This window comes from Halichoeres trimaculatus, unplaced genomic scaffold, assembly GCF_033239565.1.
Source record: "Halichoeres trimaculatus isolate MK-OKI-2021-1 unplaced genomic scaffold, fHalTri1.1 fHalTri1_scaffold_6, whole genome shotgun sequence".
NCBI classification, from domain to species: Eukaryota; Metazoa; Chordata; class Actinopteri; order Labriformes; family Labridae; genus Halichoeres; species Halichoeres trimaculatus.
Window position 1 is genome coordinate 27,675,441 of NW_027437184.1, and position 144,179 is coordinate 27,819,619.

Genomic DNA, 144,179 nt, shown 5'->3' on the forward strand with positions numbered 1-144,179 from the left:
TGTCATCTCTGTTTTTATACAAGTGATGACTTTGACACAATGATTTTATTGCTGATTGCACAATAGACTGTTCTCCTGCTAAAGATCTTCACTTGAGTTTATCAAAACATATTGTTTTGGGGTGTTTTTGTGGCCTTTTGTTGAAGTATCAGAGATCATTAAAAAGACAGAGAGGCCTCTTCTCCTCAGTCTTACCCAGTGGTTCTCCCCCCTAATCCTCACCTAGCAGACCTTTTCGTGTTAACCAAGTGGGGAGGAGTAGCCCCTGCGTGGGTCTGTGTAGGAAAAGCTGAGGATAAGAAAACATCAGCTCAGAGATTTATTTTTCAGCCAGGAGATCTTCGTCTATCTGTCGTCTGTGATCTCTGCCGTCTCAGTTCACTGAATCAGGCCTCTCTGAGTCAACCTTTCCTGTCTTCAGGGGTGAGAAAACATTTGAATTTTTGCAACTAAAAAAACATCATGTCACTTTGATCTGCAGTATATCCATGTTCAGGATGAGCTGTTGGTATAATCTGTCAACACGCAGCTCACAGACATACTTGAATGAAACACCCTTCAGTGACACGGTGAGAGCGTGTCTGCATCACACAACTTGTCCAGCGTGTTAAAAACAAAACAGCGAAGCGTACTGACACAACTACTGTGAATCACTCCGTCTGAAATTACTGGCAATTACGTTTGTTGGCTGCTGTGATCACCGCCAGTGAGCACGCCAGCTATAAAACCTCTGCTGTCGGGTTGAAACAATCCCCGGGGTATGTGAGCACGCTCAGCTCCACATTTCAAGTGTTATTCAGTGTGTGTCTGTCACAGAGCTGCCTGTTAATCATAGAGGTGTGCTCAGTTTATTCTGCTGCATTAGAGATGTTTCCAGAGCTTAAACACTCACAGCGGGAAAGTGCGCTGATTTATGGGAGGAAAGGCTGTAAAGTCAAATAGATGGTTGCTTATGGAGAAAAGAATAGTGTGATCATGGCCAATGAGTGGCGTCATCCCAACACAGATAGTGATTCACCTCCAAATAGACACAACCAAGTTCCTCTAACTTATCAACTGATGCTTGTAAATACCTGACCAGGTATAAATCTGCAGGTTCGCCTTCACCCTAATAACAAGAGCTTGATCAATGAGATATTTTATGGCAGGTCGTAAAGATGGTTGCCATGAAGAGAAAAACACATTTTATGTTTGGTCACTAAAAAAGCTGCACTCTCTAATTTAGCCATAAGCAGAGTGTTACAATAACCTCCCTCTAAGTGATTTATACCTTGTAAGAAAACCATGCAAATCTGTCAGTACTGATGTCATGACATGTCTAACAGTTTCCTCCACGCAGGAATGTCAGCACACTTCCTCCCCCCTTCCTAAATACTTGAATCATCGCATGAATCACTTGTTTTCACAGAAGTGTATTTACTGCTGGATTATATCAACCATGCACTAAAGTCACGCTGGATTATGAAGTGAATTTCACAAAGAAGCACACAGGCTTTTCATCAAGCTTTGCACTTCAGCCATTGTTATGTATATCCCTCATTTAATCAGGTAAAAGCCTTCCTGTGAGTAAAATTTTTTACCTGAGTGACTCTGATGAAACAGCAGCACAAACAACAAACCCAGTGTTTCCACTTACTGTGCATTACAGCAGCAAGACAGAATCTGGCTGTGTTCAAAACTGTCTGCTGCACACGACCTACGAATGTGCTATGTAGTTTGTAGTGTGTACCACACACTGCGTTTGAATTCTGTTGGATCCGTTTTTCTGGCTTCTGGTTAAACAATAGCCAAGCTGATGAAAAACCACTTCTGTTAAAGCCACTTGTGATTTTATAGAAGGTATGGAATTCAATTAAGCTTCTACAATGTCACAAGATTTATTTCCACCCACTGTTGCATTAATTTTTCAATAACATGTTACATTGATGATAGTAGAATCTGACCGCTGTCAGTCAGTAATCAGTGAGACTTACCATAAAAAAAGGCTTCAATTTGCTAGGGAGCATCAAGATTGAACTCTGGAGCAATGAAAGAACGTCATGTGGTCTGATGAGTCCAGATTGACCCTGTTCCAGAGTGATGGGCCATCAGGGTAAGAAGAGAGGCAGATGAAGTGATCACCCATCATGCCTAGTGCCTACTGTCCAAGTCTGTGTGGGGGCAGTTCTGTGATCCAGGGTTGCTGCAGTTCGTCAGGTTTGGGTTCAGCAACAGTCTGTGCTCAAAGAATGAGGTCAGCTGACTACCTGAATATACTGAATGACCAGGTTAGTCCATCAATAGAGTTTTTCTTCCCTGATGGCACGGCCATATTCCAAGATGACAATGCCAGGATTCATCGGGCTCAGACTGTGAATGAGTGGTTCAGGGAGACATCATTTTCACACATGGATTGGCCTCCACAGAGTCCAGACCTTAACCCCATTGAGAATCTTTGGGATGTGTTGGAGAAGGTACATCCCAGTCAGACTCTGCCATCATCAATGAAGATCTTGGTGATAAATTAATGCAACACTGGATGTGTCCGTGGATGTTTCCTCTGTATTCCTTTCAGTCTCCATCTGTAGCAGCTCTTCTTCTGTGTGCTCCGGTTCATGCAGGTATCCTTTTGGTTCCAAAGTGAATGGAACTTCATCGTCGCTGTCATAGTCACTCATTTTGAATTTCCTACGCTGTCTCACAATCCTTCGAGTACAAACAAAAGAATTACGATACTTGATCAAACTTACACGAGGCTACAAGCAGCGCCTGAAGCATAGCTTGTTTACATTCCCTACAGCTGAAAGGAGGAGGGGGGACGGAGCGCACTAGCACTGCACGGAAGGATACATGACCAGTTAGTTAGGTCCGCATGAATGTTTATATTTCCGAAGACTTAATGCACTTAAAAAATATTTCATGTAGCGTACTCTTAAACTGTGGTATTACTTTTTGATTTTAGTTCTTGTAGGCAGAGAACATAGCCTTTGAATTTGGTACTGTCTCTCCCTGTTAGCGCCTATTTCCTCGTCACCACCGATTAAAGTTTGTGTCTTACTGAGGGAGAGGAGACAAATTTCTACTGTATCTAATATCCTTAGTGGTCACATAGAGCTCATACAACCCCACTTCAAAAAAACTGAACTACCCCTTTAAAGCCAATCCAATGTAAAATTGTAATGTGCATGAGGGCTCTTGCCCTGACTTTCTGCGCCCTTAATTCACCCTTTCTGTAAGTCAGCATGTTTGCAGACTTAGTGTGAGGGAATTACCCACAGTTTATTGCAATGTGACATAAAACCATCAAAACACAAGGTTTCCAGGGAAGCCCACAAACATGACAGGGTAAACAAATGCGTTACACAGAAATTTAAAAAGAGAGATGGCAAACAGGAACCGCAGAGATTAAAAACCAATGGGAGTGATTCCGAATTAAGTCTGCCTGTTTTACAGTTCTTACAGTTTTGTGGAAAAACTGTTTGGACTTAAGGAGTGTATCGGCAGAATGTTCAATCGTTTTAATAACTGTTCAATAATAATTCCTAATGCTGCTCAGGTGAGCTACATGATGATATGCAGGTTATGTGAGAAGTGGCAAAGTGCTGTCCCAATTCAAGTTAGACCATTTTGAGCTCTTGCAGATTTATGCACTCAGCCACTTCCCAGGTGATCTCAGTTAAGTCCATAAGGGCTCAGGGTTAAGGGGGGACGTTGAGATACGGCCGTACTGAGACATTTTTCCAAATCAATTGGACATCTGAGTATTTTTGGCAGATTTTGCTCTTTTTTCCCAAACTACATACTACATCTGACCAAATCAGTACAACTGCTGGTGTTGTAGGTTTGGTTTTAGAAACAGCCTCTGATTTGGTTGCCTAACCAAGTAAAACATTTTTTAATTCCTGAAACGAAAAAAAATGAAGCAAATATAGTTCACGAGAGGACTTTTCACAAGTCGATCTGACTTAGATTTCCCCTAAGTCATTTCTGCAGCGCCTTGAGATAACTTTTGTTGTGACCTGGTGATATAAAAAGGGTGAATGACTCAGTACTCCAGCTGCTTTTCTAAAAGAGGATGATGCACGCTGAGACAGTACTCATGCAAATTATAGTCCTTTCATTTTGGACTAGTTTTCAGTGTTTTTTTTAACAGTAGTATCCTTTTTTTTCTTGGGGTTACAGATAAAAGTGGGTGCAGACACGGGGAGTTGGGCTGACACGTTTGTGTTTATAGAAGAAAAAACTGACCCAAGAGAAGATTAAGCCAATCAAGCGATACATTGAAAATGTCAGAAAGTGATCAAATTTAACATAATTAAAAAAATGATGGAAGGCATGCTACAAATAGACAGTTTTTTAAATGCAGATGACACTGTTTTTTAGTGTTAAATGGCAATTCTAAAGACTAAGCTTAACCTGTTCACCAACTCAAAATCTGGTTCACAAGATGAACCAGTGGTTGTATACACCAATTTACTGTTCGTAAACCATTATGGCTGCTTGTGTTTCTTGGCAAAAGAAGTGCTACGGAGAACGTTGGTTTGTGAATGGATGTGCAGGTGTTAACTCGGGATGTCCCGATCCAATACACTGATCGGTATCGGCCCCCAATATGACTTTTTTTGGAGGATCGGATTTTGTCACCTGATCGGGACCGATTCATTTTTCATGTATTTTCAGCACCATCACTCGTCAATAAAGCAGCAAACCTCCCAAAATCCTGCTGAGCCAGAAAACTATGTATAAACAGAGAAGTGTACTAAATATATTTCAATATATTAATGGCTTTTCATTAAATACACAAAGTAAAAACTGGGTTTAGAATATTGTCAGTTAAAATTATTTCTCCGTGGTCAAACCTCGTTACCTGAGGTAGGATAAATAAAACATTCAATAACAGTTACAGACATCACTGGTGTTTAAGTGAAGAGTGTGACCCTGTTAACTGGTGACTTATGAGCTGACAATCACTGACATGTTCTGCTGAGAGTCACCAGTTAGCGCGATCACTCTTTACCAGTAAACACTGATTGCTCTGTAATGGTCAGAACTGGATAGAAGTTGACTCCATGGTATAGTGTAGTCTCTGACAACTAACAAAAAAACAGACTTTTGTTATGTTGCTTTAAAGAGCGCTAACTTGTCTGAATGATTGGAGCTAAATGCCACTTCCTTTGACTCACTGTCGTCAGTCGTACTCTCAGGTTTGGTGACCATCTCTGACAATCCATAGGCTTATACATATACATACCTTCATTTATGAGGCAACGCTTGCCCTCACTGTGTCTTTATCACACAGAAAAGTGCTGGACCGTTTTTCAGTGAGCTCCAGGATGTCTTTATGTTCTGTCACTAAAGTCTGAACTGAAATTGGAAAATGGGCTTTTGAGTATTCTCTACCCTCGTCCTGGACTTTATTGCCAAATAAAGTCCAGGACACTGCTGCTGGTGTCATAAAATGTTTTTAAATCTAAAAACTAAGACCTAAAGCAGATTCTTTATGATGTTGACTCTGACTCCTCGATGGTTTTGTTTTTACGGTCAAATTTGAGTGCTGGTGAAATCACTTTGGCTACCAGAATGTGTGTGACTGCAAGGCTGGATTTCATTTTGTTTTGTTATTATTTGATTATTTTTATTTGTATTTATTTATGTGCATTAGTAATTTATGCATGATTAAGCTCTTACGTGCAACCATTTTTCTTTTATTTGCAACCAATTCTTCATCTTAAATATGCTAATCCTAAATTAAACTACATCTCAAAAATAAATAATAAAACAAAAAAAGGTTGGAGCTCCTCTGTTTGGTGTTATTTTTGTGCAGAGACAATTTCTGTAGCTTTCTGCACATGGGGAAAAATATGCATAGAGTAAAAAAAACTTGGTGGTGTATGTTCATGGTGCATTCCTTCGAGAGAGAAGTCAGTCATTAGACTGGGTGATCATTACAGGGTCCATTTGCACTGTTGGAACATGTGGTCAAGGTTAACTGTCTGTAGGCTGGTTCCCACACAGATGCAGCAGTTAAAGTGATCGCTCTGACCGCTGAAGAGGTCACAAAGCATTGCTACAGGTCCAAGCTTTAATGAGTCTAATACCTTTACAACACTCAGCTTAATGGATGTGTGAGAAACGTCTGCTCCCACAGTGACAGGCACGCTGACTGACAGCTGTTAGAAGTGGAGGCTTTGAGAGGACGACGAAGTGACGGCAGAAAGAAAACATAAACCTGAACAGAAAAACCTGACAGCTGAAAATAAGTATGTTTGTTTGAATAAAGAGTTAAGTCGCAAACTCATCTCAGGTCTGTGATGATGTCGCTGTGCCTGTCAGGTCAGTCTGAGTGGGTCGTAACCTCGTCTTGCCTCTGGACGTTAACCTCTCCGTGGAAAGAGATGCTGTTTAAACTACAAGTCTGTGGATGTAGTTGGAAAAGATCTGCTGTTTGTAAAAGACAGAAGTTTGACTTTGACCTCATTCTATCAAATGAAGCCCACAGGGGTGTTTTTAAATTAAATATTCTCTTTCATCTTCAGAAGCAAATTATTTAGAACAATTCTTCAGCCTAAGTAGTTCATCAACGTGCTGTTTGTGACTGTGACTCACGGAGTTACTCAGTCTCATTTTTACATTTAACCCTTTTTGTCTCTTTAGAAAGACGATAATTAGTCTAGAGGAGCAATGTGTGACTTTTAGTCAATGTCACACTGACACTTTGTTTGGATGAGGAGATGAAGGTGAAGCAGCCAATGCCACAATTATTTAATCATCATAGTGAAACTATTCTGAAAAATATGTAAAAGGAAGTATTAAAAAAACTGAAAATTAATAGATTATCTGGTTTAAAGTACAAGATGATAAATTAAACCTGAAACACAATGAAACTTTGAAACAAACCGTGGAGTGGAAAGAGTCAAGTGGTTCAGAGTGTAAGTCGTCTGTCTCTTTGGACCCACAGTTATGGAGCTGATATTAAGGCCAAGTTAAAACAAATGTGAGGTGAACCATTGTTTAGCTGAACTTGATTTGTGTTTGTGTGATTTGTTAATGATATAAATGAGTCAGCCACGCTTTGCTGGCCTCATTAATTGAAATGAGATGCGCATGGGATAGAGACACTTTGTAAAACAGTTAAATAGCAGCACAAACGCTCACCTTTAAAATGAACAAGCAGTTTTTGTTTTTCTAATTTTGTTTTTTCTTTCTTTTGTTTCCAAACCAAACACATCAGTGTACCTGGTCCTTCCAATATAATCACAACAGTGGTGATTAGTGGGATATCAGTATGTTTGTCTGCATGTCATGTCCATGGGTTGGGTCATGGCGTAAGTAATGGCTATGTGATTTAATTTTTTTTTTTTTTTTACGTGGGGTTTTTTTTTTCCATGTTTTTTCTTTAACAACAAAACAAATGTATATGCAATTTTATTTTTTTTATCAAACATAAAATGACACCATATGAATTAAATTGATTTCTAAATATTATGGATTTTTTCTGCTGCTGAACAAAAACTCAGTTGAGGAAAACTTCGAGTATCAGTTTGCTGGAGAGAGCCAATCAGCTACTTTGCCTCGGCATCATGTGACTGTACCTTCCAACAACAAAATAACCGCCCAATTAATGGGCTAAAGTGCATTACTCCTGTCCATCAAACAAACATTCTTCTTCATATGAAACTTCTGACGTTTCCCCATATAACAACTTTTTTTTTTTGCTAAATAAAAGAGAAAATATGAGGAGTGTATGAAAAAAGGTTGGCTCTTTGGGTCAAGGATTGATCAGAATGGATTTTAGTTATACTGTTATATCTGGTATAAAAAGGATGAAAAATTACTGCAGGAAAACCTACAAAAGGACACTTGCAGACACATAAACAGAACCATAGCTATGGAGTATGCATTTTGGAACAGTGAGCTGCCAAGGACTGAGGAAATCAGAGGAGATGCTGCCCTCTAGTGGTTGAAATATTGCACATACTACAACTGCACTCAAGGTTGACAACTATAAATTCAGCTTGAAGATTTTTACTGGTAACTATACTAGAGTACTATATGGGAATTAGCGATGTTATTTGCAGACACAATAAACAGTAGTAAGTGGACTAGTTAACTCTTTCATTGGCTTATCCAAAATACTTTTCAGGTTTTTGATCCAGTCTCTATACTTTAATGATTTGTTGAGTACAGCCTTTTAATATTTTGAACATTCATCTTAATAAGGTGGTTAAAGGATAAGGGGTAGACATAATTACAGACAGCCATGCTTCATTTTTCTGTTTTTTAACAGAAAAGGACGTACACGATGAACACAAACTGATCAAGCTGCAAACAAACATTTTTTCCTGTTCAGTTCAGTGCTACATATCAAAAAGTCTTCACTGCTTTAGTAGTAAACGGTTGAAGTGGTCAAAGGCAAAACACACAGACCATTCAGCGGACAACTTAAACAAACACCAGACAGCCTGTCCTGCATAGACAGGGTGATATGGACAGTCGTTAATGGAGACATGTCAGAGTACAGCTTGGTTTATACTTGGTTTATACTAGTGTCTGCGAAGTTCGAACGGCTTTGTGCAGACAAATGATGTCATTCCAGCAGCCTTTTCAAGCACGAAATTTCTTTGTCATGCACCTCTGAAAATGTCCAACTTCTGCACAGAGACATGGAGATGAACCAGAGATCCTAGTGCCTGAAGTGCAAAACATACTATCATTTTATCACATAGATATCACCATTATAACCATGTGATGAACAATTCCTAGGGTAAATCAAAGTCAGAACCAAACATGGAGAGGTAGCATTCAGCTTCTATGCTCCAAATATCTGGAACAAACTGCCAGAAATATAAGGTCTGCAAAAACTCTGAGCTCCTTTAAATCCAGATGGAACACTCACCTTTTTACAGCTGCCTTTTATTAGAGCATTTGAACAATTAGTTTTAATATCTTTTCTGGAAAAAAAAAAACAAAAAAAACAAAAAAAACACAATTTTACAACTCTGCACTGAAACTCTTATCTTACAATCTGTTTTTAAGTATGTTTTAACTTATATTTTATCTTTTAATTTTTTATCGTTTTATTGTATCTTATTGATTTTATTCAGATTTTTGATTGAATTTTAATCGTTTTCTTTTCATTTGTTCTGTCTGTAAAGCGCTTTGAATTGCCTTGCTGAAAAGTGCTTTATAAATAAACTTGCCTTGCCTAAATTTGCAGCCAAACATGGCGGGGAAGAGGAATTGGCACAAAAACATGTTGTAAACAGCGTTTACAACGCTGAAAAAAACAGTTGTGTTCTGTCATACCGATTGGGTACGTCCCATTTCTGCGCGGCACGTTAGTGAGGAAGCATAATACAGCCTTAGAGGGGAAGTGAACAGTACCTTTATGGCTAGCTTCAGTTCCCAAATCAAGTCCCAATGGGCTGAAGTGTTGAACACAAAAATGATTAGGCTGTTTTTGAGTCCAATTCACAGTTTCAAAGAAATCAGCAAGGTGTGTACTATGTAAAGATTGACTTCACTCCCCCTATCCTTGGGCCACTCTCATTTAAAATCCTCAATGTTAAATACACTCAATGTTTGCAATCATACAGGCCAACCTTTTGTGTGGGGTGGACACAGAGGAAAGCTGAGCACACACTCTATAGATCATCATGATGAGTAAACCATTAGCAAATCTGTAAAGCCACACAGAAGTAAATTCATCTCATCATGAGCTGACTGAAGAAAGGCAGCAGTAAACATAAAGCACAGAGATGTCCATCAGACACAACATACAAACTTTTGGGGCAAATACAAGAATCCTGCAAAGTGTCAAACACCACACTCAAAGGGACAGAGGACCAGAGCAATAACTGCTAATGCAAGGCACATACCAGAAAGCTAAGAAGCTAGCAACATTTAACCTGACAACTGTCTACCAATCTGTCAAAGTTTATCATTTGTGGGTTTGATCACAAGAAGATTTTTTTTCATCTTAACTTTGTTCATTTAAATTAAGTAGACAGGATACAAACTGTACTGGAACCTTTGACAAGTTTTTTTTTTTTTTTTTGATATTCTGTATTATCTTGTAGTCTTTTGTGCTATTCTTTGTGTCCTGTGTTCCTTGTGTGTGCATGTCTTCATCCATGTTTCCCAGGGCCCTGTTCTTTGAAGCAAGTTCAGCCTAGAGAGATAGCCTTGGAGCTACCTCGCTGAACTGAGCGCGGTAGCCGGCGGTCTCGCTACACGGTTTTACGACGCTGGTTATCAACCTCATAAGTGGATCCAGCTAGGCAATGAGCACGTGCACGCATATAAGGCGGGGCCCGCTGCATCTGACCAATCAGGGAACATGGAGCAGTCTGGAGCATCAGAGCAGCTCTCCTTCACACAGGAGGAGCAGGAGGTGATCATGAGGAAGTATGACCAGCTGAAACATGTAATTAACGTTAAAAGCAGTACTGTCACTGCTGCTAAAGCACGGAAGGAGTGCTGGCAGAAAATTGCTGACAGTCTAAATGCGTAAGTGTAGTGCAAAAAAAATCTTTTGTGCCATTATCATCCTGAAATAGCACTGTCCAACATGCACTTTTACTGTAACATGCACCATACCTAATTTATTTCTTAGATGAATTAATCATTTGTTCATTCCTATCGTGTTTACATTTTTATGTGAGACATGTAGCCCACATGAGCCCTATATGAATTCCTGTCACAATTTTAAGACGGGCAATAAAATATTGTCATGGAACAGAAGTGTTGGCATTGAAGATCTTATTACGGCAATGAGAGTTCTTCATTCCCTTTAACTACCTGTAGAAAGTGTCATGTACTACCAACCCCTCCCTGGAAAACCGGTTACTTTCATAAAGGTGGTCATCCGAAAAAGAGAGTGGGTCGGTGCGGTCCCTGAAAACTCGCGCGCGTCGGCATGCTCCTCGGACAATGCGAGCTCCGATGTCCAAGGGATCCTCTTAGAACGGACAAGCCATTTTTTCGTAAGGGCTCATTGGTCAGTGGGTGGGGTATGTTGCCATGGAGACTCACCTCGCTGAGGTGTCGTAGAACAGGGAATCCCGAACCTATCTTCAAAGCTACCTCGCTAGGCAGTAATCCTGCTTTGTAGGACAGGGCCCTGGTCATCGGTGTTCCCTGTTTTATTTTGTAGTTTTTCCTCCCTTTGTGTCTGGTTTAGTTCTACTTCCTTCCCCTAAGAGTGTCCTTCACCTTGATTACCCTCATTAGTTTCACTTGTGCCTTGTGTCGCACCTGATCCAGGAAGTGGAAAGGCAGGTTTTGGGGTCTATGTGACACAATTAAAAATCTATGAAAGTTAAGAATTTTACATCTGTCTTCACAACAAAATTATTAGCAATGCTTTGGGCACTGTACTGGATCGAAGGAGGTTAAACCAGAAAAAAGCAATGATTTGTTCAGACTCAAATTTGTTCAGAGTTGAAAATCTGAACTGTGGAGTTCAATTAGTGTGGGTTCCTGGGCATACCGGGGTCATGGGAAATGAAGCTGCTGACAAAAAATCAGCTCTTAATCAAATTCATGTAGATATGACATTTATATCTACATGAATTTTGGAAAGGCTGAATACAGATGTAGAATTAAAGAATATTTTAAGAAGGAAAAAAGAGGAAGACATTATTTTTTCCAACTATTGATAAGGAATTCACACAGTTATACTGGAAACAGGAGAGATGGAGTCAAAATAACTTGTCTGAGACTTGGTCACTGTGGGTTAAATCACTGTTTACAGACTTCTGAAAAACATCCCACTGGACTGTGTGAATGTGAAAGTCCTTATACATTTTATCAAATAATACTTCAATGTAGAACATAAAACTTGCAAAGAAGGCACTGTTCAAAACACTGACTGACCTGGGGATAACTTGTTTTTAGTTAAAACATTGCTTCGCCAATTTGGGAACCATCATTGCAAAAGCAGTGTTTCATTTTCTACATGCCACAAAAATTGCTCTTAAGCTAATTGCTAATCTTAAACTGTGCTACGTGGATTGATTTGGTTCCTGTCTATCTTTGAAGGGCAGTGATAGGTCTAGGTGTGTCTAAACTGCTGGAAACTCACAAGAAGAAGAAGAAGAAGAAGATTTTACCTTTGACTTCTGTGTTATTCTCCTCAGTTGGTCTTTGTGGCTTCTTTCATTGGGATTTATTTATTTATTTATCTATTATGACTATTAATCTATATTTTTTTACTTTTGCCTCTTTTGTTTGTTTGTTTGTTTGTTAATTACTCATTGTTGAGGGGTAACTTTCATTAGTTCAGTAATTTAAAGAAAATCCAAGTGAGTTGATGACATTCTGACTTCCTCCTCTAGGTGGTGGTAGTCAGCTGGATTTGTTCTCTGTTCACAGATCATTTTAAATCCTCCCCATGCATGAGGCTGAAGTTGAAGAATGCACCAGAGAAGCCTAAGCTGATGAATTTTAAGGTAAAATTTTGAAGAAGACAGGATTTGAATTTATGGCCCAGAGGATGAACATGTGAGTTTAGTCATTCCAAAGAGGTTTGTACATGTCCGGGAATGAAAATGCAAACATAGGTCCAGCATTTGACACAAGAGGACAAAAGTACATGATTAATATCAAAATGTAGGTTTATAAAAATTTAATAGAGTGCTGGTCAAAGAGCAATAAACTCTGCATTAGAAACCAGCTAACACAGGTTATATTGTATTTTTATTTTGTAGACGTACACATAAAACCTGAACAAACTACTCTGAGGTGTTTCAATGCAGCTCCATACTCAAACATATTGTTTTTAAATTTACGTAGAGACTCCCAAAATCACTGCTTAAACTTGCCTTATATTCATTGATTACATTTATAATTGATGATAGTGATTTTAATGCCAAGGATTTTTAGTACAGACTCATAGGTCGACCCTAAAGGCTTAAAAGGCAACCTGCAGGTCAAATTCTTCACTAAATTAAAACAACTTTGTTTGCAAATAAGTGCTGACAAAGTCACTGATAATCACTGTATGTTTTTCAAGACCTGAGGATAAAAGTTAGAGGGGAAGGGATTGCATCAGTAAAACTACTAAAAATGCTTATTGGTTTATTTATGGTTTATGCGTTTGAGACATGAGAGTGTGCACCAAACTCACCTTTAACAAAACTGTGGCTCTCCATTCTGAAAACAGGCTTCTATGATGATTATGTTAAGGTAGAAACTAGAAAAGCACTTTGAGAGCTCAGACCTGCACCTAGCATATTGTGATTGTCACCAACACTTTAGTCCTACTTTAATGTTATACTCCCTTTCAGCAGACTGTCTACTACAATTTGGTGTTAGTTGCAGGTTTGTACGATAATTTTTCTCCTGACAGTGTGGAAAATTATGATGACCAAGTACATATTTCATATTCTAGATCTTAGTATCCAGAATATTGCCAGGATCTGGATCGTACTTTAACATCTGTCAGAAATTATGGTGACCTTGTCTTGTATTGTTTTGCAAAGCACTCCGACCATTTATAGTAGAGTTATATACACATATGGTGAAAACGGCCCTATCTCACAATGCTAAACAATCCTTTAAAAAAATCCTGGATCCAGACGGTGATCTAGATCACCTCCAAAATTTAATCACTTCTTCCTTATCCCATTTTGAACAATTCCTGAAAATTTCATCAAGCTCTGTTTGTTACTTTTTGAGTTATGTTGTTCACAGACAAACAGACAAACTCTCACAAAAAAATAGCCTCCTTGGTGGAGGTAATATCCAGCTAGCCATCAGGCAGTCTCCTAGACTTAGTCTTGTAAATTATATGTGTCTTAAAACCTTTTTGATCCATGGCCTCTGAGTTATCATTTCCAGGTCACTCCGAGGGTTTAACAGAATTTTAACTGTTCATATTAATTTATTTTTGTTTGTTTGTTTATCTACGTCTACGCAGTCATGTGGAATCATACCTGCCCCAAATCAATGAGTGATCTCATTGGGCTATTAATGTTGAAAATGAATACTGTTGATTAAAAAAAAAAAAAAAATAGCTTCACACAGTTAAAAAGAAAACACAAAGACTGCTTTTTCAAAGATAGCTTTTGGCTGAGTTACCCTTTGAAACATAAATACAGGATAAAAATTCTGCAATCCTAGTTACTTAATATGAGCTTATCAGATAAAAACCAACAAAGACATTCGTCTCTGATTATTTACTCAGTTTACTTATTTCTTCCCTCAAGCACATTGAGTCGGTTTGACTGAATACACAGTGATATCAGTTTACAGGAGAAGGGTGTATGTTATACTCCGTCCATACTGTCACTGCGGAAGTGATCTGTTTTGTTCTAATCAATGGTCATGTTTCCACAGGGAGCACCACTGTGCAGGTCAGCTCCATATCAGAAGCCTCCCCCACCCTCCATTGATGATGTGGAGTCTATTTTTGACAGAGTCCCCTCACCCAGCATGAGTAAAGCTGAACAAAGAAGATTGCCCCCGGACAAGCTGTCAGGTACGTGAAAAGAAAATGCCATCCTAAGCTTCAAAACGAAACACTTTCTACAGACTCCTGACCATTTATCAGATCCTAATGAAAGGAAATAAAAAGATAAATAAATTATTTGAAACTACAAAACAGCCACGTACCTATTATTTCTGTTTACCACGACTGAACTTTTGGCTGATAACTTTGTCAAAAGGTTAGCTGAACTTATTCTCAGATATTAAATAGAATAAAAGTGTCACATAATCCACAGGGAAAAACAAGGACGAGGACTCAGTAGCAGATCAAAATAAAAAGGGTTACTTTAACTAAAATCATAAGTCCAAAACTCAAGTCAAAAACCCCTATAAGAGAACAAAAAACAAACACCACAAAACTCACCAGGAGACATGGATGAAAACAGGAGACACACAACACAAAGGACTCAAGAACAACAGACCACAGCCATGTCTACATGTAGCTGGGTATCTGGGGAACTGCACATTTTTTATTCATTTATGCCTGTCATTCACATGAAACCGCAACTTTATGTCAATAAAAACAATGTTTTCTGAAAACTCCGCCAAAGTGAAGATTTTGGAAAACTGGTTTCATGGCATCGTGTGGACGCCAGTAAACTGGGTTTTTTGGTTCTTAAACGTAACAGCTGTATGACAGGGGCTCGTTCTGATTGGCTGGCACAGGTTTTATGTCTAAAAAAGGAAGAACTATACCAGCTGATTTCACTGATATTATCTCACCCCTCTGCTTGAAGGTGAGATAATCAGTGAATTCAGCTGGTGGAGTTATTGGTTGGAAAGAAAACCTGCAGCCTCTTGGCCCTCCATGGCACGAGTTTGACATCCCTGATCTAGACCCAAAAGGGTCTAAACTACGCGCTGGAGGGATATGTGAATCATTTCATTGTTGATAAAAAGCGTCAGTCGCAAAACAAAATTGACAGGTCCCTGTGCAAATGTGATGAGCCAAATCTTGTTGCCCTCACTAGCTAAGTAACAAGACAGAGGATCAGCGTTGGTCATATAAAAAATGTTTTTTTTTTCACTCTCTTTATCAAGAGTGTGTCTCTATTAGTTTGGTACTTCGGTATTTACATTGAACCATTCAGCATAACGTTTCCCAACCTTTGTTATCTCAGCTATTGAAGGTTTTATATTTAAGACTTTAATGAATTTAGGCTCCAGAAGTCAACTTTGCTTTAACTACAGCCAACAACAAAAAGTAAAACAAAATAAGCTGATGAACCCCAACAAACAAAGCCACAAGATGAACAACTCAGTTAGAAGCTAATGTTAGGCTAACTTAAGCTTACTTGAGAGAAAATTCATAACAGTTAGTCAGACTGCAGAGGCAGTTCTAGTGTTAAAGATAACTTTACATTTCCTTCAAGCAAAGTGACAGTATGTTGCCTCAAATATGATGTCAGCTTACCTTACTTAGAACAGATGAAGACATCCTTTTTAATTTTACTCACATATTGGGGCCTACTGCACAACTTTATCCAAAGAAAACACTATTCTCGGTTCTGATGTGGCTTAAGAAAGCTTAAAAAATACACCCATTGCCAAGCCTCTCCGGATACTGACTGAATTGTATGTACCCCATGAACCCCATTTGACTATTTTTAAACTCGAAACATGAGAAAAACTAAACAAAAACTGACTTTCTGCACTTCATTTCAATCCGAGTGTATGGGAATGGCTGTGATTGGCCCAATGAGTTATAAGGTGGAATTTAGCCATAGGTCAACTGGTTTGTGAGTTTCCTCATCTGCCCAACCCATGCCGTAAAACAAGTCACTGGAAAAGCTTTGGCAGTTTAAATAGAAGCATCACATCAAATTTAAATTTGTCTTATAATACACTGAAAAAAGGTTCAGGTCCACATAGTATGGCATGTTGGTCTAAACCTGGACCATGGTCCACCAGCTAGTTACCCTTGGCATGGAGTATTGAACGTGTCAGGAGTATATATGCGAAAGAATTGCAAATTCAGGCTCATTGCACTTTTTATTCGTGTATCATTCAGATTCATGTAGTTAACAATTAGAGTGACACAAGGTGGATCTTCACTCCTGTCCCACCCCGCTCCCACAGAAAATATCCTGTCCCGTCCCACTCCCGGTATAATGACTGTCACTCCTATCCCGCCCCCATTCAGAACGACTCCCACTCCTGTACCGCTCCCATTTTTTCCCTTTCTTTTAGATTTTAGGCAATAGACTGGATTTGATTTGATTTTCTCCCCATTCTTTTTTAGATTACTTTGTGTTATGCTGCATTATTTCCAAAGATATGGCAACAGGTGCTGTTCATCTGTGGTAGAATTAGGAGCCATTTGTTGCCTTAATCCAAACAAAAATGCCTACCATCATGTTACAAACCTTAACATATCAAGTTTCATTTTACTAATTTATTGAGCAATTTTGACCTTTAAGCATTGATAATACATTTATGTTTTAAGTGTTTAAAAAATAAAAACTGCAATAAGAGAGCTGTCCAGTTCTGTCAGTTTCATAGGTCCATCCTTCTTTCTTTGGGTTTGTCAGTTTTAAGCACATCAGATTCTACGCCAGTGTGTACTCCCTCCATTGCTGTTCTTTTTTGAATTTCGGTGGAAGACAGCAGTCGGGGAACACTGTTGGCTTCTGGGAAGTGCAGTTCTTTTCACTTGCGTTACAGTGGAGGCTTATTGGAAATAAACTACAAAATGGCGGCGCATGTCAAATATTATATTTTATCATCCTGATTGGTGCCCGCTCCCATCTGCTCCCGTTAACTTTTAATCCTGTACCGTCCCAATCCTGTGATTAACAGTAAAGTTGACTCCCATCCCACGGGAATCCCACAGAAATCAGAATCAGAATCAGAATACTTTATTGGTCCCCGAGGGGAAATTTCATTTCAGTTACATCCCTTCCAAGACATATAAGAAAACAAACGGTGGCATGGGAAAAAACAGGAATGGGATAAAACCAAGGAGCTGCCAGCTGTCCAGCGCCCCTTTGCAATAGATATGAAATAACAACATTGGGAGAAAAGAGGGGAAAAAAGATAAATTCCAGACTATTCCTCAACAGGGGGCGTAGTCTGAGATCAAGAAAAAAACACCTTGTGGGATTCCGGGAAAAATGTCAGCCTCTAGTTCTCACCAGTATACAGAGACTCATGTCTACTAACATCTTTACACTGACTTTACATATGATCAGTTACACAAATAACTTGTTTTTCAGTGGAAAGACTAGAGTATGAAGCATCCAGTTGGTGATACTTCCCAGTCTACTTCTCTCATTGGTTGTTGTTGGTATTTATTGGCTGCAGTTTATCCTGGAATTGAAAATATCAAATATCTGACAGAGTGGTTAAATAATTGTACTTGTTTGATATCAACAAACGTCCGTCTCCTCCTACTGTAAAGACATGTTGTGTCAATCATAATTCCAGGTCAACCGGACTCTGAGTGTCCTGTGTGTGGCCAGCCTGTTAGACACATGCGTTGGTGATGACAGTCCCATGGCTCCACCACCCAGTAGCCTTTTGCTCTCCAAGAAACATCACCAGCGCAATATGTCAGCGCTCATTGTGTTGGTGATTTGGCTCCATTTTTTAAAACAGTGGGAGTAAATGGAGGTGTGTTGAATTTTTGGTCAATGTGAACAGCCAGCTGGTTTCACGCCTACCTGGTAGGAGGCTGAAAGATAGAAGAAGAAATAATTAATCTTCACTCTTGTGGTTCATCAGTTTTAATGTGAGTCTTTTGTATAACCGGCTAAAAACTCCTGATGGTAACTTTAATCGAGAGACAGGATTTGTTGGTTGACAGGAAGGAGAGACAGACTTTCACACCCTGAACAAGGGAACAGAAAGAAAACACCCAAAAAGCTCGAAACAACAACACTCAATGTTTTAGGGTAGTGCTCCACTTCAGCCTTTTACTCATGAAACTTTAATCAGCCCTGATGCTACTATGACTCAATCTAATAAAAAATGGTATTTTTACAGAACAGTATATAAATAAGAGATGCCTCGAATGCTGCAGCACAGATGCAGACAAAAAAATCTGACTGAACTCAAAACAAATTATTTGATAACATAAAACTGTCCCGTGTATCTATAATTCAGATCTGATGGAGAGGAATTAGCTGAGGTGTGTGGAGAGTAAAACGTGTGCAGCCTCTGTCTGACATATCTGCAGCAGGAGAACCACATGCACGTCCCATTAAACAGGGCGAGTGATCCGAATCAGTCAGCTGCACTGTGGACCATGTGTGCATGCGTCCTCCTTCCCTCTCATTCAGCTGTTTTAAAATGACACCTCCCCCCTCCTTCCCAAATCCTGCTCCCGCTCTGAGTGCAGTCATTTCTAGTGCAGAGAAATGTCCCTGGTGACACTGAGGGATGACGCAGGCTCTCTCCTCCTTTCTCTGTTTCACATACCCCCCTACCAACACCATCTTTTCCCTCTTTTGACTCCCTCTCCTCTTCTTCTTCTTCCTCTTTTTTTTTGTTCTGGCGCTCCCCCCTTTCTCCATTTCCTCTCCCCCTCTCTCCTCCTCTTGCTGTCTCCCCCCTCCTCTCCCTCTTGTTCTCTCCCTCTCCCTCTCCTCTCTCTGCTCCGGCACTGCAGTGCTGATTGTGATTGCACACACACTCATGCACACACACACACACACACACTCACACACACACTCACACACACACACACATACAGGAGCGTAGCTGAGAGGCAAGGACTGCAGCAGCATGCACCAACCGCGGCTGAGCTGTTCAGGGACACGAGGAAGGGGAAGTGAGGGGAGAAAATAGTGCTGCTTTCTCACAGCAGCCTGTGCGTGCATCTTTTTGCAGCCGTGGGAACGATGCATTTCAAGAGCAGATAGCTTATGTTATCCGGCCTCCTCTGCACTGCCTCTGCATCCCGTTCACCCTGCTCCTCCCACTCCAACTCTTCCTCCTCCTCCTGTCTACAGCATCATTAGACAGGACTACAGATTGACCCGGACTAGCAAGTGCTGGATGGTCAGGTTTGCCCCGGCTGAAAGATTTCTGCTGTGGCTAAAGCTACATCCTCTCCCCCTCTGATGGCTGGATTGTAATCGACATTTGGAGCTAAAACCTGTGAAGAATCTTGGATGTGTGTGTCATTCTTAACCACTGTTGTCATTGGCGCATTTCCTCTATTTGGCTGCTTGTTTTTGCCTTCTCTGAGACTGGCTAGCAGGCACTGCAGCATCAGGACCGCAAGACCCATGAAGTGGTAGGGCATGAGGACCCAGGGGCGACCCAAAGGAAGGGCTTGAGTGCTTCCATTGCTACCACTGCTGCTGAGGTGCTTATCTTGATTTTTTTCCTCCAGAAAAGGGTGTCTGGTGGGGGTTGGGGTGGGTGGTGACAGCACAGGTACCCAGGCCCCTGCAGAGAGAAGCGGGCGGCTCTTGCGTCGAGGCAGGCAGGACGTCCTGTTGGGGGGGGGAAGGGGGGGTGAAGAAGGGCCGGCTCGAGCGTTGGAGCTCCTGATGGTGGCTATTTTTGTCTCCCCTAGCTGAGTGATTGGGACAGCGGGTGGAAGAGAAGATGCTGATGGCCCGAGACACGGCGCGGGACGAGGCTCAGAAGCTGCACAGAAAGTGGCTGAAGCACCAGGCCTTTATGGCCGAACTGGCTCGCAATAAGGAATGGCTGGCCAAGATAGAACAGGTGAGTGGAGGTGACCAGAGGCATGATGGTGGAGGGGGGAGAGGGTCAGGTGAGTGGGGGGTGGAGGGGATGCCACGCAAGGGGGAGCACATGACATGAGAAGCAGTGCTGATGGAGGGTGTGGTGGCAGTAACACAGAAGGGGTGAAAGTGTGTGAGGTGTCATCACTCAGCTGTATTTCATCACCTGGCCTGGGGACATCCTGAATTACAGTCTCAAGGTTATAATGCTTCACCGGCTGTGTTGTTTCCAGGCTCACAGGTGGTGTGATCCCTGTGCTTCTTTGCTCTTTTTGAGGTGAAAGCGTCTGAATTTTATCGCTTAGTTATGGAGGTTACAGTGAATCATATAGAGGACACGCTGCAGCAGTAAAGGCCTTCACTTCACCGTGCTGAAAATGGTATCTGCTAGCAACACACAGCCGGTCGCTTCATATCATGAAAACATTCCCTGGTTTGCTGTCTCCCCCCCCCCTGCATTCCCATCATGCTTTGCTTCCCTGACAGAGCATCATCCCGTCCACACTGGATGTTCTCAGTGCCCTCTGCTTCAGTCAAGCTGAGGTGGGCTCTTCAGATGTAAATTAGCCGACAAGACTCTGCTTCTGATAATAGCAGCCTGCATATGGCCGGTTTAAGTGACACAAACACTGCTGCTGTCAGGGCAGAGTGTGTCAGCACAGTCACATGTGAGCTGCTGCTGATGACGAGGACATGCAGGGAATACAAGATACATGCATTACAGGCTTTTAGTCAGGTCAGGTTGGCAGAAATGGTTCCTTTTTCTCAAAAGCTAGAGGTGAAGGTAAATTATTGAAACATGATGGTGTACTTGTGTCTGGAAGATTATTTACAAAGCTGTGCTTGGTGCAAAGGCAACTATTCCTACTAATTAAAATCAATTAAATCCTGAAGTTTCACTTTCAGCTTCTTAAAATCAGGTGTTTTAGCAGGACATGCAAGTATAAAGCGCCTTATATGAAGTGTTATAAGATATTTTGACTAGAAATAAGACAAGTAGTCTAATTCCTGGACTGCTTGTGTTTCTGCAGTGCAATAGCTGGTGAAAATGTGACACATCCATGTTTTGACAGGTATTGGAAGGCTCATGATGTTTTCAGTGGTAATTTCAGACAAGACACCCAGGATGAAGGATTTCTCCTTTAAAGGATGAACACTCTTTTACAGTAAGATGAGCATATTGAATGAGAAGGACTTTTTTATTTTGTAAAATTCTTTATTGCTGCCGAGTGATGTATTTTTTTATTGGCTCAGCCCAAAATCACAGCCAAAGTTGTCTTCAAGACACCTCAAAGAAAGCAGATCTGGACTGTATTTGCTATTTTTATTTGCTGTTTTTATTTACAGAAGCCCTCCATCGTGGTCAATCTTTTGGAAACATTTGGCAACAATAGCATAAGACCGTATTTATAACTGGGAGAAACCTCTGGAAAACCAGACTCCTGGTGAACAGCCTTTTGTCGTGACTCAATGTGCTGGAGTGGGAGCGAGGCCTCTTTTTCTACTGCCACAGCTGGGTAGCTTGCATCAGACTAAAGCCCCCTGAAACTCTGTCGAATAAGACCATCTTTATCACCAAGTGGGACCATAAAGCTTCAACCCCAGTTACACTGTCCCTCGATGACAGAGTCAGGATGCAGAAGCAGAAATTTGATCATGGAGATGAGATTTTAACCAGCTGTAGGAAGAAGTATCAGTCGCTTTAACAGTATTCTCTGTGAATCCTGTGTCTCTGGTAACGTTCTTGTAATGTTGTATCAGATTGGGATAGTCAAGAGAGAAAACTGTGATGTGCTCAAACAAGGAAATGATCTTTAGCGTTCAGCCCCCAAGCATCATGTGAACGTTTGCAAAATGTCAGACAGGAACCTTTCGTAGCTGGTGGAATCCAACAATCCAGCTCAGTTATACACTTCTTACTATTTTCTATCAGGAATTAAAACAGGATACTATTTACTACACAGTATTTTCTTTGGTGCGTTTCAGTGGCAGTGCTTTATCAGGATAATATTTATTTATGCATCAGAAACAGGCCACAGAGTCTCTTCTGTCCAGAGATGTTTTCTATAATTTGAGTCACAATTTTGTTAATCTTACATAAAATCTACTTGCATACGAGTGGATCCTGCCAGTATGGGGGCTATTACACCCAAAAATCTACTCATGTACACATGTTTTAAAGCTAACAAAGTAGAATAATGAGGCAGAATGGAGAAGTTAAGACTGTCCTCCCTGAAATGAATGATACATCTCAGACAGTAACATCCTGAAAGAGAGCGCTGACATATCCAAAAGTTTTAATAATTAATTCCTTATTGAATACATTAAAAAATTCATTGGGCCGTATAGATTTTTACACATTATTTTGTGTAGTATGTACAGTGCTATTAATTATTCATAAGATAGCATTGTAACTAATTATAACTATGGAGTTTGAAGACGAGCACTACAAACAGCCGCCATGCAGCGGCTCAGACTCAGTTTTATGAACACAGTTCAATGTTTGGTCATCGTGCAAAGTAGATGAAAGACGTACAAGATATCTGAAGGCCAGTCAATGATTGCATGAAGTGATCACCACTTTGTTTCACAACTTGGAGATTCTCCAGTAAGTTTTGGGCTTTAATGGTCTTAATCTTTTTCACTCATCCAGCTTGAGTTTGAGTTTGGTAGAAGGACTCTGCTGTCTTCATTTGAGACTGGATCACCTTGAGCTTCTTTATTAGCTTTGGGGAAAACTATTTATTTATTTTTATGCTTTTTGTGGCATAATATTTGACTTTACTTAAAGATCTAACAGCCGTTTCAGATCAGTAAGTTGTACGTTGCCAGATATTTGTAGCAAATCACTGGTTGACTAAACACCTGAAACTTAATTTCTAAATGTGAACTGTATTGTAAATGTTAATCTAAAACATTTGGTCAGTTTGGAGAAAATTAATCTGTCAGTATTTTTTTTATATTTTTGTCTCTTTCTTTCATTTTTAGCTCATTTTTCAAACAGAATTGTGAGCTGAGTCTCTTTGTTTTTTTGCGGTTGTCTTGAAATTTTGGAGTGCTGGTCAGAACAATGATAAAACACTATTATATATTACCAATGAAATTAATTTATAGAAAAACTCTTTGAAAGGCTTACCTGATTGACAATACTGAAATTTGAGCTGGTTTTGGATCTTCTGTTGACATTTCCCTGTCTGTTTATATGAAAGTTAAAATTTTAAAATAACAGTGACTGCTCTAATTGGAAGCTTCATCTTTTTCTTGTTGTATCTGATAATTACTTCCTCAACAGATTTTTTGAAAGAAAGACACTAGCATAAAATCCAAGAGTTTGCTGGAGAGATAGATGATAAAAAGAGCCAAAGATTATAAATTATATGTTTATGTAATTTCACTGAACAACTGGTAAAATAAAAATAAAAATAAAACCTTGACAGGTTATCACTGAGCAGAAGTTCAAATTTTATGATCAGGTAAGCTGTGACAGGCAGTGTTTAAATCATTTCAACACCTTTAACGTTTATTTATTGGATTGAATTTACAACTATAAATGACAATACTGGCAACTGAAGCAGCTGGGAATGAGAACCTGCCCGGACATGTACTGGGACCTTTCAGTTTAGTTTACCGACAATTATTTGTTGTTGCACATTTATACATGGAATGATGCAGATGAGAGCTACATGTGAAATGACTCAGACCTGTACACTCCTGGTAAAAGGGTGAATAGTTGAATTTGAAGGTAGAATGAGGAGACTTCATAGAAATCCTCTGCAAAGGCCTGATGATGAGGCATAAATCTGATCACGTCAAAGTCAACACTAGAGTTATATTTTGCTAGCTATGTTGATGCTTTTTCACACTCTGAACTTTAACCAGTAGCTTTTCACTCAACCCCACAATGAAATTTAAAAGCAGCTTTTGGTAATCTTTTAAACAATAGAGCAATCCTCTGCAACGGCTCTTTTGATTTCAGCAGGAAAATCAGTATCAGTTGATACAACATCCAATCATGATGTGTTCTCTGACTTTCATGAGAGATAGGGAAACCTGCTTCAAGTGAATAACCGTTACCTGGTACACACAGTGATTCTGAGATGAATGAAAACTCTGCAGCTTTTGTTAACAGTGCAGCTATCATGCTAACCTCACACGGTCTGATGCAAAATCACCAAACAGGTCCTGGGCTACTATCACAAATTGTGAAGAGAAATGTTTACTTTCCCAACCCCCAAACACAAATTGTTAATGCTAAGATTAGCTCATTGCTAATATTTATCAAATACCAACCTCTGTTAAGGTAACAGTTTTACCTCGCTCAGTTATGGACTGTCAAACAAGACAAAATACGGTGGGCAATTAAAGGGTACATACATGACAGTTACTGTATTACTTAGAATTCAATCCTTCCTCAAAATGACTCAGTGTTCTGTGTACAAAAGCCAAAACTGATGATGTGTCTTTAGCCAAAATGTTGTATTTAAACCTGGGACCTGATGGGGACTCTGGTTTTTGCAGCCCGCCTCATTTAATGAACATCTGCATTGGCTTCATTTTTCAACATCGTTGGTTTCTACAGATATTGAACATTTAGAGATTGGTGTGGCATAGTTTAAATATTGTTGCCAGGTGTACTGTACAACTCCAGCTCCTTCAGTCAAGCTGAAGTAAATCCAACATACTGTGTCAGAAGTATATGCACTAAAGAAGTCAGCTGGTGGCACTTTGCCTCCCCTGCTGAACATAACACGCATTTAAGTTACCAGTAAAACAGTAAACATCCTTCAGGTTGATGTAACAACTTTTTTGAGTCCGTTTGAAGCAGACTTTCACAGCAATGGACAGTTCAGTGACTCATTCTTGGGTTTGAGTTTCAGCAGCACCAGCATTTTATTCCTGTCACTTTGTTTGGTTTCAACAGTATGATATTCAAATACTGTACAGGGGTCTTACTTATGATTTTAGTGATATTAGCCTTGAGCCAGTTGATTCTTTTTTCAAATACTGGCTTATGAATTAACTCAATGAAGGAGGTTATGTTTTGGGAGAATTTGTCTGTCTCAAAAAGTAACGAACGGATCTTGATGAAATTTTCAGGAAATGTTCAAAATAGGAGAAGGAAGAATTGATTAAATTTTGGAGGTGATCCAGATCACTGTCTGGATCCAGGAATTTTTTTTAAAGGATTCTTTATCATTGTGAAATAGGGCCGTTTTCATTATATGTGTATATAACTCCATGATTAATGCTGCTTGCTTTGCAAAACAATACAAGACAATTTCACCATAATTTCTCACAGATATTAAAGTATGATCCAGATCCTGGCAATATTCTGGATACTAAGCTCTGGAATATAAATATGTCATTATAATTTTCAACACTGTCAGGTTTCAATTTATCATACAAACCTGCAACTAACATCAAATTGTAGCAGACAGTCTGCTGAAAGTGAGTATAACATTAAAGTAGGACTAAAGTGTTGCGTGACAAGGAGCGGAGGTCTGTGCTCTCCAATTCCTTTTTAGTTTCCCATTGGTTTGCGATAACTGTAAGATGCTAGTTACTGGAGTCACTTGTTAAAACTTTAGGAATGGCACCAACATCAACATCATGCTGTCTGCAACTTAACATGGAGTCAGTTTGCCTCGCTAAATTGTTATTGTCAACCAGAAAAGGTAGAATGCTAATTTTGGCAAATGCTTTTCGCGTTAGCTTGCTAGAGTTAGTTAATACCCAGTGTCACTCCAGATCCAGATCTCTGGTCTCTGTGGCTGCTTATCAACCAGGGAGCAGAGATATGACCACAGACAGCCAGATAATCTGAGGTTATATGTCTCATGGCCTGAAATACAGCAACAAGGTGTGATAATATTTGACCCTTAGCGTGATGTTAGGAGGAGATAGTCTGTTCCTTCTCCTCTCGCTCAATCACGTGTGTGTGTGTGTGTGTGTGTGTGTGTGTGTGTGTGTGTGTGTGTGTGTGTGTGTGTGTGTGTGTGTGTCAGTAGAGCCACCAATCATGGTGTTACACCTGAATCTGCAAACAACCTATTCTTAAACCAGGAAGCAGACATTAATCAGAACTAAAATTGCATAAATAAACGTAAACAGATTTGTGAAAAATTAGTTTGAAGTGTGTTTGGATCTTTGAGTTGGACTCATCCAATCTGTTTTCATGAAGTAGGCTGATTTTTTTGGCCAGTTTAAGATTTCTTCATGTCTTCCATCTTTTTGAAAGTCTGCGGCTGCCACGGATGGCAAATTTAAAAACTTTGGCGCATCAAAAACCAGACATGGCATCCAGGTTTTCCTTTTGCTTTTCTTTTTTTTTGTTCAAATACTACTTCACCTCTTGATCATCAGAGCTCCATCCTTCAAAAGAAAAGTGATCATATGTAATACAGCTAATCTAAATTGAATTTATAGATTAAAATAAGTTGTGTGAGTTTGTGCTTTTCACAATTTTTGGGGAAAATTTTCTGTAAAATTTGATTCCCACAGAGTCTGGATTCAGGTCTGATTTCTGTCTTTTAACTTGTTCAAACAATAAAACAATTTCTTTATTTGAAATCAATATCTTAAAAATTTGACTTTAATTATTACTTTGCTCATAAATTTTGTAGTAGTTCTGCAGAAGCAAGGAGAGAGCTAACGGTAGCTGATCCCAGAGCGGTTGCCTCCCGCCTCCTGACTGGTATCATATTGAAAAGTTCTGTATGAAACCCAGGACAGACAGTTACAGAGACCATAATGTCTCCACAGCCCTGCTAACACCACCTAATCTACCCCCGCCACTCTCTCTGTTGTTACCTGAGAGACAGAGAGAAGAGATGACGCCGCGTCCTGCCGTGATCGGAGAACTCAGCGTCCTTTTGGAAGGGTTCCCACCTCGGCCCCTCACCTCTGTTCTCTCTCAGTACTTACTCAGCACATGAAGCCGCCACAGCTCCAGCCGGCTCTGGACGTGGAGGATCTGTGGGAGCTTCTCTGTTACAGCTCAGAGGACTCACCGCTGACCTTGTGCCAGGTGTTACATAGGCTCAGGGGTCACTGCTCTGTAAATACACAGATCATGAGTCTGAGGAGCTGAAACACATAGACCAGCGTCTGTCTGATGGACGTAGGATAGAATACGCCAAGATAGACAAAGTGCAGATCTTCCTGGTCAAATACTGGTCAAGTACACATGACAGTTCTAAAAAGAATTAGTGCTGGAGTTGAGGTACTGTACTGTTTGCTTAAAAATACTAGAAACTTGAAAAATCTTGTGTTTTCACAGACCACGAGTGCAGTCGTGAATATATAACAAGGTTGAAGGCTGTGATGAAGTTCTGATTTACATGATTCCAGCTGCAAGTCTATGAAGCTCTGTCATGATGCAGAGGCCTACACTCGTCGCTTGATGTACATCTCTAGAGTGAAAAACAGAACTATGTTTTAAAACTTTGCACGTTGACATCTCATTTCTGTTCTCTTTCATAAATGTTTTAAGATCTAAAGTAAGAGTAATCTGCTCCATCTCAACATAAAGCACCCGAAGACACCACCACGGCTCCCTGTGGGGCAGGAAACATAGTGGGACCAGAAACAGGTGATCTCATCATCTCACAAGTATGTTGTGCTTGGGAACACAATGGTCGCTACAGCGTAGGGTCACTGCTGAAAGTGTAAACCATGTAGAAACAGAAGATTAACACCCATCGCTGCAAAGGGTTCAGTCAACCATATTCAGCCGCCCATAGACTGTAAAACATATAGACGCCATCTTTCTCAGTCACCTGAGCTTCCTGTATTTGTTACCTAGCTCCATTCATAGTCTACTGCGCAAACTCTGGCTGCACAATGTCAGTGTCCCTGAGAGGAGTTTTTGGCTCTAAAACAGTACAATGGTGAAAAGCTGAGCCACACTGTCCATTCTATGTTCGGTCCATGCTCCGGCCATCTTGTGACATCACACTCTGTGGCACCCAGTTCTTAGTTTTCAAAGGCTTTATTCTAAAAAAAAATTATTTGTTTTACCTATTTTGGCATGACAAATGAAGAGAGACTTCAGATGTGGGTTGCAGGAAGTGGGGGAAGACATGCAGCAAATGATCATGATTGGCTGATTGAGGGTAGAACCAACAACAGCTACGGCCAAGGGAAGGTCAGTTATTAATATCATGTTTACGTTAGATGACCAGAAGTTGGGTGCTCCCTGTACGATATTAGGTGACACCAAGGGTCTTACTATCATACTGACAACAGGTTGACAAATAGGCTGATGAATTTCTCATGATGTGCCTCAAGACTTCAAAATAAGGTCACAAAAAAATCAACTAATGTTTATATTTTGAAGTATTGATGTAAAGACCAATGTCTAGCTATTGTAAAAATAATTCGGACTTTTTTTCATAGTTGTGGCTTTATAATTCATGGATTTCTTCTTTCCAAGTCTCCTTTATTTTTATCAATTTCACAGAAATGGGCCTCTATTCAAACCACTGCAACTAACAGCTAAAGTAAAGCCAGTCTCATTATTAGCTTTAGTTTTGAATAATTCCGTATACTGTATCTTCAGAGTGTGTTAATACATTCAGGGCATTTGTGTTTGGCTGACATCAAAGTATAAATTAAAAATAATTTCTAAAGTGTCACATCTGAAGAGCTGAATGGCTAAACTTTCACTTACTGATACTTCTTTCTCAGCTTTTCTCGTTTCAGGACACAGTTCAGCAAATGCTATCTCACTGTCCCTCTGCCGCAGCTTACAGGGACATGAAACACTTCAGTTTCTCCCTGGCTTGAGATGTCAGAAAGTCAGCTGTGGAAATTAAGGTCTTTAGTTCAGATGAAGTGCCTCAACAGGAGCCAGTTGTGTGTTTTTTGGGGGCTATTTTTAAGAGGTTGGTGCTCATGAGAGTGTTAAACGGGACAGTGTTCAGTGTTGCTGCTCACACGTTAATGGAGGCCCATCCCCCAGTGCAGCGTTTAGGCTCATTAAAGTGTTGTTAATAGTTTTTGTACAACAACAAGGCTTAAAATAGGTCATGAGTTTAAACTACAGGAAATCCTTCATGTAGATTCATCCAGTTCAAATCAGTGTAAACCCATGAAGTTTACTTTTTTATTTAACAAAAGACATTTACCCCAATGTTTGAAGAATAAAGCTCCTTAAAAAAATCATGAGAGAAAATAGAAGAAAACAGTTTGTTTATCACTAAATAGGATCATTTTATATTTTTTGTTTAACTCTGTGTGTCGACGAGATTCAGAAACTACAAATTATTCCAAGATGATACGACATGGAGTGGTGGTGAGCTTTGCAAAATGACAATAGATAAAAAATAATTATTTTCTCTTAATTTGAAAATAAATAAATCCAAACTTGTTGTCTCTATGACACCTTCAGCGCTATAGAAAAATGCCACATAAGCTCTGTTTAAGACGGAGGTGTAAACATGTGATGAAAAGTGTTTCAACACTGAAGAACCAAAGTACAACTCAAAGAGCAGAAAATATGCATCCGTGCAGTTTGTAGCATCCAGACATTTACAAAACATCATTGAAAGTAAAACCATGTCTTAGGATAGTCTTGTGGGGTTTTTTTTTTCCGAACAATCAATTTTTCTGTTTGAAGACATATCTGGTTATTTATTGTCCTGTTAATTGAAACATACACAGAAAGGAAAAAGGACTGGAATGTAAATACAAAAAGTTAATGCCAGTTCTTGTACGTGTGATTTATCTAAGACTACCTCCTGGAAATCCCTTTGCCTGGACATGTTGGATCAGGGTTGTTACTGGCAAAACCTTTGCGCTTAAGTAATAAATCGCTGTTACCATATTGACCAATCAGAACAGAGTATTATCACAGCCAAATTAATTTTTTTGAAAACCTTTAAATTTAGTTAAAATTAAATGTGCCTGTCCTTACTCGACTATTCTGTTACACATATCCAGTTATGCTGGTGACGCCTTACTCTAATATGACCTCACTTTCAGTAACTAGTAATCTAAGCCCTGTTTCCGCCAAGTGGCACGCATTTTATGGTGTTTCTTCTGGGGCTGAACGATTGTGGAAAACAATCTAATCAATGTAATTGCTTTTATTTTGGACCAATGGTGTGATTGCAATTTAGCGTATGATTTTTTTTTAAAGGGGGGGCGGGGGGGGGGGGGGGGGGTATTATTGATGCTGAAGTTTTTCTGACGTCCAGTTGTCAGTTAGAGTAACAAACCATACAGGTTCAAGTGAAAAAAGGGTATGGCTCTGCCAGTGTCAGTCATTCTACTGTATGGATCTCTGTAGCTCACAGAAAAACCTGCATATTGATTTTTGCTAGTTCTAGGGAGGAACGAGTAAAAGTTAAAATATTCCCTTTCAGGTCTGTGAACATGAAATTTTTTATTTTGATTGCAGCGTTTGTGATTTGAAAATTGCATTCTTTTACACTGCAATGTAGGTGACAAATCCCAAAATAACTGAGACTAGCCTTCTGTGGGGGTGCCAGACTAAACCAATTTAATCCCGGAAGGTGGAGCTACAACACTTAAGTCCGTTGATTGGCCAAAAGAATGGTCACTTACTGTGTAACGGTGGCTGCATTTCTCCCTGCGCCACACAGTCTTTTCACAAACAACGCTTGATTGTGCTTTGTAATGAAGAGTCACATGCCAATCACAAAGAAGACGAAATGCCGAATGTGCGGGGTACACTGTGTCACTCTGCTATGATGTCACGTTATTATTTAACTGATGCGGCTATCAGCATCCGGATTACATGCTGCCTACCACAAGGGGGCATGGCTGACTGCGGAAACACAAATAGGACCAGGCTTAACTGAACCAAACTGTACTGATCTAAACGAGACTGCTTGGTGGAAACAAGGCTAAACGTGTTACTACTTCCAAAATAGTAAACAGATTGAAGTTACTTATCCACGTCACAATGCGTTATTATTCTTTTTTTCCATTCTCTTTGGTAACAACGTTGTGTTTGCTTTCCTCTTGCATCTCGCGGAGTGACGTGAGTCATGTACCCAACAAGTACCATTCTCAGCATAAGAACGACTCACATGTAATACATATGGCCATAAATGCTTGAGAAGTTGTTTGACTTGTACCTGGGGGAAAGTTGAGTCCCGTCTTTCACTAAAACTTACTTTATTTCATGTACTGTACCCTCTATTTTGCATAAATCCATAAGCAAAGCAGCATAACACAGGCTACCTGCAACGAGGCACACGCTGACAAGCAGGGGCGTTTCCAGACTTTTCAGACTTGGGTGCCCCAACCAGGGCACTTGAGGTTATGTGAGCCCACGCTCTAATACCTTTTTTTTTTATTTTTTTTTATTTTTTTGCTTACATGTATTACAAATACAGTATTAACAGGCTAAAGCTTTAACAAAAAAATAACAGATAAAAATAAAACTGGACTAAAGCAAAGAGTTTAAAAAAATATTATTTTAAAGCTAACATTCAACTGAACAGTAGATTAGTGCACCAAAAATAGCACTGTGCAAGCTTTATTTAGCTGTATTTAAAAATTCAAAATGTATAACATTATTTTTTTGTTTTGTTTTTAATTGTGAAGTGCATACTTTACAAGTACAGCCCTGGCTTTTGTCAATCCAGCTGAGGTCTTTAGTCCCTTAGGAACCCTCACAAAAAAGACACTGAAACTGTTTACATATACATTTCCCCAGTTAAAGCAGTGAGGTTTTTCATTGGTCGGATTAGTCTCAGTTATTTATAACACTTTTAAAAAAGAGTCTCTTGCTTTAAAGGACTTTAAATCCAAATACCCATTCCTCTGTTTTTGAAATGTAAAACCGCCCTCACATCAGTACCTTAAATCACAGTCACATGCCTTTTTTAGTTTGTTATTCATATCACACAAAGCTTGATTGACTCAGTTTATTGTCTCTTTTTTATTTGTTTCATTCATCATAGCATTCCTTTTTCTTTTGTTGTTGACACCTCTGTCCTCATTCAGCTCTCCTTCTCTCAGCTTTGCAGTTGACACATCTTGAAACGTGAATGAGACGAACGTCACAACTTTGAACACAGCTGCTGTTGTCGCCGGGATTATAACTACTGTGGCTTAAGTCACTTTCAAATAGAAGATCTGCTCATCAGCTCTGCCTCTGCTGTTGCCTGGATCACTGGACAGAAATGGTCAGGGCCCGCTAGTTTTTCAGACTGATTTAGTCCCTGACTCTTAAGACCAGACTGAGACAGGAACTATTTTTACCACAGCGTTAAAAGGCAGTGGGAAAATGAGAAGTAAGCAACCTGGGATAAGAGTTAAAATTAGACATATTAGTGTCACTGAACAACATTAAAGAGGGGTAACATTGCTTGTTCTTTGACTTTATAATGTCCATCTGGTGTCCATGTAATAGCTTTATGTGATTTATGGCACTGAAAATTTTCTATTTTTCCTCACACTGGTGTTTTAGAAAAACCTTATTATTTCAGCCTCTGTCCGAAATGCCTGTCTTAGCTGCTGTCTCTTTAAGGATCCCTGCTTCCCAACCCCCCTTCCCTCTGATTTGTCAGTCCTCTGGAGGCCTGTCAGGGACAGAGCTACAGAAAGAGCTCGGGTATGCAGGGATTTCTACAACATGAATATGTATCACTTTGAAAATATTCATACATTTAAAACATCCAGCACTGTTATTTATATATCTATGTTTAAAATGTGGAAAAGCAGAAAACCCCTTTGCAAAGTATCAGGAAAACATGGTGACAGGGGTATGTGGTTGATTTTCTTGAAAGCTTACTGTATATGAATACTCCATTTTGATTCTGTATGTGTACTACCTTTTCTAGCTCACTTAGAGGAGATGTTTAGGTTTAATGGGACTTCATAGCTCAAGGAAGGTAAAGTAAAAAACTAGAAGTTACCCAGCTCTTTAAGTCATCAGTGGGCTGAGATATACTTTATTTTTATTGGTCAAAATAGCCCCTGATAATAGTCATTAAGTCTGAATAAAGCAAAGGCAACAGATGCGACAACCTGATCACATGTGACATATCAAATGAGCGACAGTAGCTCAGTCCATAGGGACTTAGGCTTTTTGCCGGAGGGCTGCTGGTTCAAGTCCTGGCATGGACCAAGATTGGGAATTGGCCTGAGCATGAGAGGTGTTAGCATCATTTTTTTAAGCACTATCACGGTGCCCATGAGCAAGGTCCCAATACCCCCCAACTGCTCAGTGTTGTACGTCACTTTGGACAAAACCGTCTGCTACAATATTGTAAATTGCAAATTAATACACCAAGAGGAGGCCAGGTGTCTGATTTCTCCTCAGAAACTTTGATTTTGATAACCTCTGTTGACAACATAGAGAATATTTACCTCAACCAAGGAGGTGATGTTTTTGGGAGAGTTTGTCTGTTTGTCTGTAAACAACATAACTCAAACAGTAACAAACTGATCTTGATGAAATTTTCAGGAAATGTTTAAAATGGGATAAGGAGGAAGTGATTTAATTTTGGAGGTGATCTGGATCACCGTCTGGATCCAGAATGTTTTTAAAGGATTCTTTATCATTGTGAGATAGGGCTGTTTTCACCATTTGTGTATATAACTCCACGATAAATGGACAGATTGCTTTGCAAAACAACACAAGACAAGGTCACCATAATTTCTAACAGATGTAAAAGTATGATCCAGATCCTGACAATATTCTGGATACTAAGATCTGGAATATGAAATATGTACTGGGTCATCATCATTTGCAACACGGTCAGGTATGACATTATCGTAAAACTAAAGTGTTACATGACAATCACAATATGTTTGGTGGAGGTCTGCGCTCTCTGAGTGCTTTTCTAGTTTTGATAATGCACTTTAATTGTATAGAAAGCAAATTATTTCAGGTTGGTGGTTCATAGCTGACCTGAATCACAGAGAAAAGAAGACAGGAAGTGGTAAATTGCTGCTGAAACTTGAAAGAAACAAACTCAAACTGCCACACAGAATCTGATGTGGTTGTGCTCAAAGGATAGATTGAGTGAAGAGAACATGTTAAAAAAATGTAAAGGTGCTACTGTTGTGTATTTCTTTGATTGCAGGGTAATAAGAGATTATAACAGAGATTCCCAGGCTGGAGTGATGCCTTTCAGTGTGGAGTTTGCATGTCTTGTACATGGATGTGTGAGTTCCTCCAGTGGATCGCTCACCTAAAGTTGCCAAGAGATTTGAGTGGAGCGTTACAATCCAGGGGAACCACTAGGCCATACCTGTACCCTGTGACTGGCTGGTGAACTATTTCACCTTGACAGCTGGGATAGGCTCCACCCACACATGACCTAAAAGTGACAGAAAGCATGTGGATGAATGGAAGCTCCTGACTACCCATGTGTAATGGGGTCTTGCCTGAAACCTGGTGGATTATGTACCAAAGCTGAAAAAGTACCACAGTTTGAGCATCATGACTGAATTATTGCTCCAACCACTTAAAGATGGAAGTGTCCTGTTTCTGATTCAGAATGAAGGGACTTCATGGAGTCAAAGACAGCAGCTTGGCTCTGTATTTGGTGATATCTGCAGCTTTGTGACTCTCTGTTTGACTATATTTGAGGAGGTGTGGATTTGTGCTCAGTGTTTTAACATCCTCTGCTTCTCCATTGGTTCAATTTTTCTGTGGATAAAGGCACAAGTGGCATCGTGTTACTTGAAAAAAAGTGAGTAGGTGTGAGTGCATTGTTGTTTGTGCTGGTGGTATCAAACCGGCTCTTTAGTCCCACCCACTTTTTCTTTATGCTGCATCAGCGTTACAGGAAAGCCTGCAGAATTTGGCAACACAATCCTGCCATGATAGCATGATTCATACGTGGAAGCCATTAAAATATCACACCATATCAGCCATGACCGCCTCGGAAATTCACTTCACAGATGCCCTCTGGTTCCAACTGTGCCCGGGCTGTAGCTTCACACCCGCAGCCTCCTTCCTGTTCCACAAACCTTTGATTCTTCCTCCTTTTTACCTCCCTTCTTCCTTGCTCCTCTCCTCTCTCCACCCCCTCTCTGATTTCTTCTCCCTCTGCTTCACTCTGTGTGTCAGTAAAGCCAAGAGAGAGGGAGAGAGACCTGCTTTCTGCTGGCTCTGCATTATGAGAGGGAGAGCTAGCGAGGCTGAGAGGGAGATAGGAGAGAAGGAGCGAGGGATGTGAGAGAGTGAGCGCTAGCAGCAGTTAAGCAGAGAGCCTGTGCCAAGAGGAGGAATGCAGCACTGCATTATGAAAGCCATAGGATAGGTCCAGCTCTGTGTGAACGATAAAGCAGAATGTAGAGGGTGAAATCCATCATGTGCACGCTGCTTGTTACAACCTGAGCTGAGTATATAATGAATGCATTACCACTTATCACATGTATGGAAGAACGTGGTGCGTCAAATCCTCCAAAATCTGCAGCATTCAATTCATGAAGGTCTGTGCTTTATTAAACTTGGTGCGCCAGATGCTAAAATATCCCAAATCTGGTCTATGAGGGGAAAATACCTCATGTTACTGATGTGCTGTGAAGGAGGAGACTGGTAATAATCCATCTCAGGGAGGAAAAGATTCACCGACATAAAAAGAAAACGTCACAAGCCTCGATCACTCAGCATCTCCTCATCCTCGTCACGTCACGAACTAAAGATTCAGAGGAGGGAGGCAAAGGACAGAACCAGGGTTTTATTAGAGCTGCCATGCATGAGTTTTAGGTCAGCCCCAGGCCAAACTTTGCTCCACACACCTGCCTCTCTGTGAGCAGGAGGCTCCAGTTTGGCATGGTGCTGTGTTTTCCTGAGCTATTTTGGGGACAAAACTGAATTAAGCCTCTCGCCCTCAGCACGATGAAGTGTTACTGTGCTTTTACCAGAATAATGGAGTGCATACGGTGTAAACGAAAAACCTGGCAGGTTTATGGTATACCCTGATTTGTGAGAGCTATAGGATATGTTTGTGGTTTGTGACAGACATTCACCTTTGGTAAGACAGACAGTTCGGTGTCCTGGAAAAGTCATTTAAGTGAGAATAAATTTAGTATAAATTATGGTTCTAATTGGGTAATGTGAACAGTTTTGGACATTAATGCAAAGGAAACAAAGTCCAGTGCCTCATATATCATAAAAACAAGCACAACACACAAGACTGGCTACCACAGATAAAAACTAGAAAAGCACTCAGAGAGCACAGACCTCCACCAAACATATTGTGTTTGTCACCAACACTTTAGTCCTACTTCAGTGTTATACTCCCTTTCAGCAGACTGTCTGCTACAATTTGGTAGAATTAGCATTCTACCTTTTCTGGTTGGTAGTATTAATATAGCAAGGCAAACTTGACTCCATGTTAAGGTGCACACATCATGATGTTGATGTCCGTGCCGTTCTTAAGGTGTAACAAGTAACTCTGGTAACTAGCATCTTACAGTTATTGCAAGCACTCCATACAGGGTTCCAGTAAATAGGGTCACATGTTAAACCTCTGAAAAAACCATTAGGAAACTAGAAAAGCACACAGAGAGCACAGACCTCCCCCAAGTTTATTGTGATTGTCACACAACACTTTAGTCCTACTTTAATGTTATACTCCCTTTCAGCAGACTGTCTGCCACAGTTTGGTGTTAGTTGCAGGTTTGTACAATAATTTGTTTCCTGACAGTGTTGAAAATGATGATGACCCAGTACATATTTTATATTCCAGATCTTAGTATCCAGAATATCGTCAGGATCTATATCGTACTTTAACATCTGTCAGAAATTATGGTGACCTTATCTTGTATTGTTTTGCAAAGCAATCAGACCATTTATGGTGGAGTTATATACACATATGGTGAAAACAGCCCTATCTCACAATGATAAAGAATCCTTTATCAGAGTTTTTTTGTTTTATTTTTTAGTCATTCTAGACTTTCATTCACTTGACAAGTACAGAAAAATGTTCTAATTCAAGATACTAAAAGACAAAAATGACCTCCAAACTGCAAGAGTGAGAAAATCTACCAATGGGATAAGTGAGATTTGCTTGCCAGGTTTCTTGAAATAAGTGAAATGTCTTAAGTGCAATACAAGAAATCATTTGGTTGATTTTTGTCAGTGTTTACTGGCAGTCAGATGCCATTTTTGTCTTTTAGTTTCTTAGAATTAAACACTTTTCTGGGCTTGTCAATTGAATGTGGCTCATATCAAATCGAGTTAGCCTTTTTTTTTTAACTCCATATAGGACATAAACACTTGCTTAGACACTTTTGCAGTGCATCTCGACCTATAAGAACCATCCCTCAGAGCAAATACTGGCATTCAGACAGAAGAAGAAAGAAATCCCTCAGCCACGAAACGACAATCAGAGAGTGATCATGATACTGAATTATTGTATTTGTAGAAACCTGTGTTGTAGTTTCAAACTTTTTAGGGATCTAAATTTCTGAAAATAAAAAAAAATTTGGAAAATCATTGATAGATTTACAACACTTGTTGGGACAAATATTTTCATCAATTAAAAAAAAAAAATTTAGTTCTTGACAATGCCACTGACAGGCTCAGTTTGTTATCCCTAGGAGGTTGAATATGTTTTTTTTCTTGTTGTTTTTTGTTCTCTTGTAGTAAAGTGACCTTTTCTATGGCTAAGCCACGCCCCCCACTCAGTCCTACAATAGTGACCATGCAGGGACCTACGCTGTGGCAGGTATCACAGAAAGAGAAGTACTATTGAGAGTCTGTCTCTGTTTGTTTGGTGCTACAGTATTTACACTGAATCATTCATCACAACATTTTCTAACCTTTGTTATCCAAGTTAATGAAGCTGAGCTCCAGAAGCTAACGTTAGTTTGACTAGAGCCCTTTGGTCAACAGCTAATTCACAATCACCAAAGAACAAAAATTAGAAGACAATAGTCCAATGAACTCCCAACAAACAAAATGACATGATGAACAACACAGCTAGGAGCTAACGTTAGGCTTACTTTAGCTAACGTTAGAGAAATCCCAAGCAGTCTGTCAGACTGCAGTGGCACTTTTAGTGGTAAAGATAGCTTTATATTTCTATCCAGCCGAGTGACAATATGCTTTCTCAAATACAATGTAGACTTACCTCAGAACAGACAGAGACATGCTTGTTAATTTTATTCATGCTGAGTTGATGTTGTGGTCTACTGCACAACTTTATCTACAGAAGACACTTTTCTGGGTTGAGATGTGGCTTAGGAAAGGGTTGAAAATACACTCAGGATACCTAGTTGCATGTACTCCATGACCACTGTTTGACCAACTTTAAACTTAAAATCTCAGGAAAACCTCATGAAATAGAATGAAAACTGACTTTCTGTAATGCATCCAATTGCTGTCCAGACAGAGAATGTCCAAGTGTATGGGAATGGCTACATACACTGTGATTGGCTCATTGTATTTGAGGGTGGGGCACATGACTTTCTGGTGTACTTCTGCCCTTCATTAGGTGGTTCTTTCACTGTTGGTGGTACCATGTGTAGTAAATGATACATTACTGGTTACAAAAAGCATCTCAACTCTCACAGTTACACAAACTGACTGAGGCAAGATCCAACAAGTAATTCCCTTAAACAGTCAGTGAAATGGAGTCTGGTGGCTTTTTGGAGGGTAATGCAACTGGATCTCTGTTTACAACAAAGGAGTTGAAACTCTTTATGTAAGTCCTCCAGAAGTATTCTTCTAAATCTAAGCTTTTCGTGGTAGAAAACAAAGCTCTTTTTGGACACATCTGTTGGGTGTTTCTCCTTGAAACTCCTTAGACTCCAAACACGTTAAAGAGGTTACACCTAAGAAAATAAACATTATTAATTGTAAGGTACTTCTAGATGGACCAGAATTTACACACGTGAAAACTAATTGTAGTACAGTCTTGATAAATCAAAGGTGTGTAACAGTCAGTCTAACGTGGTCTCTCTGTGTCTGCAGGAGGGGCAGGAGCTGATCCACGAGAAGCCAGAGCTGCGTTCGGTGGTCCAGCAGAAGCTGGAGGAGATCAGAGAGTGCTGGTCCGACTTGGAGACCACCACCAAGGCCAAGGCCCGCCAGCTCTTTGAGAACAACAAGCCTGAGCCGGCAGTGAAGAGCTACTCAGACCTGGACAACCAGCTATCCCACCTGGAGCAGCAGCCCCCGCAGCTGGAGCAGGCTCACCATCTGCCCACCTTCAATGAGCAGCTCCAGAAGTTCCAGGCAAGTTTCAAGGCTCTCCAGGTTTCTCTCTGATCACGATAGAAGTGGGCGGGGTTATCTTTGGCCTCGTTTAACACGCCATCCTCTGTACTGACCTTTCTGTTTCTATATCTGCACTGGTGTCAAACAGCTTTTCTGCAGGTTTCACCAGTGACCTGAATATGTTTACATCTTTAGATAGTTAGACGACTGCACAAAGCATCTAAGCATCAGACTGTTTTGTTAAATAGTAACATGTGTTTGATCTATGACAATGCTCATTTGGTAACATTTTCACCTCTCTTAGCCTTATATTGACTGTATCTATAAAAAATGTGGGCATATTTAGAGACTTTCAATAAGATGGAAAATAATGGGAAATTCAGGTGTCATGAATTTATAATGAAGATGATGAAAATTGTAACTTCAAACGTCATTGCAGCTAATTATACAGTGTGAAAAAAAATCTGTGGAATAAATATACATTTAGAAATACAGAATAGATAAAGAAAAGTGAAGAGTAAAAGATCAGATCTCTACAGTCTCCAAATGCTGAGAAGTGGAAGAAGTTATAGTCCATGTTTATTCAAGTTAGGCTAAGTTCATCAACAAAGGCTGAGGCTTTAACAACTTTAATGTGCTACTAGTGATTCATTCAGGTATAATAATCATCATCATCGTCATCATCATCATCATCGTGGACGACATGGACATAGACAACAATAACGTAATTCACCTGGAGCAGCACGTGAAGCTGTTGACCAAGAGTTAAAGCTACTGATTTTAAACCTGTGAGGAGTTTTCACAGGTGATGAAATACACTTGAATAACTATGTCTTTTTTAAGACCATCAAAAAAAATTAAGACCAATCGCCCAAAAACTGTATATGTCTCTAATATACAGCACTTTAAGTTGACTGGTACCCTCCTCTACACAACACTACCACTTCTAAATGTCATGTCTGGAACTTTTTTGGTTAACCAGGACGACGTATTAACTGCCAGTTTCCTTCAACGTCCTCTCCATGCTTCACTGTCTTGATCCAATCCAATTCAACTTTATTTGTTAAGCATTTTGAAAACAGACACTGTTGACCAAAGTACTGTACAGATGAATGAATGAACAAATAGATAGATAAAATAAAATACATGGCAGCTAAAATAAGACAAAAGATCACTACATGTAAAATACAAAATCAATTTGAAAACATAAAACGTACGTGAAAGGCATGCAGAAGAGAAATAAAATAAATAAATGAATTTGAAGACTACTGCGTGTCAAATGCCAGGGAACAGAGATGGTTTGAAGAAGATTTAAAAAACGGAGAAAAGGTTTGTTCAACATGCTGTGGCTGCTCGTTCATAAGTTTTGAAGCTGCAGCAGCAAATTTGCGGTCTTTGGTGTCTTAAGCAGCAGCTGATCAGCTGACCTGAGGGAGCAGGTGACTGTATATGGGTGTTAAAGCTCAAAAAGAAAGGGCGGGGCAAGCCTGTTGAGAGATTTAAATAAAAAAAAATTTAAGATTAAACCTATGCTGTATGGACAACCAGTGGAGTGAGGCTCAGATGGGGGAAATGTGGTTGTTATGATGACTCATAATTTAGAGCTCAAAACACATCCTCTATGGTGCACTACTTGTGTTTACCTGTCTGTTTTTCTCTGGTGTGTTATATCAAATTAGCCTAAACACACAAGGCTCTACAGCGTTGGAAAAATGAGGATAATAATCTGGGCAAGAGAATGAAGATGCAGAAATGCAGTGGGTTTCTTTTTTTTTTTATTTGTGTTGCACAATGACGTTATTTTCTAATGTGAGTGTTGAAAATCAGCACTATCATCAGACTGTCTGTCATGATTTACTGATACTGGCCACATGTTACACAGGACGATTTATTTCCACTCACATGCAAGTTGAATTCTATCTTTATAACTGCTGCCATAGTGTGGGTTTAACATCTAAGACTGAAAAGTGAATTTTCACAATGAGTGATGCATTTTGCTGTTAAAAGGAATGTGCACCCAGCAACATGAGCACAGAGATAAAACCTGGTGCCTCGTCCACAGGGGGCACCAAAATCAATAAAACAATTCTTTAAAGACAATTAAAATTAATGTCACGTATTAATGTATTTTATGTACTTTGTTTTTTCAACAGCCAAAGAAAATGGTTATGATTAGTTTTGCTAAAAAAAAAAAAAAAAAAAACTTTAGATCTCATGATGTGTAGTTCATGGCTATTTTTTACCTCCACACACAACAAACAAAGAAGAAATATTTGTGTGAGTAAAACTCTGTAATGTTTACGGATGTTTTTAATGTTTGTGACAGACTGCAAACATCAGCTCGTTGTTGTTTATATAATGTCTCTCAGCTCTGACACACGTCCACAGAGGCCGCTGTTGTGGCAACCCGAGGTTCAGTGGCATTAAAAAATGCACCATATGCTTTTTCCTCCTCAAAGTGAAGCGCTGGTTACATAACGCTGAAATGTTCTGGTTGGAAACAGCTGATGGGCCGTGTTTGTGCGTCCCTCGTATGGCTGTAACATGACCTCTCCTTTCCTCTCCCCGCTGCAGGCCATGGAGTCTCAGATCGGGGACTTTTACAAGGATGTGGGGGAGCTCGGGAGCCTGCAGGGGGTCTGCCTCCCCCAGCGAGGGCTGATGGCGGGAGACAAGGAGGTTGGCGAGCAGTCAGGCATGGTGGAGACCCGCATTGTGCGCCTCATCGAGCCCCTGAAGGAGAGACGCCGCATCTTGCTGGCCTCCAAAGAGATGCACCAAGTCGCACAGGACCTGGAGGACGAGATAGTGAGTGCACATCCTTCATTATCAGAGTTTCTCTTCCTTTCATTATTATTCTGTCAGTTCATGTTTCAACCTGTGAAAGTAATCAGCAAAAGATTTTGTATTCAGTGAGTGAATCACACCAGTTAGACTAAGTAGAAGTAGAGTGTTGTTGTTCTTGTGCTCATTAGATTTATATTGAGACATTTTTGATGGTAAAACCAAAACAAATTGAGGGTCTTTGGAGCTTTTTGTCCTCAAAGCCCACCGTCTCTTCACTGAGAAAAGGAGAAAGCAAGGGAACTTTTCAGTTCTAACTGTGAGGTGTCAGCTGTGGAATATCTGCCTTATTAAGTGTGCAGACAATCAGGTAGAGAAATAAAATACACCAAGAGAACACTGTCCCTGATTTTAAACAATTTGGGATTTAGATCTTAAATCTCTCAGATTTAGAAGAATCAAAACTGATAAAAGTTAACACATATTGTCAACCACAGGTGTCTTTGCTACCGTATGAACACTCTCAAATGTGATTTATGAATAATGTACCGATCTGTTTGTTGTTCTCTGACAGCTGTGGATTCAGGAGAGGCTTCCTGTTGCCTCCTGTAAGGATTATGGGAACAACCTCCAGAGTGTGCAGCAGCATGTCAAGAAGAACCAGGTGAGTGTCAAACATGTCGTCTGGTAAATGATACAGCTGAGTCTATGTCTGCCAGTGTTGTTCCTGTAAGAGTTAGAGTCAAAGCATGCCTTCCTTTTTGAGTCCAGTTTGCACCATTGTGACTCAGCAAAGATGTAAAAAAAAGGGCTGCTCTCTCAAGACACACAAAAAAATGTTCAGACTTAGCTTACTAGAATCTGATTGAATCAGAGGTATTCATTAGTCTGGCATTAGTCCTCATCATTCCATGAGTGCATCTGAAAACCGTTTGCACGCGACAGTAGCTATCTGGTTTTGAGAACCACTTCCGAATGCCTGTGGAGTTCTGCTCACCCTGTCAGGTTTCTTATTTGTAATTCGTGCTCACTGCACCTTAACCCCTTCATGGTTTCAGCTCAGCGGAAAGTGGAAGACCTATTTTTTAAAAGACAGAAGTCTTGAAACTTTAAAATGACAAAGGTTGTGGCCAGGCTACATCATACTAGCTATGTTAGCTAGCTAGTTAGCTAGTCAGCTACCTAAGGCAAGGCGACAGGTACGTGTCCGTGCGTGATGTCTAGTGCTGGAACAGAACACCTTGTGACACAAACAGAAAACCTTCTGTCGACCACTTTGACTTATTCAAGTATAACCTGAGAAGTCTTTAAGAGTCCACTTGAGGCTGGCTAAAGAAACACTAGAAGCTATACACACATTTAGCCAAAAAAAACAACTACAGTGTTTAGCAAAAATAAACAAGTTTACAGCTTGGTATAAGTCACAACTTGGATCTGTATAGCTCATTTCTGAATTTTGTGCAACCTGTATAGGGGTAGGAATGGGTACCTTTCACATTTAAAGCAATAGGCACCGATGTTCAGTACCTGGCAATTAGTATCAGTACTCAATGCTACCACTTTTTGGTACTTTTCTGTGTGTTAATGTGGTAAAAAATATTGATTTGTTTAATAACAAAATCTCAAAGCTTTTAAATTTAACCAATTTATTTCTCAGTTTATAAACTTGCAATGCTGTGTTCAGGTCCAGTATGGAAAATTGACTACTCTTTCACTCCCTCACGGTCACAAGGATGCGTTAAAGTACTGAAATATGGTACAGTTTGATTTTGTGTGAAACAGGACTTGGTACTACAGATGGAATTTGGTTGGTACCTATAAGTAGGGATAGACTGATTATCGGCCGGGCCAATTATCGGGGCCCATATTTGGCATTTTTGTGCATATCGGCATCAGCCTTTTTTTTAATCCAACGGTCGATATGAAACCCATTCAACACTGTGTTGTTTTGGTTCTGATGCTGCTTCACGCAGAATTTCTCCCTGTCTACACTGTGGAAGCCCTAAATGGTCATTTAAAATCAGTCATGTAAAACCAAACAGCTGTTTAATAAATATATGCTTGAAGGCATTTGATTGCAGTTAAGTGTTGGAGTTTGTATTGTTCAAAATCTTTTACGCCAATATTTTCACTTTGATGGCAAATAAATAACGGCTTCAAATATCGGTTATCAGCCTCCTTGCCTACGATTAATCAGTATCAATATCGGCCCCAAAAAATCCATATTGGTCTACCTCTACCTATAACAGTAACTGAATTGCCCGTATAACAGCATAGCTGACTTGAATGACAGAAGGGCGCCCTGAAGCTGTAAACTAAGAAGCAAAAGGCCGCCTCTTTACTTAACTTAATTTGCTTAGTTGAGTTCAGCAATACCAATGGCTCATTTGACGATAGGCTTAAAAAATCTGTATCAGAAACAAATAGGTGACATCACTGAGACCATGTCTATATATAACGAACAGTCAATAAAGTCTATAAAAGCCAGGGCCTTCAATGGATGCTACACTTGATGGGAAATAGGGCTGTTATTTGTGTCCCCTTTCGGGGGACTTTTCTCTATATGTGTCATCGCCCTGGTCCAGTGTTCTGGTTTTAGCTAACCACTACTAGCTACTAGCTAACATTACAGCAGACTGTGTGTGTTTTGATGTTGATATTTCAGAGGTATGATAAATTAGTGAAAGAAAAATATTTTGTAATGATTTTTTTTTTGCTCCTAAATCCTGTGTAGAGTGTGTTGTATTAAAGAAAAATGTCATGGGAGCACTGCTGAATATTGAACTGCTTAATGTTGTAATGCTAGCACGCTGTAATGATCAGAGCTCAGTTTGTTGTTCATGACTGAATCACAGCGCTGCTGATACTCGGTCACATGTAACACTGAGTAAATGGACTGTAAAGTATTGTTGAAGCTCTGCAGTAACGTTCATGTTGGAAGTTATGTCTGCTGACATTGATAAATCCATGATAGGCTAATAATATCACCAGATTGATTTATTGGTTGGACTCTAAATCTTTGTTGGACGGTCAGACTCTGCAGAGGGAGCTGACGGGGCGACGGGCTCGTGTCGAGGAGGTGCTGGATCGAGCAGGGATCATCGCCTCCTTGAGGACTCCTGAGGTGGAGTTTGTGCGTGAGGGGGCGGGGCATGTGCGCCAGCTGTGGGAGGTTCTGCAGCTGGAGACGGAGAGGAGGTCTGTGATGTTGGACGCTGCTCTGCAGTCTCAGCAGTACTACAGCGAAGCAGCCAAAGTGGAGTCCTGGCTGTCGGGACAGAAGCTCCAACTGGCCAATGAGGAGAAAGGAACGGTGAGGATGCACTCTATAAAATATCAGTGCTGGGATTGATTGATTGATTGATTGATTGATTGATTGATTGATTGATTGATTGATTGATTGATTGATTGATTGATTGATTTTGATTCAAACAAATTTAAACTCATTCAATTACTGTTTGTAATTAAGTTTGGGGTATAGTATGCAACACAAATCCTTTTTATCCAACACAAAAATAAAACACAAAATGCATGATTTTCAGAGGTTAAAAGGACCCTTTTTTTCCACAAAGATCGCCAAAGAAGATGCAAACAAAAGAAGCTTTGCATGATTCTCATATTTTTCAGGATGAGGCGAGCACCCTGCAGCTGCTGAAGGCTCACCTGACTCTCGAGCAGACTGTGGAAACATATGCAGAGACTGTTGGCATGTTATCCCAGCAGTGCCAGCATCTACTGGAGGTCGGGCACCCTGACAGGTAAGGCATGACACACTATCGCACATGTGCTCAAAAATCTTGTAAACACACCAAGAATAGAACTATGTGGAGGTTTTAGAAAGATCTGGAGGGTGTGTTGTTCCCAGGTTTGTTGTAATATTTCTTTTTCTCTCCATCCTCACAGTGAGCACATCACCAAGCAGCAGTCACACATAGACCGGCTGTACGTCTCTCTGAAGGACATGGTGGAGCACAGGAAGACCAAGCTGGAGCAGCAGTATTGGCTCTACCAGCTCAACAAGGACGTAGAGGAGCTGGAGAAGTGGATCACTGATCGAGAAGCTGTGGCCAGTTCCACTGAGCTGGGACACGACCTGGACGATGTCACGGTCAGTCCAGAAACACGGTTTAAGACCTGCACAACAGAATTAAAACATTAAGCCTCAAATCCAACATGTTGACATCACGGGCGTGTAAAACAGTAGTTTACATCGCATTATATCATGAATATGTAGCAGTTTGAACTGCACGTTTTGTATCGACATCCAGGATTGTTACTTTTTATCCATGTTTCAAATATGAGAAGCATAAAACCCCTTTTTTAAAACCATTGCGTTTAATCACAGTCTAAACTGACCGACACACTTTAAACTGAGCCAGGAAGATCTTTACTAATGTATTGATGCATATTTTATTTGATGCATGAAATACTGCAGGATGTATTATCGACTCCCTTTGCTTATCGTTTAGAATAATCTAGACAACATTGACAGCCTCTTTTGCGCACACACTGCCAAAATGTCCTGGAAATTTTCGGGATTTGCTTGTTCAAACATGTCCCTCAAAGCCTGAAGTTTTCCCTGTTGGACTGAGGGGGTTGGCAGCAGGGGGTGTACACCCTTATTCTTCCTGTTACCTGTCTCTCTACCTGCATGAGGATTTGAATTGCATGCAATCAACCTGGACACTCCCAAAAACTCACTTGCAGTTAATCTTCCAAAATATTTCCTTGTTTTGTTTGCACCGTTGCCCAGCCTGACATTTAACTTGCAGGGTGGCAGGAAAAATTTGGGTAAAACCAAGGTGAAAAATTTGTGTTTTTATGCTTATGCTTCCAATTCTGTAAAGGTGCTCAGCCTTCCAGGCCATAGTAGTACCTCGTTTGATCTAAAAAGGCAACTGGACTTAGAAGAAATCTCCAAACTCTTCAAGCTCTATTGAAGAGAGTTTCAGGCTTAAGATGAAGCTCAAAGCTCACTCCAAGAATTGCTGGAAAATTTCAGGAGTTTTGAGAGTGACAGATTACAGCTTGTGTGATTATTTTTCAAATCAACTCAGTTCTAAGTTTCCATTTATAAACACCTCTTATTTGTTTATTTCCCCCTCTCTGGCAGCAGAAAACAAACCTTTTCTCTTACCAAAGTTAAGTTTTGCTTCTCCTGAGAACCCCTTGATGCCTGTTGTCGACAACTTACAACATACCCTGTCAGGTTTTAATGTATCTAAGATGACCTTGCATCCCATCATTGCTTATTAACTGCTTATTCAATTTGCATCTTCCAAGCATCATATCAAATGCACTTTGTCCAATAATGTACCTTATTTATAACTCATTTATATTCTAATTTACAATCGGCACTCAATTTAGAATCTGTAAAATGCATATATATATATATATATATATATATATATATATATATATATATATATATATATATATATATATAAATATATATATATATATATATATATATATATATATATATATATATATATATGTTTAGATATAATCGTGTATTTTCTGTAAATAAATTCATTCAGTAAGGGCTCTATTGCAAACATTATAAATATTTGCATTATTATTATTAACCTAAACGCACTAATAATCTGACTGAACTAAAGCCAAAGTAAAGGTTAATCAAATTCTTACCGAAGGAACTGGAGCTGTCACAATTACAGAATTATAAATTCCTGGGTAACTAAACCAGGCTTTTTTAATTTTTGGAACCCAACTTGCTCACGGTGCTGTTACAGGAAAACCCTCTATATTTTTTAATTTCTTCTAATGCAGTCATCTCCACGCTAACAGACTAAGTCGGGTTAATAGAATGAAATCAGGGTCTGTTTTACATCAGTGTCTGCATCCTCTGCTTTCAGTCTGTCTGCTACAGACATAAATGTTTTGTGCATCATAACAAGAAATCGAAAGGAGGGTAACCCCTTAGAAACAATCAGAAAACATCAAATTTCTGATTTTCACCACATTTCATAAGTAGAGGTATCTATCACTTTTCATCTTAACATAATTCAACCACAGAGGCTCTCTGTCTTAAGGTTTTGGCAGCTTTTTGCTAACAATATCATCTTTTAATACTCTATAAGGTTTGGTGCCCTGTGATCCAATCAGACATAAAAATAATGAAGCCTTTACCATTTTGTAGCACATGGTGGTAAAAAGTATTAAGGTCGTACAAATGTTGATGTTAAATAAAACAGAAAAGACAAAAACAGATGCTGTCTTTAAATGTTAAAATACTTCTCTAAATCCATCACTGCCTCATACTTTTCTACCTGAACCAGCTCCTTAATGACTAATGACTGACGTTATGATGAAAACTAAAAACAGAAGAAAGAGGAGACACAGTGTGGCTGATGAACAAACAGGAAACAGTAAATCTTCTAATGTTGGAGGCGGCCTGTTTTAACTCCTTTTAACCGAGCTGCCTTAAAACAGAGCCTCTCTGACTCACACATTAAACTGTCCTGCTTTCACTCAGCTGATTTATTCTTACTTGAAACAATCATAACAAAACATTTTCGGCTCCAGCGTTATGTCAGAGATTGTGCTGATGCCCCACTCTCACAAGACTGGAATAAACAAGGAAAGAAACCTTGATGTACAGTTTTATTGCACGATAATTTAATGCTCAAAGGAAGTACAACAGAGGTGTTTTTTAACTTTACAAATATATAAAACAGGACTTTGCAGAGACTGAGTGTGGCCTGTGGTGTGTGTCTTTCAGGTGCTGCAGGAGAGGTTCACTAAGTTTGCCTCGGAAACGAACAGCGTGGGCCAGCAGCGAATGGAGCAGGTGAACAAAATGGTGAACGAAATGATCGACTGCGGACACTCCGATGCTGCCACCATCGCAGAGTGGAAGGACGGGCTCAACGAGTCGTGGGCCGACCTGCTGGAGCTGATGGAGACACGCAGGCAGATGCTGGCGGCGTCACACCAGCTGCACAAGTTCTTCACCGACTGCAAAGAGGTACAGTCAAAACAACACCGGCCCGTGACTCAGGTGTATCGTGTTCTTCATCAAAGGTAGGCAGTCTGGCCGTGACATGCGGCTGCTATTTTTAAAGCGCTTGTGACGTGGCTGTCCTGCGTTGTAGGTCTTGGCTCAGATCGCGGGGAAGATGAAGCAGCTGCCAGAGGTGAGGGCGTGCCAAGCCAACATCACCAACCCGGCCACCCTGCAGAGACTGATGCACTCCTTCGAACATGCCCTTCAGCTGCTCGTGGCACAGGCGAGTGATATGATTTCTCTCTGAGCCCTTTGCTCACAGGTCCAAGCTGCTGCTCACAGGCTGAAGGATGTAGTTCGTACAGAATCATTTGTACAGAAACGTGGTGCAACACAGCCTTTTGGCTAAAGACGTGTTCACAACACTGATTACATTTTCTTTTATGAGTGTGATTGTTTTCACAGGTAAATACTGATGGAGCAGTGATTTTTTACCTGCATTTTTAGCTGCATTGCATAATATAAATGTGTTATGTAGGTTTATAAAGTCCTGAGTAAGCTTTTGTCAGTCATTAATTTTGATAATTTTTCTGTGAACATAAAAAAACTTTTCCCACTTCCTGTTTAGCTAATAGCACCTTTAACTCCTCTGTGTAGGTGAGACAGCTGCAGGAGAACGCAGCCCAGCTCAGGACCATCTACGCTGGGGAGAAAGCAGAGGCCATCATGGTGAAGGAGCAGGAGCTGATCGAGGCGTGGAAGGAGCTCCTGAGCTCCTGTGAGGCCAGTCGGGTCCAGGTCACCTCGGTAACAGACAAAGTGCAGTTCTTCTCCGTAGTGCGTGAAAACCTGATGTGGATGGAGGGCATCATGGGACAGATAGGCTGGGATGAACCCAGGTAAGAGTTCATTTCACGCCATGTGATTTTTATTGTTCGACGTGTGGATGATCTGATGTGTACAGCACATGAAGGCCCTGCTTTTAAAAACTACCCAGAATTCTTCAGTCTGAATCTCCTTTTTGACCAATCGCTCTTTGTCCTTTTCTGCAGAAGCTTAAATCTAAATTAATGGCTTAAACTTTTTAGGTGTGTGTAATGGTGGCTGGGCAGCAGATCATAGAATCCCACAGACACAGAGAGTATTGTTTACAGAGGGGATTATGTAAAATGTGTGAGTTTTTGTATTGATCAAAATTTGTCACCCTGAAATCAACCAATGATAGAGATAATCTAACATAAATTGATAGATACTGAGCTAATTGTCATATTAGCTAACTATTAACCTGGCGATGCGATCACCGGCTCGTCAGCTCCTTAGACCAAGGTTTAATAATAATAATAATAATAATAATAATAATAATAATAATAATAATAATAATAATAATGAATTGAGTATTAACTGCCTTTTTAAAATGTGAATAGTATGTTATAGTTATCATGATGCAGAAATTAACCAGAAGTGTTGCCACAAAACAAACCAGTCATTCAACCAATAGATATTCTTAAAGCTTTTCCTCAGTTGATTAAATGAAGTGTAATGTGTAACCTGTAAAAAAACACAACACTTTGCAGCAGTTTTAAGAAGCTGCACTGATGTTTGAGGACAGTGTTTCATGTTGTAATGATCAGAGAGAAAACCCTCCACATCCTGGAGGGACTGCTCAGTGTTCACCGAGTGTCTCTGTGGTTTTGATCAGTCCCTGCAGACAGAATGTCATTACTGTAAAGTATAAAATAGGCTGCTGTGTCACCTTGACCTAATTTCACATGACATCTGTTATTCAGATTTTCATATTATGTAATGAGCTCTGAAAACTCGCACCACCGTCGCAGCTGGTATTTGACAATTTAGACTCGTAATAATTTTTCTCTAGTCTTTTTCAATTATTTGTTTTATCATTGTTTACAAAATAAATTCATTATTATTCATAAACATGTTATTGCTAGCAATGTTTAGCTGATTGAGATGTAAACAGATTATTGTACATGAATGGACTGAATCTTGATAAATAACTCACAATTTTGAATTTTAGAGCAAAAATTGCGAAAACCCCTCTAATTCCAGGTTTCTATTCAAGGAGGTTCTAGTTTGTTGTTGCGATCATTATCATTAAATTTAAGCCAAAACTGGCATTAACAGATGTCACACAGACTTGATTTCCATCTAATACTGCTATTCAGTATAAAAACTAGAAAAGTACTCGGAGAGCACAGACCTCCACCAAGCATATTGTGATTGTCACCAACACTCTAGTCCTACTTTAATGTTATACTCCCTTTCAGCAGACTGTCTGCTACAATTTGGTGTTAGTTGCAGGTTTGTACAATAATTTGTTACCGGACAGTGTTGAAAATTATGATGACCCAGTTCATATTTCATATTCCAGATCTTAGTATCCAGAATATTGCCAGGATCTGGATCGTACTTTTACATCTGTCAGAAATTATGGTGATCTTGTCTTATATTGTTTTGCAAAGCAATTTAACCATTTATCGTGGAGTTATATACACATATGGTGAAAACGTCCCTATCTCACAATGATAAAGAATCCTTTAAAAAATTCCTGGATCCAGACGGTGATCCAGATCACCCCCAAAATCTAATCACTTCTTCCTTATCCCATTTTGAATGTTTCCTAAAAATGTCATCAAGATCTGTTCGTTACTTTTTGAGTTTTGTTGTTCACAGACAAACTCTCCCAAAAACATAGCCTCCTTGGTGGAGGTAGTAATACGCTAAATGATGTCTGTAGTTACATTAAAGTCACCTGACGTAGAAACAGAAACATTCAGCCATGTGGGGCTACACAGTGGTGTCTTTCTGGGTGGAGTTTGTACATTCTCCCCGGATTTTCCTGGATGCTTCAGCTTTCTCCAACAATCCAAAGACAAACTCCTTAGGTGAAGGTGACCAACTGTCTCCATGTTTTTGTCCTGTGATGGACATGTACTCAAGTAGAAGTGTGAAAGTACTGGTTTCAAAACTACTTTAAGTATAAAAGTAAAAGTAAAATTAAAGGGTGAAAATACCATCAAGGTCAAAAGCTCAGGTGTCTATAGGGACCTATAGTTCATATAGTTCATTCCTACTCCTGAGTCTCTGCCACGGACATCTTCATACTATGCTACATACGTCTGTTATGTGGTTGCTGAAGTGTGGTGTGATTTGTGTCATGTGCAGGTGTAATGGATTGCGTACAAACCAACAGGGTGTTGGAACGGTTTTACGTTAATGCGTCTCGTCCATCCACAATCAAATTCACTCTTTCCAGATGATGACATTTCAGCGATTTTAGGATAGGTTTTTACTTACTTTGATAGTTCTGTTTTTGAGCAATGACTAGCTGGAATGAAACAGGAGTAGCGCGGCTATTTTTATAACGTGCACAGTAGAAAGTGCAGATATTTACCTGAAAATGTAAGGAGTAGAAGTAAAAAGTTGGCTGAAAAATAATTACTCAAGTATAGATACCTAAAAGTTTTACTTAAGTAAGGTAATGAAGTATTTTTACTTAGTTACTTGACACTTTTGTGGACAAGTGACATGCCCATGTGTAATCACACCCCTTGCCCAATGACAGCTGGGATCCTGAACAAATCAAATTACCTTTGCATGGTCATGTTGCACAAAATTTGAGCACACACCAAACAGAAAACATCCATTTTCACTCAAACCAAGGACATACATTTACTGGCTGCCATATTGGTCATCATCAGTCTAATGAATCACGTTAGTCAAGCTTTACAAGCGATCCATCAGTTAGTTTGCACGAGAGTTGGGACTGGCTGACAGAATGACATTGACCTCCCTCATACCACGCCGCTTTCCAAAATGGGAGCTGATTGATGAATAATTTGGTAACTGACCCTTTAAGCACAAACACTTTTCTGTGTGATGTGAACTGGTTTACCTGTAAATCATAAAGCTGATGTTTTACCCTGCTGAGAATTTCTGTCAGTATTTATTTCTTCATTGTGTCTCAATAACTGAATCCATCCCTCTGTAGGGATCTGATTGCTCTGGAGGGGATGATGAAACAACACCAGGAACTAAAAGCCAAAATTGACGGCCGCAGCAAAACCATCCAGCAATGCGCAGATCTCGGCAAGATCCTGATTGCTGCAGGAAACCCTGCGTCAGAGGAGGTCAGGCTAACAAAGAGCATGTGGACGAGCATCCCACTAACCCTTACACACAAATTGATTAATGTGTTGCAGTATGTTGTTGTGGTCATTGCTGCAATCGGTCTGTCACCACAGATACAAGAGAAGCTGGACAGCCTTCTGGCCAAGCAGAAGGATCTCATAGAGAAATGGGACAAACACCAGGAGAGGTTACTGCGCAGTGAGTGACTAAGCCTCAGTAACAGCCACACATGCTGAAACTGATCATTTACGCATCCATGACTGTCTACATAATGTGCACGAGAAGACTCTTTGTCATTATTCTGCATCCAGTTCTTCGTGAAGGTAAATGTGCTCTTGGTCTGTTGTCACCTCCAGAGCAGGAACACTTCCAGTTCACGCAGGAGACGGTGAAGGCGGAGGCCTGGCTGAAGGCCAAGGAGCCGCTGATCACCTCCAGGGAGCCGGAGGGAGGCGGAGCCCGGGCCCAAACAGACGAGGTTGAGCAGCTCATCCTTCGCCACGAGGCCTTCCGCAAGGCTGCTGTAACCTGGAAAGAACGCTTCAGCTCTCTCCGCCAGCTTTCCGCAGTAAGCTTGACTGTAGATAAATGTTTAATCAGTTTGGTGGAGTCACAATTTAATGCTGCTACAGGAAAAAAAAATGTGACCTTGAGTGGGTGTGTTTGCTTAGCAGGCATGTGCGCATGCCATGAGTTTGCATCACAACGGGATAAAATCTAATTTTTTCTGCATGTGTTTTTTCTCTCATTTACTGCACCCCATACGCACTCATGCCCCATTACTAGCAGACAAACCTTTGGACAGAAACTGCTGCTCTGAAAACGTTGGTGATGGACACCCACATTTGGATTTGTGGTTTTAACCCTTTCATGCATGGTGGTCACTACTGTAACCAAATATCTGCAAGCTATTTTGAACCACTGACTCTGTAACATCATGCCTCAAAAATAAGTTACTGACACACCTAGTATTGTCTATGAATAAAATGTGTTTTGTTGATTGGGGAAAAAAAATGATGAATCTAAGAAAAATCAAATGAATCAAATTCCCGAAAAATAAGGTTTAATGTCAGATAAAATGAGTGGAAGAAAAAGGTATGTGATTTAAAACACATACAGTGTTTTCATAAACAAGCAGTGTTAAATAGTCACAATTTCCAAATCTCGTTTTTCTTGTCTTGAAATAAATCTGAAAAATTTGGATCATCCTATATTTAGAGTCAAGTGATTGAATTCTTCAACAGTGGCGACCCCACTAATCTGTAAAGTGAGGGCACCCCTCACGACTGAGGCCAGATGTCCCATGTCCTGCTGCAGTGCCAGGATAAATGAAAGATGGTGAGACATGCAGAGCAGAGCAAAGTAGCACAAGTTACCCAACAACTAATGCTTCTCTTAGGAAAACAGTTTTGTTTAAAACAACCTGTCAAACAGCTTAAAATGATGGTTCCATCACATGTTGTGTTGTGAGAAGGTGGTCTGCCCATTACCAGACCTGTCATCTATCCAAAAAAACAGCAAATTAATTTGTGTCTTTATAGGGGCTGTGAGGAGTTTCTTGGTAAGGTCTTCCAGCTACATGCCTTGTAAATGAGATCATCAGCCCCAATATAGGTTGTATCGAAATGGTACCTTTCAGCTTTCTGATCAGGTGTAGCAGGACGGTATTGATTTATGGCACGTTAAAGTCTCTATGACAACACCACGCTAGCTGATGAAGTTCTGTAGTGACAAGAGAGATGCGTGTTTTTCTCTGCTGAAAACAATTTCTATGATTTATTTTGTAGTGGTGGTGGACACAGACTAACTGTCAGACAGAAAAAGGACAGAAGAGCAGAAGAAAGATAATCAGGAGAGGGATACAGCCTGAGCTAAAGGCTAAAAGGGCTTAACTGTTTGTGATAATGTTCATTCCAACCCACAGTCAGCAGTTATTCTGCAGTGGTCTGTTCAAACTTGAGAGTCTATCAATAAAATGAAGAGTGAGGTTATATTAGCTCTACTTAGTAGATTAGCAATGGCAGGACATAGTTAACCAGGATTCACTGACATGGACACATCTCGGAGCACCAGGCTGTGAGTAGCGCTACATATAGACAGCTTCTAAACTACAGTACAAACTCTATCTCTCTAGCTCTATCTAACTGTTGATAAATACCCTACCCCAGTTGCTCATTTGGGAAAAAGTTGTCTTGAACAAAGAAAATTTGTTTTGATCTGATCCCCGTTTAATTAGAAATTGCCTTGTTAAAAATCACGTCTCACAACAGTATGCGTGGGACTCTGTGCCAAAAGGTAGCAGTGCAGTCCAATGAAAACAGATCCTCCTTATAGCATCTTTAATGTTTGATTCAGACACATGGCCATATGTGATTTTGTTAAAAAAAAAATTCAAAAGACTAAACATGATCTCAAAATGAGTAAGAACCAACCACCTTTTTCTATATTAAAAGAGTTTGTCCAGTCCTGTTTTTTTGGGGGGGGTTATAATTATTTTTCTTCGTGAAAATTGGATTTGTACGGAGGCCCTAAAGTGACATGGGCAGAGAGATTGAAAAAAAGGTAACTTTCTTGTTACCACAGGAAAATTTCTCATAAACACAGGTTGGTGTCTGGTGCACATTGGAAATCTTTTTTCTTCATTATTTTATACATTTCTTTTGGTCTTGGCCTTCAAAGAGTCTTTTTCTAAAAAGGGGTCTCAAGGAGGAGGTGGCTTTTCATTTTTTGGCTGGTGTACAGTGTATTGGTCTCCAACAATGTCTCCTAATTATGGGCATAATTTTTTACTTTTTTTCAAAATGAGAGTCAAAATTAATAACAAAATTTTATCAACATTAGGAGGTCTAGACCTGTTAATGTTTTCTGTTAAGTGTCCTGAGATAACGTTTGTTATGATTTGGCGCTATATCAATAAAGACTGATTGATCAAAAGAAATCTGGAACAACACTTTCCAGTGACTCATGCATCAAAGGGTTGAATTGTGTCGGTGCAGAGTTGTTGGTTGTAAAGTTACCTCTCTTTGTAGGCCGAGAAGAAAAAAGAAGAGGAGAAAAAGACAACCCCTCTGTCCAGTAGAAGGATGTTCCCGTTATCTTGTCTGACTCCCAGCATTCCCTCAACCAGTGCTACCTCACCTTTCTTGAGGCAGACGGTACAGGGGCAGTTAGAAACCAAACCCTTGCAGACCAGTCTGGATCTAGGAGCCACTCCTGTAACCCAGAGATTGTCTTTGGGCGGCTACAACCCTGTGCTGAATGGATCGGGTTACCACGGGCTAGAGCAGCAAAGCAGCGGGAAGCTGATCGGCTCCTCGTACCTTGGAATGAACAACCCTGGGGCTGGAGCTGGAGCAGGAGCCGGTGCTGGAGCTGGAAGTGACTCAGGCTTCTCAGCAATGACGTCCCACAGTGCTGGAGGAGACACTTCTTCTTACCTTGGGTTAAACCATCAAACTGCCGGCAGTGCAGAGAGCTCCGGGTACTTTGGACTGAATACTGGATCTGTAGGGGGAATGCAGAACCATCTCAGCAGTGGCAGGTTAGGAAGTTCAGGTAACCTGGCTCAGCAGCCGAGCGGAGCAGGGATGGGAAGCCCGGGGTATCTGCCTCCACAGAATATGGGCAGCTCTGGATATTTGGCCCAAACACAAAACATGGGAGGTTCTGGGTATTTAGGGCAGCAGCCTAATTTAGGGAGTACAGGATATTTGGCACAACAGCCTAATATGGGTAGCTCGGGGTATTTGGCACAGCAACCCAACATGGGAAGCTCTGGGTATTTGGCACAACAGCCTAACTTGGGGAGTTCTGGGTATTTGGCACAGCAGCCCAACATGGGGAGTTCTGGGTATTTGGCACAACAGCCTAACTTGGTGAGTTCTGGATACATGGCGGCGCAGAATTATCAGAGCAGTGGCAGCGGATTGGGTAGCTCGGGCTTCCTAGCACAAAATCATTACAGCAGTGGAAGTCTGGGCAGCTCTGGATTCTTGGCGCAGAGTGGTGGCATCATGGACCCTAAGATGGCGTATGCATGGCAGCATCTGAAGGCTGACTTCATGCAGCCCAGGATTAACCACATCCACAAGGCAGTAAACCCCCTCCTGGAAGCCAGCAGAGTGCAGCGGGAACAGTACGGGGACATCCCAATGGCTGACATGGGGCCAGAATCAGGGCTGGAGCTGCTCCATGGCCGGCTCCAGAGAGACCCTCGTGGAAGTCGCTCCGATCCTCAGATGGACCATTTGAGGCGAGAAAGAGAGTACAAGCTGGGTAGACAGACCTCCAGCGAGCAGGAGATCCAGGCCAGGCTGAACGAGCTGCCGCTGATTGTTCGTCAGGAGCGCTACCGGAGGCGCCTGGAGAGGCAGTCATCCAGCGAACAGGAGGGGAGCAGCAAGCAGAGGCTGCAGAGGCAGGACTCGAGTGACCTGGAGGGCTCGGCTAAGGAGGGCTCTGACAAGCGCTCAGGGTATGTGAATGAGTCGTGCTGTGACTGTTTTAAGAAATTTGGCTCTCAGTTTGCCTCGTCAGCTGCGTCCAGTGTGATCCTAATGATTTTTAAGGTCACATAATGTTGTGTTGACTGCTTGGGTGACTCATGTCTGTTGCAAACGCAGGGAGAAGAGATCGACCATGGCAGAGATTGTAGAACAGGTGCAGGAGAGAGAAGCAGCACATGTGAGTAACTGAAAATTTAATGTCACACTGTGGTACCCTCATTCATTTGACGTGTCTTACGTCCTCTAACGGTCTCCTTTCTCAGGCACGAGGAGAGCCCTACCGCCCTCCTAGCAGCCTCTCGGCACCCGTGACTCGATTTGACGGACGTCCTCGGGCCAGAGATCGACCCAAACCAAGGAGGAGGCCTCGTCCGAAGGAGCCCGAGGAGACGAGACGTTCCCGCTCAGCTCCAGCAACTGGTGCCCCAACAACCCCACAGCCACCTTCACACACTGCCCAAAATGAAGGTTTCCTCTACCGCAAAAAGGCGACCACCTCTGACCTTGAAGCTCAGCAGAGGAGTCCAAACAGGTAGAGACACTGTTTAACCACTAAGAGTGAGCAGTGAAGCAGTGTGTGTCTACCTCTCTGGTTTTGTCAGACTACTCCTCAGCTGTGAGGAATTGGTAAAACCAATGTAGTGACTAAAAGCACAGTGAACGGTGAAGGTCTGGAGGAGTACTAGGCTGTTATCCAATATTAAACAACCCATTTAATCATCCATCCTCACTGTTAGACAGCAGCTAATGCTGGCACCCAACCCTGAAATCTTAATGATTAGCCTTTGTTTACTACATACAATAAAGATCCCTGTCACTGATTTGAGCTTCCCACTATGAGTGCTGAGTCAGTGCGTCACGTGTGAAGTGACAGTGATTTCAGTACTTTTTAATAACACATGTTTTAAAAAGAGAAAGCGTCTTTAAGGATGACCAAGTGATGAAAAAGACTTCTGGGTTGGTTACACCTTAAACATTTTCAAAACTTATGGCTGAAATACACCAGATGCAGCTCTAGAGCATGTCTCAGTTACGGCACCGCACCGGATCAGATAGGTTTTCCTTCAAGTCAATCCGTCAACTTACAGTGGATCCACTCCGTTGCAGTCTGGCTACAAGGCTAGTCCAGTAGGTTGCAGGTTTTACGCATCCATCCTGTTTTTGACAGAAGTGGAGATGTGACTCATAAATTCAGCGAAGGAAAGATCAGGCAAGACAGGAAGTAGTTCACGGAAACTACCTAGAAGCCCCCAGTGACTTTCAAAGTAAAACAAACTGTCAAAATCAGTTCGTTTTTAGCTTGACTACAATGGCAAACGGACATAATAAGCAAAGCCAGACCGGGAGTCAACAGGTTTGAGGTTTTACTGCCCAACATTAATGAAGAGAGACTTATCAATGGAGTGGGAAGTGCGGGAACTTCTCGGTCTCAAGACTCCAGTTGTCCGTCAGTCATACAGCTTGCCGTACTGAATACGCAACCGGCGAGAGTTGACAAACACAGTCGATACGCAGCAGAGACGGACTGCAGACGCATCTGGTGTAGTCCAGCTGTGAGTCAGTGCGTCATGTGCATCGTGACAATAATTTCCGTACATTTTAAAACCCCTTCTTTTAAAAAGAGAGAGCATCTTTAAAGGGCTCTGGTTCCCATCGTGTCTTTTCGTCCTGGCAGACTACCTGCCTTTGTTTATGATACACTAAGAGGTGAGCGCCTCGTAGCCAGCTGTGGCTCTGCAGCAGAGGTAGCGCCGTTTTACGACACGATGAGAACTAGAGCCTCATTTAGCTGTGTTTTTGTGTAAAAGCAACGCGCTGATAATTCTCTAAATAAAGCGTGAATGCAGACTGATATCAGATTTTTTCGGTGGGAGTTTGATTATTTGTGTTTTTGGTCAAGTAAAATATGGCCCCGTCTGAATGTAGAGGAAACCGGCAGAGGAGCAGGGAGGGGGTGTTTGGTGCGTGCACCCTGAGCTTCTGCTGCACAAAATCACTGCTGTAGGGGTAATTTCTGCCCTAAACCTTGTGATAGGACCCAACTTGTTCCATCCTGGAGTATCACTTTAATGATGACCAGGTGATAAAGAAGAACTTCTATGTTGGTTACACCCAAGAAATCTTCAAAACATATCCACATCTCCCTCCATTACACACAGTAAAGAGAAGGATTTAGTTTGCTTACTTACTGCTGAAGGCCTGGCCTCTGTATGCCTGGTGTGTGTCTATCAGCTCTTCCCTCTGTCACAGCCTCTATATTTCTAGCTCTTCTCAGTAACTGTTAAAGAAAACTGCCTTTTTTGTAGTTCCTTCGCTGCCTTAAACGTGCACTTGTAACTTTAAACTGTTGCCCAGAAAAGCAAAGGCAGAGGAGAAACATGACAATGTCACCCAGTCTTTTTATGTACATACATCCTGACCTGTAGATTGTAGGCTCCAGACAGTGTCCAAAATGAAAAACACCAACAGAATGCACGCTTTCTGCAGAGACACACAGCAACATATACTGCCCCTGGATCGAGAAAGATAATTCAGAGGGAATACTTAATCTTGGTCACGCATTGTGTTTGGGAGATCTTATTTTACCCTTCATTTGACAAACGGTATGATGAATGTTGATATCCTTTGATATTTACTGGTATCATATTTGCATTCAAAGGTCTGGTACTGTCACCTCTATAAGTATGTTTAAATAAAGTGAAGACCAGCTGATATCCACAGGGCTGGGAGGTGTTATTTTGTATCTACTTTACTGACTGAGTCCTGTTGTTGTTTTGTGTGGTGTCTGTGCTGATACATCCGGCTTCTTTATTGATAGGAAAAACATATGTTAACACTAAAGGATACATTTGACTATTCGGATGTATAGTACATGTAGGAATATGTTGTATCTTAATCTCTGATGCATATGTCATTTTTATTGTTACAGTAAGTCCTGGGTTAACGTATACTGCATACTGAAAGAGGGAAAGCTGACCTTCTACAAGGATGCCAGAAACCACACTGTAACGTACAACGAGGAGCCTCCGGTTGACCTCAGTATCTGCTCATTCGATCCAACAATGGGATACAAGAAGAAGAAGAATGTCTTCATCCTCAAGTAAGATCTGTTGTCTGAGTTAGAGGGAGAAACTTTCAGTTTGTGTAGTGGTTATTTTGATTTGAGAGATTAATGTGAAGGATGCCGCTGAGTGAAATAAGATGTGAATGTTTTGTTAAACGTGGTCAACACTTATGTGGAAGAGAAACTAACAGCCTCTGTTAATTTTCTCTGAAACAGACTGAATGATGGAAACAACTTTGCGTTCCATGCAAAAGATGAGGTAAGACTATTTTGATTAATGTTTCTCGTTTTTATTTTACCTTTGCTTAAACTCTAAAATCATTGAGGGCTTGTCCTTATTTGCAATGAGGGCTTAAAGGTAGGGTCTGCAGGAATTGTGGTTACTTGTTAGTAAACACAACATTAAAACTTAGCTCAGTGCCAGCAGCAGCGCACACCCACAGCCTTAAACTGAAGCTATGTGAACACAAAATGATGACTTTTTGGAAACTTAGTATTTGATCACATCTCAAGAAACTTAACATTGAGCTCTTACTTTTAGCTTTCAAAATGTTGAAATAAAAGCAATTTCTACACCTGTCCAGTCAAAGTGGCTGATATAAAGTGTAATGATATATTTTGGGGAGAAATGAAACAGGTAAAATCGATAAGATTTGGGTTTTGTATATTATGCTCAAAAAAATAATAATAAGGAAGAAAGATAACGCTACTTTCACTTTTCTTACCTATGTTGTGATCATTCATGTCAGCCATCAATTAGTCTGATTTAAATCCTACCTCTTTGTATTTATCCATGGGGTTAACAGAACATACAAGGTTTTAAAAAACAGGATTTATAATGTAAGTGTTTTGTGTTTTTTTATTGGGCTAAACATCTGCAGACTAAGGCTTTTCAGATGAGTCATCATCCTGTTATGCAGGAAATGATAAGCTCTGAATTAAATAAAGCTTGGTTAAAAAAGTATGTTTGACATTGCAGAGCAGTATTGACTAATAGAAACTCATTTTTATATAATTTGGTCTTTTCTTTTGTAAATTTAAGGGTTTACACCCTGAAGGGAAACCAAAATACAGCGCAAAGGTGTCTCCCCTTGCTCCACCCCAAAACCAGTGCACCAAAACATACAGCCCACAGCCTCGAACATTTATTCAACAAACACAGAGTTGGAAACAAAACATCAGGGAGAGCAGTTACTTTAAATTACAACCCAACTACTTCAATAACAACACAAAAAAGAAAAGTAAATGAAACAGTGTGAAAGAAAAGTGTAAGAAGGGAGTCAGGAAAAGACATCTGTGATACTTAATCTGAAGTCACCTCAACCACCAATGACCTGTTAGTTATATTAAGGCTCTGACTGCCTTTATCTACCAATCATCTATTAGCTTATAAATGATGTTTACTTTAGATATACACACTCTTCCATCACAGATTAATGTTTAAATAACATCATTAAAACATCAGAAATCACTTCATACAGTGAGGCTTTAACTGCATCAATCTTTATTACCCTAAAGCAGCAACACAAACTGAATATGTGTCACGTTCATCCAACAAGCCCAGAAATAGGAAGCAAAAATAAGGGCTGGGCTGCTTGTAATAAATGAAGAAAATCTGCAGATAGAATAAGAAAAATTTACAGGTCAATGATTGCTTCTAGTTCAAGAAACTTAAAAAATGAATTCCTCTTTTTGTGCTCATTACAAGATTTTCAGGCTTTTTTAAATATTTGTAATATCTTGAAATTAGACATTTTTCAGCAATTTTTGGGTTAATTTATGTTTGAGTCTTGTAAGACCTTTTTTTTCTAGAAATAAGACAAATTCACAAGCTCAGTTTTGTGTACTGTTGTAATAAATTTGATGAAGTATGTAATCTGAAGAAAAACCATCTAATGTAAGGAGATAGAGCTGTTATGCTGAGATTAAAGCTCTGCTTACATTTATAACTTTTAAACACTTCCTTTCTACTGAATGATTGTTCAGTGTAGCCTGAAAGAGATTAAAAAGAAGCATAAGGCTCATTTTTCTAATGAACTAGAGAATTCAAATAGCTCTTATCATGACTGATACTTTAAAACTCAGGTGCTGACTCAACATTACTTTAGACTAACTTTATCACAGGGGGTCTAACGAGGTGTCCTTTCTGGCTTTAAAACCAGCCCCAAAGTGGACACTCAGGAAAGCACAGATTTCATTTTTTTCCTCTTTTGCTTCATTCCAACCCTGGACGTTTGAGCACACAACAGCACCACCCGCAGACAGAGAGGGAGAACAACACTTGTGATAAAAAATTCATCTAAAAGTCATTATCTGCCATAATGAAGGAAAACAAAAGTGCAGAGATAAAGTCCTCACCTGAGAGAAAGATATGTCATGTTAAAAATGTTTTTCTTTGTCTGGTCTCTGAAGGAGGACATGAAGGCCTGGACTTCCAACATCACCACCTGTATAGAAGAGCACGAAGCCATGGCGAAGTGGGACAAACCAGGCACCTCATCCATGGACCCTGACCACTCTGAGAGGAAGGAGAAGTCGGAGGGGGATGCTGATGCCAGGTCAGAGCGGTCCGAGCTGGTCGAGGGGGAGGAGAGGTCCGAGAAGGAGAGGTCAGAGAAGGGGGACGGCTCGGAGAAGTTAGACACGTCAGAAATCGCCGACAAATTTGAGGGTGGTGCGGGGGGCTCCAGCACGTCTGGAAAGAGCAAATGAGGAGTCCCCCCACCTTTGTGTTTTAACATTACTCACTGACTAAAGGCGTAGGAGGCGGTGGGTGGGAGGGAGGGAGGGATGGATGGAGAGCATGTGCAGCTAGATTTGCAGACCCTCAGTCACAGCAGAGCTGGAACACACTGAGACCCCTGATGGTCCTTGGACTGACTTGTTGTGACTGTGACAGACTAACCTCTCAGCCCCTCCCCCTCACCCAGGCAATACATCAGTGCTCGCATTGTGCCACCTGCTGGTGGCGAGGAGGCGGGACCAGACAGACAGACACAAAAACAGACAGACGGACTCCAACAAGCGGTCCCAGGAATTAGCCACCGTCACGTCCCATCGTCGATCGTTCTCTCTCTTGGATTCACAGCATCTTTCTGTATGTATCTTTGACTGATAATGTAATGCTCTGTCTAGCTAGACAAAACCAGAGAAGTGGTGAATGAAATGTTTCACAATACTACAAAAAAAAAGGAAAAAATGTTTTTTGAAGCAATATACTTTTTTATTTCTTCTCTTTGTTAAAGAGAGAAAAAGGGAAACGGAGATAATTGCAAATGTGAACTCTATGATTTGTCACCTCCACGTAAGCTTACTCCAGGCAGTTGTGCACCTTAGACACTTGACACATCTGTATACTAATCATAAAGACATTTAATCCCATCACACGGCTAGCTTTGAATCATCTTAATATAAAGGAATGCTGGTGTTACCCACCTGACTTCATTGGTGTCAATGAAACACGTTTCTACTCTTTCTTTTCTCTTTTTAATATAATTATTATTTGTCCACAAAGATTCATGTCAAGAAAAGAGCGTTCATTCAAATTCTAACCTGAGGTGTGTTCAAAGTGACACTAAGCCTATGTGACACAATGCCTTTGTATACATGACAAAAATCAGAACATTGCATGGAATAGTCTATTAGTGCACCTGTTAAACTTGCCTTTATTTTATTTTCTTGAAATAATTTGGGCGGTTCGGGAATTGCAATAATTTAATGTGAGTGGAGAGAAAGTCCAGATGTTAGCGTGACAAAATAAGAGTGTCTTCTTTCCACAGTAAGCATGAGAAGAAAGGTGTGTGGGTTTTTCTTGGGGGCAGGGGGCTTGATCTGTAACATGAATTAAGAAGCCAAATGGCCCCTCTGCTGTTTGTACTGTATTACTGCGATTTCTTTTCCACAGAATGTACTGACTCCAGCTTTGAAATGTTCAATCACCACCGAGTCTGTGGTGCCCAAAATTGTAAAAACCCTGAAGCAGTTCACTGGGAGCTGTTTTTAAGTTCAGACTGATTGGAAACCTCTCCATCAAAGGCAAGTTAAATGTAAAACTGTCATGATTCAAGTCATGAATTGTATATACCTATCTTTGTATGTATACCAATAAATCCTGTGCTCTAATAAAAACAATACTCTGAACTGAAATGGGTAAAATTAAAACATTTGTATTAATCCACAAATAAAAACAATCATCACTCCGATATATTAATGTTTATTACATTTAAATGAAAAATATGCAAATTAGGAGCCACTATCAAATATCATAGTGTATATACGTACACCAGTATCTAGTTGTATGAAACACCTTTTACCAGGGAAGAGCAGCAGGACATACTATAGGTATGCTTGTTGTATTTTTATAAGCCTATATTTATTCATATCAGAGTCAGGAGTTGCCCCGCAGCCCCAATAAGAAACTTGTTATAATAGCTGATTGAGTAGTCTGTGTGTCTGTGAGAGGTGTGCTAAATTTATATATTACAGACAAGAAAAAAAGAAACTACTATTGCCCGGTCAGTTCAGTACATGCTGCCCTGGAGAATCTAACTACTGGTGACTAAAGTGACGTGCAGTATGCTGTGATCACAGAGATGAACAGGCATTCGTCCACTTCCTCTTCGTTTGTCATGTGTGTCAGGACTTTTTTACAATATTGGTACAATGAATGTGAGTGAAAGTGGCAAAATCTATGGAAGCCCTGAAAGCAAGCAAGAAAAAAACTTCTGGTTCTGTGTTTTTGTTTGTTGTGGGTTTTTTTTAACAATATAATTAATGTGGAAAGGATTGTTTACTCCACTGGTGACTTAAAAGTTAAATTTCTGTCAGGATAACTATATTTTTCTCTTTCTGTGAAACATGAAAGATACAGGTTTTGACAGTTGTTGATTTATTAGGATTGAGAGCCCCAAAGAGGCTGAAAGTGCTCCACATTTCCATCATAGACTGGGGAGCATTGATGTTTGAGGACCTCAGAAGGAAACTTCTTTGTGCGATTCATGATGCACTGTGAATGCAGAAGCCTGTTAGTGCTGAGATTCTCACGATGTCATGAGAAGCATCATCATTGATTTAAGCTCATATCCGTTTAAAGAATAACTGTTACAACATGATGTACTTATTTACATTTAGAGAAATCCAGTCATAGAAGCTCACATCCATTAAGGCTTCAAACTGCTGCAGTAACAACAGTAAACCAGTGAAACAGATGCTGACACAAGGTGAAACTGAACCTCATGGTTGGTGTTGATCTGAGAAAATCTTGCTCCTAGCTGAGCCGGATGGAGTCTGAAGGCACAGGTCCTGTGAATTAACAGAGCCAATGCAGCGCTCAGTGATGTCATAAACCTAAACAATATTGTCTGTAGATCTTTGATATGTCTTAAAGTACTTTATGGGTCATGTTTAAACAAACAAGTGAGAAACTAGTGATGATTCCAACTTGCCGGTGTACACATTGTGATTTCAGCCTTACTTGATTTTTTTAAAAGACAATATTTTGTGCCATTGTTGTGGATAAGATAGAATGGATAAGATAAAATTAACACAATGGGCAGATTTTGGAATGACAAAGGGCACAGGGCCCAGGGCCACAGTGGAGTAAAGGCCATCTGCTTCCAGGGCTTTGTACCACTTCCTATTACCAAGTAAACTAGCTAGCTAGCAAGTGGCAACCCTGATTTTAAAAACTAAGAATCCACATAATAATAAGTTTATTTTACTCACAAGTTTATTTTCCTGCGTTTATTTATTTATTTATTTCTGCTTGTTTTCCCCTTATTTAAGACATTTTTCTGGACTTATCATTTGAACATGGGTTGCGTAGGATTCAATTTTATTTCTTTACCAGAAATAAGACAGAAGAAAAATACTTAATTTTGAATATTTGCAATGTCAACATCATTATTATTATTATCTATCAAAAAGTTTTCTGCTTGAACATATTTTTCTGATGGAAAAAGACTAGTTAAAAAATGAAACAGCATTAATATGAATACATTTTTTTCATCAATCTCTTTATTTTTCATGGACCCAGAATTGAAGAACTTGGAAAGAATATACTGGCACAAACACTGTCAGGTACCTGATGTCAAATCCTTAACACATAAAACAAATTAAACAGATTAAAGTCAGAAATAGGTTGACAGGAATGTTTTTCACTCTTGCCACTCAGGGCCTCTGTAGATTCACACACACTGCACTCACAGGAGAAACCGAGGTGGACAAACACAAGCTCTGCGCAGTGAAGCACAGACAGCAGCCGAGGCTTTTCTTCAGATGTACTTCCAGTTTCTTTCCCCTTCCCATCCTTCCAAATTGCACCTCAAAAATAAAGTAAAAAAGACTGATAGAGAGTCTTCCTTTCTCTAACACACCAAAAGTTGATCTCAGATACAGCCGTATTTGAATTCACTGACTTGAGGATTGTAGTGACAGTGTTTCTGTATCTGTCTGTATCACTGCAGCCTTCAATGAGCTGAATGAGAATAGATAAGCTATGTTATGATGTGAATGTTATTCTCATTTGTCAGTCACTGTTTGTTTTTACATAAGTGCCATGTCATGCAGATTGCTGAAACAGGGGTTCAGAGGAGAGAACAACTGGTTGTTGAATCATGAGTTACGTCTGACAGTGAGCCTGTCATTGCAATACACATTTTTTTCACTGAAATAGGAGCTGTAGTATTTTCATGTGGCTGTACTTGTTCTGATTCATCGCTCATGGCAGATATTTAGCCCGCATCACCATGTGCGTTTTAACTGTTTGCTTACCATCACTTTTATGAAACACAAAGGGAGATTTTTTTTCCACTATGTTATAACAGTAACAGTTGAAAATTCAATAGGCAGCATAAACCGTGACTGAAGAAAAAAAAATATTGTGCAAACTTTGTTTCCTTCATTGATGGTCTTAAAAGTGTGTATGTCTTTGTTACTTTACATTACAACTTGCTGCTATGACATTAAATAAACCTCCAAACCTGCTGATGCAAATATGACGTGGAATTGATGTGGACACACATTGCTGGTTGCAAACACAAGCACTTTACTGAAGCACGTATCACGTTTTCTAATTAAACAGGTTTTAATTGATTTGTACATTTATAAAAATAGGAAAACGGGGAAAACAAAAAACAGAAAATATGTGAATCAAACGCCAATCAAGGGCTGCCCGGTCGAGGATGGGTGTCTGTAGAAAGGCCGTAACTGCATGGATCTCATAACATGGACTTAGATTTGTGCTCATCAATATCGCCCACTGTTTTCTGGGGAGGGGTCACAAAGCCAAACAATCTAAGCCAGCATATAGAAGACTTTCAACATAGTATCTTTGACGTCACCCTTTTTTTTTTCTGATACAGTGTTGAAGCCCATCATTTGTGGGTACCATAATAAAAATGCTGAACTCAACTTTGCTTTGTTTGAGTTTGGCAGAGGCGACTTTTTTGCAGACCTCTAAAGGGTGCTCAACTGTCAGTCAAGTCAGCCATCCCCTTACATTACAAAACTCTTAGGTTTAATGGCTTCAAAAATAACATTTAACATTTGCATACAGTGTGGGCTGACAGCAAATGGAGCTATTTGAACCAAAACTGTTTTTTGAACCAGGCTGTAAAATATGTTAATTTATCCTGCAAATATAGTCTTTATTGGCTTGTTGCAATTTCTGGTATTTCTGCAGCCAGCCTTGAAATGTTTAATGAACTGCAGCTGTTGACACCTTTGCATTGGCTCCACATTTTAAGAACAGATGTTGCAGCTTGCAACGTATGTGACAGAGAAATTGGCTATGTGTCTCCTGGCCAACACCATTTAGTCATCTCGAGCACGCCCTTAATAATGTAAAATTACACACGACTTTTGATCTGATATATATCTTTTCAATCAATCAATCAATCATGTTTATTTATATAGCACATTTAAAAAACAACCAAGGTTGACCAAAGTGCTGCACAGTCTTAGAACACAGTCAAATAAAAGCAAGTTTTAAAAAATAAATAAAATAAAATAAAAGATAAAAATTCAAATTAATGTGCAGTTCATCTTTTGATGAACTGCACAACAAATCTCTCTTGTTAGGAATGAAAAAATATACATACATATCAAAACTGATTTTTAACCAGGCTGTAAACCCATTAAATTCTGATAAAAAAAAAAAAAAAAAAAAAAAAAAAAAAAACTGTCAGTGTTCTCAGCTTTTGCAGCCTCTAGTGGACACCTGAGAAACTACAGTTTTTAACACTTTAACTTGGGCTTCTTTTTTTAACACATAGAGCTTCTTCTTGGCTTAAACTAATGAGCACATCCAACATCTTAACTATGATACACTCTTTAAAACTTTGAGTCCTGCTTTTTCAATGTATCTGAATTCAAAACTGGACGCTTATTAAAGTCATATAATCCACCATCGTGAAATAGCAGATACACTGATTGGTTGATCATCAAATAATGTATAAATGGTAATAGAAAATACCAATGTTCTTACAATTGAAGTTTTGTATTTAAGTCCAGCCCCATGTATAGTGTATGTCTAAAGGTGGTTCTGCACAACCTCCTGTGTGTTTTAAGAGCATCCATTTTGACCATGATTTTGCTCATCTAACTTAGTAACTTCTGCAAGAGTCTGTCGATGGAAATATGAAGTGTGGTGCTGTCTCCTTATGTCTGTTCAGTTGTTGTTGATGTTGCTGTTGTCTTTTTCCTCCTGTGCAGGTTGATGCTGCCAATTCCCTGTGTTATAGCGAGTAATTTTATGTCAATCACCTTTCACAAGCTGAGAAGAATCTAATGATTCTTCAGGTGAACTGCTGTGATTTAAAACATTTTACCAGGCTATCACATAACTTCTATGGTATGTGAAGCTTTCCTGAAGTGTGGAGACTACTTTTACTGCCAGTTCCAGATAAAGATGAAATGAAGCCATTTCCTTCAATATCCCACTCAGAATGGGAAACACTTTTCTAATGTTGTACTAAGCTTGTACATTATATAAATACCGAATCTTACAAGAAGTTGGTGCCCTGTTGGAAAAGAGATGTTGCCAAACTCATCCACAAGGGACATTTGAATGTATAAGATTACACAATGAGGTTGAGAAAGGGGAAAAAGTAAGTAAATGAAGCAAGTAAAGAGATTAAATATCTAAAGGGGGGTGTTACTAAAATAAAATGTAAATCAAACTTAGATATGAGACATCAAAAAACAAAAATCACATAGTACATCACTAATCAAAGTCGTAACTTCTTTTTTTAATCTTTATGTACTGAATCCATGCTCAAACCACCATCTCTATATTCAATAGTATAATAATTAATACACCGTCACTCAAAGAACTAACCTGAACAGGTCTTCATAACTTCATACCTTAATTATGCACTACTGTCTTTAATTTTTGCGATTTAGATAAAGAAATATAAACACAAAAAACATAACCAACTTCTGTTTGATTTTATTGTATTTTTTTTTATTCATTTTGTTAGCACAAGTCTTTTATACTCTTCAGGTGTCCTTTTTAAAAACTGTTTTAAGAAGGAATACAAAAACGTTCTGTAACAGTGAATTTTATTTTTTCAAAAATGAAAAAAAAATGCAGCTTTGTTTTTATGTTTTTGTTTTGATTGCACCATTTTTCCATTATTATCTTTCTATTTCTTTCTTTTTTTTTTCTTTTTTTTTTTTTACTGCGTGGGTTTTCCTTTCACATGTGTTGCTGGTCCTTGTACAGTATATCCATACACTGTTTTAGAGCATACCATGCTGTACAGTGTACACTGTACGCTTGGCATCTAGTGCGTCACGTAACCACGTCTGGTATCTCTGGGTGCGGCTCTGCGCAGATGCAGTGCGCAGCTAAGGAAGCTGAGGAACTTTCTTACTTATCCAGTCCTAAAGCTTGTCAAAATGTCCAGGTGGGGAAGGGTCGCTACAGCTTTGAGGACTGCTCTGAGGGGTCCTCAATCTCTGAGGACTTTAGCTCTGCGCCGGGCTGTCGGACCGGGTGTTGTGGGCTCTTTGGTCGGAGCTGGAGCTTTCTATTATTATAAATATCATGCTAACAACAGGACTCTGCCCTTTGCTGTCTATGCCGAGCAGGAAAAAGTGAGTACACACCCAATAAAAACTCGAGTACATCGCTTTAAAGTGTCCCTTATGTCTGCCCGTATGAAAGTAATGTTTAATGTTTCTACACTTAACTTAAGCGGACACATACGTAGAAATGAAGGACATGAAAACTGAGGCTGAAGTTTATATTAACAAATTGCGCTCCCCAGCGGTCACTAACTGACACTCCAAGCAGAGATTAACTATGTTCGCTCCTATGTCACAGGAGCTGGGATTTGTTTGTTTTTACTTTACATTGGGTCGAAACGAGATAGTTTATTTATTTGACCTTTTGCGTAATTATTAGGTTTATTTTTGTCGTGTTAAATTCATTGGAAACTCTGAGTTTCTGAGATTATGAAGGTATTTAGGCAGGTAAGTGACCAGCGCACTTGTTACCTGCAGATACTCCACCTCCGTGATAAATGTTGATTATATTCAGAGCGCTGTCATCATACTTCTCGTTACCACCAGTTTACAAACTGACTTAAATATAGAGAATTAGGATTATCAATACAAGCCAAACTTTAACGTTATTACATGTTGAAACTACAAAGACTCTCCAAATGCTTGACTAAATGGTCGACTCATTTAGTTTTCTCATTTGCCGATGTCAAAGTGAATAAAGAGTGGGTCGTTTAATGGCTGATCATGTCAGTGTCAAGTTATTGTTTATCTATTTATTTTGTTGTTGGTTTTTTTTCCATTTATTATTTTTTCAAATTTTATGTATTGTTTTTTTGCATTTGACCAAAAAGTGGCAGGTAATATTTGTTTATTTTAATATAGTAGTAAACATTAACATCTATGGTGAGTTTTTTTTTTTATTGATTTTTTTATGGTTTAGTTGTTTCATATTTAAATTTTTCTTCTCCTGTTGAGTCAACAGTAATATGTGTTACCATGGTTCAGGCCTGATGGGTTTTTGACTTGTATTGTTAAAGGAAGCTCCGGCACCTCAGATGTCTGCCAGGAAGGTCCGTTTCAACCAGTTTGCCTCAGTGGTGTACGAGGGGGAGCCCTACATGACCCCCAGAGACTTCCTGTATTCCGTCATGCTGGAGAATGTGGACCGTAAGATGCACTTCTCTCATTGCCTTCATCTGCCAACAGTGCAGTGTTGAATCAGTCCGTCTGGCAAAGCATCCAAGCGCAGATCTACATGTGACAATTTTTTTAAATGCAATATGTGTTTATTTCTTGCACAGACAGCAACAAACTCCTCAACATTTAAATGTAGAATGTTGAAATGATAAACGAAGCAACAAATCTGTGTTTGTTTCCACTCATGTAGGAAAGCTGCAGAAGAGGATTTTAACAGAAAAGGTTTGTTTACAACATCATCTGTGTATCAAAGCTGGTTAAACTGTCATGTACAGTATGTTAATGTTGTCCTGTGTGTTTCTGCAGGAAGTTAACCAGATGTTGAAAGCAGCCTCTAAAGCTTGGCCGGGTAATGATCTGTTCAGGAACCTGGGAGATAACGGTGAGTCTGATGCCTTCCTAGTATTGCTAACAGTCTACACACAACATATACATATACAGACACGTGATTGGTTGACTTGCTTCATGCTTACTTTATATTCCAGGTCTGATATCCTACACAGAGTATCTCTTCCTGCTGACTATCCTGACCAGTAAGTGCAATTTACAAACCTTGTTTTGTGCTTCTCTCAGTTCCTTTGTACACCTGCCTGTTTCCCTACACTTGGGTAGAGTCTGCAGGATTTTCCCAAAAATATATAAGTGTCATCTTTTACAGAAGTAATCCTGCTTAATCATCTCCTGTGGGCCTCTGTAGATGTGTGTCAGTGTCTGTGTCTGCCTTAACCCTCTCCTCTTCCTGTATGTTGATGTTTTAATTGTTTCAGGACGTTTCTGGGCAAAGAGTAGACATGGCTACATCAGCCAATCACAGCGCGCTCAGTGTGCAAGTGACTTTGCGTGTCGATTAGCAAGTGGAATAAGCTATCCTGAGTGAATTGAAACGTCAAACAGATAAAGCTTTTTCTTTAACGAGGGTGAAGCTTGGCTTATTCACTTTTAGGCACTTTAAGAGCAGCTCTGGGCGAAGAGCGAGGTGAGTTGGCTTCTGCTAACCAGGTATGTGTCAAATACCTGTGATTAGCTTGTGCTAACATGCAAAGCCAGGTGCACGGCTCTCACGTCTCTACCATGTAGAAACCCGATACTGCAGATGGTTGCTGGGCTAGTGAGTGTGTGCATGTAGCTTTGGTAGGAGGTAGTGGGTGTGTGCTGCAGCTGGCACTGAGCCAAGGAGGAGGAGCCCAGTTTGAAGGTTGTGTTTAGCAAAAAGTAACACAAATTCCTGCAGACCCTACCTTTAAGGTTGAGAAATTTAATTCTTGCATTAATCATGATATTTTCTGTAGTATATGGATATATTACAGATAGCTAACAGTGCATTGTTGTTGCAGAGCCACGAACAGGATTTCATATTGCTTTCAAAATGCTTGATGTTGACGGCAACGAGCACGTGGACAAAAAGGAATTCCTGAAGGTAAGATGTTTGATGTATTTGAGTTTTTATTGGTAAGATTTCTTGAGTATAAGAGTGGTATTGAATGTTTAGTTTTGATGTAATCTTGAGAAACATGTTTCTGTACTGTACAAATGTGAATGTGTGTTTGAATTTGAAAACAATCCCACCTTTAACGCTGCCTGAAGCTGTGAAGCTGCCATGGTGGTAAGTACGACGGTTTTGAAGGTGAGGTGGAGCTGCACTGTTAGCTGCTGTAGTCTGTTTTCCATCTGTCATGTGTTTGCATCTCTGCAGCCTGACTCAGCCCCCCAGTGTAGTCCACTTATTTAGAGTCATGTGACCTTTCAGCCGGACTCTGCCTGAGTGATGACAGGAGAAATCCTCTGTGTGCTGAGATCAGGCCTTAGGCTGGTAGACTGCATGTTGGCACGCTACGATGCACCTTGTGTTTAAATGCTGTAACTTGGTGCACATGCCTCAAAACAAGAGTGCATGGGCTCTGGTCTGCTCAGGTGTTTGTTTATTATTGACATAGATGAAGACTGTATCTCCGATCTGATCGGTAAAATGCTCACCTTTAGTTCTGACATCTGTAATCTAAATCTAATCCCATTTATAAGAAAGGAGTGATGTGGTGAAAAGTGTAAATGGAAACAGAATTTGGTGGTTTTTATGGTTTAAAAACATTATTTAATTATCATGAGAACATCAATGGTGAAACTGTGAAATCAGTTTAAAAAGGGGGGTTCACAAGTCATCACATCATGTTTCTTTTTACATTTTAGACAGCGCCTTTAATTTCTTATAAGTGGGATTACAGTTAAGAGAGCAAAATTTTCAGATAACGTCTTAAAAAACTCTTGAAGAGGATTTATTTGCTATTCATTTTAAGATTGTTAACTTTAGTTTTAAAATAATGCTTTTCACTTCTGCAGCTGAAAAACATCATTGGTAAAAGACGGACTCCAAAGGATGGCACAGAGGTGAGCAAAAATATGTTCACAAGGTGCAAAATTTTACCCGTTTAATTTTCAGGACAGATTTCTTATTTGTGTATTTCCTGGATGTGTTCAGGTTCCAGCAGATGAAAAACACTGCGTGGACACAACACTGCAGGCCTACTTCTTTGGGAAGAGAGGAGAAAATAAACTGCAGTATAAGGAGTTCCACAGGTGAGTGAAAGCACCCAAGATGTTTTAAGAGCCATCATAACAAACTAATAAAGGTCAGAAATATGAACGAAGATTTAAAAATGTATTTACAGTTTTTCGCCATTGGGTTGGCTCATTTTTTGAAACAGAAATTACATTCTTAAAACCCCACGATCATTTGGTAAAACAGTCTTACAGTTCAGCACAACACCATAGCTCACCTGCAAAAGCTCATATCTCTCTCAAAACTTCTCACTCATACTTCAAAGCTTAATCCCTTTCCCATACAAAAAGTGAGTGCCACCAAAAATGCAAAGATCCTTCTCAATTGCTTTGGCTCATTTTTTGAAACAGACTGGACATCCTCAACACTCTTAGTGCTTTAGCTCAAAATAACCTGGATTGATCGGCATAACACCATAGATCACCTGTGGAAAGCTCATATCTCTACCAAAACAGTTCAATTAAGTGTCAAAAACAAATTTCTGTCTCCAAAACGCATCGTCCCTTTGGCTTTGTGTGAGCACTGCAAGTCAAAACTTTTAGATGTTTTGTCACTATGGTAGAGGATCATTTAAATATCCCTTTTGTCCACCTCTCAGTCTTAGCCCGGTCCTTCACTGACAAAGGTTACTGTACTCTTTTTTATTCTAGCTCACAGAATACAGTTATATCAATTATGTATAAAACTGGGTTAAAAAAAAGGGAAAAAAAAGATTTATGGTAAGAGCAGCCTCCAAGGTTTGACATCTCACATTGGACTCATACTGCTAAGGAAATTGTAACCTTTGTTATTCATACACATGAAGTAACTTCCATACATCAGGGTAAAAAGAAAATGTATAAATTAGGGCTGTCCTTTTAACGCGTTAATTAGATTAATTAATTACACCGCAGATTAACGCGTTATAAAAATTAACGCAGATTAATCTGGATCTCAAACCCGCGGGGCGTTCAAAGACGCACTTATTTTTAAATGTCTGGCATTTACAAACTGTGGCTGTTTTCGAATTCGCCTACTACATACTGCTTATGAAAGTAGTATGTAGTAGGCACTGCCTACTACATACTACTTCCATAAGCAGTATGTAGTATGACTGTTCAGTTGGGTTAATTTTTGTAGTATGCTACGCTGGTTTTCAGTTCAAAGAAACGGAAGTTGGCTACGGCTGACTTTTTTTCCAAAAAAAACTTAATTGAAAATGTACAAAATAAACAAACCACGAGTAACTTATCTGCAAATATATTTCCAGAGAGAGCATTTTATATTAACTTTCAGTGGTGGAGATGATGAGGATTTAAAGATAAAAAAGAAATGGCTCTTATTTTTTTATTCCTCTGCTACTCCGGTTGTTGTTGCTCTGCTCTTTGCCATTTTCACTTCTGATATGGGACCAGGCGCATTGCATTGTGGGTAACAGTAGGCGAAGCAGACTGGTCCAATGCATACTGTGGATTTTTCGCGATTCAGTACATCATCCGGGTGTTTTTCTCATACTACAACTCTGACATTTGTTCGCATAGTGCATACTGCATACTGCATACTGCATACTGCATACTCCATTTTGGTTGAATCAGTAGGCACTGCTAGTATAGTATGTGAATTCGAAAACGGCCCGTGTGTCCTACTTGGAAAAAGAGGTGTTCTCGTCAGATTTTCAAATTTCCGATGGTCCCTGAATGTATCACACGTGAAGTCAGCAACATGGTTTAAACCGGAGGGAGGGAAGCAAGAGTGATTTGTGACTGCCATCCACATCACATTTATTCACACGTCCTTTTTGAAAATCTGCAGAAAATCAACCGTTTGCTCTAGCTCAATTCTGTAAAAAACAGATAATTCTACACTCTTTACTGCATTGAACAAGCCCTGAATCCTTCCTGGTGTCATGTTTCAGCTTGGGGCTGCTCTGCACCAATGAGCAACAGTTTGTGTGGTTAGAGCATGTTAAACTGAAAATACTTCACTTTTCTTTGATCCAAGACTTGAAAAAAGTGTTTTGTACATAGTTTCTCACAGTTTTTAGCCTTTAGCCCTGGTTCTCCTGACCTCATAGAAGTATAGAAGTTCATATTGCAGTGAAAATTGAGTCAACACTGAGTAAAAATGTGACAGAAGCAAAAACCGTCCTAAAAATCAAATCAGCTCATCTTAGGTGCAGGAGTGTGTAGATTTTGTAAAGATAGAACCATAACACTTTTTTCATGTGTTCCTTATGCCTCAGGGTACCTAAAAATGTATTGTATATATTCCCACCTTATTTTTAAATGTTTTTTTCAATGTCTTTTAATGTAATTTTAATGTCCTGGAATTCAAATTCTTTATTTTGGGACCTTAAGCAGATATGAGATTAAAATGCAATTAATTAGATTAATTAATTACAAATCCTGTAATTAATTAGATTAACTTTTTTAATCGCCTGACAGCACTAGTATAAATCCCCAAATACTGTAATATAAACACGTAAACAAAAAACACGGAAAATCATATGTAGCCTTCAGTCCTGTCAATAAAGCAGGAGTTTCACAACTAACGCTTTTTCACTGGTCACTGTCCCCACCCTCCCTCTCCTGACCAATCACACACTGCCATCTGTCTGACCACAGATTCTTATTCACATCACAGCGTATTTTCACAATCATAGACAGAACCTGTCATCTGGACCTCTGAGATGTGTAAAACTCCTCTTTTGAGTTCTCATTTCACCTGACTTTTGATTTACCAATTTATCAAATGTTCCAAGACTATTATATATGGTGTTCATGTTATGAGATGGAGAATGAACCATCAGTTTAGATCAATGAGATGTATTCAAAAGCATTTGCAGTTTGATAAAATTGATGAGAAATTCAATTATGTTGTGAACAATTGCCGAGTATTTTGGAGGTTTGTCCATGTTATTTTGAGAATGTAATTTCTGTTTCAAGAAATGAGCCAAACAAATGAAGAAAAACTGTAACCTACATTACTCCTAATATAATCAAAAAACACCTTTGAAAAAATTAGAATGAGAATACATTTAAAGTTGTAAATCCACGTTTGTCTTACATAATTAGGTATTTGACTGTAACACCTGCTCCTCTCTGGTAAGGTCTTGTTTAAAAATCAAAAACCAGCAGCTGAAGTGTCCTCTTCGATGATCATGATTAAGGACCCACCAGGGTGCCCTTCCAGTGGAAAGAGGGTGATGTAGTGCACTAATGGGTGCCCTAAAGAGGCGTGTAGTGCTCCCCAAGGCGCCATAAGTGCAAAATTAGTTGGTCTCTGCGTGCCTCGTGGTGGTTATATGGTTAATGGCCCTGAGTGTATTTTAATTACAGAGGTTCAGTGAAATGTTCAAATCTAAGATTTTCTTTGTCATCAACAGTTTAAAAACTGCAGAAAATCATGTAATGGTTAATTCAGTTTTCCTTTTGATCGCCACAACTTGTGTCTATGATATAAGAAATAAAAGAAATAAAATAACACGTACTCACAAATTTGCAGTTAGGTTTAAACAGATGGTCAGCATTTTAGCCTCAGCGTCTTCATCTTCAGAGTTTAGGAGAGACTGTATTTAATGAAAGGCTGGAGTTTGCAACTGGTGGTTTAAGGCAAGACGTTCACGCCCTGTAACATTCCCTTTTCACTAAAAAAAGCATAAAAGTGTGTGACCTTTTGAAACAGTGTGATGTCATAAAATCACACACTGGGACACTGATATTTACATCTGTGGATTCACAGTGTATGGGCAAGGTGACGAAAATCTCCCTCTTCACACAGACTTTCTAAAAAGCTTTAATCATCAGTTAAAGCTGGGTACTTTGGAGTTTAAGTTGATGTGGTTTTGTAGTTAGCTTCAGGATGCTAATCTTAGCACATCAGAAACATAAGAATTTCCCCTTTTGTCACATTGCAGTGCATCTTTTCTCTTTGCTGATCTTGTCCTGTACATGATTCTTATTTTCTTCTTACAGTTTAACATAAATATAACTGTATTTGGAAACGTTAAAAATGCCTCTTTTTCTGTGCAGTATATATCATCTCATTTTTATGGAATAACTGCAGAAGAACCATTCTCATCACTGAGGGTCTTGCTAACATTTTAAGCTCTCAAAGAGACACATTAGTATTCATTTCAGTCACAGTGTGTGCTAAAAACTTCTCACATGAGCTTTAAGGATGTCTTCAAGTCAAACCAAACAGTGTCTGTGGTGGTGGTGGTCAGTCACAACACAAACTGTTTTCAGCTCTTTCTCTACAAAGGGGGGCATCATTTACAAAAAAAAAACACCACGCAGTGTAAAAAGAAGACTTTAAACTTTACAGAAAAGATGAAAATGTTGACTAAAGGACACTACAAAAATTCAAACTTTTCAAGTACTTTTGTCTCATTTCAAGTCAGAAATATCTCATCGTGTTGTAATGAAAAGCTTTAAAGTATTTGTTTTATTTTGACAGTTTAGTTGTCAAAAGTTAATCTTAAAACACAGAAAGCCAGCTTTAAACAGCCGGTGATTTGCCGTCTGCTGGTCATGAGTGAGACTGCAGATAGAAATCACTTTGTATGTAAAACATAAATTCTTTGAAGCTGTAATTTGTTTTGGACCAGTGTTGTTGTGATCATGCTGATCTAATAAATGTCTCTTGTGAGCCAGGTTCATGGAGGACCTGCAGGCTGAAGTCCAGGAGATGGAGTTCCTGCAGTTCTCCAAAGGCATGGACACCATGAGGAGGGAGGACTTTGCAGAGTGGCTGCTGCACTACACCAACGAAGAAGACAACGAGGTGTACTGGGAGAACATGAGGAAGAAGATCCCCGCTGGACAGGTGCACAAACTTTGAGCAGAATGCACAGAGAAACAAAGCGATCAAAGCATCCTGTTAGAAAGTTGAAATGTATGTTTTTATGTTTTGTTGTTGCAGAGTATCACATTTGATGAGTTTAAGGCTTTCTGTCTCTTCACCAACAATCTGGAGGATTTTGCCTTCATGATGAAAATGGTGACTGAATCCCACCGTCCTGTCGGCATGGGTAAATAATAAACTCTCAGTTTATTTGACAGATTATGTCTTGGCACTGTAAACAGTATGTGACTTTTATTTTCCTCCCTCTGGCTGCAGCTCAGTTCAAGCGAGCGGTGAGGATCGCCACAGGCCACGATCTGTCTGAGAACGTTTTGGACACCGTGTTCAAACTCTTTGACATGGACGGAGACAACTGCCTGAGCCATAAGGAGTTTATTGGTGTGATGAAAGACAGAGTGCTGCGAGGCCTGAAGGTTAGTGTAGTTCACGAACAACAACACCTTTTTCTATGACTGTAACTTGTCACTGGGAACACATGCTCTGAGTTTCAGACTGCACAACAGGTTAAAACACTGAACACTCAGGAAATGTGCGTTAGGGGCTGGATTTCAGAGTTTTATCAGACATTTGTACTACAGGTAAAAATGTTGATCAAAGATTTTCTTCTCTCATCCTCAGGTGCAGCCTCAGAACGGCTTCTCTGGATACTGGAAGTGTGTGAAGAGAGAGACCTTGAAGGGTGCTCGAGAGGCCCTGGGAGACATTGGGTGCCCCATCTAAACTACAGCATCATAACCATGAGAGTGGTGTGAAAACATTTAAAATATAACCACATGTACAGAGAAAAGGATTTATACCACTATATTATATATAAACGATATGTGTGTGTGTTGTCATTAGCCTCAGAGCCGTGGGGTGTTGGGTTGTGGTGTCTGGTTTACTTTACATTTTTTACTTTTTAATGCCATGTGCCTGATCAAACCATACACTTTACATCCAGAATAAAGAGTTTGACTGACTTTATAACTGATTAAGAGGGATTTAAATCTTGTTCTGTGCAATCAAAAATAGTGTTGAGGTTTCTTTTTTAAGAGTTCAGCTCAGATCAGTGGTGAACTGCAGATTCTGCTCAGTGCCAGAAGAAATTACAGAGTAGAAACAAAAAGGGTGAAATGTTTTGAAAATGTCTCCTCCCTCTTTTAAGCCATGCGTTTAATTTAAGAGTCTTTACAGGCTTATATTCAAACCTCTGGATCTTGGGGAGGCTGGCTTGTGCCAGGGTGACATAAAGTATGTGTAAAATGCATTGAACTACTTTTTTTTCTCTACAGCCACTACTGTTAGATAACTACTAGCATCAAAACATCACTGGCTTAAAAAGCCTCAGGTTGTGGTCACATTGTGACCTCTGTTTAGTTAAAAAAGCCAATGTGGACATACAGCAAACTGCAGTTCTTCTAGAGTCCACTAGAGGCCAAAGAATCCCCATATTAACTCCTGTTAAAATGCAACTCTACAGCAGTTTAACAAGTTAAAGGTGTTAGGCCATGTCCACACATAGGATGTTTGGGAAACCGCATATTAGGGATAGACCATTTATCGGCCAGGCCAATTATTTAGGGCTGGTAATTGACATTTTGAGGTATATTGGCATGAGCCTTTTTTCCAGTCAGACGGCCAATAAGACACAAATTTAAAACTGTGTTGTTGCAGCTCTGATGTAGCTGCTCCGCTGTCTGCAGTCACTACTCAGTCCCCAGCACTGTCCCACCCACAGTACCATCTAATTGGTACAAGCAGAGCCATGGCTTGGGAAAGAGCCAATCAGCAGTGCAGTTATTACAGTTATTGCAGTTACTTTGAAATTTTGGAAAACTTTATTTACTGTTGAAAACAGAAGCTATTTTTTTTTTTTAAGTTTTCATTTAACTTTATAAAACATGCTGCTAAGCCTGGGAGCTCTTTAATAAACTCATGCTTAAAGGTGTTTATATAAAGTTTTGTGTGGGAGTTTGTATTGTTCAAAATTTTGACACCAATATTTGCACTTTGACTGATTAATATCAGCTTCAAATATCGGTTATCAGTCTCCTTGACTACAAAAAAATTGGTATCAGGATTTGCCCGGAAAAAATTATCGGTCTATCTCTACCGCATATATCTTTATACATTTACGCCCGTCAACCACACGAAACTGCAGCTTTATGTCACAAAAATATAATGTTTTCTGAAAACTCCAGTCAAAGTTAAGATTTTACAAAACTCTGGTTTCATGGTTTCATGTGGACGCCAGTAAACAAAGTTTTTCGGTTCTTAGCTGAATGACGGGGGCTCATTCTGATTGGCTGGCACATTGTCTGGAAAACACTGCCAAATATGGGTTTTGTGGCATGCTTCAAACCGCACTTATGGGTATATTTACCTGCTGCATGTGGACTGAAGTACTTTTAAAAACAAATGGGAGGGAGATATTCATTTTTGAAAACACCCAGCTACATGTGGACAAGGCCTTAATCTGAGTCAATTTCTTTACTTGACACTTACAGGGGTAAGGTTTTATGGATTATTGACCGTGACTTTAAGCCTAAAACTTTTACATACATTTCCATAATTAAGGGTGCAGTTTAGACCAGCACTTGTGCTTTAAAGTTGGTTGGAACAAAAAGTTTTTAATATGCTGCAAAGATTAGACTGACAAGGGTATTCACTTAGATTGGATTGTGGCTGCTATTTGCACCAGTATTTGCCCCTGCAATCTGCTCTGTCTCAGTACTCAACAAATTGTGCTAATGATATTCAAGCTCATGTAAGACCCACCAAGTTCTGCAGCTCTGATCAGCTCGATCAAGTTTTTGCACCTGCCTGAGATGAGCTGCTGCTTTCTCCACTGTGCTGGGCAGAGCTGCGCTGTGAGCTCCTATCCTGATCGCACTAAACTCTCTCAGAGTTTAAGATGAGCTGAATGGAAACAGTGAGAGTTGACTTACGACAGATGTAAATGACGTAAACAGTATGGTATCTGTATTTCTGTTGTGTCTTGAGATAACGTTTGTTGTGAATTAGTGATATACTGGATAAAGAAAAACAAACCAATATGTTTCCCACTGACGTTAGACTTCACAACACCTCTGCAGAAAGCAATGAATGATGTCACAGAGGCTGCATCTGTATTTTAAACAGTCTACGGCTGGGCTGAGCTGTTTACATAAACCTTAACAACATTTCTGGGTTGAAATCACTTCTTACTTTGCATTAAAGCAGCTGAACATGTTTAGTTCTGCTCTCTGCACACTTTGTAGCTTTAAGCAGTGTTTGATTACGAGGTTGATTCTGTGCCTATAAAAAGCTTCAAACTCATCTAAAACATGGTTTGTTTTTTCATATTTCTGTGCAGATATTTATCTAATAAAGTTTTATAAAAAGTTTGGATCATGGGCTGAGTGTTTCTGTCCCCAGAATAAACTCGACGTGATAACTATTTAGTCATTTATTGTAGAATTGACCTGTTCAGATCACATGAGTATGTGGGTTAACCATTGAAGATTGTGATGCTAATTATCTTTACCATACATATAATTCAAAAAGTAAATAGACAAAAACAAGCTTACGTCTGTGATAGATGAACAAATTAGTGACTGATGCCAAAGTTATCAGTGAGTACAGCATACACAGCTACAATACAATAAACTTACATTGAGCATGAAGCCATCTTTGGTCTTCTTATCACTATAAACAAATACATATAAATTTTGTATTGTATCAAAAATAGAAATTACATAGCCATATTGAAAGTAAATTCACATTTTTGACATACAATATAAGGAGATTACCTAAGAGACATACTGTGGGATTACATTTTTACTCCTTGGCGTTAAGGACCCGATGGTTTCTGCCACATTTTGAACATTCATTTGTTTTTTTGAAGAATTGCATCTATCTTTTAATCGCTGTCATCCATCTGTAGTATGCAACAAATAGAACAAAAAACAACACAAATGAAAGACAAAAGAGATTGTCGTTTTTGAAAACAAAGCGTGTGCTTTCTATCCTGGGCTTCAAAGTTTTGGTCAGGACTTAACATTCGGTGGTGAAGTCGCAGCCCTGACAGACAGACAGACAGACGGGCAGACGGACGTGTCCCTCTGCTCAGAGTGAGCCTGTTTGTGTCTTTAGGTTCTGTGTTTGTGTCGCTGTCCTCCTCCTCCTCCTCCTGGTACAGAGTTTTTCTGCTCACAGAGGCACACATCATGAGCTGCAGACAAAGTGGACCTCTGCTGACATATAGGGAAGTGCTTTCAAAGTGTTTGATCCACTGTGGGGACAGAGAGGAGACATAGTGTAAGGGTTAGTGAGCATTTTAACAGCAAGCTGACATTTGGTTTCTTTTCATTCTGAGCAATGGTGTTAAGACTGACTTTCATTACTCCTGAAAGGTTGTTACTGTTACTATTTTATTATTCTTGATAATGCACCTGTCAGGCAAGTCTGACCTGTCTTTTTATCTTAAGGGCATATTGCTTAAGCTCAGCTAAAGCTGGTATTGTACAGGGAAACTACAGACAAACAAAAAGAAAACATAAGCTTAAGTGCTATTTAGTGCTCAATTTCAAAATTTGTCCTCATATTCAAGACATATAGTCTTTTTCTCTCCTATTTTTTTACTAAATCCCTCCACATCTGACTTCAACCCAACACATCCTACCTTAAACCTTCACACTAAACTTTGTTTCCTGATATTTTAGATTCACTCTGCATCATTCAGGTTTCATTGTTCACACATTGGCGATAGTTCACATTTTTACTGAAAGAGGGGTCACTACACTTTTCCACATTTTAAATATAAATTTAAAGTCATGTGAGGCCATCACATAACTTGTTCATAGCATGTTGGAGGGGTGGGCCTCAAACACTGAGGTCTGTTCATAGCTCTGCCCTCTGCAGGCCAGGGAAGGGGGTTTGTGTAGCCGAGACAAGTAGAGACAGGTAAAGACAGCTACTAAAACAAAGTGTTTCAGAAAAAGGCTGAAATAAGGGTTTTCTGAAACTCCAGTGTGAAAAAAAAAAAAAAAACGTTAAAAATCAAAGACAAGTTCAAAAACCTGTGACAAGGGCTGGTCGATTGTGCCAAAACTCAAAATCATGATTAACCGAACCTCCTGCTTTGTTTTGAGCTGATTCACCATGATCCCACTCTCAACTCAATTTATTCTGTAATTATGAATCAAGTAACTAAAATTAACATGAACAGATGATCAATTGGGGGTTATTTATCAAAACACTGGAATAGAAAACACACATCAGCTCGAATAGTAAAATGTTCTTTGGACAAAACTAATTTAGAAAAGATTGTGGATTAATACGCTCCCCTGATCATCTCTCCATTCACCAAAAAAAAAAAAAAAAAAAGTGGCCTTTAAAGGACAAAAAGCTCCTGTGATGTTTGATGAATAGGATTCTCCATTAGAACATTTTTTTAATCAAACAAAAATGTATCAACACACACACTGTTTTGCACAAACTGTCTTTTTTTTTATTTGCGCAATTGTGTGGCGACTCATGGAGTTTTGAAGTATTTCTTTTTCTACAAGACAAACTTTGAGGGTCAGCCTCTGATTTCTACACAGCAATTTAACCATCTACCTGTCAAAGTTAAGTTCTTATCATTAATTTCATTTAAGTTACAAAAATTTTGTTTAAATTTAACATTTTAGTACCTGACTTTTCACATTATTATGCAAATAAAGAAGAAAAAAAAATCAAAACTTTTTTTATAGGTTCAGATGAGTGGACACAGTTTGGATTTCTTAGGTCTGAATTTGAGTTTTTCTGCATAAATATTGAGAAATCTGCCACAAACTGTTTTCTTTGAAAATTGGCTTTTTTAGGCTGATCGTCAGCAAAGTTTTGCTGCAGTGCTAAATACATACTAGGGCTGGGACGATGTGCTATCCTTGGGACTCGATTCCACTATGAATGAAGAAAAATGAGGAATTTGAATTCGAAAAAACAAAAAAACAAAAAAAAAGGGATTTTGAAAAAGAATCTCAATTTGGTTATTGTCAAACAAAAAATCCAGACATTCATTTTTAATACATACTGGTATATAAAGCCCTTAAAGTAGACTGAGGCTAACTCACAAAGTTTGTTAATTCAACCAAATGTATCAGTTATTTCTAGGGATGCATGATATTATCTGCACAATACCGTTCGTAACTATTATTGCCTAAAAACTGAAACACCAGACATCGGCCAACACACAAACTGATTAATAATGTTCTGGTGCTTACTTTATCAGATGCCCTATCTTGGTGCCATGATCTGAAGCTGCTGCTTATATGTTTTGTATTTCTTGATTGTTTGCACACCGGCTCTCGGTTACTCATTGTTTGTAGCACATAGAGTTGTGCTGTGAAGACAGAGCCCACCTGTTTTTTATGTTCTTATTAAGGACTGAAGCTGCAGATATTTTTGCACCTTCTGTGATTTTGTTTGCATAGTGCAGATTGAGTAGTCTGATATTTGGCCCCTGTTTTGAGTTACATTTTTCAGCAATCGTCTTTAACGTGCATGCAGCTGACTAATTTAGGCACATTTACTGTCAAAGAGTGAGACGTTTAATTTGGGTTTAATAGCTGTACAGCTGCACTAGTCACATGTTCCCTGTGAAAAGGGGTTAGGTTTACTGACGCAAGTGTGAAATTGGCCAAATTTTCCCTGGTTTGTTTGAAAGAGATTGTTGTAAACAAATGTGCATTTTTAAGTATTTTTCTTATTTTGCACAAAAAATGAATACCAACATGACAAATGTGGCAAGAGTATACACCATAATACTGTAAACTACTTCCAATATAGAAGAGAGTTAATGATCTCTGCAATTAGGTGTGCAAACCAAAATGTCAATATCAGTAATCGACTAAATGACTTGTAAAATATCAGCCTATATGGGATATCAGCAAAAAATCCAATATCTTAACCCAAGTTATTTTTTTCTGAGAAATGAAAACATGATAAAAAACAAATATTTTGTTATATTTCACCATGCTGAGAAAATGAATAGCATGAGAAGAGAAAAATTGGGAACCTATGTGTAGCTTAAACTGTCATAAATTTTGATATGTATATTTCTTATGATTACAAGGATTTGAGGAAAAGGTAAACAATCTATCTTAGCAATACTAAGGACAAGAAGCTGCTTCAATTTATAATAAGTATGATCCTGGGACCCCCTTAAACTAAATGCTGCATCTCAACCGTCTTTCCTTCATAAATTCACATTCCTTCATTTGTCAAGTTATCTCTGCAAACATCCAGACATCTCTCTTTCTTCACTCTGCTGCTCATCACTTAATGTCTCAATGAATCAAAGTGCACATTTGTCACTTGTTTGTCTACTCTGAGCTGCCGTAGAAATGGAGATGCAAGATGGCAGCATCTGTAGAAGAAAACCTGCTCCTCTGTAGACATAAAAACTCATTTAGAGTGTAAAATCTTTGTTATATTGTTACCAAAAAACATTGATTATTGTGTTCCATCTCCATCGCTGTAGATTAATTTGAGGAAAACATCTAATGAGTCAGCTGCTCTCTTACCATTCACCACATGAGGATGGAGACGTCAAGGGTCACTCTCCTTCTTTACTGTCACGTCTCCGTCTCCGGCCAGGATGGTGGAGATCTCTCCCTGCATGAAGGCCCAAGGCACGGTGGATCCAGCCAGGGGACAGCGCTCTCCGCTAGGGCAGTACACCTCCCCGCCCGGGCCCTGGCTGCGGATGAACCCTCGGGTGCAGGGGAAGCAGAACTTGTGGTGGGGGACAGATGGACACTGGACAAAGTGGGTGTCCTCCAGGCGCTCTCTGCAGAGGGTGCAGCACAGCAGCGTGCCCTGACCGCTGCTGGAGGACTCTCCAGCGCTGGTGTTACTGCTCTGCCCCACTGTGCTCAGACTCATGGCTGACTGGGAGACTGAGGTGGAGGCGGTGGAGGGGCTGCTGCTGGTGGGGTGCCCAGCTGAAGAGGAGTGGGCTGTGGACATGCTGGGGCTGTCTCTGGCCATCTGGCTGGAGCTCAGGCTGTCTGCGACGCCCATGAGAGCTGAGATGGGTGAGGGCTGGCTGTGCAGACGGGGTGGACCCTCTGGAGGGGCAGCCATACCCGGGAGGGGCTCCATGCCTGAGTAAGGACCCCTGGGCCACGGCTCTCTGGAAGGATGATCAGGTCTGCCTTCACTTTCTCCATTCTCAGAACCCGGTGAAGCTTTGCGGCGTCGAGCAGCACCCTTTGCCGGTCCAGGGCGTCCAGCAGCCACCATGGGCAGCCCTGCATCCGGCTGGGGGAGGACCTCAGGAATGGGTGGCTCCTTGAACATCCGGACACCATCATTCAAGAGCTCAGAGAGCCCTCGCCAGTCCCCTGAGCCTGGCCTCTTCTCATACTCCACATAGCGAAGCCCAGAGTTCACCACTTTACCTGCGTCTTTGGCCGAGTCTCGGAACATTTGCCTGACCAGATCTGGGACTCCTGAGAAGATCATCCCAGAGCCGGCAGGGTACTCCACAAAGACCTTCAGCTCAAACTCTGGGGTGCTGCTGGCATCAAACGCCAGGACCCGACCAATCAGATTATGGTCTTTCCTGAAGCGGACGTTGAAGGGGACACAGCTGCTGAGAGCTAAAAGAACATCCCGGACTGCTTTGGGACGGTTGGGCCAGCCCTCAACCCTGCTGCGAGCCACCTCGTTGAGTTCAGCCATCACCTCATTGTTCCTCCACACTGCAGGGTCTATGCCCACCAGAGCTGAGGTGCTGGCTCCCACACCCAGAGACACTGCCTGTCTTCTGCCAGCCTCACCCATTATAGGGCCAGCTGAAACTGCAATAGGTGTGGCCCCTGCCCTGGAGCCTGATAGTGGGGCTAACAGGCCATGTGGGGCTGCTACTAACCCCTGAGCTATCAACGCGTGAGATATGGTGCCGTGGAGATTGGGAACTGCTCCAACCACAGCCCTCCGTGTGTTCGGGCTCTGTCTGCTGCCCTCCGACAGAGCCACATCTTCAGCTCTGTGCAGCCCGTTGGGGAGGCGAGAGGTTACCCCATACTCACCCCTCCCCCTCTCTATACGCTCTGTATGCTGCCGACCCGCTTCAATGGGCCCCGCAGAGCTGGGTTTCCCCTGCGGAGGACCGGGGGACCTCCCGTCTAAAACCCCGTGTGTGCTCTTCAGCTGCCTGGCAGTTTCGATGAGGAGCTCTATCCTGTCCGCGCCGTCGTAGTTCACACATCCCCGGCAGACTGCTTCGCTGAACTCCCACAGCATGGCCCAGGGCATCTTGGGCAGATCGCAGAGGTAGCACCATTGCCGTCTAGAGGAGGACTGCGAGGCGGAGGACATGTTGTTTACAGGCCGCGACCAAACTTTCTTCGGAGGCCTGCACGCTTCGGTCAACGGTTTTCACTTATACCTCAGATCTCGGACGGCTCTCGCGACATTACGCGCATTCTAAGATAAAAATTAAGCGAAAACTTATCAGGAAAAGCGACTGAAAACTGCAGCTTTTGAAAGTTAGCGATGTCTTCTTTCTCGATTTGTTCGTGTCGGTCTGTGTGGAAGGAAGTAAAATGTCATAAGACACCGGAAACACCTACGCGCCCGAGCCCCAAGACGTCATGGGAGTTGTAGTTTTATTCCAAAGTGTCTCAATCTCATGTTTCTGCAACACAAATAATACAACCAAATATGAACAATTTGAAAGACTCACTATGCGACCATCAGTCAGAGAATAAGAGAGAATTACGTCCTGTGTACAAATGAAGGTACGTAAACGCATTCTCATTTTTTTTTTGCTTGAAATGTTCTTTTATTTTAAAGAAGATAAAAGCATGTTCATTCTCAAAAAGACAAAAAACTAACTTCACAGAGATGATTTTTAGCACCATGTTGTTCACTTATTTTGTCAACATGATTCAACCAATGTAATCCACCAGATCATAAAGTGATCCCTGTCAAAGATGTTGTTTTGTACCTTTTGTATCTAGTTTTGCATTCACACTATTGACTATCTAAATTTGAGTACAAAGGAAAGCTAAGGAGGGCAAATGATGTCGGGGTCATTGTTCCCACCATATGGAAGCCTGAAATAGACACATAGGCTATTTTTTGTATTTTTATTTACTTATTTATTTATTGTATTTTTTTTACTCCATTTTTCGAATTGATACCAGATGATTCCAGGTGAGCACAGCTCATAACCCCAGAGTGTGGAAGGCGCAGAACGAAAGTATTATTTTGGGGACATGATGACTACCTGTTAAATACTTGATTCTACTTGGTCAAAAACTTACAACAAAGGAGATTCACTCTCAACACCAACACCAAATCTGTCTGTGCTTATCTAGCAACAACATCAGTGTCCCTCTAATGCTGGTATTTTTCAGCCACTAAGTAATAACAGTAAGCGAGCACAGATGTAATGGCAGCTTGAGTCATGACAGGACCCAAACCATCTCTGATGGAGAACATTAGGGTGACATCCTGTTCTGTAGTCCAGACCACAGCAGCAAAACTGGTGAAAGACTCTAGGCTGCTGAATGATGATAGTAGCAGCAATGTGATTAAATTACAATCATTTTGGTGTTGGGTTTGGATAAACCTTTATTTTTTTTTTTTCAAATCAGCAAAGTCATATTTAAATCAGATCAGATTAGTTTGTAGCCAGGTAATATGTTAAAGTGTATATGGTAAACTTGTTGTTGTGCAAACTAGAGCCCCTTCAAGGTGAGACTGTCACAATTCACACAGGGTCTTGTTCATCCAGGTACAAATCTAGTGCAGACATCGTCTTACTGAGCTGACCTTATAGGATTACAGTTTAAGCAAAGAAAATGTAATACAAGTTTAGTTTGAGATCAAAGGTTTGAAAACAATCTGTATTTACTTTACTTTACTGTACTTAAGACAGGGCAACCTGTGGCTCTGGAGCCCCATGCAGCTCCTCCGTTGCAGTGGCCCCTTGTAGCTTTAAAAAATACTATTGAAACAAAAAAATTATAATAATTTTGATAATTAGTGAAGTTGACATGAAATACAATCATAGTTTAACATTTTGTTGAATAAAGTATCAATCACATCTTGCAATAAAGCCTGCCACTGCTCTGCTTCACCTCTTTCCTTGGGCCTGAAGCTAACCTCAAGTTTTACACCCCTAGTAAGACAACTACATCAACAGAAAGACAAATCTAGAAGAAAATAGATATTTTAATTCTGTGAATGGATTAATTTACCTGCCGACATACCAGCTTAATATACATGCTTGATATGTGGCAAGAAATTGGCAAAACAAAACAAAAACAACAAAAAATTGAGTGACATTATCAATATGTTATCAAATTCAAATGCATTTTTTATTTTGTAGTTCTAAAATTTCACAGATTCAAAAACTTCCTGTTTAGATATTTTTCAACGTATTTTAACTATGTATGGAATTTTATACACTATGTTCTTTATTGTGAAGGAAACAAAGATTTTGTGGTTCCAGAATTACTTTAATGCAGGCGACATTAGGCAAATTGGCTCCTCTGATAGTAAAGGCTGCAGACCCCCGATTTAAGACTACCCATACGGAGCTTTGTGCTGACTCACCCGTATCTAAAGAACACATTTAAAATTTTTGTCAAACTTTATTCCTAATATCTATCATTTCAAATATTAAATCTTTCATTAATTATATATTTTGTGATTTCTTTCATATTTCTGGACCCTTCTCTTTCAATCTAGCCCTATAGATCTCTATATCCATCAATTGAAGATGTGGAGAGAAACAAGGGTAAACAAAGAGGCTGTGCGTTTGGTAAGCAGGTATGAATAAGATGGCTGGTGTTTTGTAATGTAAGTAATTTAGAGTAGTCTAATCTCATGTCCTTACAAGTGTCACACGCCCAGAGAGGCATCTTCCATTTATGCAGTCATATCGAAACAGAGAACTTCATTTAAGGACAAATCAGAAAATCCAGCCAAAGTAATATTCACAGTCTTGTTTACTAAAAAAAGGAAACAACTTAACATTGAAATGCTGATTGTGTCTGAACACTTTTGTTACAGATGACCATCCCTTATGTGCATGCCTTTCTTCAATCTGCAGTAGAATACTTGTAAGACAGGGCTTCATTATCATCATCATTATCACGATCACAACCACTTTAGCACAAGCACAGGGATGTCATGTTGACTTTTCATTAGGAGAAATACAGCTGCTTCCCTCTATAATAACTTCCTAACAAATGTGTTTTTAATTCTCAAAGTATGGACAAAGTGTTTCCCGTCAGGAGTGAAGAAATAAAACATCTGAAGAGGTGAAGCCTGGTTACATCAGTCGTGACATTATAGTAACTGATCACTTGAACTAACAAACACAATCTGAGGTCCACACTGACATGTTCTTCAAGTTTAGATCTAGTGTTTTAAACACAAAATTAAAAAAGTACATCTGATTGAAAAAATTTTATAAGTAAAATAAATCTTACAAAGTCATTGTTAAATTAACATTCTTAACATCAATTCTACTCTTATGTCAATACTGATTGAAGGTTTTAATGGGACGTGACAACAGAACAACTGTATACTCAATGCAAAGACACAACATGTTACAAAAAGTTTGAGGGAAGAGTTTTAGTTGGCATGGTGTGTAGTTGAGAAGCACAACTTCAGTGTGTATGGGTAAGGCCCACCTGAAAGAGAACAGGACACGATGTTAGGACAGTACAGAAATAAAACCTGAGTGTGTAAATGTGATGAAGTGAGAACTCACTGGGATTCTTCATCTGGTAATGATTCATCATAGCTAGAGCCTCCATAGCATCATTGATGGATTCCCACTCCAGAAGGCCAGAAGAACTTCGCTCACCTTTTCAGGCACAAAAATTATGTTTAAGATTCTCATCGAAGTTCAGATATTAAGTTTCAAAAGGCGTGAATTATGATACACTTAAATTGAGAAAATCAACCAGCAATGTTAAGATCACTAAGAGATAAAAAAAACAGGCTAAAATAGTTTAATGTAATCCCTGTGGGCAATATGCTCAACACATAGTCATCATGTTAAAATGTGTTTCCACTAAGTTGTCTAGTTGAGTTCATTACAGTATGGGACAGTGACAAACAAAGGTTAGTATCAAAATAAATGTTAAACTTTGAAAACAACATGTGAGATGTTTGTTGAAATGTGTGGTTTGCATTTATGTTGGTGTGTCAGTATTTAATATGACATTCCTACCATTTTGAACAATTAAACAATTAGCTCCATTAAATAGTCAAATGGTGTGACCACAAAAACATGAAAAGTATTAAATAATTAATCTTCATAGAGGTTGTGTCAGTGTACTGATGAAATAAGTTATTCATTATTTAATATCATCTCAAAGAATATTTACAGTACTTAATTTATTAACTTTATAATACAAGTAGACATCAAGTCAGCAATAGACATTGATGTATTCTCTCTAATTTTGAGTCAGTTGATAAAAATCATTTTAAATTTCATTTTTACAGTGCAGTAGACTGATAAAATCCTTTTCAGAAAAACAGTTACACCAACTGCCACTGATTAGTTTCACAGACCGACTGCATCTTTCACCTGTGTGAAACATTTGTGTTTCAATGGAAAGGAAAATAAATACAAAATAGAACTTTTTTTTGCAATTTTTTTTGCCGTTTTAACTCTTATTTATCTCTTCATTGTGAAAAACTCTGCTATGACCTGCCGAGGACTACAGATGAAAATTGGCCTGTGGTTAACTCTGGAGTATTACATGGATGCTGCAGAAATACCCATTGATATGCACTGTCCCTTTAAATTAAAAAATATGATAGAAAAAGTACCAAAACAGCCAATCTGTATTGGACTTCTTTTGGTACCCTTCTGGTTGTGTGTCAAGTTCACATATCCAAGTTTTATATCACAACCTTTGAGTCGGAGTTTGTATCTCTGGACCTGATGCAAACTGATGAGAAATCTATCTGATTGGGGGATGCTTTTGGGTGTCATTTTCATTTTGGGGGTTGGTATTACCAGGAAAGGTCTTTTAAACCTAAAAAATGTGTGTTTAACACAGACACCAGCAGTGAGAGGGTCAAACTAAACAAATCTGTGTTGGTTTGAGATCATCAGAAATCCCTTGGGACTGTAACTTAACTACTCACTCTTTCCAGTAAACAGTTTCACACTTGCAGCCTGCTTGATTCCCAGCTCTTCGCAGACCTGGAACAAAGGAGCAGTGTCGGTGAACATTAGGGGAGGAAAGGAGGGGGACAAGACTTCAGACCGAGCACTGTACGTGTTTCTCACCTGATTGAAGATCTCTGTGGAGATGTCAGGCTGCGCGTTGAAGAAGTGAAGGACGTTACTGGGATGCTGGATTCGGTTCTTGGCTGCCTGCTCTGGGGAGGTGAAACGGTTGTTGCGGGATCCGTGGAAATCTTTGAAGCTGCTGGTGTTGTCCTCTAGCTGGTAGCACTGTCCTGGCACAATGGCCTGCTGCTTGGACACACTGGAGAGAGTGGAGAGGGTATTTCAGACTCCTGTGCTGAATTCTGCACTCTGCATTGTGTCCTTAAGAAAACGTGATGCTCTGTTCTGACTGGGAAGGCTGCTCTTACCAAACGTTGAGTTTCTGCCCAAAAAGGAAGTTGTTGTTGAGGTGAGTGATGGCTCTGTCCACAGAGTAACAGTCCCCCATCTCCACCATCGCTGCTCCTGGCTTACTCTTCATGAACTTAATCTGAAAGAACAGTAATATCCAGTTACTCACACAAACAAGAGCAAAGTATTTACTGCTTTTACTTAGACTGGGAACAGCCCTGGATTTTTTTTAGATGATTTCAAAGTTCAGACTTCATCAAACACTAACACAAGTAAAATTTTCAAAACATCATCTTAGGGGAAATGTTAATGAGATTACAACCTATTACAGTTGCTCTCTTCTTTGGACAATGCCATTAGAAAGAAGATCAAAGCTCGATGTTTTTCAAAATAAAAGCTGGGTTAAATTTAGCTCACAACTTTAATTTCAGATAAAGGCACAGAGACTGGTTTTAAGGTAAAATTGCCTCAGTGTTTTTCTTTTATTGTTTTGAGGGTCAATTACTCCCCCGTAAATAAACCTAAATAAAATTCACAGTGCTTATGAGTAAAGACGAACACATTTTAAATTAAATTACCTTTTTAAAGGCTTCATTAACTGTAAGAACTTGATGGTCATTTTCAACATTAGAGCCATGCGTCTGCTCCTGTGTTGCTCTTTCCACAATGATGTGGGTTTGAAACAGGAAGGCAGAGACTCAAAAGACTGATAGGATTCAGTCCTGGGCCTCTGGGTGCTTATGTGAAGCTCACTTTTCTGTTTATTTTTTAACCTCTTACATTTTATAGGAAATGTTGAAAATGGTTCAACACTGCATTGGATATCATTTGAGGCTCACTCACCCTCTCCACGTTTCCATAGAGGCAGAAGATGTTGAAGACCTTGTCAGCGTTGATCTTTGAGGGATCAAGGCCATAAACCATAAGAACAGGTGAGTCAGCATGAGGACCATACTCTGGAGGCGGAGGTCCGTATCCAGGGCCGTAACGCTGACCACCACGACCGCGGCCACCCATGCCTGGCCCCATGCGGTGGGGAGGGGGAGGACCATAGCTGTCCTCGTTGTAGCCATGGTAACCTCCCTGAGGACCACCTTGATGAGAGAAATTATGAAAAGTAGTACAGTTTCAGAGTCTGGGTGTTTCTCATTGATTTTGATGTCAGATAGTAGATATTTACCGTAATCCGGTGGGTGGTCTCCCAGAAGAGCTGGCTGCCTCTGGCGTTTGTTCGGATTGGCGTTGGGATCTGAAATTGACAAGTTAACTTTCATTTGCCATGCCACAACAGTGCAACCTGTAACTCATATGCATCACTACATGCTACAGGATCAAGCTTGTGAATGACATGCAACAGAGGGGCCTGACATCCTGGGTGTTAAATCAGTCTGCAGGCTGGATTTACTAAATAAATGACATAATGGAGATTTTTCTACCTGATTTCTTTTTGTTTAATAAATAAAGATAAAAAGATTTAAAACAATGCTCTAAGAGACCACAAGTATAAGCCAACCTTGAACAAACACACACACACACCTTGTGAATTGTTCCAATTGCCTTCACCATCAGCATCTGTGCAGGTACACATACACACACACGTCAAATCCAGATTAAAATAGTAAACGTTTGTCAACAACTGCATATACATCACTTCTGATTCTAGGAAACTATGTGACTTGAAACACTCAAAAAGGTCCAACAGAAAATATGCATCGGTGTCATAAACATCAGCAGTCTTTACATATTTTATTGGAAATCCAGAGAGGACAGAGGTATGACATCAGAGGCAACAACATGTCGGGCATTTTTGATTAGATTACATGCTTAAAAGGAGATGACTGGAAAAAAAAATCTGTGACATCAAATGTTTCTGTTGCACTTTTAAACCATCTCAGTGTATGCTATTTTAAGATTATGCAGCCCTGCTGAAAATAAAATAACCAAATACTGATGTAACATGGTGTCCAGGAGAGATCCACTAATATTTCTCTGAATCTTTGTGGGTGAAGTTAATTCATGGGTTACAGTGGCCTGATCAGAACAACAAAAAACAAAATCCAGACTTACTTACTTTTCTGAAAATAACCCTGACTAACTAAAATAATCAGCTGACAAGTGAAGCCTGAGGTAGTATGTTCCTTTAAATGGCCAGCAGGGGGCTACTTTTCTGACTGCCAGAGGAGTCTGACCGGTCAATAACTCAACCTCACACTTGATCAACTTCCTCAGCTCACACTTGAAAATAAGTTTATATGAACAGCTCAGGTTTCAAGTCTCTCTAATTACAACAAAAAAACAACTTTTATATTTAATAAAATATTGATGGCCAAGTTTTTGCTTTAGCAATCAAAGACTTGTCTGGTTTGCCACTATGTTTCACAAAAAAAAAGTCTGAGGAGACACATTTGCATGTTGGCTAATGTCAACAGTACACGGTGCTGATTTAATTAATGTGAACGGAAAAAGAAGAATGCTGTGATTCCTCAAGATATAACAATAAAACCATTAGTTTATATCCCTGCTGGAACAAACAGAATTCTCAGGTTATAACACTTTAATGGATCATCACCTGTAGGTGCTACCTCAGGATTTTAACAACAGATTAACACTAAACCCAATCATAAATCAGCTGAATTATTTTTTTTAAAGACATACCAATGAGTACTAGATTATTAAAGTCAAGAATGTTCCAACTCTGCAACATAGGACCCGTTCCCTTTGATAATAAGGGAAACAATCCACAGGAGACAAATAAAACTTTCTGAACAGAATTCTTTCATGAGTTTGTGACAGTGAAATCAGTCGTTTCTTGGTTTTACTATGGCCTTTCATAAAATCATGACAGGACATTTCAACCATTCAAGACAACAAACATGTTGTTGTGTTCTGTAAGGACTTAACACCACCGAGTCAAAGTATTTCATTCATTTCTCTCAAGTACTTACAGCACCACACATGGAGCACAGGACACAGTGGGCAGGTAGGGGGCAGTCTTCAGCAGCGATGCTGCCTGCCAACCTCTTGACTCCAGCCTCAACTCATTCTCCTCCTTCAGTCTTTTCCTTCCTTTACGTCATCCTTCATTGAATTCCCACCACCAGAGAGAAAAGTACATCCACACATCCAAGCTTGGTTTGTGACTTGCTTCCGCTTTGTTTTGAGAGTTGCTATAGGAGTCTCATCTCCAGCTTACCGTGCTCTGACCACAAAGCCGGGCATTTGCACCGTTTGAGAGTGGGCTGTCTGTCCACAGACACACTGAGCCAAACCTGCATCACACGGGAGGCGTTAAAGGCATCACTATGGGCCAGTGCAAAAAAAGGAAAAAATGAAACAACGCAGAAACACAAGAACAGCACAGAGAGGAGGAGGGAAATGGGGAAGAAGGTACAGGGAAATACAGAACACCAGAGTCCATAAATGTAGAGTTTAAGAAAAAAGGGGGTTTAATCTGTTTGCCTCTGTGCTTGTATGCTTGATAGGTGTCTGATGCTTGTGTCTTCATAGGCCCCCCCGTGGATTGTTCTTCTCATGTAAAAATGGACGCTCACATGATGCTTGCTTAAGTGGTTTAAAAGCTGACGGCCGCTTGGAAAGTGAAAAGGCGTCTAGTGCTCGACAATAAGTCGTCTGGAATACCTGCGTGACGATGTGCTGTCATGGCGGTTCAGCTGTGTGTTGCCGTGGATGTTCAGCTCGTTGTGTTTTCATGGCCTCTCTTTTGTTTATGCCCCAGTATGTGGTGTCGTCAGTTCCCTGGTCAGGCTGAGTGTGTCTGAATACTCCTCTGTTGGTCCCTGTGGTTGTGTTGTGCAGGCACATTCCAAGGGCCGGGAGGCGTGGTCTCAATGACCGCACGCTTGACTCCTGCCCTCATCATCAATGTATTGTGTCATAGTGGTGACTCCTCGAGGCTTTGAAGATGAGATGTGCTGTACTGGTAAAGAGTTGGTGGTAGATGCTTCTATCAATCTATCAACATCAGTCTGTGGTGGATATGCAAGATGTTTGTTCGAGTGGCCTCGGAGTATTTCTGTCCCTCACACTGAAATGGCGGCTAATGTCCACCACCAAAGTAAATGAGTCCCATGTCAGGTGGTGGAGGTAGGGGTGATGATGGACTTGGAATAAGGAAGTACTGAGTTGAGGTTGTGTTCCGGTTTTTTGTCCCACTGTGTCCAATGTGTGCCACAGAGCTCTTTACGTTAGCTGTGGCTGTGGTTGCTGTCATACTGCAGCTGTAGAAGCCACTGTGTCTGCTTAGAGGTTGAGGTGAGCCTGTATGACTTTGCACAGTGAGGACACAAGGAGTACCTCTGGAGAGACCTCAGCATAAACGTCAGAATATCAGAAAATGATGTCAACACCTGTATGAAATGTACATGTTTGGTCCTGGCTGTGTACAAGAGAAGCAAGAATTGCAACAGGGTGTGGCTAAAAGAAATACATCCGCACAACATTTACATAGAAGTTCAGTATTTGCCTGTATTCAAGTTTCAAATCACACAAATATTCTACCACTGATTGAAAATTTACCAGGTTAATATATGCTTTGATATAAATATGTTCTCCATCAGGTTTTAAGTGTAATTTTATCCCAAGCTAAAACAAAAAAACAAACACCATGTGGTCTTTTTTCAAAATTCATCATTTGAAACTCCTAGTATTGTACTTGAAAGCTCAGTCCGGTCAGTGCATTATTAATGTATTATTTAAAGGTCCCATGAAATGCTGAATGACTGTGCCCCAGATCTACACCTGGCTATATGCAAAACATGCATAAATAAGAGAGGATACACTGATATTTTCTTTTAAAAACAATTAAACTTCAAGCAGTCCTCTGACACCCTTTACGGGGTATTACACAGAGCAGCATGTGTGTTTTGAAGCCCTTTAGCTTGTGGTTTACTCTTATTTTAACTACTTTGTTAAGCAATGAGACCACTACAGTAAAAACCTAGTTTCAAACTTAATCATTACAAAGAAACCACTGTTAACATCCCAGCTCTATTGTCAAAATGTTTTCAAAGTACCCATCATGCACTCCTAGTGTAACCACAAATCATTTATTTAATAACAGTGCGATCATGTGCTGAGCTCATCAAACATCAGCTGCTGTGTCTGCAGAGTACAGTTCAGTTTAAGCTTGGTTTGTGTTTAGGACCAAAGATGTTGTTTCATGGGACCTTTCCTTTAGTGTGCCTAGTGGTCAAAACAACTCTTTTAGCTTGTGCACTGTCTAATATAAGTGCTGATAAAATCTCCACTATGTGTGAAAGAATAACAGGTGTGCTTGTCCCTGTAGTGTGTAACAGACTGGAGTCGGCAGGGCTGTGAGGTTGTGCAGCTGTGACATGCTCTACAGGGAATGTGAATCTATGTGGGTTATGGTGTGTATGCTTCTGTGACGGGTGCAGTCGGCTTCTCACATGCATGAGCCCTGAGGTCGGCTGCCCTTGAGGTTGCTCCTCATGCCCTTACTTTGAGCCTGCTGTGTGGCAAGAAAATGCATGAAAACTGTGAAGGCATCACAGGAATACTGCCTCTGAGCAGCGTTGTGAACATTCATGTGTGATCAAAGGCAATACCCCAGGAGGCATAGAACCCCGGACATCCCATACAGTGCCATGAGAGGAGAAGAGGAAGAAAAGAAGGGAAGGAAGGAGAGGGGACTGCAGGTTACCTTGGCCACTGAGGTTAGGATTTGTGTAATCCCACGTGTCCTGGTCATTCTTGAAGACATTAAGGCGTGCTGGCTGTGAGGAGGATTGAATTACAGAAATCAAAACTAGTTTTCCCTTATTAACTTCTAATGCTTTGTAATCAGGCACAAAGGTTAATTAGATAAACTTACCTTGGCATATTCAATTTTAAGAGTGCAGCAGCCAGAATAGATGTCTGCCCCATTGAGTGAGGCTTTGGCTCTCTGTGCACTTTGGACCGAATCAAATGTAGCAGCAATGAGTTAAGGTGAAGTCGTATTACCCTTGGTCACCTGAGGGACAAACTACAATAAAACACTTTCAGAATATCCACTCATAAAGTAACCTCACCACGAACAAGTAAATAAGAATAACTGAAAAGGATATTCGACCATGGCCTGAACACCGTTCTTTCTGAAGATGACGATCCTCTGCACAGGACCACAATTGTTACAAATTGTGTAGAGCACATCCTGTTGGAATACAGATAAGTTAACTGAGATTTACAGGTGGAGTCAAAACACTCTAGGACAGCAGCAAACTGCTTCATGATGCAGACATGTTAACATGGGGCTGAAGAAGAGATACTATACATTTAAAAAAAAAAAAAGCTGGTTCGTGAATATGCCTTCCTGGAGAAGCTGATGAAGAGATGGACTCTGTTTTTGGGAGAGTTTGTTGGTTTGTTTGTGAACAACATCACTCCAAAAGTGATGAACAGATCTTGATGAAATTTTCAGGAAATGTTCAAAATGGGAAAAGAAAGCAGTGATTAAATTTTGGAGGTGATCCCGATCATCGTCTGGATCCAGGATATTTTTAAAGGATTCTTTATCATTGTGAGATAGGGCCGTTTTTCCCATATGTGTATATAATTCCATGATAAATGGTCGGATTGCTTTGTAAAACAATACAAGACAAGGTCACAATCATTTCTGGCAATATTCAGGATTCTAAGATCTGGAATATGAAATATGTACTGGGTCATCATAATTTCCAACACTGTCAGGTAACAAATTATCGTATAAACCTGCAACTAACACCAAATTGTAGCAGATAGTCTGCTGAAAGGGAGTATAACATTGAAGAAGGACTAAAGTGTTGCATGTTGCGTGTCAATCACAATATGCTTGGCGGAGGTCTGCGCTCTCTGAGTGCATTTCTAGTTTGAAGGTCTTTGAAGATTTACTCGTCCAACAAGCAGAGAACCATTGTGGACTGAAGGATGATGTTTAAATGACACATACTAAGTAGAAACATCATATAAAGTGAAGTTTTCAGCATGTAATGAATGTACAATAATCTGCTTCCTTTCTTGTCTTAAAGCCAGTTTTACGATACATTTAGCTGTACAAAGATCTGATAAATAATTCAGACTTAAGTTGTTAGTACAGCACACTTCTCTTTAAATACTACTGTATGAATCAAGTTGCAATGCCATCCCAGAATGTAAGGAGAAATTTAAGGTCAAGTTACCGTGGTGATAGGATAGATGGGGTTTATGATAGTGAGCAGAAGCACATTGTTGACGCTCCGGGTGTCATCCGAGTCTCCTGGACGGGAGATCTTTTGGCTGGTGGAGTAGTTGATGAAAGCAGGGTGGCCTGCTATGTAAACCTGGTTCTCTGCTGCATAGTTCACAGCATTACAGGAGCCATTCATGTCCTCATACTCAACCAGGGCCTGACGCTTCTTGGGCATCATAACCACATAACTGGAAAAACATATGTGAAGGTGAAAATTACCAGGTGTCATTGGGAAAGTCGTGAAACTAAGAAATGATGCCATAAGCAATTTAGTTAAGCTTAAAGTTAGGCTAGCTAGCTGGTAGCTTCATTAAAATTCTTCCTTTGAAAATTTACACGATGGATTGTGTTTCTAAGTTTGGCAAATCATGAGCACAGTGCAAAGGATCATTACACCTAGTGGCCTGTTGGCAAACATCAGTGTCGTTAGGAGCCCAGAATGATCAGTAACAAAGTTTGTACTTAAAACGCTGCATCACATTTCTCAATGAAAATAAGTACATCATGCTGTGACTTCAGCATCACGATCCCAGCTTCGTTACATTCCAGAGCTGTTATTACCTGATAGCTCCAAACTCCTGCAGGGCCTCCACCAGGTCTGCCTCCATAATGCCGTCTACCAGGCCCCTGATGTGCACCACCGGAGAGGGCAGCGGTTTATGGGGATCATCATAGTTCTCCTGAAACACGCAAATGGGATTGCGGAGTCAAGACACGGGGTTAAAAAGAACAAGGATGCATGATAACGACATAGCAGCCTGGAATAACGTCAATGGTTCAAATTTGCGTCACTGACGGTAACCAACTAGGCTGTCCTCAGAGATAAAACTAAAAAAATATTCATTAAAAATTCGAATTTAATCATATTTCACGACGACACAACATAACTTTACTTAGGCTTCTATAGTTATTTCGAGTGAATGATGTTGAGAACTCTGTGACCGTTTGAATGTTCAAGCTAAACCTTACATTAACCGAACTGGCGTTGACGTGAATAGGTTTGCGTTGGTGAGATGCGTAACTCTCTCATTTAAACAGGGGAAGCCAATTCATTTTTGCATGTAATTGTTTTTGCTTTACAGAACCCAAACGAGACCTCACCGTTGTCATTCCTCCGTCTTCAGTTTTCTGTCTTTTCGTTGCTCTGCCGCCTTCTCCGTAATATCGGCCCGCAGCGGCAGCCATGTTGTCCTGTCCCCCTGTGCCGGCCTACCGCTGCATTCAGTGGCTGTAGGAAATGGGAACCTTATGTCCGTTTGAGCTAAACACCCCTCCGTTTTTTATGACTGATATTTTGCTATTTGTGCCTTTATTTTCCTATTCACATAATAATTTCAGAAACTCGTGTCGTGCCTAAACCTGCGTTTCATCGTGAGGATGGGTTGCAGGTTAAAACTGTAACACATTTTATCGGCTATCAGTCACAATGAAGGGAAAAATTCACAAGTCTTGCATTTCTTGTCCAAGACTGTCAAATTATGCTCGTTCGCATCTTGAAAACCATTTCGACTTATTCGAAGCAGGGTACGTATGTCTTCAGTGTTCCTTTTTCAATTTCCCATAAACCAGAATGCATCATCAGCGTGTCAAGCGCTTCTCGTCGTAGGATTGGTCAGGTTACCTTGTCAATCATTATCAATCAAGCATATTGTCTTACGGCAGAGAAGGTGGGGTTAACTTGACTTTTGAATAGCTGAATAAATAGACTTACCTGTACCAGTGACACACCTGTCACCCATAAAAAAAAAAACACATGAAAGCAGCCACCTAACAAATTATGATGGTATTTATGGTAAGATTTATTAATGTAGCCGGGACGTTTCACGACACGAGTTCCTAAAATTAATCTTATGTGAAAATTAATTCATAAAACTACAAACTTGACAAAAAATAAAGATGGTCCTTACCAAAAAATACAAAGTTTTTTTTTTTTATTGTTCTGCTCTGTTTTTAGTTTGTTGAGAGAACTCCATAAAAGAGTAAGGGGTGGATTCAAAGGAGACAGAGTTGATTAAAGTTTCATTTTAATTATGACAACTTAAAATACATTACAATATATTTCTCTGGATATCAGATCAAATACAACAATTTACAAATACATTAAATTACACCATAGATAAATAAGCAGAGAAGACTTTTAGGGTGAATGAATTACTTCAAAAAGTCATACTTGCTGGCAGCCAGTGCGTATGATGACCTTTTCACTATTAACTTATTTATTTTTTCAATTTTCTTTATCTACATTATTATTTCATGTTAAAATGCCATTATTACAACAGATAAACGTGTTTACAATCTGGTCAAGAAAACAATCCTGGGTATGTATCTAACTTTTTCTATTCATTCACGCTATACTGATGTACAATGCAATATCTGTTTGCCTAGAAGCCAGCTTCATTGATGTTTTACATAGTCTGTGGTTAGAAGAGTGGCCAGAAATTCACTGTGATAATTTATCTCTTTATCCTCTAGAGACAAAAAAACTACAGACCAAAACTGCTACCTTTGCGTCACCTTTACGGACACCAGTGGCAGCTCACCTACCAGCCCCCTCAGACAATCTGAACTTAGGGTGTACTAAGAGAGAAGGATTTTAAAAAATGATCGCTTTTATTAGTGTTCACAAATGTTTACATGTCAGGTCTGTTTCAAAGGTATTAAAAGAATAATACCCTAAAATCAAGCTGAGCTGCTTTTGTTACAGCTCAGCCCCCAGCCCCTTCTGATGTAGTGGTGTCACACATTGAGGCATTAAAGAGATATTGATGACTGAATAAGAAACTGCGTTGATGATTTTTAAGTAACCTTAAAAAATGTTTAAAAATATCTAATCTATAAACTCTATTCTGGTTTCTTTAGCATCCTTTCCAATGAGGGCACTCCTCCAACTGGCAGCTTTTTCAGATATAAATCAGAATAATCATTGATTCTAATCATCATTAAATACGTACCACATGAAGATCATAACTATGTTCGCTAAGCCTGGTGTTCCACTCAGCCATGTTCAGATGTTAAAACAAGAGACATAACTGATGAATTGCAAAACAGTATCCTATCATACATTTTCTTATATCACAGGGTCTCTTTTTTCTGTCCTAATTCTAAACCAGCCATATTAGGCAGTATCATTGAACCCAGTCCCTGTAAGCTTGAGAAGGAATGAAGCCAAGCTTAAAATCCACATTATGAGCCATCAGGCTTCATATCAGTATAGAGCAAAAAGTTCATGCGACCATATTTATTACCTTCATAAAACCAGTCAGTACATGTTCTTCAGTCCTCTGACGCTAAAATAAATAAGCACTGTAACAGTTGAGTCAGCTGATCAGAACTGTCTGGCATTGGATGTGACCAGTTCTGAGGCTTTTGAAGTCTGGAGTGTGTAGACTTTTTAATGATCCATGGCAGCAGTTGTTAATGGTAACTGAAGTGTTCCCTGTTGGATGTCCTGGTGCTGTGTGTTGGTTATTGTGCAGTCATTTTTCTCTCCAGACGTACTCCTTAGAAGCCCTGTATATGGCAATAGGCCTCCAAGCTGGAAAAGAGGACGTAGAGGAACCAGAGTCCAAAGAACAGGAGTGAGGTGAGGATTTTGGAAACACGGGGGCCTCCCAGTTCCCCCCCTATGGACGGCCTCCGGCGCAGCATCAACACTCCCATGGAGAGGAAGGCAAAAATAGTGAAGAGAGTCACGGAGAAGGCCAGCGAGCCAGGGTCCACGCGGAAGACTTTACCTTTGACCTCCCAATACACAGCAGCCACAGACCAGGCCACCCCGATGCCCAGAAACACATTTACGGCATTACTTCCTGTCACGTTACCCACACATGCATCTGCATACTGATCCTGGGTGGCAGCCACTTTACTTGCAAAGGTATCTGGAATAAAACAAAGGTAGAGATAAATATTTACATCTTCAATAGTTAGATTAAGAAGTCAAACAAATTAAACCTACCCTTTCAGGATTATCTTACATTGAAAACCACTCACTCACTTTTAGATAGTTTTTTTCTCAGACTGGAGCATTTACTTATGCTTCTTTATGCCCTACAAATGCAAACTAGAACAGCCAGTTTTACTTATTAAAGGCAGCGAGGAATAGCTTTGGTCAGAGGTACAGCTTTGTCTAAAGGGGGCGCTAAAATCTACAAAAAGCAAATGTTCCTTGAAGGTTTTTTTTGATATTTTAAATGTATGTTGGGACTTTTTTTTAAACTTTCAATCAGAAAGGAAAGGATAGAGCAGGAAAATGGTAAAGAGAGTGGGAATGACATGTGGGAAGGGGGATCAGACCTGGGCTGCCTGCTCAAGGGCCACTGCTTCTTTACATGGAGGGCACCACTTAACCACTGATGCAAACTGGTTCCCCCTTACACCAACTTTGGCAAATCATCTCCAGGCTTTTTTTTTTGTTTATTTCCTGAATTTTTTCAGACCAGAGTCAAATTAAGGCGCCGCCCTGTTGTGGCTGCCTGTTGTGGTAGCTCTGTCTTCTTTGGCCAATTCTTGTCATTTTTTCGTCTCTTTTTTGTAAACTTTGAGTTTGGAGTGGGTCATTACTTTGTATGGTTCATTTGTTGGTCATGGACACCAAACTGCTTCTGTCTTCAATTATATTTTTACTATATTTGCTCCTGTGTTTGTCTGGAGATCCTACATGTAACCATGGCCACATTGTTTACATATGAGATCAGCTGTTAGCAGCCTGTAGCATGTCAATGCTAACTGGTGCAAGGCCTAATGTTTCTCCACAGGGTGAGGAAAAGGCAGTGAGGACAACATGCTGGTACTGAGGTGTGAGCTAAGACGTGACGACATCAACCTGTCCTTCCATCCATCGTTATTGGGATCGTAAGATCTTACTTTTGTTTTCTTGATTGCTGCTGTGACTCCTTAATTTCCTCTTAAGGATAAATTAAGTATTTTCTATTCTATTCCAAAGATGCATTGTTGTGATGCAAATTATTCCTTCTAATCAAACCAAAATTAACCCTGTCATAGCTCAGCCTTTTCAATGAGCTATGAAATGTATATATTTAGTGAAGTTACAACAAAAAAGTCATGATGATCAAATACAGAGCAGGTAGAGAACCTTATTGTACAAACATACTGACTGGGGCAAGAAGAAAACGCCTCATCAGGCAGAAAACCTCGATCAAAGCTGACCTACAATTGAATCAATCAGCCTCAATATGTCTTAGCCCAAACTGACTGTAAACAAGGAGAGTTTGCCCTCTCTCATATCCAAATATGATCTCCTTCACTCTTAAAGCAAGGCAGCTCCTAAAGAATGCTTTACAAACCAATCAGTATCATCTTAAACCTCTGACTCTGTTGTTCTATTTTCTTAATTACGTACCAGGAAGTGAAGTCCCTAGTGCAACAAAGACAACAGCAGTGACGCTGTCTCTCAGCCCAACGGTGCAGCCAAAATGAGAGGCCAGGTCTCCAATGATGGCTGTTAAGACACCGATGACTGAGATTGACACGATGAAGCAGGCCCAGCCGTTCCAGTACTCTGTGGGTGGGACAAAGGCAAACAGAATCTTCCAGAAAATGCACAATATGTGCATGAAGTAGTCGAAGCAGTTCGGCATCCGCTGCTCTTGCCCCTCCTCCTCATCTCCATCACCTGTTTGAAAAGGACACACTGTTAGTACAGAGACACTAGAAAAAACCTGTTCATTCTACACAGTGTGAAGATTGTGACAAGCAACCTGTCACACTTATATATACATAGCTGTATTACTTTATGTCTTTACTCTACTCAACATTTTAACTCAACAATAAATTAAATGAACTAAATACAAACAAATAGCAGATAAAGACTAATAAAACATCCACTGACCTGCACTGACTGTGACTGCTTCAATGAACTGCTCCTTCCACGAGTGAGTGCCGAGCACGACGGCCAGATTTGTGTCTTTCAGCAGTTTGTCTACTGTATTCTGTTATAAAAGTCAGACAGGGTTTAAAGACACATTAGGTTAACAAGACATAGAATGGTTTTTCTACTGTTTATATACCTACAAATACCACACCGACACAAATATAAGAGGATTTTTTTCATCGTGTACGTCTGAAAAATTGGGATTATCTTTAAATAAGGGTTAACTAATTTGTTCGAACAGCGAATAGCTTAATTTATCTGCACATTGAGTTGGCCAGCTGTCATTAAGTCACAGCTCACAGGCTATTAAATCTAAAAAGATTAAAATGTGATTTTATTTAAAAGGTGTAAAAAGAAAAAAAGGAAATGCATACTTTTTTTAAATTAATGAGTATGTTTAATCCTTATTGCCAATAGAAGATTTTTGAAAAAAAATACAACAAGGATATTTCTTTAACAATTTCACTCCTATATTTTCAGTTTGTACTTTTAGTTTTTTAATGTCTGAATAGATGATGAAAATCATTTTATAGTCTCAGAGCTTGTACTCAGAGCAATGACAGTACCACTGGGTTCAGTTTAGATGAATGAGACTACGTGGTTAACTTATTATGAGTTCTTTTATTTCATATTTTAAGAAGATGTTCTGTTTTTTAATCAGGAAAATGTAACAATGAAGCTGGTCCAGTTAAACAAACAGAAAAAAGTATTGTTCAATGAGATTGTTGCACAGTTGCCTGCCAAAGGTAAAAATATAAATGATATCTGTACAAAAAGCCCACTGAACTGTTTTTTGTTGAACAAAGAAAAAGAAAGAATATCCATCACACAAAGATATGGCACTAGGGATGGGAATTGATAATATCTTTTGCTCATTGGTCTGATTCCTTAATGATTTCCTCTTCAATTCATGTTATTTCCACAGCCTGTATGCTCTGTCTTAATGGTGATGAAATTACGCAGCCTCAGACATCCCACATTTCACTGTTACAAAGAAAAATCAGCCACATTTTGGACTGTTTCTGTCTCTTGTCTGCCATGATTACTTTGTCCCCCCGTGCGTGCTTACTAAGTTTTGCTATGTGTGACATCATCCTTTCATACAGCTTTGGAACTAAGTGGGAGACAATATATAGACACTAACTGGAGAACTATTAGGCACACAGGTAAATGATATCTGTGGTTTAAATTAGTTGGAAATGGTTCTCAGTTCCCATCCCTATGAAAAATGCATGAAAAATACTCAGAATGGAGAAAAAAGAAGACGTGGATTCAGTTTGTATAAAGATATGCAGCAGTAAAGCTTCACAGCATGCTGATAGAAACTGTACCTGGTCAAGCACTCCATTGGGAGTCTGACATTGTAAAAAGGTTGTTAAAAACACATTAACATCAACTTTTTCACACTTAAAAACCAAACTCCTAAATTCTTAGAACGTATTCACTATAGACATGATCCCACTCTTTAAAGAGTTCAGGACTGACCAGTGATCTATATTTCACAATAAAGTCTTGGGATGTTTTTTAAGATGCATCACTCACGTACTTTAAACTCACAAGACTCCATAATGATGACCTCCAGCCTGCTGTGCTCCCCTAAAATAGGCTTCCCCATTTCAGAAATCCTGCGGGCCTCCTCCTCCTCAGGGGTAGGGTTCCCTGTCAGAGAATACAGATGTTTAAGTGATCACGTTATTGATGCTGTTTTATCACTGAATAAACAGAAGAGGAGCAATTTTTTTACCTTTTTTAAAATTTTAAGAATATGGTAAGAATGTTTTTCTTTGAAAAACGAGATTTATACTTTAAAAGTGCCCCAAATTAAAAACCTAGAACTTTATACACAGCACTTTGTGAAGATGCTCGAGGTTTTAACTTTTCTTGTTGAAATGAAAAAGAAGAGATAACTTGTATTTTATTTTTATTAGTTTTCCCTTTTAAAAAAGTTTTCTTGACATGTCTTTTGAATAATTCATTGATACCATTTAGAAACAGATCATCACCTTATGTCAAAGGTAAAACCTCAACATGCAGGGGAAAAAAGAAAATATTCCACGCATTAAATTTTCAGAGTAAAACATTCCTCAGGTGCTGTGTGAAACATTCAGAGGGGATCTGAATTGCATAATTTGATGAATTTTCTTTAGAAAATGCATACTTGGGGTATCCCCCAAGCCATATAATAAAGCCTCAATCACACACCGGTAAATGAGAGATTAACAAGTAAGTTTACTCCAAATTATGATATTATTGATAAAGTTTTGCTTTTTTTTAGTTTTGTTGTTTAGCAGTTGTTTTTATTTTAATTTACTTTCAAATAAATACCGGCAAATACTGTACTTTGGACTGTACAGAGAGAGTAACATTTTTAATTCTTTTGCAGCAGGAAGCATTAGTATAGAGATCTGTTGACATCACTGTTGGCATCTCTCGCTTAATTGATGTATCTTATAGATACAATATGATGTGGATCTAATGCTCCAAAATATGTAGAATCAGAATAACATTAAACCACATGGAGGGGAATTTTCTGTTTTTGCTCCTGAAAGAGATTTGCAACCAGACAATAACAAGCTAGTTTACTGTAATGCTGCACAGTGCACCTTGAACATGCAAACCTACAACCAAACCGTCTTACCCTGATTTAGCAGCAGTGCTGTGAAGACAGACAGACAGAAGATTTAAAACAATGACTCAAATAACAGAGGAGTGATTTGAGACTACTTAATATTCATCTCAACAAACTCTATACATTCTGTCCACCAGCTGAGGTAAGACCTGCACAGTGCACAGCTTCATTTCCAGTATGACTCGCAGAGATAACCTATATATCTCTCAATGTCATTAGTTCTTTTCTACCTCCACTAACAAGCACAGATCAGATTTCTGCTCCATTCTTTGAACACATTAAGCTTTCGGGAAACAAGCACCTAAAGGATACTAAAGTCATAATTGTCTGCAGCGCGGGTGTAGCAGTGAAACAGAGACAGCAGAGTGTGATCTTGGGTTACTGGCTGTGACGCAGGTGCACAGCATTCAGCCTCCTGTGTGGCTCTTGTCATTGTTTTGATACTTGATTCGCTGCTGTTTGTTTGGCCTGTTGGTACTTCATGCAATTATGAACAAAGGCTTTCTCTTGCCTGCCATATCATCCTGCACTACGTCATCACTTCACCTTAGAAACTGAAATGACTGACACACTTAGGGTGGCATTTAAAACACTTCCACACTCACCAGAGAGTCCTCGCTTCAGCCATTTGGGATCCTCGAGCACAATGAAGAAGTTTTCTTGCTTCTCGTACTCTGATACATTTATTATGCGCACTTTCAAGACCTGACTGGAGATATCAAGTACGCACACAAACACACACACACACACAAACAAAAAACAGATAAACATACACATCTTTTCACATCAGTAAGTTAGAGCTAAGTACTTCTGAATAAAATACGTTGACGGTGCGTTATTATGTTCCTCCCAGCTTTAAACATTAACTTCACCATCTAAATCACATCGCAAATTCGAGTGAGCTAAATAATTAATAACAATGGACCTTTAAATAATTCAGTCTTAAACAGAGAGTGGCCTTGCTTCTCAGCTAAACTAAATGACTTGCAGTAAAGCATTCCTGTTTAATCAGCGCATGTTTAGTACATATGAGAATGATGTCAGTAAAAACAGGATAAGTAAACAAGTAAACACATATGAGTGTTGTTACTTAAAATACAAATAAAATACACAAAATAAAGATTTAGGACTAAACTTTGCTAATTGTAACAGCCTTTCCTGTGATCAGCCATGTTATGTAACAGACTCAAGCTAAGTGTACGATTAGCCATGTGCAAACAGATTATATAACCTGAAATTTTAATGGGAAAAGGATCTGTCGGTTTACATGGGGTAACTGGAGGTTCCCACACCTGATCAGGGGGGAGGGGATAATCTTGGTGTCAGGACGACAGGTAACTCTGTCTAATAGGACCTCATCCACCTCAAGTGAGACTGCTTAGCCACAGTTATGTTCCAATGAGACTCAGGTGAGTCATAAAGCACCTGTGAGTACGGATGGTTATCTTTCACATTTAAAACAGTACGGTACTGATGCCCGGTACCTGGTAATTGGTTCTCATACTCAACCATAACAATTTTCAGTACATTTGTGTGTTTATGTGATAATTGTTGAGGTACCTCAACATGGTATTGTTTGATGTTACATGAATCGGTACTTGGTACTACAGACGGAATCCAGTAGGCACCTATAAAAGTACCTAATTCGGTACCCATTGGTTGCTCTGAGTACATGTTATACAACAAATGCGACATTGACAATAATTTTTGAGGCGACAGCAGTTTTCAACACTTGAGTATACCTTCTTTGTCCCTGTTCAGAATTGATTCTAGCGAGATCACTAAAGCCAAGAAGTTTGAGTTAAAACAGAGTGAATGGGCTTGATGTTAAGAAAACTAGCTAAAGACAGAAGCAGTGACTCTCACAGCCAACATTTATAGCAAATATTACAGCTGGGAAACTAGTCTGAATCTGGTTGGGTCCACTTTTAGTTACAATTGACCAACATAGAGTTTGCATAAAAATTATTGCTTGGACCATCTGTAAAAAACAGTCATGGAGTCTTGAATATTGAAGGAACTCTTTATAAATATACAGGTGATGAAATGATAGTATTGCTGGTATTGGACTTATTATTGGCTCAACAATGAGAGCTATATGGAAATGCTCCTACGTTATCACTTGAGGTCTTGTTAGTTACATTTGTAACAAGACTTCCAGTGATGTGACAATGATCCAAAACATAATTAAAAAAATGTGAGAAAACTTGAAATGTAATATGTCACCAAAAAGTTATTAAGTTTTGGGCTCAGAGTCTGGTTACATTTTAGGTCAATTATTACATTTTTTGTTTTATTACATTTTTTAATAACATTTCGACCATTGTCACATTCATGGTAGTTGTTACATATTGGTCTTTAACAGGGCTCTTGGGGATGTAAGGTCCTTGCTCCTAATGTGTAGTATATTAATGATTTAACCTGATGAGTCATGATGTCCAGCTCTGTCTTTTTCCTGGACAGGAATAAATTGATGTTCTAGGAAGCACATCCATTAGACTCAGAGGCTCCTGGGTTTTATTTCCCACTCTCTGTTTTATGAATGGGCCTCACCTGGTCTGTTCATTACTGAACTCCAGCTCCCCTCTGGCATCCTCGTAGTCCAACCCAGCCTTGGCACTTCCGTCCTCAGTATGGTACGGCACAGACACAGTTCCCCTGGAGCCTGAGTTCCTCACTACAGTCACAATCAGTGTCCCTGTGCTCTCACTCACTCGCAGCACTTGCTCACCAAAAGTAAAAATACCAGCGTGGTCATCATCCAGGATGGTGATTGTAGCAACCAGCGGCTCTACTAGTCTCCCCTTTGGTGGACTTCCTGTCCCTTCACCTCCACCTTCCTCTAATCTCAAGTTCTGAAGACGCACAAAGAAGTGTTCGTCCTCCTCAAATATGTCATCATCCAAGATTCCCACCTGGAGGGGACAGAGGTTTGTGTTATTACTGCACTCATGGAGCATGAGGCCGCAACAGTTTTTATTCATACCATACATGAGAAAACAACTTTCAAGGCAAGAGACCAAGAGATAGGATCTTTTTCTTATATAAGTGTTAAACCATCTCATTTTATCTCCACTCACCTTGATCTCTTTGCGTGTCTCTCCTGGTTTGAACACCAGAGTTCCTTTAGAGAATTCGTAGTCTGCTCCGGCGTTGGCAGACCCATTCTCTGTACAGTAGTCCACATAGAAAGTGTCCTGGCCTGTCCCCCCATCAAGGCTCACCCAGAGGCTCATAGAGCCGCAGTTTTCTGTGCACTGGTACTGAGCGCTCTCAAAGCAAATGTGTGAGCATGTGGCCTTGTCAGATTCCTGACCTCCAGAGCGACGCGTGTGCTCTGCAGCGTGCTTCTTCAGTATGTTTCCAGCTCCAATCAACATCCGCGTGGCCTGGACGCGGTAGAAAGCTCGGCTTTTCTTCTTCTGGACAAGGGCAGAGTAGTTGGCCATCTCAATCAGCTGGTCCAGGTCTTTGTCAGGGTGTTTCTCCTTCAGGTCTTTCAGAATTTGGACCACCTGTCCAAGAGATGAAACTGGCCATTATATAGAGTACAACATTGCACTAACAGGCATGTCCCTCAAAAACTACATGAGTCAAAGCTGCAGGGTTGACATATTTATACAAATTTAGTATGAATCAACAAATTCAAAATCTGCCTAAGTGTCTTAAAGATTGCCAAAGTTGGTTCCATGGCAAAAACTAAGGTAACATCAAAAAGAGTCATAGCCTAAGTGTTTGGTTTTTCTTCTTTTTTTTCAGATACCTAACCATTTGTACATTCATTTATTTTTTTTAGAGGTGGTTAAGTGGTTGTAGAGTCTGTAAAAAAATAAGAGCATGCTTCATTCAAATTGCATGAATCAGAGTATTATGGTATTTCATGTTGTCTGGGTATCATATATTCCAGTAGTGTCTGATGTAATCTAATAAGGGATCCAATCTGAAGTCGCTAAAAATTATTCAGCTTCAATCAGTTTCTACAAACAGTTGTTTATGTGCAGGTGCAACTAACATCCACCTTGGACCTTTTTCCACAATACCCACTCCATTGCTGATGATGAAGTTTATAATAGATTAATAAAAAAATAAATAAATAAATAATAGATTTTTTTGACTTGAATAAAGTGCATATACAGTATCTGTCAAATAAATACTTTCACACGGCTCAACCCCATACTGATCTGCCTGCTTGTCACTCTCATGCCTTCAAACTCCAGCTGGGATTAAATCCTACTAGACCCAAGAAATGTGATACACCTTTTTAAAATTCAATTAAGGAGCTTCAAAGTGAGAAAAGTCCAGATCCACTTAAGGATCTGAGAGTTAAAAGATGTTCTTTTGTGAGCAGCTTCTTTTTAACCTGAAATAATTATTAGTTAAGGACCAGAAAGGGCTCTTTTTGTCTACCATGTGACATAACCTAGTTATGCATGTTTGTTTTTTGTTTTTTGAGTTTACCACTGGAGACATGCAGCAATTGTATCCATACAGAAAACGGAATTATACTACACCAAATATTATTTTAATGGTGCACAAGGAATGCCTTTGTAAAAACATATACTTAATTCTCAGTAACTTTTAAAACAATCAATTCAGGACACTCATAATACCAATGACCTAATAAATGCAAAACATTTACAAAGAGAGAAAAAAAACTTGTGTTAACATTATTAACTCATTCTGGTTTTTATTTTGTGTCACCCCCATCCACCTGTCTCACCTCCTCGTTGTTTTTCTGCTCCAGTTCGTTTCCAGTCTGCACAGAAACAGTCACACTGGAGGAGTTTTCAGCACAAGCACCCCCATCTGATAACTTCCCATCCATGATCACATCAATGCCTTTAGGAGCGAGGTCCCCCTCCATTTCTACCACAATGCCGTGCCTCTTGTCGGCACGGTAACGCTTGTGCATGTATTTGTAAAAGAGAAGGCGGCGGTCGGCGATCCATGCCAGGAGGACACACACCGGGAAGAAAAGTAGCGTCACTATTGCCTCCCACACCTGGTAACACAGGAGACATAAACGTTAAGGAGCATACACACATGAATCACCTTAAACATGGGACATACAGTCACATGCATGAGTCGCACCTCTACAATCCCAGGTGAGATGACAGCCAGTATGAGGTAGAGCCAAATGTAAGCGAAAATACTCCAGAAGGCTGTGATAAAAAACACCCGCAGATGTTTGATTTTTCGAGACTCTCCTTCAGGGATCACCAGAACACAGATGCCGATGATCACGAGCATGTTGAACGCAGCACTGCCCACGATGGTGCCAGGGCCCAGTTCTCCTGCATTGAAATTGTGCCCACACACCTGTTAAATATTAGGGACAGAGAAGAAAGACATGAGAAGAAAATGACAAAATTGGCATGAATAGACTTGATATTGAGCTCTGACACTCATGTCATTCAAAATACTCAAACCGTACCTCAATAACAGACAGCAGGATCTCAGGTGCAGAGGAGCCCAGAGCCATCAGAGTGAGGTTGGACACAGTCTCGTTCCAGATTCTCACAGTCGTCACTGTTGTTTCTCCGTTTGGTTTGGTAATGGTCACTTCTCTTTCCTACAAATATAGAAAATTTTCAGTCAGTATAACCAAACTCAGTCACCTGAACAATAACACACAAACTATGAGCACTGCTGTGATTCAGATGTCAGTTGCAGGCTAAAGATAATCAGAGCTGAGCTGATATACACTCACTGGCCACTTCTTCAGGCACACCTGTCCAACTGCTTGTTAATGCAAATTTCTAATCAGCCAATCACATGGCAGCAACTCAATGCATTTAGGCATGTAGACATGGACAAGACAATCTGCTGCAGTTCAAACCGAGCATCAGAATGTGGAAGAAAGGTGATTTAAGGGACTTTGAGCGTGGCATGGTTGTTGGTGTCAGACAGGCTGGTCTTAGTATTTCAGAAACTGCTGATCTACTGGGATTTTAACCCACAACCATCTCTAGGGTTTACAGAGAATGGTCCCAAAAAGAGAAAATATCCAGTGAGCGGCAGTTCTGTGGGTCAAAATGCCTTGTTGATGCCAGAGGTCAGAGGAGAATGGACAGACTGGTTGGAGCTGATAGAAAGGCAACAGTAACTCAAATAACCACTGGTTACAACCGAGGTCTGCAGAAGAGCATCTCTGAACACACAACACGTCCATCCTTGAGGCAGATGGGCTACAGCGGCAGAAGACCACACCAGGTGACCCTCCTGTCAGCTCAGAACAGGAAACTGAGGCTACAATTCACACAGCAACACCAAAACTGGACAATAGAAGATTGGAAAAACGTTGCCTGGTCTGATGAGTCTGGATTTCTGCTCCACATTCAGATGGTAGGGTCAGAATTTGGCGTCAACAACATGAAAGCATGGATCCATCCTGCCTTGTATCAATGGTTCAGGCTGCTGCTGGTGGGGTAATGGTGAGGGGGATATTTTCTTGGCTCACTTTGGGCCCCTTAGTACCAAGTGAGCATGGTTTTAAGTCTACAGCCTACCTGAGTATTGTTGTTGACCATGTCCATCCCTTTATGACCACAGTGTACCCATCTCCTGGAAGCTGGAAGCTAGAATCATCTCAGACTGGTTTCCTGTACATGACAATGAGTTCCTTGTACTCAAATGGCCTCCACAGTTCCCAGATCTCAATCTAATAGAGCACCTTTGGGTTTCTTTTAACAAAGGATTACGGCACTTCTGAAGGCAAAAAGGGGGTCCAACCTGGTACTAGCAAGGTGTGCCTCATAAAGTTGTCGGTGAGTGTATATTTCAAGACCAAACCTTTCAGTGTGATGTTGCAAGTTGTGTAAGTTATTGTCAAAATATACCTGAGAGGTGATGACTTCGATGGAGGCCATAAAGCAGTCTGCAATGATGGACACACCCAGGAAAATGTACATAAGACACAGGAAGTAGACCACAGCTCTCCCCGCCTGCTCCCCCACTGGAGGATTGAGAGGCAGCCACACTGGCAGCAGGATACCCGGTTTGCACACCACGTTACCCACACACGTCTTCTTTCCAGACCCGGTTGTGTTACCAGAGGACTGAGGCTGTTCAGGGGCAGATGCTCTCTCTACAACCTGAGGCCTGATGGAGGTGCAGGGCTTTACCAGGAGGAGAAGGGAGAGGAGGAGGATGGGGAAGGTAGACAGGTGAATGGGAAGGAGTCCCATGGTATCCCTGAGTCTGGAAGGGCCGGGGTCGTGGGGGAGACGCTGGGTCAGAGGACTCTGAGGATGCAGAGAGAATTGAAAGATAAGTGGGTGAATAACAGTGTGAAACAGATTTATTTTACAATCATTTCAGCTTCACTCAACACATAGATGCTGTTGTTACAACTCTCAACATCAGAAAACACAAGTTTCCAACAAGGCTCATTTCTGGCTTAAACACACATTTCAGCTTGTTTCCAGCCAGCACATGAACTCAGAGAGGGACAGAAATTTGCAATGCAAGAAATCCATGTCAAAATTCAGTACACTAGAAGTGGAGAAAGCTTTCAGTCTGTGCTCTACCTGGACGCGTCCCCTCCCCCAGCTGTCCTGCACAGGTGACACTGCACTATTGTGCACCGTGAGTTGAAACAGATACCGGGGTGCTGCATGTTTGATGCAGCCTGAGCTCTGCCAGCTCATTATGGAGTTGTGATTCAGAAACACAGTCCAGAGGGCCCGCCGCATCACATTTCACTTTCCAAGGCCTGCTATGGTTACCACGACCTCAGACAGAGGGCCACCTTACACCAGTAAGGGCCAGGGGGGTCACCAAAAATAACTTCCTCAGCTTCACGGTGGACAACAATAATGGACAGGTAACTGAGAGAAGTGGTGTGTATGGGGACTGTGGTATATTTTAATTCAATTTAAAATGTGTTTCGGATGATAAACTAAAGCCTGGCAGGAAGGAGTCTTCTAACATTCTGCTGTTTACATTTTAAGAATATTCAGCACTTCGTGTGAGCCTGTCTCAGTCTTCTGTCACATCAACAGACTTGATGAAGCTGTATCCTCTGGGCAGATGTTCTGTGGGATCCAGTAGAGCTACAAAGGTCAGATATATGAGGGCTAAATAATCAAGAGGCCAGTGCTGGGAGAGCTGGGTGCATTATTAATGAATGCATTCACCTAAATATAGCAGGATATCACTTCCTTTCATGTCACCTATGAGCAGCACTCTAAACATCACTCAGTAGTGGTCTGCTGGATTTCTCGGCCAGACATTAAAGGTGTTTTTGCAGCTGAGAGATCAGAACCTTGAGAGAGAAATCGTTGCTGTGGCTCTGAATAGTTCAAAGCTTTCCTCTACAGTAGCATCGATCCCAGTGAAGTGTTTTCATTTTGTTTCAGGAATAAAGAGCACTCCATGGTCAAACAGTTCCCTGAAACAAAACAGTGTTTAAAGTCTGGAGATGGGAATGATAAAGATGAGAATCTCTCTCTATGGTATGACAGGCTTTTGTTACTGCTGGGTTCGGGGGTCGTTTGGGGTGTCGACAGGTCTGTGGCCTCCTTGGCACACAGAAACAGAGAGTTGGCTGACAGCTCATCTCCTCTTTCTCCCCTCTGACACAGTCACTGTCTGTCAGCACCTCTGATAAGTGATTGCCTGGGCTTATCTTACACTGATAGGAGTGCCAGCATAAAAGGGAGTTAGCACCTTAAACAGTTTGATATTTCCTACCTGTACCCTGACAGAGAGGAGGGATTTCTCTGTCTATGAGAATCAAATTAACTTTTTTACTGATTAGGATCAAGTACTTAGCTTGTATAATATAAAAAAAAGTGAGAAGAACTTTCAAATTGTTTGACATTAAGGAAAGGGTTTAATACGTCCCCACATTTGAAACACGGATGTAAAGCTTTATTGTAAGATGTTTATGTTAACCATGTGCAGATTCTGTAGAAATCCCAGAATCTGAAAACTTAGCACAGCATGAGATCTCTGTGAGATTTGCTGATCTGATGAGGTTATCCCATAAGCCTTAAGATGGCCCTTGTGGCATAAGGATCTCCTAACTGGTTTATGACACATTGGAGGGGTGGGCCTCAAACACCAAGGTCTGCCCATAAATAGGCCTGCAGGGGGCGAGCCAATCAGAGTGAAAAAAAATGTATAGAGCAGCTAAAACAAAAAGTTTCAGAGAGACACACAAGGCTCACCACTAGGAAAGGGTACCCAATTAGGTACTTTGATAGGTACTGGATGAATTCCATCTGTAGTACCAAGCACTGATTTCCCTGTAATCAAACAGTATCATGTTTAGGTACCTAAACGCATCCTTATGACTATAAGGGAGTGGAAAAGTAGCTGATTCTCCATGCTGGACATGAACACAGCATTGCAAGTTTGTATATTGAGAAATTAATGTGATAAATCAAAAAGACTTAGTTTTATTTTTCAAACAAATTAATATTTATCACCACATAAACACACACACACTGAAAATTGGTGCTGCTGAGTACTAATTGCCAGGTACCAGGCATCGTGTTGTTTCAAATGTGAAAGGTATTCATCCCTACTCACCACTACCTTTCACATTTGAAACTATGCAGTACCAATACCTGGTACCTGGCAATCGGTACCATTACTCAACGTTACCAATTTTTGGTACTTTTTGTGTCAATGTGGTAAAAAATATCAATTTACTGAAGAATAAAATACGTATTTTTTTCAATTTAGTTTATTTATTCTTCAATATATAACCTTGAAATGTTGTGTTCATGTCCAGCATAGAAAATCACCTCCTCTTCCACTCCCTCAGTCACAAGCATGTGTTTAGGTACCTAAACATGGTACCTTTTGATTTTATGTGAATCGGTACCCAGTACTTTTGACAGAATTTGGTCAGTACCTATAAAAGTACCTAATTTGGTACCCATCCCTACTTACCACCAGGCCAAATTGACCCCTGCCCCATGGCTCTTCTAAAGTCCAAGAACAAAACCTAAATAGTCCCTACTGAGGTCACCGGTGTTTGTGGGACACCTACTTTTTTCAGATACTTTTTTTAAGCCATAAACTGCTCCCATGGAAGCCACCAGACATCACTCACAGAGCCATCCATTAATTTTGAATTAATACTACTCAAAACATGTCAGCACGATACTCTTCCACACAAATCATGGTGAGTAGACTCTCTCTGTCTCTGTGTATAACTGTCTCTCTACTCGCAGTTCAAATAAAGAAAGGAAAGAGATCTTTCCCTTTAATAAGTAACACAGGGCTTTGGCTTACTGCTATGGGCCTGTCAATGAACCTGATGAATCAGATTGTAAGATAATCCACAGAGCCTCTCGGACACGTGGGCACACAGACACAAGCCGGACCAAAGCGCTAAAGTGACAGTAATGATGTCTTATGGAGGTTTAACTGCACATCCATATGGTTTCACTGTGTTCAGCATTTCACAGTCTTTACAAAAAACCCTGAAAAACTTGTGCAACACAGAAAACCTTGTGACCAAAAGACATCCCAGCTTCTGTCACCAAGGTACAGGCTTGTCCTTGTGAGGCTTAGTTCAAGGACTAGAAAATATCCTCATCATACATCGTGATGGTATCTTCTTCTTATCCATCTGCTTACCTTGTGAACTTTCAACGGATAATTTGGAGAACTACTGGAATCAAACACTTGATGACTCCAAATTTTAAAATATCAAAACAAAGTGAAAGATGTCTACAAACTTTTGATATTCCAAAGAAAGCACTAGCTTAGAGCCTCAGATAAAGACAAAAACGGTGACGTCATTAGAGATGATGTTTGAATCTCTGTTAGAGAAAAACAACAAAAAGTTAAAAAGCAAAGCAGTTGCAGCATGTAAGGAAAAAGGGTTTAGATATTTGTCTGCAGAGGAAAAATGTCAGATGTGGGTCAGTTAAAGTGTTATCGTTTTAAGTTGTTTTCTTTACACAACAAATTTTCCACAAAGCATGGTCCCTGCAAATGTTTAAACCAATTAAAACATGTCACACACACACACATGACAGTTAGTCACTGGATACATGACCAAATATTTGAATGGACTTAAATTTTAACCAAGTAGAGCTTTTCAGGGAATAGAGTTATCCATGAGTTTATGTATGAAATCAGTCTTGTAATGCTATTTTGCTTTGGACTGAGAACAACGTGGTTGTTGCAGATGTTACAGATTTGAAATGATCTAGATGTGACAAGTGTGGATTGGGATTGCAGGAGAACTTGTTGCAGGGCACAGTGACTACTCAAAAAATGCTTCAACACTATCGGTGGTAATGATGTCAGCTAAAACACTTTTGAGTCAGTTGAGTAGCAGAGCTGAGTATGTGCACTGCACCCATGAAATCTTTTCTGCCATTACCAAACAGCTCATTCTGCTATTGACTCTTGTTTTGAGCATCTGGTACCCCAAGGTACTGCCAATGAGGTGCCTGGTTTGAACTTGACTGGCAGCACCTGTGAGCATTGACCCCGCCTCAGTGGTCTGTGGTCTCAGTCTGTCTGCTCCAAGAATCATCGTGCCACATTTAACTGATCCGGATAGGACCTTTGTGATCAGGAAACTTCAAGCTGGTATCCTTCAAAACCAAGTTGGGGCATTATGTGGAGTACGATGGTGTGGGGCGCATCTCTGATACTAAGGAAACAAGGCCTGTCATCGTCAATTCGGAGAGACATCAAGATGAGATTTTGCAACCAGTATGGCAATAAGGGATGGGTACCTTTCACATTTGTACAGCACTGATGCCCGGTACCTGGCAATCAGTATTGGTACTCAACAGTACCAATTCTTGGTACTTTTTTTTGTGTATGTGGTAAACATATCAGTTTGTTTAATATAGAAACATTAATTTTTCTCAATTTCACATTCTATTCTTCAATATATAACCTTGCAATGCTGTGTTCATGTCCAGCATGGAAAATCACCTACTCCTCCACTCCCTCACAGTCACAAGAATGCATTTAGGTACCTTAACATGGTACCTTTTGGTTGTACGTGAATCGGTACCCGGTACTTTTGACAGAATTCGGTTGGTACCCATAGAAGTACCTATTTTAGTACCCATCCCTAATGGCAATCCCAAATCTTCACAGTCTGGAAATGAACTCCATCCTCCAATGTGTCTCGTTTCACACACTCAATTCATTTAACCCACCAAACAACACCAAACAAGAGTCAATCACAGAACAAACTATTTGGCATTGGCAACAGTGATTGGCAAATACTTTATGGGCGCAACCCACATTGAGAGCTCTGTCACTCATCTTATATGACAGAGTTACAATGACTCCCTGGTTCAGAATGAGACATTAGCTATTGATGTAGCAGCAGAGACAAACCGCCTGAGGCACGAGAAATACTTTTGATATCTTAAATGTGTGTAAAATACAAACTATTGCAGAGGTAATTGGATCAAAAATCTAGGAAAAGCATGTTCAGATATTAAACCAGGTGGTCATAATTTGAAATCAAAATGGCCAGCTTCCTGTTGATTTGTTGTTGTTTTTCTTTTTTGGGGGGGCCAACAAGTTATCAATTTTTTTCATAAGCCTGATGCATATGCCAAGTTTGAGTTTTACAACAGGCATGTAATTTAGGGTTACAGACACACTAGAAAGAAAGAAAGAAAGAAAGAAAGAAAGAAAGAAAGAAAGAAAGAAAGAAAGAAAGAAAGAAAGAAAGAAAGAGTCCTCGCCAATTCCATTGTCAGGCTCAGGCCCTTACAAGACAATCAACAACATGACATTCACTACGTTGTGGTTAGCAATACCTATAGCAAGTTCAAGGTGGGAGGGGCTTTAGAATGTGATAAAGCAACACTGTGTTTTCCAAATCTTATTACAAAGTATTAACAGTTTGTGGAGAAGTGATGCACAGAAATTCCACGGCAAGAGAATTTATATTCTTCAGGCCGATGTGCATTTCATTCAATGTCATTAGACAGTTGAGATAAATAACTGTGTCAGACGTGCAGCACTCCCACTGACAGCAGGTCTGACACATTTATGATGAAGGTGAGTGTGATGGGATCCTGACTTTGTTCATTCTTCAAAACTGGGCTATAGCCATTACAAATATCAAGCAAATGAATAAACATTGAGTAGTTACCCTAAATCTTTTCAAGTGACTCACAGGCAAAGTTGAACTTCAACATCAGTAGTTGTCCGTTAAAGTGCTTCACTGTATCTCTGCACTGTGTGAAGTCACTCAGTCTGTAAATGAACAATAGCCGCTCAATCAGTACCTGAGTGGAATTAATTAGTTTTTGTCTTTGTAGACGCCACAGGGGAAAGATAACCCAAGTCATGCTCAGTCTCTGTTCACCTCACAATCTGGACAGCAGCAGTGCAAGCTTGGCTGAGCACAAGGTTTAGTTTACAGCATGGTGGGAACTCTGCCATACTGTTCAGCTCCTGAAGTGTGCTGATCTGTTAGCAGTCAGTCAGTTTCTCTTACTGGTTTATGTAATGCCCCTAAACTTTCAATCAATTCAACTTTTTTTTTTTTTTTTTACAAAGAATTTTACCTAATTAAAGGTCTGAAAAATCATTACTAGTCATCAAAGTGAGTAAAAAGTGGCAAGAAATCTTAACAGAATGTTAAGATGTTGCCGTCGATTCATCTTCTCTTGTCGTCGTTTTGTGACAACCTGCTAAACTCCATGGCAGAGGATTAAGGATACATCTCCCTGATCCATGGTGTGTCCTACCGAAGACAAACTCATCACTCCTGTAGGAAATGAGTTAACTTTTAATCTGCTTTTTGTAAGTTTTGACCAAAGACCACATGTGATTGAATTTGTATGCAATATAACTGTGACAAATTAGAATGGATTTTGTTTTGGCAATCACTGTGTTAACTGTCACTGCACAGTATAGCATGTACTTTAAATCATATCACATGGTTTCTCTGCTCACTGAATGCTAAAATATTTAAGGAGGATTCATGGTTCAGCATGGATTACATCATGAGAGGGTTAAGGAGAGGCCCTTAAGATCTCAGCGGTAGCTTCAGAGTTTCTTTCTTCTCTGATCGGTTCGACTCCTATGTAAATAATCCATTTGACATCTCTAAGTTGCCCTCTTCTCTCATTTCTCCCTCTTAAGATATTCCACCTGTGCTAAAAAACACTTCCTCTTCTGAAGACCTCTCCACATGCGGCTCACCCTAGAGGAAGAGGTGGGTGGGCACAGTAAGAGGCCGCGTGGGGCCCCGAAGTGAGCTGGACAGAAAGGTTCGGGAGACAAACGAATGACAACCAGCAGACAGCGGCTGCTGAGGTTTCCATTACCTGAGACACCCTGCCCAGCCACTGTCACCTTAGAAGGAACAGCATTCTCAACTTCGGCATGAACCCGGTCCCAGACAGGGACACCAGTTATGCAATATTCAAGAAGCTGTCAGAAACATCAATAACACAAAGAAAATGCAAGCATGTTCTGCTGGATGTGGGGGCAGATATGACTACCTGTTGGTATTAGCTGCACAAAAACCACTGCCCCCTGTGCGGCACGTTCACTAATCCTGGAACCCCTTGCGTTTTCTAACGTGACTCACTAAGGAAAGAATCTTTACACATTACCCGGTCTGAGTTAACATATTGACAGGGATACACATGGTGAAGCAACACAAAGAATAACAGAAAGCAAGCACGCACATGTCAACAAACCACTCACCTATCTTTCCATTTCTGTCCCACACATTTTTGCACTGACCTACATGCTCCACCTGAATTCTGGGCAATAGTCTGGTTAATGTTATCAAAATGTGCAGAGGCAGCCAGAAGCCTGGACACACAGTGGACCAGAGAGACTCAGCGAAAACAAAACAGACCCCAAAGGCTTTCAGTCGCATCTCCTTTTCCCTTGCAAGCCTACAAAGGAAGCTCTCCTCTACAGTGCAAAAAATGCTGTAACTCTAACTTAGGGCTGCACGATATGGCCAAAATCAAATATCTCGATATTTGTAGGCTATATCTCGATACACGATATATATCTCGATATTCTGATTTCTCCTCTAAATCACTATATTAATGTCAAATCAAACCATTTGATGCATAAAATGACATCAGTTTAATGATTCAAGCAGACCTTTTAGTTGGATTTTTATAATTTAAATGCAAAAAGGGGAAAATCTCAATCAACAAACCTTTTTTTTAAACCAAACTTTATGTAGTTACATGTTTTTAGTTCCAGTAAAATAATTCATTCAGAATTATTCAACTGGCTGATTATATTATATTATATTATATTATATTATATTATATTAATTTTAGATTATATTACATTATATTATATTATATTATACTTTCAAAATATGAACTAAAGTTGGAGATAATATTACTTTTATTTCCATAAACCAGCTACCTTGTATCTTAACACGCATGCATAGGAGAATTTTTCTAGGTGGGCGGGGGAGCGTGGTGCTCACTGTGAGAGGAGCAACAGCTGAACAACAGAGAGTGAAACGAGTGAATCACCGAAGAGATTCAGTTTCTGACGACTGAAAAAAATGTAGTTTTCTGTTTATACTCAATGATTGCGATATTGCCATTTTATACAGCTCACGTGCAAAAGCCTGCGATACATCGAGTATATTCGAAATATCCCCCAGCCCTACTTTAATTACACAACTCCAAAAATTCAGAGCTGAAATTCAGCAAGGGGAAATTCAGGAATCAGAATATACAGAAAACTAAGGTTTACCAAAAAGTTCACATCAAGTTTAGCAATATGAAATTTAATGGTTGTATAAGGGTGCGATGATAAATCAACAACACAATTAGTTTTATACAATTTAAAAATGTTAAAAATAAGTGGGTTACATGACTGCTTATGTTTATAATGCTGTATTGAGGCAAAACAAAGAGCAACAGGTAAACCAAGTAGAGACATCGGGCTCTAATTTCGTGGCGCAGCGCAGGGGGCGCAAGCCTGGCGCAGCCTGCGCAGTGCTAATTTCGTGCAGTGCGCTGCCAATTTGACAATTTGGTAGACCGTCTGCGCAGAGATGGGTGTGACGGGGCGCCAGGGGGAGTTGACGGCACACAAGGGGGAGGTGTCAGCAGATTCATGTTGGCGCAGTGACAATTTCGTGCCAAAAAAGTGCGCTGAAAGCTCGCCAGCTCCAACCTGGTCTATCCTCGGCGCAAGGCGGAGCGCACCCCACGCAGCTGTAATTTGGTGACAGGCGCACATGTGCGCACATGTCATCAAAGCCTCAGAGGCAGGTTTCCAGAGTGTCAGGTACATTTTAATGCAGTAAACAATCACAGTAATCACTATTTAATGTAACTGTCTGAACCAGCATATACATTTATATCTATATTAACTGTCCCGTCACATCTGATGTCAGATTAAAGCCGTTTGTCGTAATGGAAAGTTAACCTGATGGCAGCTGGAAGTTTGATGCACATCTTACAATTAAACAATAAACAGCTTTAACATCTGATACTGAGTATATATCTGGTTCTCTCATTTCATTTAATTCAAAGAAAAGAGGAAGAGAAAAGACGAAGAAAAAAAGAGGCGAAATAAATGTATGTCACTCAGGATTTACCCGTGATTTCCCATATTTCTCTGTTTTAGTCTTTATTTTTAACGTGATCTAAAAAGATGGAGTACATTATTGTAAGGAGGATGAGGTGGAGACACTGGGAGAGTATACAGTATATCACCAAAGGTTCTGCTATTTGGCGATGACAAACCAGGAGTGCAGGTGGATCAAAAGTATTCTGGATAAGCCAGCTGTGTAACTGCCTCTTACTTTTTTTACTCCGGATAAAGACAAAGGAACAGATTAAATCTGTCCCGGGAGCTGGCCCACAAGGTGACACGCGTCGTGTCCTCTGATGCGCCCCGCTGTCCATTGACCTGCTGCAGGGACAGCTGTCTCTGCTACCAGCACTCTCTCCGCCGTCCTGAAGATCAGTCAGACCAATCAGACGCTGCGCCTCAGTCGCAGGGCATTTAAAGGCGAGGAGAGGCGCTCATTTGATTGGTGAAAACAGCACTCGGCTGTGTTAAACCCACTTACGGCTTTTCTCCTCCCTCTCTGCCATTTGCGCGGAGGGAGGCGTGGACGCGCAGCTTTGCACTAATGTGCGCCTGTACTGCGCCTCTCTTGGGACTGCATGAAACTTGCAAAGTGCGCCGGTCACGCGGCGGGCGCAGGGCAGGTGCGCCTGCGCCTGCGCCTGCGCCTGGTCTACGAAATTAGAGCCCATCATCACCGCAGCTGGTCATCACCAGATGATTAAACAAATGTAACAGCTGTAGCCCTGGTTAACAGCTGCCTACATTTTGTACTCTGCCAAGACTCTACTACCACGATGTAAACAAACACAGACGATCAATGGCTTACAGTAGTGCAGAGTTTTTGGCTGTATTTTGAACCAGAAAATTGAGATTAAGTTGTATCTCAATGTAATGTGTAACTAAAATAGCTCGTGCTGGACAGTAAGATTTATATCCTGGTATTCTTTAATACCGAGTGACGTTAAGGTGTATCACAGTATTTCTCTTATTCATTGCTATGCACTGAGTATCCATGCAACTTCAAACAGTGCATCTTGTTGTATTTATGTAAACGTGAGATGTGCAGCACAGACTGTCAAGGGTCTGCGTCACATTCCCTTCTCACTCATGGATTCATTAATTGTAGTGTTGCAAAAACAAAAGCATTCTGAGTAGTGCTTATGAGCTGTAGCTCTGCTAAAGAGCTGGGAGGTTTTATGGTGTGAAGAGAATAGGGACAAGTGGAGGATAAAGTAAGAGTGTGTAGTGATGCATGAGAGTAGTGTGTGTCCAGAGGAGGAGAGGTGTCTTCTTCAGAAAGTGCAAGTGGAGCAGAGGAAATAGAAAACGAATGGGAAAGTATTTCTTTGCTTTTCTTTTCATACACATGCCTCAATTAAATGCCTGCTCATCCATTTTCTTCCTCTTCTGCCCTGTTTCACCTGTGCTTATGGTAGATGACAGTCCAGTCTAGAATCAGACAACCCCAATGCCAGACACTTGACATATTTTACAATAAATCATTTTTCAGATGTTTTACAACCTGAAAACTTCAAAACAGAAGGCAACAGAATGATTTCTCCAGGATGTTCTTCTGTTGCTTCACTAGTCACTTTTTATTTATTTCCTGCTTCACTCTGTTTCCTAATTCTCCACACACCTTAGCCCTTCCCAACTGTTAAGCTGTGTTTCCACCAAGCAGACCGGTTCGGTTCGTCTCGGTACGGCGCGCTTTTTGTGGCGTTTCCACTGACTCATCCCAGGACAGATCCCTAAAAACCGAGACGAGCCGGCCTACTTTTTTGGTACCTTTCTGTATGGGTGCCAGACTGAACCGATCCGCTCTCGGAAGGTGGAGCAACACACTGCAGACCGTTGGTTGGTCTAAAAGAATCGTCACTTACCCCGACAGCAGCTGCATTTCTCCTGGCGGCACACAGACTTCTCTGAAACAAAGCTTGATTGCACCTTGTATCAAAGAGCTACATGCCAATCACAGAGAGGACGAAATGCTGCATGTCTTCCATCTATGCTCTTTGTTTACTGTGTCGTGTTTTTCCTCTTTGTTGGATTTATTAGCGGGGTAAGCTGCTATGGCGTCATGCTATTGTTTAACAGCTGTCGCTTCCGGCATCCGGCTTACACGCCACCCACCACGAGAGGGCACAGTTTGCTGTGGAAACGCAAACAGCATCAGGCTTAACTGTACCAAACAGTACTGAACCCAACCCGGACTGCTTGGTGGAAACGCGGCTTTAGACACAGCTACAACTTGCAAGACAAACCCAGTAGAGCTTTTTGACTCATTACCCAACAATTATTCTAACTGTGAGTGAGGAGGGAATGCAGTTGACATGAGACCCCACAGCACATTGTAAAAGTTGTACAGGTGGCACAGCCACAGCCTCCTATGGACCCCACAGCAAAGTAAGCTTGTGCCCTTCATGGTGAAAGTATGTCAATAACACACCGGTATGACAGTATGAACATTTAGAGCTGTTCAGAATATATTGGTGTTGGCTTGGGTAGTGTTAGCTGCACACAGCAAACTAAACTGACATCGTATTACATCTTTGAACTGGGCATCAAGATCCATTCTCAGTTTGGAGTCAGCTCTAAGTATCTTAGTCTCTTAGACTAGAACAATAATGGTTGAATTGTGGACTTCATCAGCTACAGAACATGATATTGAAAGTTTTAGATAATCTGGAGGAGTCCATGTGCTTAAGGGACACAGTTGAAATCCAATACTGTATGGCTATGATCTTTGAGCTGCATCAAAACAGCCATGACTCTATAGCGAAAATCACTGCATGGCCTGTGAAAAAACTACAACTGAACAGATTTTGTTGCTACTACAACTGTACCATTCAAAGAAGACACAAATTAACATTATCCAAAAACAAGTGATTTCTCTGGAAATTCAGGAAACAGATGAAGGGATAAACTTTCCTGCGTGGTCTGACTTTTTGGAATTTATCAGCCCACAGGTCAAAAGCCAGAATCTGTGATGTATGTGTGACCAGTGGTGCTGAAGGTCTTGAAACAACATATGCTGCCTTTTTCAGAGACCACCTTGCATATTCAGCAAAACAACGCCTGCATGTATCACAACGGCATGGTGGAAGACTCCTGATTCTAGATTTTCTTGCCTGCAATCCTGAATAATCATCCATCAAGAGTAAGGATGCCTCAATCCCTATTATTGGATTGGGGCCAATTTTGGCATTTTTTCGATGCCAAGGGTGATTAGAGCTTTGGCCGATTTTCCCAAGTGATCATTCATGTTAGCCTTTATTGGGCAAAACTTGGTGCTTAGGACTAATGAATTAGTATGGCAAAGTGCTCTGAGTGCTCCCTACTTTGTAAAGTTGATGAAAGAAAAAAATTATCAAAAGTCTGATACACTGATGTGGAACAGCAGCCATGCTTAGCTTTATTACAGAAAACGTGTGATTAGTTTTACAACAGATGCTGTTCCCGTATTTCTGCTGAACCTGGCATCATTTGACTGATTTTTTTACCTTTGAGTTTGTGATGACTCAGCTCAGTCGAAGTTGTAATATAGTTTGTGGCAAAATAATCATTTCAGTGAAAAAAGAAAAAAACATGAGATAGTTGTGTTAGCATCTAATATTTACATTCCTATTCTCGCGCTGTCGTCAGAGTTGCTTTCAGGGCAGCCTAGGATTTTAGTGTCCTGTGTTGCATGCACACAGTTAGGATTCAAAAGGAGTGTGTTTAAAGAGCAAGCATCAAACTCTGGTCTAAGAATATGAGACAATGCGGAAGTGCTAAAATCTGCTGTTTCTTGAGTGTCCACTTGAGGCTGGCTCTGGAGGCACCAGAAGTCACATACACATCAAGCCAAAAAAGCCTTTTTTCAAAGCAGAAATCAACCTTTTTACAACCTGGTTCAAACAATGTCTCCTGTCTGAGTCGCTAATTTTACTACAGGTACACACTGTACAGGGGCTGAAGTTTTTTCTAACTCGGCAGTTCAGAGGATATTAAGATCGTGAGCTCGTCCAATCAAAGGCACAGCTCAGGGTCATGTGACCAATAGGCGCCCTATAGCTTTACGCAAAGCCCTTGTCACCACTAATATGGCTGCAATAGCTGATGTGCTTCATTTTCTGTTTCAGAAACAGACCAGTGACGTCGGGGAGACTACGTCCATGTTTTATAAAGTCTGTGATGGAGAATACAATTTGATTTTTCGGTTTTCAACATTCAAAAATTGTCTCTGCACTACTCTAAACAACAGTTCTCGTCCAAATGATTGTTTTGATGTTGTGCCCTTTTTCTGAATTTTTTTTTTGTTTTATTCTTCTGTTTTTAACTTTCAGACAAGTTGCTAAGGATAAATTGAAATTCCTTTTGATCAATTTAGAAGTTAGTTTTCTACAGACCTTAACAAACATGCAAAATCTACAATAAAAAAAAACACAAAACCATTTAAATCAGGTTAAACGGGATTTATGATGCGGATAATGAGATTCCATTAGAAGACAGTGATTAACTCCACAGGTGAACCGACTGATCATGAGGGAAATGTGAGAGAAACGTGAGGTGTAGTATGGCCCTTTGTCTCATGGCACCTGTGATGGCGCACATGTCGGTGCCTACATACAATGATGCAGCGTTAGTTTACCTAAGCCGACACAGACATTGGAGGGTGGGGGGTTCTATTACAGGATAAGTGACAGTGAGCTTCAGTGGTGAACTGCTGGGATTTGGCTTCTCAACCTCAACACATATTGTCTATATGCTCGGGCATCTGCAGAGGACAAGGAAACTTAAAATAAAACTGTCATGTATAATATAAAAAAATGAAAAAATAAACTGGGCATTACTACAACTGTGGTATGATTTTTTAAAAAGTAGAAAGAAAACTAGTACTTTAAACTAGCTAACACTCAGTAGCCTGTTGCAGAAGCCCTGTATAAGATGATCTTGAGTTTTAAGGAGTAAAGTTAGTTTGTAACTTGTGTTGTTTTGTTGTTTGGCTGTGCTTGACCAACATGAGGTTAATCTTTACTAGAATGAGACATCCAAGCTAACCAAAATTATAACCCAGAAATAACAAAGAGGGTAATTTTTCACTCCCTAACATGTTTAGTCTTAACTGTCATCAAATACATTCAAGTGCTTTCACTTCGTCCAGCTGTTCCTACAACTAGTACGTATATAAATGATACACTAACACTGTGCTAGAAGCATTACTATGTGCAATAGAGGTATTCATCAGATAAAAAATGCAAAATCTAACAGAGTGATTGCAGTACGTGTTTGGACGCTCATCTGAAAAGTGATATTAGTGATATCATGTGTGTAATCAAATATAATGGATTGGCACTGGGGGTGTATCTGCAGTCAACGCCTGCTGTCTCACACATCACCAGCTCTCAACACAACTGTGTGCAGACAGTGCTGTCCCGGACACAAGAGACGAACAGGCGAGTGGGACACAGCCAATCCGCTAAATGAACGATGCTTTCATGTCAGTTAAATGTCAGCTCTGAGGTTCAGACCTTATGAGGGAAAACAAGACTTGTTTCCAGAATAAAACCAATTACAAACTCAAAATTACCAGCAGGATCCCACATACAGTAAATACATGCCTCTCGACCTCAAAGTGGCCATTTGGTAGAAATAATGCTCCAAAGACAATGCATGGACAACACGCTGTAACAGAGATACATAAATATAAAACATTAAAAAAATAGAAAATGTGACATCTAAAATTAAAGAGGGGGCTGAGGTGCTACTGTGATATAAAAAAAAGGGATTTAAGTTTAAGTCACTAAATAACTCCTGTGTATTTTAATTGACCTTTAACCTTTCAGTATGAATTTAAATGCTTACATTTGTTTATTCTGGTTCAGTGTTTCCACCTCTTAGTGTTGTCCAACTCTGATTTATTTATTTTCTATTTTTTTTTCATCTTTTACATTTATTTTCAAAATCAAGTGCAGTACTTGTGGAAGCCGAAGTGAACACCTCATATATCCGATCTACTAAATTTTCTCAAATAAAAAAACAGAAACAAAACAAAGATGGCAAGTTGCAATCCAACCATTAGTGTCCAGCGTGCTTTTATGTATTCTAAAGTGCCAGACAAATGAGCCCATTAACACAGAAATACAAGCTTTCTAATACATTACTGTAAATTTACATATTACAAAAATTTGCTTTGCTAATGTGAAAAAATATCTCGTGAATAGCACTGAAATGAACTCCCATAGTGGCAAAATCAGGGTTTTCATTTCAAAGATGACTTCAAAACTTTGAACAACAATAAAACAACTCATCATCATGGGAAAATGAAGTAAAGAAAAAAGGACATCTGTCCGCTTTGGGCTTACTTACAAAGTAGATATGCTAAATGCACAATTGTCAGCATGATAAGATACTGTGCTCAGTATTCAAATGTAAGTCAGAGCATTATTTCAACTAGACGATGTAGGCAGCCAAACTTAAAATGGTATAAACATACTTAGAGAGTTATCTAGTTTTCTTCGATAACATTTAAGTCACCACTTGTTTCAAAAGGAACATAAATACAATTCGTTTCAAACAAAACTACCATGAACAACAAGGTGTGCATCATCGTGAGCCCTCTCCCTAAAATGACCGTTATCCCTCCGCACCTCTTCCTCAACGGAATCCTCCGCTTCGTCTCTTACCTTCTGTTTATGGCACAGCTCCACCGAGCACTGGCATTGCTTCTGAAAGTTAGAAAACACGGGAAAAAAAAAATACTATCCTCGTCCTGACTCACTGCTGAAGTCACAGAGTGAACTTTCCCGTTATCTCACATTGCCGTTTACTAACGGCAGGCAGCGGTAGTGATGCTGCTGAGTCCACGAGGTGAGTGAGATGTTGCGTTCAAGGTTCCCCAAAAGCTCTGGGTTTCCAAATTTCTCAGCTGGTTGACGATGCTCTTAAATCCGTGATTTTTTTAAAAAAGAAGAATGAATGAAAGAAAAACCCTGATACTTGCTAATGGAATGAAGAGTCAAACAACTGGCTTAAGCTCCATTAAGATAGATTGGCCAGTTTTCTATGCAAAGAACGAGTCAGCGTTGTATCCGAGGAAAACGAGAAGGCAGCATATGGAGTAAAAAGTGCGCAACTGCAGCTCTGACAGGTGTCTGTTCCTAAAGCAGGCAGTCCTTCATAGTTTAAACAATTAAGGCATTATTGACCTTAAGAATTTTTTTCCGCCATACATTATTCACCTTTTTTTTGTTTTATTTATTTTTTTTTTACTTCATTAACTGAATTTAAAACTATTTCCTGAAACATAAAAGAAAATAATTAAAAAGGAAAAATTCGTGTGATTTGCAAAAAAAAAAAAAAAAAAAAAATACAGAGATTTCATAAAGAAAAACACAACAACAACAAAAAATCAAATATTACACGTGTTTTTTTTTTTTTTGCAATGCAATGCAATGCAATGCAATGCAATGCAACATTTTCTATATTTGTTTTATGAAAAGCAAAACCACGGATTGTTAGACACAAATATAATTACTGTTATTATTTTCTTTTGTCTTGAACTGTTTTTATAAAATCATGTAATTTTTTGTGAAACACTTTTGTGTTTCATACATTTTGTCTGTAAAGTGATGATTTAAAGTTGTTGACTGTTTCAGTATATTCATGCGTTTCGTGAAATGTTTTATATTTTTGTCAAAGGTTGTGTTTGATGAAATTCTTTCATTTTGCAAAACGCTTTTGCGTCCTTCAACACGTTTGTCTTTTTTTTGCATTCTATGAATCAAATTGCATTTGATGAACTACTTTTATGTTTAGTTAAATTCTATTTGGTTTTTGATTGAAATGTATTTAAGTTGTATGTAACAATGAGAGTTGTTTGTTCAGTTAACCCTCAAGGCCACTGCAGTAGTAGAACATCCTCTGAGTTGTATTTCTCTTCTCACAAGATATGGAAAGGAGATAGTTTTAAAATTTGCATGACAGTATTTGCCTAGGACTCTGCTCAGCCACTGGAAATTATTTCAGGCAAGTTTTGTATCACATCGGAACCCACACACGGTTCATGTTCTCCTCATCCATTCACAAATATTACCTTAGTACCAGTATTTTACTTAAAACTACACTGTGTCACAATCTCTTCATCAAATAATGCTATAATGGTATGAAAAGCAGTGTAAGGGTTTGAGGTTGCTTGAATGTGAAAAATCTATTGTTAGTGTATTTTACTAGTTTATTGTTGACACACTAACATGTTGGTTTAATAAATGTTTTTAAAGAGTGCTTGGACCTGGAGCAAGACCTAGGAGATTTGCATATCTTAATTTGAGGGGGCAGGTGTAAAAGAAGATAAGCAGCTTAAACCTTAACTACTTTTCCCCACAGCTGAGATTCACAGTGGGCAGCACATCCTGCTATTTAAAAAAAGCAGTGTTCTTTTGTCAAACGACACAACAGGGGAAAGGGATTTTATTTTTTATCCACAGGAGGGCGCCAAATCTTAAACCAACTAAAATATCCTCAAGGAGCTTTAAAGAACAACTAAAAAGCTCGAGGAAGGACTTTGAGTTCTCTTCAAGCACGAGTTGTTCCTGCGTCCACTCTCTATCCGTCAGAGATTATGTGTTTTAATTTGTTGCTCTCAGATATTCATTGGAAATATTTGGGTTTTTTTTCAAAATTGTTCATTTGTCCAGATTTTACCATGGGTTAACCTTTTTGTTTGATGCGTTTAAATTTCTGAAGTAGTTTTGCTGATTCACCTTTTAATCTTTAGATATGAAGCTCTTTATGGTGTCTTTGAAAGGTGCGATAGGATAACATTTATTTTCCTTATCTTAATGAATGAACTATTATTAATACTCAAAGATATTACAGAAAGGTAAGTAAAGTGTTTATTTATTGTACAAATCAATCAATAAGTAAACACTTTCATTTATCGATAGTTCTAATGGCATTGGAAGAAAACATATTTAACACCTGGTCCATAACACGTGTGACTGGCTGAATGAATTGGACACAAAGGATGCTATTAACATGGAGGGGCTAACTACATTCTGTTTAGGAGCATGGCTCTCAGTGGAAAATCAACAGTGTTATACACTTTGTTCTGCAGAAATTAAACTTCTAACAGTGAAGTACCGTCGTTATCATCACCCAAGGGGGTTCTCTGTCATTGCCATCATTGCTGTTCCTCTGACACAAAGTTGTCTTCAAACAACCTCTGCAGCGCCACTCTGACCTGCAAACCCCTCACCCTGAGAAGTGTGTTCTGTGTTGTTGCATCTCTGGTGTTTTTACTGAATGACTATCAAAGAAATCTTGAATCTTGAAGTAGTGCAGTGCTGGGACCTGTTTAAACCGCAACTCAGGTGAAAGTGAAGATGCAAAGGTCTTGTTGTTAGGTTGACTTGATGATATTTCAGTTTTTGTTACCAGAAATAAAATAAAATGTTAATCAACCCAACTTCTAGTTTTTGTGCAAGAAAAATAAAACCTCAGCCCTGAGGTGAAACAGCGATGCTTTTAAATTACCAGATGTTTCGTTGTAGTTATTGTTTATCCTTTGCTAAGTTCATATCAATATGCAACTAAAGCTTTCCACTAGATCAAGAACCCATCATTTCTGTGTGAAGATATATCAACAGTGCAGTAGAAGAACATTAACACACTTGAAGAGTTTTTTAAAAAAACCCTGTGACATTAGAAATTAGGTGTTTATTTGTTGTTCCAATCCCAGTGTGGTTATTCAGAGAAAACTTTAAAGCAGTGCAAAATCAGTTACCTCAGCAATTAAGTTTACAAAAACCCTGATGAAGACATGGTTTTTGATATTCATCAGTGCATTATAAGAAAGCAAAGGTTGACTGATTTGAAGGCATGAAGGTTGATCATGCTGGTTAGACTAAGTTAGCTCTGTGCTTTCTCGTTTTCAGGAGGATTGGGAGCTGGTTTTAGTTGGTCTGACTATCACGGAGCTGTCAGTGACCAGCGTTTTGTGGAACCCTCTAGCAATCCCTTCCCCGACTTTCTCCTTCAGACGGTGCTGGAAGTGGATGTATCTCACGCCTGGTCCATAACCAGAGAACACATGCGACACCTGCAGGCCGACAGAGAGACGCACAGTTAAAAACCATAGTTAGACTCAAACCAACTTTCTTGAAGCACCTTTTGTAAATTCTGGCATGCAGCCCAGAAAAGAACACAATATAAAACACAAAAACCTGAAAGACAAAGCTGAAACAAACAAACAAACAACAAGTTGGATGAAAAAATAATGATTGCTATACTAATGCCACAAAATAACTCTCAATAAGGAGTCAGAATAAAAGTTTTTTCTTTTTATTATTTAGCAAGCTAGATGCGCTAACACAGCAACAGAGGGAACAACAGAAGGCAGAGTAGCATCATGTTATTCACGGACATGGCTATCAGAGCTAACACCAGACACCAACGCCACATTGAAAGAACTACACCTGCTGTGAGCAGACAGAGATCCAGGAGACAGAGACTGAACAGACTGCTGAAGAAGATCAGTCCTGGACCCTGTGGAGGTGGAGGCTGGCTGAACTGGAGAATGATGGACAAGCTGTCATCATTTGTTTTCTTATGGACCTTTTTGCACTTTCTATACACTTTCTTACTTTTGTTTTCTTGATTGCTGCTGTGACTCCTCCTGAATTTGCCCTCAGGGATAAATAAAGTATTTTCTATTCTATTCTATTCTATTCTATTCTATTCTATTCTATTCTATTTAACACAAAGCCAGACACAGTTTTTTTTGCTCTGTGAATTGCTGGCTTTACTTCTGTTCTTTACTTTCAAAGTGGGTGGAAAATTTAAACCTCCATTACATTCAGTTTCCATGGTTCAACTTTATGTTTGCCCTTCTCTTGTGCAGAATGCATCTCTGTGGCAGCAGATAGCATCCACGCTGTGGAGGCAGTTAGTTAGTTAAAGACTCAGCTTTAGTAGCTGGTTCTTGTAAGAGAAAAATACTTGCTGAGTCACATGAACTGAGCCTGAAATCCTGTCACTGGGAGCGTCTACGCTGAGGTTGTTCACGCTAATTTGGTGAAAGCGACTTGTTTAGTTTGTTGTATTGAAAATATTCTTATTTCAATAAATTTATGAAGTTTTTTTTCTTAACTCACTGTCAGATGTTTTCAAGCTATTCAGGTGTCATTTTTGTCTTTTAATTTCCAAAGGTAAGATTTTCTGGACTTGTCAGGTGAATGTGACTTATATTAAGTCTAATAAACAACTTAACTACTAAAAGTAAATCAGAAGCGCTTGCTGAGATTACAGATTTTGCGGTGAGCTGCAGTGTTTTAATTTCACTCTCACCTAAATTTACTAGAGGCAGGTGTCTGCCTGATGATGATTGATTTTTGCACAAAATCAACTGTTTCCTTTTGGCATTGACATTTTACTTTTTGTTCTCATCATCTTTACATCTTAAATACAGCTATTTTAGTAAAAACTCACTTGAGTAACTTTGATTGGGGGTAAAAGTTGACTGAATGAGCTTTGAGTTAGTTGAATTTTCTACAGTGAAGTAAGCAACAGCAGACATAATGTTTGAACCTGTGTGGACTCAGTGTTTTACCTCCTTCCAGATGTATGAGTCAGAGTTGAGGTCTTCTGTTGGCCTGACTGAGTGCTCTGCAATCACTGTGTCGTTTTCCGCGCCCAGTAACTTCACATGCAGCTCATAGATGTGTTCATTCATCCTACTCTCCTCATACCTGAAAAGGATTTACAGGTTATAATTAGAGTTATTTGGGTTACTAAGAGTATTACAATAAAATTCACTTTTGCAGATTTATCACAAAATGTTAATTAATCAATTAATTTGACCCTTGAGGTTTTCCCAGCTAAGCACTATATTTTTCAAGGATATGATAAAGATGGAAACTGACCTAAGACAAGAATTTGTGTTTTAGGTTTTTTTTTTTGCTTATTTGTGTCATAATTCAAATGGTTTAAGGACTATGGAGTTTGAGTTCAAACAATTAATCAGACAGTAGGTGATTTCTGTTTTAAAAAACAGGTGATAGTAAATTCCCCACAAAACTGAAACTAAGCAAAGCTTTATGTTTTAAAAGCCCTCTAAATAACTCCAAGTTATTTATATTCTGTTACATTCTGTAATCTTTAGCCTGAGATGACATTGTTTTGCTCAACATAATGTGGCCTTTTGTGCAAAACATGCAAACTTTTTTCAAACATTTAAATGTAAGCAGCTTATATTAAGCCAAGATGAGAGTTTACACATTTCTTTAGTAGTTTGACGGCAACCTCTTCTGTACTTTGCCCACGAGCAAGAAAACTGTCATGAATATCTAGTAAAATGTCACACTGCTGACAAACAGATGGAGAACCTCCTAGAAAGAAAAGCATCCCTGCAGCAGTCCACCAATCAGGCCTGTATGTTAAAGTGGCCAGATGAAAGCCACTCTACCATACAGCTGTTATTTATTCATTTTTTTTCCTACTGACCATTAACTATTTAAGCCAAGTTCAAACCATCTGTAGTTTGCTTGAGTTGTCTTGCTGTGGACTCATCTTCCCAGAAGTCTCTTATCACAATGACCTCCTTCTTGAAGTGGCACTGACAAAAAAACATCTTGAATTTCTCAAAGAAAATAATATTTGCAGAGAGTGGCCTTTTAATGAAAATTAGGGTACTGGGTCATTTTAAGGCCAAAACCTTTAAAACCATTTATCGCTTGATCTCAGAATCCCTCACATAGATCATGAGTCCACCCCCTTCTGCATCATCCAGATTCTTTTTTATGGATATGGCAGTCTGGGATTTTTAGATTAGGAGTTTAAGAGATACCATGGCCCATCTTATGGTAGGCCAAAACTGAAAGAGCACATAAGCTAGTCAAAAAAACAACCCTCAACAGCTTGTCTTTCTACTCTAATAGAATCAGTTGGAGGTGATTGAGCAAGACCTCCTACTCTAGCGCCCAGCTTTATAAACAAAGAAAACATTTTGTGAATAATGCCACACATTTTAATGAATACAAACTGCTCATTAACTCACCAGTCCTGGATGACAATCTCAGGCTGAAACTCATCCAGCAGCTCGTCCCACAGTCCCTCCTCTTTCAGGTCCACAATCTGCTCCATGGATAACCAGCTTGTCAAAGGGCCCAATAAAAATGTCATTAAACATGAGAAACATGAAAATGAATGGCTCAAAGAAATATTTTAAAACCATAGTTTTCTCCAACTATCATGTTTACATTTACCATAGGGACTCAATTCCAGTGACTGCTGGATTCCAGCACATCATATTGAGCAAGAACCCCATTGCATGCTTGGCACTGAATTGAGCAGACTTTGATAGATTTATTTAAAATAACTCAAGGGACCATAACACAAGAAGTAACAGATTTTTTTCTTTCAAATTGATGTCTATAACCATTAAAAATAACTGGAACAAAAAAACCCACATTTTTGCTGTTAAGTTTGAATACATAAAATTCACTCCCAGTCCAGTTTTTTTTTAAGAACAGAAAAAAAACTCTCTTGGAAAAGGCTAAAAATGTGCTTATTTCTGTTTCTCACCTGAATATGTCAGTATGAGACATAGTAGGGATTGACTCACTTTTGGAGACAGTTTATAGTGAACACTTTGGGTGGCTAGTGCTTGGTTTTCACCTCCAAAATTAAGGTTTAAGAAAACGTTCACTAACCAGCTGTATGGTAAGCCTCTATAACACTTACATCTGACTTGTCCAGCCACAGACAACAGCAGTAGATGGGATGCCACTCCTGTCACGTGGAAGATATTCCCTGCTTATATTCCAGCTGCTGAAGTCAACTGAAGATTAAGAAATATTCAGAAAATCTGCAAAAGTTATTTCTTCATTCAGTCGCTGCCACTCTAATATCTAACCTTCAGAAGGATGATGAAAATATCTTTCCATTGACCATTTTCTCTCAGGGTTGGGTGGGGGCATGTCCTTACTGAAGCCTGTGAGCAAAAAAGACACAAATCAACTGCTGTGAATGGTACATCAACTACAGCAGGTGAAATCCAACAGACTTAATTCCAAGTGAAGAGATGATGGAGAGAAAAAAAAGTGGCATAAAGAATAACCACATATTTAGTAGTTTTTAGTTCATTGTGGTTTAATTAAAGATTCTGTGAGGAGGACCTGTTTTAAACTTCTGGCCTGGAGTCTTGCGCACACTGTCACGAGGACTTGACTTAACAAGGTGTGTGTTTGTTTTTGTGTTTCAAGACGACTTTTTGCTGGATATAACATGATGAGGTAAGGTATTTATCAGTACAGTTACGTAGAGCTATGGTTTGAAATGTGACAACAAGCAAACTGTCAGTTTGTGCAGTAGTTTAGTAGCTGTCCACATGTAGCACCACTGGCAGCCGGCTGCTCTGGGACATGTACCTCATGTGTAATGTTAGTGAATCCTGGTTATGTCCTACCAGTCATCTACCAAGCAGAGCTAACATAACCTCACTCTTCATCGTATTGATAGACTCAAGTCTGAACAGACCACTGCTGAAAAACTGCTACATGTGGGTTTGAGCAATGAAAACAAACAGACAGTTTAGCCAATATGTTAGCCTTTAGCATGTGTTTTAGCCTTTGTCATGTGCTTTAGCCTTTAGCTTATGTGCTACACTCTCCCGTTTAGCTCTCTACTGCTCTTCTGTCCTTTCTCTGTCTGACAGTTAGGCTCCTGTGTCCACCATCACTACAAAATTAATCACAGAGATCGTTTTCAGCAGAGAAAAACTCAGATGTCTCTTCTCACTACTAAACTTGTCAGCTGGCGTGGTGTTGTCAGAGAGACTTAAAGCGTTTTTAAATCACCTGTGTTGGCGCTGATAATCTCATTTTAAAGAGTGGATCAGGTTTTTATCCAGTGGCGTTTTCTCCCGGAGGCCAAGGGAAGCCATGCTTCCTCTCTTTTTTCAGACTGTAGCTGTGTTTTAATGAAAATACTCCTTTATAACAGTTTCGATAATTCTTCTGTGTTTCATCACTATCATCTCTCCCTTATTTCTCTCCTCTACTTATTGAGCATTTTACGATGTGTAAAACAGCGCCCTCCTAAATGTTATGCTTTGAATGAGTGGTGATAATATGATACTGCACACTGTTGCCTGCAAGGAAGCCAAGCAGAGTTGGCATCCCTTGGTGAAAAAAAAAAAGAATGATTAACCAATCAGATGAGGCTGCGGTCATGACACTGCTCACCTGTGATTGGCCAAGACTGTGTCAAGGGAAGCCACCCCGTCTTTGGCCTCAAACCAATCAAATCACAGTATCCTCATCATCATCAAGCCATCATCAATGAAATCAGCGATATCAGCACATTAGCAGTGTGCATGAAGCGGCCGGTTGTGTGTTTAAGTGGGCGGTTGAATTAATTAATACGATGTTTAAGCTAAGTCAAGAGGACAATGTACGTGTGTGAATGAGTGACTGAGGGTGGGAGAATGAAAGGGTGTGTGTCGGTGTTCAAAGTAAGTAAAATGAGAGCTCTCTGGGCGCTCTAACAGGTCGCTCCATTACATGAAATAGCGATATACAAGCTGCAACATAGTCTTTTATGTACCACACTTCCTAAAAATCATACAGATTAGAGGCTTTGTCTCACTTGGCTTCCTCAAAAAAAAATCCCCACGCCACGCCACTGTTTTTATCTAGGTGAAAGACTTTTGCAAGATCCCTTAAAAGCTCTTCACAGCCTCTTTGAGACTCACATTAGCATTAAGTCACTTTTTTTGCCTACAGCTGCATCGAGGATCGAGGATAAGGATGTTGTGAGTTGGCTGTAATATTCACCACACTATACTGCACACTATCTGAAATACTTTACAACAAACACAAGTAGTATCAAGCATTTCAAACAATATTTAAGATAATTCAGATCCATTTTTTCTGCTACAGGCTACTCTGTCTCTTAAAACCCTAGCTGCAACATAATGGCAATAATCTTTGTCTTGAGAACGAATAAAAGCAGAATTAAAATCTGTTGTTGTTTCATAATTTTCTTTTCCCACATAAAAATAAATTCACTATCCAACTATCAAACTTGTAGGGAACCACTCTTTGTTAACATGTTACTATAAAAAATTGCAAAATCATTAAATATTTGTTTCCTAATGTTATTTCCATTGCAGCCATATCGATCACATTGTTTACTTAAGACGAAGGGTGCACTGAGTCCTGCAGTGAACTCTACATTCCCATCTTCCTCTGCTCTATGGCGCACTTTAAAACATGACATGTTGTGTTGTTACCGTGAGGTGATGGGTTCTTTAGTAAATTCCTCCCCAGCGGTCTGGCTTCATACACGGACTTCCAGTCCACACTGTCGGGCATTGGAGCTCCCTGCAGACCCCACTCCTCCTCACACTTCATCTTCCACTCAGAGGCAGACATGGTGCTAACTAACAGTAAACTCACACTGATCCAGAAGAGTGTGTGGACCTTCATTTTGCCACTTAGACAAGCTCACACACGACTGTAATGTTATCAGAGAAGTGTCTCTCTGTGCTCACAGAGATCTCTGTGCCTTTGAGTCATTTTAACCAGCCAGGGTTGTTATGAAAGCTGCTGATGAAACAGACAATTTCTGAGAACCTCCCACAGCATACAACATCTGATTTACTGGCAGGGACCTTTACCTTCCAAAGGTCATTATGTTGGATTGTATTTAACTTACACTGTGAAAATAAAAACTTAAAATTTTTTGTCTGAAAATGATTTTTTTTGTTGAGTAAACTAAATGTGTGTGTGTGTGTGTGTGTGTGTGTGTGTGTGTGTGTGTGTGTGTGTGTGTGTGTGTGTGTGCATAACAAACCACTTCAAAGTCTATATGTATCAAGGTTGTTGTGTGAAGTTGGTCTCATTCAACTAGTTAAGTTGGAGGAACTTCTAATTACAGGTTTAAGGCTATAGCTAAAAAAATTTCGAGTATGTTTCAGCAAAGAAAAGGGTCTCCAATGCAAATCTACAGGGGTCTTCATCTACAATTTCAATTTCCCACATCTGCCACCGTCTCCTTCTGCTCTTGTGAATAAAATGAACGAGAATAGAATGAATTAATCACAATGGTGAATGCTTTGATTTGTATTGAAACTCTAGCTTTACAGTTGGCTGATTGACCATGACTTGATTAGTCTGTGGTCTGTAAATTGGTGGCGCAGCTTTGGCTCAGGGGTAGAGTCATTGGCTACACTTACATGCACTCAATATTCGGGTTGAGGTTAATATTCCGGTTTCAGAACATCCTGAATAACTCGTTAACAACCCGTTTCAGTTTATGTGGGTGAAAGGGAGTTGAAGTGTAAAGTAATTTTCTGAAAATAAATACATGATAAATAAAAAAACACTTTCCTGAATTCTTTGCACATAGAACCTAAAACTTTTTTAAATGTGAAAAATAAGTTATCTAAAAGGAAATTTATTAGTTGGTATAAATGCAAGATTTTTAATCAGTTCAAAACTCAAAAATCCACTGCAGACAGTTGCCTTGAAATTTTGAGTTCACACAACTTTTTTGTTTTTACAGTGTAGGTGTCATGCACCCAAGGTCATCACTCTCATGTGTTTGACATCAGAAGTAAAGTGGCAGAACTCTAATAATCATACAGAGTCATTTTATAGTAGCATGTTTCTTTTTCAGCTTCTTCATTTTGTGTTCTTCCTCCTCACCAAGACTTTGCAATTGAAATGAAATGAAATGTACTGCATATACTGCTATGAGTTGATCTTCGTATAATTCATGAGTAAACAAAACACCACTGACCATTTGGACTGAGCCACTCTTCCAGAGTTTGAGCAATATGCCTGGCAGAGAAGATTAGACACGCAAAACAAGTGTGGTTTGAATCAACACTGGCTCAGAGGACCATTCTGTAAACAAAAGGGCTGGTTATCGCCTCTGATTTCCTGGAA

The 144,179-nt window shown here is 39.9% G+C and overlaps 6 protein-coding genes across 7 annotated transcripts; 2 read left to right on the plus strand and 4 right to left on the minus strand.

Annotated features, from left to right (window-relative positions):
• Positions 1–19,119: 19,119 nt before the first annotated feature.
• Positions 19,120–67,792, plus strand: sptbn4a (spectrin, beta, non-erythrocytic 4a). Of its 2 annotated transcripts, XM_074672267.1 has the most exons (20): positions 19,120–19,780; positions 19,994–20,148; positions 39,082–39,345; positions 41,902–42,135; positions 42,686–42,775; positions 45,146–45,424; positions 45,739–45,869; positions 46,015–46,219; positions 48,854–49,099; positions 49,227–49,361; positions 49,736–49,977; positions 53,088–53,226; positions 53,341–53,425; positions 53,584–53,795; positions 56,257–57,701; positions 57,850–57,910; positions 57,996–58,264; positions 60,662–60,832; positions 61,013–61,055; positions 63,209–67,792. In XM_074672267.1, exons 2-20 carry the CDS (start codon positions 20,026–20,028, stop codon positions 63,506–63,508), a joined length of 4,674 nt encoding a protein of 1,557 aa, XP_074528368.1. In that variant the 5' UTR covers positions 19,120–19,780; positions 19,994–20,025; the 3' UTR covers positions 63,509–67,792. The 2 variants fall into 2 exon arrangements, with proteins under 2 accessions (XP_074528368.1, XP_074528369.1); XM_074672268.1 differs by lacking the exon at positions 19,120–19,780 and having other exon boundaries at positions 19,885–20,148.
• Positions 67,793–70,631: 2,839 nt separating this feature from the next.
• Positions 70,632–82,756, plus strand: micu2 (mitochondrial calcium uptake 2). The gene is made up of 12 exons (XM_074671974.1): positions 70,632–70,894; positions 71,842–71,971; positions 72,192–72,223; positions 72,308–72,383; positions 72,487–72,534; positions 73,336–73,418; positions 74,336–74,383; positions 74,475–74,572; positions 79,190–79,361; positions 79,458–79,566; positions 79,656–79,813; positions 80,019–82,756. Exons 1-12 carry the CDS (start codon positions 70,697–70,699, stop codon positions 80,118–80,120), a joined length of 1,254 nt encoding a protein of 417 aa, XP_074528075.1. The 5' UTR covers positions 70,632–70,696; the 3' UTR covers positions 80,121–82,756.
• A 192-nt stretch (positions 82,757–82,948) lies between these two features.
• On the minus strand, positions 82,949–88,994 carry LOC141791462 (interferon regulatory factor 2-binding protein 1-like). Its single transcript, XM_074671973.1, has 2 exons — positions 86,930–88,994; positions 82,949–83,652 (listed from the first exon to the last, which is right to left on the minus strand). Exon 1 carries the CDS (start codon positions 88,728–88,730, stop codon positions 86,955–86,957), a length of 1,776 nt encoding a protein of 591 aa, XP_074528074.1. The 5' UTR covers positions 88,731–88,994; the 3' UTR covers positions 82,949–83,652; positions 86,930–86,954.
• A 2,360-nt stretch (positions 88,995–91,354) lies between these two features.
• Positions 91,355–102,457, minus strand: LOC141791537 (heterogeneous nuclear ribonucleoprotein L-like). The gene is made up of 14 exons (XM_074672093.1): positions 102,302–102,457; positions 101,762–101,880; positions 101,151–101,388; positions 100,060–100,147; positions 99,827–99,921; positions 99,656–99,728; positions 95,509–95,544; positions 95,153–95,221; positions 94,816–95,066; positions 93,990–94,111; positions 93,679–93,880; positions 93,534–93,591; positions 92,143–92,238; positions 91,355–92,062 (listed from the first exon to the last, which is right to left on the minus strand). Exons 1-14 carry the CDS (start codon positions 102,383–102,385, stop codon positions 92,004–92,006), a joined length of 1,590 nt encoding a protein of 529 aa, XP_074528194.1. The 5' UTR covers positions 102,386–102,457; the 3' UTR covers positions 91,355–92,003.
• An 895-nt stretch (positions 102,458–103,352) lies between these two features.
• slc8a2a (solute carrier family 8 member 2a) lies at positions 103,353–133,050 on the minus strand. The gene is made up of 14 exons (XM_074672012.1): positions 132,915–133,050; positions 116,559–116,963; positions 115,154–115,291; positions 114,811–115,038; positions 114,440–114,721; positions 112,800–113,234; positions 112,273–112,634; positions 110,325–110,428; positions 109,729–109,746; positions 108,637–108,749; positions 108,422–108,445; positions 107,049–107,148; positions 106,560–106,832; positions 103,353–105,078 (listed from the first exon to the last, which is right to left on the minus strand). Exons 2-14 carry the CDS (start codon positions 116,904–116,906, stop codon positions 104,702–104,704), a joined length of 2,802 nt encoding a protein of 933 aa, XP_074528113.1. The 5' UTR covers positions 116,907–116,963; positions 132,915–133,050; the 3' UTR covers positions 103,353–104,701.
• A 2,899-nt stretch (positions 133,051–135,949) lies between these two features.
• On the minus strand, positions 135,950–142,661 carry LOC141791983 (F-box only protein 50-like). The gene is made up of 6 exons (XM_074672723.1): positions 142,520–142,661; positions 140,141–140,218; positions 139,969–140,065; positions 139,283–139,378; positions 137,837–137,975; positions 135,950–136,327 (listed from the first exon to the last, which is right to left on the minus strand). The coding sequence occupies exons 1-6, from the start codon at positions 142,659–142,661 to the stop codon at positions 136,160–136,162; spliced, it is 720 nt and encodes a 239-aa protein (XP_074528824.1). The 3' UTR covers positions 135,950–136,159.
• Between the last annotated feature and the right edge of the window lie 1,518 nt (positions 142,662–144,179).

Bases quoted from the DNA above. Each gene is read 5' to 3' on its own strand.
- sptbn4a (XM_074672267.1), top strand. From the start codon at position 20,026: ATGCTGATGGCCCGAGACACGGCGCGGGACGAGGCTCAGAAGCTGCAC. The intron at 39,346-41,901 runs GCAAGTTTCAAG...TCCCCGCTGCAG, and splicing joins AGCAGCTCCAGAAGTTCCAG to GCCATGGAGTCTCAGATCGG. The intron at 45,870-46,014 runs GTAAGGCATGAC...CCATCCTCACAG, and splicing joins GAGGTCGGGCACCCTGACAG to TGAGCACATCACCAAGCAGC.
- micu2 (XM_074671974.1), top strand. From the start codon at position 70,697: ATGTCCAGGTGGGGAAGGGTCGCTACAGCTTTGAGGACTGCTCTGAGG. The intron at 70,895-71,841 runs GTGAGTACACAC...GTATTGTTAAAG, and splicing joins TCTATGCCGAGCAGGAAAAA to GAAGCTCCGGCACCTCAGAT. The intron at 79,814-80,018 runs GTTAGTGTAGTT...TCTCATCCTCAG, and splicing joins GAGTGCTGCGAGGCCTGAAG to GTGCAGCCTCAGAACGGCTT.
- LOC141791462 (XM_074671973.1), bottom strand. From the start codon at position 88,730: ATGTCCTCCGCCTCGCAGTCCTCCTCTAGACGGCAATGGTGCTACCTC.
- LOC141791537 (XM_074672093.1), bottom strand. From the start codon at position 102,385: ATGGCTGCCGCTGCGGGCCGATATTACGGAGAAGGCGGCAGAGCAACG. The intron at 93,881-93,989 runs GTAAGAGCAGCC...CACTCTCTCCAG, and splicing joins GGGCAGAAACTCAACGTTTG to TGTGTCCAAGCAGCAGGCCA. The intron at 92,063-92,142 runs GTGAGTTCTCAC...GTTCTCTTTCAG, and splicing joins TTACCAGATGAAGAATCCCA to GTGGGCCTTACCCATACACA.
- slc8a2a (XM_074672012.1), bottom strand. From the start codon at position 116,906: ATGGGACTCCTTCCCATTCACCTGTCTACCTTCCCCATCCTCCTCCTC. The intron at 113,235-114,439 runs GTGAGACAGGTG...TCTCTTGGACAG, and splicing joins AGCAGAAAAACAACGAGGAG to GTGGTCCAAATTCTGAAAGA. The intron at 106,833-107,048 runs GTCAGTGGATGT...CTTTTCAAACAG, and splicing joins AGCAGTCACAGTCAGTGCAG to GTGATGGAGATGAGGAGGAG.
- LOC141791983 (XM_074672723.1), bottom strand. From the start codon at position 142,661: ATGTCTGCCTCTGAGTGGAAGATGAAGTGTGAGGAGGAGTGGGGTCTG. The intron at 140,066-140,140 runs GTTAGATATTAG...CTTAATCTTCAG, and splicing joins TTTTCATCATCCTTCTGAAG to TTGACTTCAGCAGCTGGAAT. The intron at 137,976-139,282 runs GTGAGTTAATGA...AATCCTTTTCAG, and splicing joins GAGATTGTCATCCAGGACTG to GTATGAGGAGAGTAGGATGA.